General features: G+C 39.2%; 3 protein-coding genes across 18 annotated transcripts; 1 reads left to right on the top strand and 2 right to left on the bottom strand.

Moving 5' to 3' along the window:
- Nucleotides 1-61,869: 61,869 nt before the first annotated feature.
- Nucleotides 61,870-71,296, bottom strand: UTP18 (UTP18 small subunit processome component). Its single transcript, XM_074888972.1, has 14 exons — nt 70,958-71,296; nt 70,625-70,752; nt 70,429-70,524; nt 69,734-69,813; nt 69,410-69,495; nt 68,653-68,778; nt 67,601-67,775; nt 67,157-67,257; nt 66,242-66,332; nt 65,814-65,937; nt 64,761-64,935; nt 63,973-64,115; nt 62,743-62,801; nt 61,870-62,071 (listed from the first exon to the last, which is right to left on the bottom strand). Exons 1-13 carry the CDS (start codon nt 71,258-71,260, stop codon nt 62,777-62,779), a joined length of 1,653 nt encoding a protein of 550 aa, XP_074745073.1. The 5' UTR covers nt 71,261-71,296; the 3' UTR covers nt 61,870-62,071; nt 62,743-62,776.
- Nucleotides 71,297-71,658: 362 nt separating this feature from the next.
- On the top strand, nt 71,659-112,520 carry MBTD1 (mbt domain containing 1). 16 transcript variants are annotated; one of them, XR_012631575.1, is made up of 19 exons: nt 71,659-71,991; nt 73,685-73,732; nt 79,755-79,956; nt 81,104-81,243; nt 82,076-82,190; nt 82,284-82,369; nt 87,996-88,113; nt 88,804-88,938; nt 89,411-89,499; nt 90,814-91,048; nt 92,281-92,336; nt 93,600-93,704; nt 94,540-94,687; nt 97,216-97,298; nt 97,623-97,857; nt 98,536-98,613; nt 108,559-108,691; nt 109,651-109,727; nt 110,835-112,520. XR_012631575.1 is itself a non-coding variant. In XM_074889357.1 (18 exons), exons 1-17 carry the CDS (start codon nt 71,971-71,973, stop codon nt 108,675-108,677), a joined length of 2,013 nt encoding a protein of 670 aa, XP_074745458.1. In that variant the 5' UTR covers nt 71,659-71,970; the 3' UTR covers nt 108,678-108,691; nt 110,835-112,520. The 16 variants fall into 16 exon arrangements, 11 of the variants coding, with proteins under 11 accessions (XP_074745458.1, XP_074745457.1, XP_074745460.1 ...); XR_012631573.1 differs by having other exon boundaries at nt 108,559-108,775; XR_012631574.1 differs by lacking the exon at nt 109,651-109,727 and having other exon boundaries at nt 108,559-108,775.
- Nucleotides 112,521-113,091: 571 nt separating this feature from the next.
- LOC141952193 (nucleoside diphosphate kinase) lies at nt 113,092-115,766 on the bottom strand. The gene is made up of 5 exons (XM_074889371.1): nt 115,609-115,766; nt 115,202-115,334; nt 114,519-114,620; nt 113,743-113,855; nt 113,092-113,337 (listed from the first exon to the last, which is right to left on the bottom strand). The coding sequence occupies exons 2-5, from the start codon at nt 115,328-115,330 to the stop codon at nt 113,220-113,222; spliced, it is 462 nt and encodes a 153-aa protein (XP_074745472.1). The 5' UTR covers nt 115,331-115,334; nt 115,609-115,766; the 3' UTR covers nt 113,092-113,219.
- Nucleotides 115,767-116,061: the final 295 nt, after the last annotated feature.

The raw sequence follows: 116,061 nt of genomic DNA, 5'->3' as shown, positions 1-116,061 counted from the left end.
TTGAAAACAGGCACACGTTAAAAATATTTGTCGAATCACCCTTTGGCTGCTTGCAGGCTCTGCTAACTATTCTGAACATGGTAATTCACCCAGACTTCTGCTTAGCTTATGTGCATACACAAACAGATAGTTATCTTTACACCTGCTGTACACACAATATTAATGTACAGTACAGGTAGACTTTAAGGTAAGATAGACTGCAGACTAATAAAGACTGCATTAACAACAAAAAAAAACTCAAAAAGCACATTTTCACTATATAAATTTCAGAAAAAGAAAAATCTTGACGAAGATACAATACTCCTTTTAGCATTATTTTAAAGCCTTCCTCATAGTCTTGTCTACACATGGTGACCACCACATGGTTTCAAATGTTTTAGGTATCAAAAGCATTGCAGTCGTTTACTAATTTATAAATATATTATTATTCTATTTTTTTATTTGAATATTGCAGTGGCTGCAGAGAAAGTGAACTATACTCCCATTCCAGCTCCAGTTGATTTACAGACAGAACCAACTCTTTCCATACAGCAGTAGTAGCAATTACAGAAAAAAGAAAAAAAAAAAGCTGCTCTAACATGCTTTTGGTTATGCTCATAATCTATTTTACCTTAAAATCCAAATTTCAGGATGCAGAGACAAAGGCAGGTGTGGACTGAAAAAAAATGGTGACAAAGCCAATAATGTTACCAAGCACAATTACTTGTTCTTATCAATTACTTAAGGCCCCAGAACACATATTTAAGGCTTGTTCCTAGTTTTAAGTGCCCTTTGAATCACTCAAGACACTCTTTAGGACTAAGATCTCATAGGCAGTTCATCCTTCATCAATCAGATCCTATCATATTTGACAGCTATCGAACAGCACATTGTGACAGACGCAGTCAACCCCCCTAACCAAACTCACAGTACTTTGGTACAGGCTCCAAAGGAGGTGAAGGCCTGAGTTGTAGCTGGAAAGCTAGGAAAGCCGCAAAGGAGCAGAGTGACTCGGTGAGCACAGATGCATATGAGCTCAGATCACCAATCACACAATTAACACATGAACAGCAGGTGGTTTTTCCAAGACTCATTTATCAAGGAACAAAGAAAGTTTTTGCAGGGAGTCTGGTGCATACCGCTCCCCTTGCATGCAATTTGACTACAAGCGAACCATTTCATCCCATAAATACGGCAGCCTAAGGGAGCCTTCTTTGAGCTCTCCCTGCTAGGCAGCATGGCAGCAATGTCCCCTTGAGCTGGGACGCCTCTTAAGGTTGCTCCTCGAGGCAGGGAGACCTTTTACCAACCACAGATCATTGGATGAGCCCAATGTGAGTTCTCCCTGAATTGCAACAGGACTGCACGCCTCGTGACTCTCCCCTTCAGCAGGGATGCCTCTCAAGGTTTGAGATTCCTTAGCTGAGACCAAGACCCCCTTCCTTACCCAAAGCAGAAAAACCCCTTATTTGCAACACATCCTCAGTAAGTGACAGCATGCTGAATTAATGCTAATGAAATCTGTGTAACTAATTCCATCAGACAAAAACCATTGACCAAGTCTGAGATTAAGACCAGATACACCCACACCTAGACTCCTCTCTGAGAAGGAGTTTAAAAAGTAAGAGGGTCCATTCTGAACCTTGTGACTCAATGGGAGGTTTTCCTTACTTTTGTATCTCTTCCATTAAGCATAAATTGTTGACCAAGTCCAAGGCTAAGATTGGACCTAGCCGCACTAAACTCCATTAGTAGTTTAGAAAGCCAGGGGGTCCGCTCTGAACCTCATGACTCAACAAGAGGGTCTCCCTTACCTTTTTGCATCTCTGTATAAATCGTTCTAAATTGATTCTGACTTGATTATCCTCTGTATGTTTCTTCCGTGTAGTGAGTGAACCTTGTCATCAAACTTTAAGTAGCACTTTTACAACATTATGTTAAAACCGCTTTTGCTAATGCTTTTGACTAAGTGACCTAAAACACTCATCCGTGACAAACCAGTATAGCCAGCAGGATCCTAGATCAGAATCCATGACATGCATACAGTTCACCAAGTTTGAAGAAAATAAATAAAGTGTGCTGAGGTCAACACCATGATAACAAGAAAGACTATAGCACAAAGAAACAAGCAAACCCTTCAGCACAAAGTGATCTATTATTTTGTGGTAAGTTCAATAATAAAATTTTAAAAAAAAAAAGTAACCTTGGGAAATTCTGGAAAGCCTAAAATTTTACCCCTTTGATATTCTTCATTAAATGCTGTCACTGCCACATTGACAGATGATGTATTGGATGGTAAATCACATTGGAAATGGACTATAAAAACAACTTGTTCGTGCAGTTATGGAAACCATGTATTTTGGAAGTGTGTCGTTTCACTTCAAGGCATACAGCCAAAATACAATTAGTAAATTTAAAGTTATATTGTAACTGTTTACAAAGAAAAACAGCTCAACATTCAGAGTATGAACAGTTTTCAGCAGTATATGGTGAGCACATTTCTTCTTCCTTGCCTCCACAGAAAGAATTCTGACATGGGAATAAAAAAAAAAGTAAATTTGTGGGGGAAGATATAAGGACACAACTGCTTTTTTAGAGGAGGGCGTTAGGTGGTAGTGCTTTGTGGGGGTTTTTTTGTGGGGTGGGTATTTGTTTTGTTTGTCTTTGACAGTTACAATCAAGATTGAGAAATCAACTTTCAGGAAGTTGGGTCTTGCTCTAAATTCAGCACAGAAGCTGGAAATCACTGCACGCATATATATGTGTATATACACGCATATATGAGAAGGTATGTGTACATATACATATGGATGGAGTTTTACTACAGAACCATTTAACATGCTATTTGCAAGTACCAGGAAGACAGAAAAAAGCCACTTCTCTTCCTATATGCATTTATGGCATTGGTCCACCTTCCCAAAAGTATTCATTGCCCCTTTTTGGGTTGTTTTTTGGGGTTTTTTAAATCTTTTTCCTCCACAGGCAGCTATTTACATACAGCTTTCAATTTGCTGGAAAATCTTAAAACAAACATATGCACAGCCTGCAAATTGAGAACATCTGCAGTGAAATGGAACAAGAATATGTCTGGATATAGAGCCTGTTTTTGAAGTAAACTACAAGGTCAGAATCATTTACCAAAATGATCTGTTTAATCATCCTCTCAAAACACTTAACATTTTGTTTAACTTACAGGAAAAAAACCAACAAATCCAGACAGAGAAAAAAAAAATATGTTGTGTATTAGCTTAGAAAAAACTGTGAACAGTGCTCGATACTCTCCAAAGCAGAAATCTGACTTCAATTCATTCAGCTGGACCCAGAAACCAAAGAATTAAAAATTGTATCCATAAGCATGGATGACAGAAAACATGAAAGACATATTTAAGTCTTTGTTTTGGTAACATTTGAGATTAACTGTGACCCCTTAGCCCATTTGGTGCATCAGTAAGATATACATTTCTGGTGAGTCAGCCACTGTGAGTTAGGTGATGCCACTTCCTAAGAATCCCCTGAGCCTCATAAAACATCATTTTGTTATTTTAGGTATAAATAATCCAGAATTACATAGTAACAACCTGATTTAAAGGATTATTAATCAGTTGCACAGTGGCATAAAGCTTAGCAGAATGATCGATCACAGACAATGAATTCTTCCAACACTTTCAGGTTCTCAAAGTTTAGTTTCCAGGTGGTTCATCAAGAACACAGCCATCACAGATCTACTCAGGCTTGTAGACAAACTGAAAGAACAGCAAGCAAAGAAGAGCAGTGCAAGCAGAATTTGATAAAGCAAACCTAGATCTTTCAACAGTCACTGATGTTACTGCTCTAGCGTTTCAGAATTTCAAGCAAAAAACAGAAATTCCAATCACATCTTATAAAACAAAGTTAACTACATCAGTTTTGCACACTGCTGTCACTTGTGTCAATAGTTACTCAAAGACAATGATTTCTTAGGATGGCACTTACTGTTTATTTCCATCAACTATACATTTGTCTACATAAGAACAGAACAACCTGTGAGGACATGGATGGCTACACTGTGAAAATACAACTTTGCTGTAACTGGTAGGTGGCTTTGATTCACTTTGTGTTATTTCTCCCCACTGCCAGAAAATATAAACTGTCACGTACTTAAGGGAAAGGCATTGTGTCTAAAGTTAGAGTTGAGTCTAATTTTTTTTTTTTTAGAAAAAAAATCACATAAACCACCCATCAAACACACACAGGGGCCAATCCTTTAAAGTTAATTCAAACTCACTGGCACACAGTCAAAGGCTCTAACCATTTGCATGACTGGGCTGAGAACAGACAGACTGAAGACATCAATGGCCAGGTGTCTGCCTATGGCACTTTCCTTCTACAGAAGAGTTACAAGCCTGTGAGAAATGGGCTCTGTAATGAAAATGCCAGCACAGTCTACAGTATAGCAGCCCTCAGATGTGCTACTTCAATGCAGGAAATTACAATGTGCAAGAAAATGATACACTGGGGAACCAGTAAAGATGATTAGTGAAGCTTGGCATGAAGAGTAAGGCAGACACCCCTTTGGAGGAACCCACTCATTGGCAGATTTATTGTGACATTGTATCAGTATTCAGGTGGCATTAATTACAGCCTTACTGGCCGCAGTATATTGTAATCATACCGCGTTTCACCATGGTGACATCCTGACCATGATGCATCAATGCTGCTGTGATGTCTGTCACGTACTGCCGGTAATACCAGTACAATTCAGACCTATTCACAGAATACATTAGTTGTCTAATTTTCTCATTAGTAAGTCAAAGTCTTCACCCAGTATTTTCCTGATTTGTACAAGATAAACTTGTATTATAAGAGTGTTTTTGACTACAAAGTCACCAGCAAAAGGTTTAATTTAATTGCCACTGACTGGATGTGAAAAGCTGTCAGTCTTCAATTTTATTTTACAGGTGAATGACAAAGCAGTGAATCTGGCTGCTGGTTACATTGAGAAGGACAAATAAGATGCAGATTACGCTTTAAAAAGCACAAGACATTGTCTAATAGTGAATTACTATTTTGCCAAACTGTTGATTATTTTAGTTACACAACATGACACGGAATAGACTTTAGTGATCTGCATTCCAATAGATATTTATCGTGCACACAAACTCATGGGGCCAGGCCACCTTTTCTTTGTCTTCTTTGGAAACTAACCAGCAATACTGAACAAAAGCCTTCTCAGAACAAAATATCTAACTTTAGAGACTGTAGAAAGACAAAGAGAAAAAAAATATTTTTAAAGAGATATCCCACCTTGTATCTCACTTTCCCTCAAGCTAACTTAAATATGGTCTCCTTTTAATATATGATAATAGGACAGAGTTGATGACCTAATCCTGCACAAGGAGCTTGGCTTGTTGTTGGGGTATATTTTTCACTGCAGAGCTAATTCAGATAATTGTCATGGGGATTTACCTACTCCAAGATCGAGCAGTACTATACTAAAGAATGAATAAATGTGTGTTCATTGCTAGCAGTATGGGACCCTCAGTGCCATTGTTCTGATCCACTCAGGATGGGTGTCTGGGGAATGCAGTGGGACTAGGATATCCACAGCAGAGCTTTAACTATTAAAAAATGCCTCTCTTTCTAGATGTAGCTCTGGCATACACCTAGGTACCTCTGCAATGCCACTCAGTACTGCATCTTCTCTGGCAGGAAGAGCCAGGGAACACACACTACCTGCCCCAAATCCTACTTACTCAATGTAGCTCTGCCAAGGAAACCACAGATTTCTATATCACGTATTTTGAAATACATCAAGCTTAAAACCGAAGAGATAGAGGGAAAACTCAAAACAATGGAATCAGAAATTAAAAGGCTGCCATATTGTAAGAAGCAAATGGAAAGCATCCATGCTATGCAGAGCAAGATGTTGAATGCCTGAACACTGAGAAAGCAGGGATATTGTCATAGATTTTCCTGCTAATAAGAAGAGACTGTCTTCCAGAACATTGGCCAGAAGATTATTCCTTCATAAAAGGGGAAAGCCAGCAAAACAACATATCAGCTATTCAGGCTACCTATTTTTATGAAAATGCATTTAATTTCTTCAGATAAAGCATTTTATAATTTGTGTTCTTGATGGAAAAAAAAATCCTTAATCAAGTTGCACATCTAATCAAATCATTTTGATACTGTTACATCAAAATTAGTCCTTGTTACATACATTTAAATTTGGAAGATCATAAACTACAGAAGTTTAAAAATTAAAAAAAACACACAAAAAGCACCAACAACCAACCAAACGCACACACACCCCCCACTTCTTTATTTCATGCACCTCAGACCAAAACAAACATTGCATGAAGACAAAGGAGGAAATTGCTCTAAGGAACTCCACACAACTAAGTTCACGAGAGACCTAAGCAGTGGACAGGATTTGTTTGTTAAGCCTTTATACAATTTGTTTGTTAAGCCTTTATTCTAGTCATTTATAACAGGACTGATTAACATTGCCTTTTTGGATACAAATACAGATAAAGCTCTGAACAGAAGGATACAATGCCAATTCAAGAAATCCTTGCCAGTTGGATTTTGCCAGAATAAGTACTGAAGGACTCATTTTCCTGGGAAACTGATTTATGAAAAGCACAAAACCTTTCATATTCTAAACAAATATTAAAATAAAACAGTAACTTAATGACTTGTTAATTATTGCCCTGAAAGTTTATTTCTGTTCCGAAGCTTAGAAATCATAAAGAACTGAAAATAATTAATCTTAGAGCTATTTGTGCAAACACATCATAGATCTATTAAACAATAGAGAAACCATAAACAACACAGCTTAGCGTCTGCTAGTCTATATATATACACGTACTTTTGAAAGATAGATATGACATATTGAATTGTTTCAGCAGCAATAGAATAGTCTCCTTTAGGGTTTGATCTTGCATTCATTGAAGTAAATAGCTAAGTCCCCACTGACTTCACTTGTGCAGCATCAGGGATTTAGAAAGTAAACTACTGTAACTCATTCGTTTTGGATTTCTAGATGCACCATTCACCACAGACATTACAGACAGTTTTCAAGTGAGAAAAAACAAAAGAAAGGAAACCATCGAACTAGTAATCTGTTCAGGGGGAACACACTTCAATGAAGAACTTAGAGCCCTATCTGTTTTCACAGCTGTAAGCTGCTGGGGAAGCCCCAGTATGTTTTGTCCTTAGCGTCTCAACTCAGCTGCAAAAGGATTTATTTTTGAACACGCTGCTGCAGAAGGAGATAATTAAAACAGAGTTCTGGTAAAGCATTTTGCATATGGATTAGAAAAATGCAATCAGACCATGATACAGAATAGATTTCTCCATAAAACCCACTGATGTACTCATGACGCACAGATACATACATGTCTGTAATTCTCTAATGTCCATGACCTCCAACCTTTTACCAAAAGCAACTTTCTTGTCTACATTAAACCTTTTCTACCTTCCCACCCCTTCCCCTTTTTTAACTTTCTTTGTGTAACTGCTACCCTTCATGCATATTTTTTCCCTTTTACATCTTCATTTTTGGGTCAGTTACATAAGATTGTGTACTGTCCCGTTTGCAATATTTCATTAAAACCCATGTGCAATAACAACAATAAAGCCAGGCAAAGTGTTAACCTACTGCATCTGGGCATTTAAACCAATGTGTAGGGTTTAAAGTCAGTGCTTTCACTAACATCCTATTGAATAGCAAGTGGTTGTCAAATATTTCTGAAAAACAAATCACAGCTTCCATCACATGTTAAGCTTAAAAAGGATGCAGCAGGGAAGTAAAGAAAGTTTGTGTTCTGACTTTTGATTTATGTGATAGTTGCAGTGATTGACAAGAGTCTGAGAAACAAGAAGGAAGCTGTGGAAGTTTATAATGCACTGACATTTACAGGCAAGGATGACTGTCACAATTGTCAGAACTTTAATAAATATGTTAACTTTCCAACACTTGCAATAATGAAATCTCTTCTACTTTCTGATATTTTGTTATCAAAACTCCATTATCTGTCCTTCCCAGCTCAACATACAATAAAGCATTCACAATGAGTCACCTTTTTAAATGCGATCAAAAAAATCTGACATTTAAGGCCTGACTCTAAGGTGGGCTGAGCACCAGAAATGCTTATTGAACTAAAGGGAAACCTCAAAAGCTTCAGAGCTTCAATTCTGCCCCACTCTCTACATGGGCATACATCCTGTGCCAGGTCAGCAGGAATCATGCATGTAACAAAGCAGAATTTTCTTCTGCAAATCTAGGTTTGAATTTCCCCACAGTTTGATCTATTTTTTATTTTGGTCATTCCTCGCTTACAATGAAAATCCAGGAAATAAATCAGAAGCTTACAAAATCCCTAAAGTAGTTACACTTTTTCAAGAACAAAGCAGGCAGAGCAGCACTCCAGAGAGCACTTTTCAGTTATAAACTGCTTTACGTACAGCAAAGATTAGCTTAACTCTTCTCCCTACCTTCACACACAACTGAGCCCTCCAAAGTTTGCTAAATCTAACTGAACAGTTGTCAAAGACTGCAAGGTTACAAATACAGAAAAAATAAACAAGTTTCTGCTTGTGGCCATGCACAGGAGAGACTGTAAAGCAGATGCAGTGACAGAACAGACAAAGAGTCACAAGGAAACTTTCAATTTAACAGTGAAGATATCTGATGGAAAAAGACTTGAAGTTGGTAAATGTGCCTTTTTAAAGCAAGATATGACTACATCAGGGTCTCAGTTCTTCAAGTCTGAAGGAAGAGGGAAACAGTCTAGAGGGCACAATCACACATCATAGCTATGCACCTTGGCCAATTTAGTGCAGAATTGTAAAGTGATACTAACCAAAGCAAGCTCCCCCAAAATACTGGGCACAGAGAAAAGATTTAATTTGCCATTAGTTATATAACCTCTAAAACATTAAGAATGTTTTAGCTTTAGAGATCATGCTACAAAAGAAGAAATGTTCGACATTAACCAAGATTAAGGAGACCACAATTCGCAAATCAAATGTGAAAAAATGCTTTCCGGAAAAATGTGACTGCTAATCACACAGCGTAACTGAAGGAGCCAGCTGGAGTAGTAAGAAAAGAGCCAATGAAGTACTGCCATGCATCCTGTTACACAAGGGGTCAACAAAAGACCTTTCCCACCAGCTATTTCTTCCCATGTGTCAAAAACTACTGGGGTCTGGGACCTCAGCAGAATGAACATTATGGCACCTTAGCACAACATAGCACTTAAAAGGCCTTGAGCCATACCACTGAGCTCACTACCTGAGCTTTCCCTCTGGTATGGGAAGATGATCATTCGGAAGCCGTCCTTACTGAAATATCCAGGAAAACAACTTTAAAGAAAGATTCCCCACCTCAAAGAAGGAAAAACATGTTTTAAAATGTACATAAGCAAACAGAAGGGGGAAGATGGAAAATCTGAGAGGCCATATAGCCTTTCCCAGCTAAAAAACCATCATCGTTCCTCTACTTAATATAATAAAGACATAACATTTAAAACCAGAACTTGACCAAAGCACACAGCTAAGATGTCCAGTTTGAAAATTCAGGAGGGGCTCATGTGGATGCTGCTTTGAGACTTACTGTATTCATACCATTGGGGGTTTTTGTTGGCTTTTTTTTGGGGTTTTTTTTTTGTTTTTTGTTTTTTTTTTTTAAATGAAAAATTCAGCATCAAGTCAGTTGGAAATCATTTGTGATTCCCATTTGGTTTAAAACAACAAAATGAAAAACAGAAGCAGCACAGAGCTTGTGTTAAGGAAAAAAAGTTTTGACAAACAGTGCCCAGTATTTCAGGTGGGAAATGGGATTTGCATAAAATCTATTATTATTTTAATATGTGGGGGGTTTATTTTGCTTAACAACCTTCGCAGGTATATAAATTAAGTTATAGATTTGCTGCGTGTGTTATTAAACAGAAGTCTGGAGTTGTGCTTGGAACTGAGCTACAGCTTTACCTGACAAGAATAAGGAAAAATACAGCATAATTCCTAAAAAAGTAGGGTATGAGGCAACTACATGACAAGACATTCCTATCTCCTTCCAAGGGGCAATTCCTTCTCACAAGTCCAAAAAAATGTTCGTTTTTCCAAAGTCCCAGTAAGTGGAATGTTGTGCCAAAATGTTACAAAAGGCACAGGGTATACTCATGAGCTCACTATGTGGATTTTTTTCTTCAGCACGGACAGGAAGGAAAACCAAGAGTTTTCATAAGGCAATCAGAACTGGTTCTGTGGTTCATGTGAGCAGACAGGTATTCATGGTTTAAAGCAAAACATTCACCCAACCTTTTACTTCTTGTCCGCTGTTTATCATTCCTAAAGTATCACAGTTTACAACTTCTCTCCCCCAATAATAATTGAAATATAAATAAAAATTGTAATTTAAATGATGTGGAGGTCTTATCTATTTAAGAGCAAATCTCATTAAGCCAATAAGAATATTAACTAGATGTGAGCATATAGCATCACAACTTCATTATTCAAGCATGTCACACCAACATAACCTATCAATATAACCATACAGATTATCCAGGTTCCTTGTCTTTGAGATTCTCATTTCACATCAAACCTCTTCTGTAATTAAGAAAACTGATTATTTTGCTCACAAAACCACTGCTGAAACATCACTAACCCTACAACCAGTATAATGATAGTTTATTTATTACTGGCTTGTTGGTTTTGTTTTTTTTTTTTTCCAGTTGTCCTAAGCCACATGCACTCATTTATGAAATGCAGTTCCACAGAAAGATAGAAGTTCTAGCTAAATCAGATTTATTAGATTCTCCTTTCATGAGACATTTGTATAAAACCAGTTCATCTCCTCAGTATTTCTGTGCATTTGTAGAGCACTAAATTGCCCTAACGTGCAGTATTAGTGACAGCTTTTACATCCAATATACGTGTGAATTTATTTTTTTAAAGCCAACATAAACTTTCAGAATGTTCCAGTAGCAAACAGCAGATCTTTCCTTGAAATAGCATCTATGGAGGTATGATTTCTGCAAAGCCTTCTTTTCAACAGTTAAAAGGAGACAAAAATCAGCAGGTTCCTGCAATATTCTCATAAACATCACCCAGTGTCAAAGCTCCTTTATTCTTGGCTGCAAAATGTTTGATGTCAAGACTGTTAATTTCATTATGGCATAATGAAAGGTCTTCCAGAACTAGGGCTAATTTTTGCAAGTTAAGGGACTGTAATCATACTTTCTTAATCTAACCTGGAAGTAGCTCTAGCTACAAGTATCTCTAAAGTGTAGTAAGTCCCACTGGTCTAATGTCAGGTTACCAGCTCATTGGTTCCTGTTAACAAGACAATTTTCCCAAGCATTTTTCAAGAGTACTTATTTAATAGCATTATCATTGTCTTCCAACTGTGTTAACGGACTCTACAAAAATAGACCTTTGTAATGAATATGCCTGCTCTCACCTCAATCAAACTCTTTGAAGATTTAGTTCCTTAAACCTGAAAAAGCAATTCATGTATCAAGTTCTGCTCCCACTGAAATCAAGAGTCCGGTGGGCCACAATATCCATCTAATGTAATCACGAATAAGAACCACATTATAGCCAAAATTTGTGCTGTATACTGCAATACATTTCTCATGTAATGAACATACAGCCTTGCTTCTGCTCAATGCACAATCCTCTGTGTGTTTGCATTCCCCAAGAGACCTCCCCAACTTACTCATTTACAACCAATTCTCCTTAAAAGTCAAGAGGGAAATATACGCTCTCTCTTCTCTGCTTGCTACTTCTAAATCAGTCCCTCAGATAGCTATTTATTTATTTGGGTATACCATTGAAGCACAAAAGGAAATAAGTTACTGGTTACTCATGACTTACGATGCACCTTCAGATAAAGCAATCATACTGAATATTTTATCAAATTATAATTCACATGCTTCAGTGATTTGTATCAAACAGCAGATAAGGATAGACATTGTCTTTTGATGCAATGTCTGAATATTTGCTACAACAGTATACCGCAACATCAAAACACATCATCAAATAGATATTGTAGTGAACAGGTAGACTTGTGGTTTCATGAAATCAGTGCAATAGACCAAGAGAGGATTTAATGTGAAAGACCCAATCATGTTGTTTGTAGTGTGATACTGAAGATATCTCCTTGTTATTAAGGAGCATGAGCTGTGTCCATAGCTTGTTCCATACAGCATTAGGACTGGAATGTGGATCTCCCACATAAGGAAAGCAGTAGGATTGGCACACTTAAAAATATCACGGGTATTGTGGAATGCAAAAACCCTTTCCCTCCAAATTACAGGCAGTATGTCTTGGCAGGTGGTGATACATCATATTGGAAGAAGTTGCGAGTACCCAGATCTTGAACACGGAGTTATTGTTTCATCTCATGTTTACCACATAAAATAACTAGGATTTGAACCTCCCTGAATCCCACCACCCACAGCTGATGGAAAGCTGTCTAACAGCAACAAGAAAAAATTGGGGGAAAGCTTAGATTCCATCTACTTACCTTCCAGCTGGTTCTTGTTTAAGAAAAACAAAGAGGTCACTAGAGTTATCACTATACTACTCAGCCAGCAAAAGGGCATTCTCCACAGTGAGCTCCTATTTCTATCCTCGCCTCCCCTGATGATCTGTCACAGCTGGTCCTGGCTGAACTGGGACATCTCAGTCAAACCTTCCCCCTACCTCACCCCTAACCCCCCACCCCACAAAGATTGTATTTCTGCACTAGTTTCTTATGAAGTATAAAAATCCTAGATTTAAGCACCTGAAAATAAGAGCATGCCAAGGAGGGGTGGTTCCCAGCAAGAACAATATTACTACTAATTACATGCTGTAGGGATGGACACAGGAGTGGAACTCACACTGTGGAACAGAATAAGGAGACCAGTGAAAGTAACTGCCTGGGAGTCAGCAAAGGAAATCTCAAGTGTGGAAAGGTCTAACTGTACAACCCTTAATGAGACAGTGATGATCCTTGTCATGGCAATTTTCTCTATTTTCTTGGATTTTTTTCTTCCACTTCAGTAAATACACCATCCTGCCTAGTCTGAAGAGACTGACACACGGTTGGATAGGACGCATTAGCTGATAGCACCCAGATGCTTGACAGCATTACACAGAGCTCTCAATAACGCATATTATTGAGAGAGGGATGAAATTTAACAGCAATTCAGACCTTAAAAATAAATAAAATCCCTCTATACAGTTAGATGTTTTTCCTCACTGAATTATATACAAAGATATTTTTAGCGAGCCCAGCTGCAGAGGCTGATGCAAAATACCAATCTGTAAAGCCAAACCCCCGCATGTCAATGGGCACCTGACAGAAAGAGCTGCCCTCCATTGAGGCATGTTTTTGCATGAAAGGAAGGGAGCTTACAAAGCAGTATTTTGTTTCCTTTAGAGAAAGGGAATAATGAGCACTTTCTACAGGATAGTGGGGGGCCAGAATATATACAAATGTCTTTAATTTACAGCTTTAAAAGCCCCATCCACAGGGTCTCCAGAGAGATGTTCTCCCAGAGGGCCCAATGGCCACAGCAGACCCAGCACGAGGGGGCTGCCATTGCTAGGCAATACCCCCCCCCACACAGCCCTTCCCAGGCTCCTCACAGCCTCCACCTGAGCTTCATGAGTTGCCAGGCAACAGCCACATAGGTATTTTCTCCATAAAAAAAAAGAAAAACCCATGAAAATTAAGTGTATTTATGTGTATATACAACTAGATACAAACATACATAAGCAAGTCCCAGCCACAGACAAGCAGGGAGCTGGGCCAGAGGAGGCGAAAGGAACCCACAGTCTTCACTTCTCCCCACACCCCTGGGGAAAGCCCTGGAAAACTCTCTCCTCCAAAACACTTCTGTGGTGAAAAAGGGCCACACTATCCTTCCAAACAATATTTTGAGAGGAGGCTGAGGGTGGGTTTTGCTCTGCCACGAGGGGAAAAACCCTTCCCCAGGCAGCATTGGAGCTGACAGGACATGGCACGGATGCTGCCACAGGTGCTTTATGGCAGCAAAGAGGTTCAGTCCAAGGCCCCTATAAGCGATTTATCCAAGTGGAAGTGAACTATGGCAGAAGCATCAGAAAGCATAAAAAAAAAAAATCCAAAACCTTCCAAATACTTCCTACCCTAAACAACTTGAGGTTTAAGCTGCTACATTTCAAAGCTAAACAGAGGCAGGCCACTCCTGTCTCCTTTCCCTTCTCCAGCCAGTCCAAGCTGGTGTGGGACAATTTGATCCAGATGCCACCGGGGAGTGGATTTTATAAATACTTCATGAAAACTGGACTGTAGAGCAATATTGATCTGGAGTTATCACAATGTAGTTGTTGGGTAAACACAAGTGAGTAAACATGGGCCTTTCAGTGACGGGGAGAAGTTACACCCCTTCAGCGAAGTCACATAATTTCTCTCACAAAAGTTTCCTCATAAAAAGGAAGATGATGGCACTGCAATGAACCTCTGAAAATAAGTTTATGTAAAACCTGCAAATTTCTGCTATGGACAGGTCCAGCAGAATGTAAGTCCCCAAACTATTTCAATAGTTTATGTTTGAAAAAACATGCTGTATGACCTGCAGAGAAGGAATAAAAAAAGGCATAAAAATCTCCCACCTTTCTTATTGGCATTTCCTGCTACAACAGGCCGCAACACAGACAGGCTTGAACGTGAGGAGCCCATTTTAGAAACAACGTCAGGGAGGGAAGCACAAGCGTGCACCAGCTGCCAGGGCCGCGCTCGAGGCTCGCTGCCGGCTGCAGCTGCTGCCAGCACCACGGCTGGGTGGGCTACAGCTTCCTCGTGGCACCGAGACAACTCTCCAGGCAAACACTGCAGCCTGGAGCAGAGAGGGGTTTTGCTCAGGAAATGATATGGGGTTTTGTAATCGAGTATCCCACACATCCATGTAAATCAGCCTAAAAGTCACTGCTATTGTATTCGCAGCATGGGACAGAAAATGAACTTGTACTTGGCTGACAGCTCTCTCATAAATACAATTTTATTTTGGTCTTAAAAATCACATCTTCAGGAAGCCTCAAAATATTTTATACCTGCTACACCTCCGTTATTTTTAAATTATTATTCTATCTACAAGACACTTTCAAATGTGACATTTAATGACATGTTTTTCTTGCCTCATTTTGCTGTGGCATCAGATATTTTTCTCATTTACTTAAGAGAAATAAGAGTCTGCAGGGAACCAGAGGCAGAAAATATCTACAAAGTTACCACAGACATTGGTATTGATAAAAAACTGATACGAGATTTTAAAATACTTTGAACTTTAGGAAGAAAAAAACCTCTCATACTGTTATTCAGGGACAATGAGAGAACATCAAGAGTCTAATGAGAGTCAAGATATACCTGTACCAAAATTCAACAATCCCCATGTGATGCTTTTTTATAACTGGTCATCTTCTTGTTGAAAGGTAAGAATTTTTTTTTTTTTCTCTTTTAATCAAAGGCCTTAGGTTATTGTACCAATTTAATCAGTTATTTTCCTGCAATAGGAGACCATAAACAACAAAAAACAGCCTGGACACAAAACATAAATCTGTAAATGGATACCACTGCTGTTAAAGAAATTCACATCTCCTACACTGTTTAAACATATCTACACCACTTTAGCCTGAAGCAAAGCAGAAGCAGGAATACTAAAATATTTTTATAGTGTTTCCAACTCACTCAATAGGAAGGATTACTAGAAATTTCAGAACGGTGGGCTGCAAATCTTTCAGCTTATTTATCATAGCTGGTTCAGAAGCAAAATTCTCACTGAAAGCCCTTCCCTGTCACTCCACCCCCTCATAAGATTTAGAAAAGGACAGATTTTGATAAAACAGCCACAGAAATGGAAACTTTAAGAAGAGGGTTTCTAAACTTGCCCGACTCTAAAACAAAGCATTATTCCAACTTCAGCTGTCATTTCCAGCATTGACATAACAATACTAATTAGAATACCATCAACTACCTTTCCAGTGCAACAAATAGTTTAGTCTCTATAGAAGCATGCTGCTAATTTCAGTTACTTTATTCATGCTCACCCTAGAATTTTAAGCAAATAACTTAAAGTGGAGCTTTATGGCCTTGACAAGCCATTCCAAAAGCAAGCAAAGATGCAAAGCAATCACAAGATATTTTCTACCTTCAATCACATATAAAATTTGAATAAGAAATGCTCTAAAATCACACAACATCTGTATTTCCATAACTTGATTTTTTTTATATGTTTTGACAAGCACAGTCCTCGACTATTAGCATTTTTAATGGTAACAGAGGTGAGGGAGGAGAAGCAGACTACAGATGCTGATCTGCAAGAACAACTAATTGCATGCAGATGCTAAATATTTTTCCCTTCTGGAAGTTTATCATATTACTATGTGAAACCTTCCCACAAAGGAGCAGGTACGGTGCAGGTCTGAACATCCGTGGGAAGTTCCAATGTACCTGCGTCTGGATTGCTTTTAATGAGAAAGACAGCAGAACAGCTCAGGCTCAGAATATTACATCCTCTGTTGCTCATAAATTCTGTATATTTATTGGAGCTAGGAAGTACAAAGGTAATAGGGTTAAAAACATGTGCATTTTACCATTCCGTGCTGAGGAAAGGACAGTCACTGATGCATGCCATTTGTTTCTAATGGGCCTTGTTGTGGAAGATTAAAACTACGGCTCTGCAAGTCTTACCAGTCAGAGGTTTCTCTCCATTCTATATTTGGTCTAATTTACTAACAAAATGAGGCTTAGGTAATTACTGTACCTGTGTGCCTATCACTCCTTGTAATAACGACTTAACCTGTTGGCTAGCCTTAATAAAGTCAGCAAAGGGGTAGCAGTCTCAAAGATATTAAGTTCCCATAGGTTTAATGAAATAATGGATAACTCCATTTCAGCTAACAATCCTGTTCTTCCCTTGCAAATCCTTCAAGGTATTTCAAGAGAAGATAGGACATAATTTTACTTAGTTACCAGCATTCATTCTCCTGTCTGAATATAGTTACTGTTAGTGAAGTTGGCTGCGGAGGTGCTTGTCCCCACAGCTGACTATAAAGGCATATAAATTCCAGACTTAACAGGGGCTTTCTGGGGCAAATATCTACAGATTGTTAGCCTTAATAACCATTGGGAGGTTTACTGTGTGTATGGGTTTAATTTTAATTTTTCACATTTTCTAAACCAGTCTTTAATTTTCAGCAACTGTTTGAACTGATATTTAAATTTTTAACAAATGTTTTTTTAAAAAAAAGGTTATGCTCTTGAATAGCATTATGGCAAGACTTTGCACCAATGTGATAATTTTGAAATAGTAAATAGTCAAGGAACACATAGCCCCTATGTCAGGTTATTTTTGAGCTAAAGGCTGGTCATGCATACAGGATAATCAGATCTTTAGAAAACATAACATTCCTACAAATATTTTACCTAGGACTAGATTAAGAGAGGGGAAGATCAGGAATATCCCTCTCCCTCCACTTCTGCCCTCTGATGTTTATTACATTGCCTATTATTATTTCAAATATTTATCATAGTTCCATGCTTCAGAAATCCAACTTTACATAGCTCATGCAACTCAACAACACTACATGGTCTACTCATTACAAGTTCATACAAGGCTAGTCCACCTAGCTAATCTACATGCTAGAATTCTTTAAAAGAAAAAGTCAAGGACTGTGACATATACTGGCATGTATTATTATTCAAAAAAGTAACTGGGAGGCGGGAAGAAATAGCTAAATGCTGCTAAGCAAGGAAACAAGAAGTTGCTCAGCCTGATATACCATGGACCATCAAAAAAATGCATGCGTTTCACGCTATCTTTTTGCATATTAGGTCACCAGAGTCATCTGTAAATGACATCTAAAATTACTGTGACCATACAAGGCTGCTGGACCCAGACTGGAGACAACCTGGCCCTGGCATTTTCTCTTAAATCTGCCTTCCTCTGACTTACTGTGCACAGTCGAGCTGGCAGTTAATCAGAATTTGGGCAGGGAGCATTTGGCAGATTGCTTCTGCAGTGGGAGGCAAAACAAATGAACTCCATTTTCACAAGATCAAAGGTTTCTATGTTGAAGGAAGATGTGGGCACCTTGCTAGCATGAAACAGCAATAAAACATGAATTATTATTGCAACACATTTTGCTCTAGAACATTATATGATAGCTTGGGACTTCACAAGTTGCAACTCATGAATAGTAAACTGTGATTGATTTGTTTTCCCCACATGGCTTCAAATAATCATCATGATATGAGCTTAGTAAAGACTGATTTTAATGGGGTGAAGAACTACACAGTGATTTCTCATCAAACTAATGTGGAATAGGAAAGCTGGTACACTGCAGATATGCTACTAAATATGCAATTAACAAAAAATCCTTTTTAAATTATTGTGATTTTAATAGGAAACGTGTCTACTAGTTCTGATGTTAAACTTCACTTTCACGCCAATCCTTAAAAAGGGCATTGTCCCCACTTTCGTTTTTGTACACCCTCTACATCTGCACTTACAGATTTTATTTGCTATTATGAAAAACAAAGCTGTAGAGGATTGCATCTCATCCTAAAGCAGTTACCCCTTCCATGCATTGCACAAGAGAGTCAGGAAGGCAGATCCCAGGCAGAGGAAAAAGGATGCCTAAACATTGGATGTTACTGTCGAACATCCACTTTCTCTGTGACCTGATTCTGGTCATTTGCTTAAGGAAATCAAGAGACCTGCAGCCCAGCAAAAGTCAAATCTGGATAGTTCAAATCCCATGTTAGCATGTCTCAGACAGTGGGCTCTCTGTCCTTGCTTTTAATACTATGACAGTTATGAAGGGAAAGGAATATACGTATATATAGTTACAGTTATGAAAGGGAGGAATAAAGTCACAAAAAAAATGGAAATGGCAATTTTTTATAAATCTCTTTATAAAGAAAACTTCATTCTTGAACAGGCCTGAATTGTGAGAAAACACACTAGCCTATGTGAGGTGACAGCTATCATCCAAGCTGCAGATTAAATAGTGATTATGAATTATTTTTTCTCATTGACATGTAGTGAATACTTTGATATTTCCAAGTTACATCTCTCCTGAAGAAGCCCTATATAGAGTTCTGAACTCTTAAGGAAGCTGAATCATCTTTAAACAATATCTTCTCTTTTTCATGCACAGCCCCCCCCCCCCCCCCCCCATCTTCTTCCAATCCCAAACAGTTTTGGATTTCTAATAGTTCACTCTTAATCATCGTATTCCAAGTCAAGAGGTGTTTTGGTAACATGCAGTAGTTCATATAAACACTATAGTATCAACAGAATGAGTGGGAGACAGTGAAGTTAGACACTAGCATTCTTTCACAAGGTTGTTTGTTTTTTTTTTTAAGATTGCTTTGTGATACTTATGCCAAGTCCTGCCAGCTCAAGGACATGGACCAGCCCAAAGTGCCACAAAACCCAGCATACAGATGTACACCATATTGTGTCACACAGCATTTCTCAGAACACCCAACATGGGTGCTGCTGTTTTCAGTATGATCATGCAGACAAAACAGTTCCATACTGACTTCTCTAACTTCATTTTGACCATACACTTAAAAGACCAGAACTTTACAAAATAGCTTCTGGGAGAATGATTTTAACAAAACATTTATCACCATTATATCTGAGCACTTTTCAGTAGAAATGTTAACATCTGCTATAGGATGTATTTTCTATCATTGCCATATACGCACGTTATAGGATTATCATCCTGGATAGCTATTTGCAGCAGGATTTGGCAAAGTTATCCGCGGTACTAATGCTGCCGCCGTGTAAGCTTTGAGATACTAGTTTTTGTCAATGTTTGCTTGCACCATAGTTCATGTCCTGCATGCCTTATGCTGAGGCTACAGTTTAACAGTAACCATTAGTCAGGTCTTCAACTATTCATCCTCTTGCTCTTCAACAGGAGCTGAGCAAGGTGGAAAGGAATCCGTGAGTCTTCACATTGGAATCGGGAGCGCTGCTCTGTCCTTTTGCCTTTGAGGAGGTGACCTGTCATCCTAATATGATCCTGATGGGGACTAGGGTACGATAACGTGCTTGATTTCTGCACAGGCCAAAAAGTTTACTTTCCATGAGTGTGGGGGTGGAAAAAACCTGCTGAGTACTTTGGCAAAATAAAGTTCTATACGCAAAGGGATTCAATCCAGAGAACGTTTGCGCTTGGTGGCTCTATTTGAGCCTCTCCTGGGGGAAGTTTTATTAACATTTTGTCTGTGGAAAAGTTTGACCACCAAAACTGCACAAGTTATAAAAATACAGCTTAAGAAACACAAACTAAAGTATTCAGTTTTTCCAGCCATGAGATTAGTCATTTTCAAATGCAAAGCAAACACATAAGGGCAGTTCAACATAGTCCCCAGTGAAAAAATATAATGGTTTCAGGGCTAGCAGTGTGAGCACAGGAATCTGAAATCCTCATTTCTCATCCTCTTTTACAAAATCTTTCTGTGGCCTTGGTAAACAAGGATAAGTCAGACAAAGATTTGCTCAGCATCTGCTGATAGCTTTAAGTACTCGGCACTTAAAAAAAAAAATCAGATTCTGTGTACAAAGAAATATCTGTTTAAGTGTCATTGATCTGGTGGCTGTTCTAACCTCCTCTGCCAGGACTTGATAACAATAAACAAAGAAATGTCATAAAAAAGGAAAATATATGTTTATATAAACTCACTCTCTCATTCACAATGCAAAATGATATTGGAAAATACTCAGTTATCACCCACTACCCCCAGGATATAAACGGACAATTTTGATGGATTCATGCAAGAAATTCATGGAATTCTATCCACCATAAACAGCTCTTCTTCCTAGTCTGTTCAAAGGCTATTTCAACATCAAGCAGCACAACCATCTCCCCTGGTGAATCCAATTTTGTATCTGCAATCACTGCTCCCAGATGGTGGATATTATCAGTCAAGAATCTGTTTTTAATAACAACTTGTTTGATCTGTACAGTCTATTGCAAAGAGCGGATCCCTCTGGCACAAAGTACTTTTCACTAATATTTTGCAATTATCATAAAAGGGGGCTGTATAATCCCATCTTGAAAAGATTCTTCACAAATTTAATTTAAAAAGAGCGGAAAACAAAACCAGATGTTAGATTAGGACCAGAAGAATTGAATGCCTTCCAAATCTTTTTAGCAACGGTCATGTTTAAGGGGGGTAAAGAATATATCCCTAAATACACGCACACAACCCAGGCGACAAATTTTTGCCCTTCAGTTTTCTGACTGCAGATATTCTTTTATCTACAGTTGGAAAACTGTAGTCTATTTTACAGTTTCTTTTTCAGAGTCAGGACTTGAAAGTCAGATGAATTTTTAACACCAGGTTAAAAAAAAAATTACAGCATGAAATGCCATTAGCCTGAGCATAAAGAAATTCTCAATCCCCTCTAGTTGAGTTTTACACACCTCTGACCCACGAGACATGCATGGTATGAGCTTTTCCCATGTACTGAAAAGTTTAAATACCACAGATTCTCCTGTTCCGGCCAACCCACTCAGGAAGATACATGTAATAAGTAAAAGTGAACAGAACTTTGCTAGTTAAGCCCGCATGAGTTTATGGAATTTTGTCTTACTTTTTAATCAGCAGCACCTCTTCAAATGCATGATTCCATTACAGCTTCTTTTTCCTGCAATATCACCATCTTTGAACACAGTAAGTTACAAATGGAGAGCAAAAATAGTGAAACTAAAATGCATTAAGACCCAAACATAAATGAATGAAATTAACTGTCAACTCTCTTCAACCACGTTTTCACTGAGATGGGAACCACAATTTTTAGGATGTGTTTAGTATGTGATCAGGATTTATTAAACAAGCATGGTAACTTTTGCAGCAGCAACAAATAGAATGTCACCAATGTTATTTCATATTCTCTGATTTGGTCAATACATGGAGTCTTTTAAACACCTTTTTTTTCCCCCCAATATACCATTTAATAGTAGAAACAGATTCAGATTACATCTCTTCCTGTGACATGTCTGAACACATTTGGAAGAATTTAGTATAGAAAAGTAATAGAAGACTATGTTCAATGCTTGAAACTAGTCTGGCTCTTGGATTTACAGATGGGTGGTAACATTACTTTATCAGCAGCACTGAAAAATGTCAAATTCTAGAAGTCTGGATTTCTAGCCAACATGTCTTCTGAGCCTATTTTTACCTGAAATGAGATAATTTTTTGGGCTTCATTAATTCACAGCACATTTGTGGCTATCAGGAGAGGCTCCACTCTCCTCCTTCCAGGAGGGCTCCACTAATCATAATCAATTACACCTACTGAAAAACAGTCTGCATATTTTTCATAAACTTTAAAACTATAAAGACACTCAAAATTAAAAAACTGGTCGGTCCTTGTTTGTTCTCTAGATTTATGATTCTGTATCAATGCAAGTCTCACTCTACTGGGTGCAGTGTAAATGAATGCATCTTCATAGACCAATCTGCATTTTAATGCTTAGGTTTTGTATTTGTATATACATATACATATATATGCATATATTTTATATATAAATAAAAATCAAAGTCAGTTCCCAATTTCTTGTTTGAAATCAAACAGTCTGGGATCAGCATGCTTTGAGTTTTAATAAATCCCTTCAGGGCAATTGCAGGCTATGAATACAGAAGACAAGTGCCACATTTCCAGAGCTATATTCTCATTTAATCATCCTTTACTTCCTGCCCTTCGATTTGAGTATAAAAACCCTTCCTGGTTTCATTTTAGATCAAACTCTTGACCAAAAACCAATGACCAGTAAAACAAAACAAAAACATTTAGCCTCCTATGAATCAACTCTCTATATTAAGGCATATCACACGTCAATACACAGTAATGTCTAGTGCAAAACAGACAGTATAATGAGAATTGAAAAAGTTTAAAAAAAAAAATCATATAAGAAGCAGTGTTCACAGATCACATGTGTCTGGGCTTTTGGTACCAACATAGAGGGAGGGGTGCGTGTGAAGGCTGACAAGAAAGAAATTCAAAGTACCTTCTTAATACCAAGAATTGTCATCTAAAAGCTTGTAAGGAGGATTTAAAAAAAAAAAAAGTCAAGAGGTTGTGATTTCTACTGAGCAATCATAAAAGACTGCCCCTAGTGTGTACACAACTCCACAGAGCAGTACAGGGTAGGTGAAGGGGTTGATCATACAGAAAAGAGTCTACTTAAAATGTTACATACGTTCTCCATGGAGACACACATCAGTGTTTTTTGCTTGTGAGCCCTGGGTGTACACTTCACAACTCTTTCATGATGGGTTAGGACAGCAAGGTGTGTGTGTTACAACATCCATATTTCTGCTTCGATAATACAAGGGATTGCATGGAGCTCTGCTGCACCCAAGCAGTTTCCTCCTGTTCTTGTGTACCCACGTTACAGTAAAAATTCAGAACTTAATCTAGATGGATGGATTTTGGATCAGTGCCTGTACATTTGGAACAGAAAAAAAAAACCTTCGTTTTGGGATACAGATAACTTCACTACCAGTTACCTCCCCTAGTTCAAAGGGACACCATATCCTCCACTTTGCTAAGACATGCAGTTTATGGAACAAGCAGGAACTTGTGCAGCTTTCTGTCATACAGCCCTGCTGCTGATCCGTTCCCTCAGGCACCCCTACCCCTGGGAAAGATCACTTAAGAAAGCAAGAAACCCACTTAATTAAGGACTTCCCAAAGGCCACAGCATTAGGTAATCTCAGTGTTCAAATGGTAACATCACTCATCTTTCCAGAAGCTTACCAGTGTATATGAATCCTTGAAATAATTTTGTGTTTATATTCCAGACTTCTAATGAAAGACCTTTAGGTGAAATGCAGCCAACTCATTTCCCAGTATTATAAAAGCTTATGAAATGCTCAATTTTAATTATGTGATGATACCATTTATAAAAGCTTAGCAAAACAACAGTAACCACTAAAACAGCCCCTTAAGAGAGGCTCAAATCTATGCTTAGTAAAAGGGTTTATAATTATTGCTGTATTCATCAAAACCAAACAATTAAGTAAATGAATTACAAACACAGAAGGTTCAGCTCTTACGGAGTTTTTCTTTACTGTTAGCCCAGAATTGGACACATTAAAATTCTTCCAAACTGTGAAGGATAAATCCCCCTTGTGAGTGAAGTCATGCAGACAATTCTCAGCTGGATAGTTTTGATTTTTCATATTGATATTTGTTGTGCTCAGGGGACATTAGCAGCACTGCATGTAACGATGGAAAAAAGCTGAGACCACCACTACGAATAGTCCCTAACTGCTTTAAAAAATTGGTTACAGCTCACCTGTATATCAACACACACACATACGTATAAATAATATAAATAAAATATACAAAAATAACATTGCTTTGGATCATCCTTACTGGTGTTGGGAGGGGACAAATGCAAGGAGACTCAGGGATGCCTCAGCAAAGAAGGAAGATGGGGAACTATGCTCGCACATCTCATCAGAAGCCTTTGCCACAGAACTTGCTCACACAGAAGTTCTGACCAGCAGTTCTGACCACAGTTCATTAAGAAGAACAAACAGACCCACAAGGAGAAAGATTCTAAGATGTAGCAAGGGAACAGAGTTTCACTGCTTCCCCCAGCATATGTATTTATTCAGGGAAAATTACCCTCCACTCCCAATCACAAGCTTACCAGGTTCAGATCTCATGTACCATTCTCCTTTTAAATTTTTTGAACAGATGATCGCAATAGGAAGCCATATTAATTTCATTGATAAAATGCCCCTTTATTGTAGGTAAGAAAAGTATTTTTCCAACCACTTTTCCCCTCAGAACTGAGCAGCAACACTGAAACAAGTATAAAGGAAGCTGCAGATCTCTCCGCTTGCAGGTTTCTGGAATTATTTTTGCAACCCGAAAACTCAAATGTGGTCTCTGGATTAGAGGAGAGAAATGGGATCAAGAACTGGAGAGTCATTTTCATGGCTCAGTGGATTTGCTGTGCCCCACTAGTCAAATCTCTTAACCACTTTGGGCCTCACTTACTTGTATAATGGGGTTGATAACACTCCATAACCCTTACCATGATGTGGGTAGAGCATAATAAAGGCACTTTAAGATCCCCATAGCAAGGCACTCATAGGAAATGCAAACTATATGATTACTTGTCTAATGGCAGCATAGTTTTCAGCAATTACTGTCATTACCGATGTCTGTTAGGAATGTGACCCCTCAGGTTTAGGCTTTTAGAGCTCTAAATCCACCTAGACACTGTGACAGTTTTCATAGTGTGACTTGCCTGATCTCAGCAATGAAGCAGTAAATTTTCTGGTGCAAGGCAACAGAAATTAGTCACAGGTCACATCACAGGATTTGTGTCTAATTCCCCAACTAAAAACATACCCCAGGTATGGGCAGGGTTCTGGTGCGTTACTGGGCACAACATAGCTTCAGGCAACCTTGTTCAACCTTCCACACTTAATCAATAAAATTCCAGTTCTTTGTTTTAAATCTTATTGTTCAAAGTCTTATGAGCCTCTTCAGAAAAGTCACAGATTATGAACACAAAAGACTAACTTCTGGATGTGTGATTCCACTGTGATAGGTACCTAGTAAAAGCATAAAAGGCCTCCTGTGCTAGTTCAGCTTAAAGATTACTGATAAATTGGCAAAAGAAAGCCAAATATGAAAGTAAGAGCTTCTCCCAATATATAATTACACAGTTCCAATCTTGATCAAGAAGCAAGCAGTTAGAGTAGAAATACTGCGACCCTTTTGGAGCAATTTCACCTGGTGGATCGGTAAACTGTACTTTGGGTTTTTTATTCACTAAGTTTGATGTGCCTCCTATAAAAATAATTCTCAAAAGTAGTGTCAGTCAGAGAATGCCAGACTGATAAACTCACCCACCATTAAATCTAAAGAGGTAGCTGACCACTTTGTTTCTTACAATGTCACTTTCTATTTGGTAAGAATGAACAAGTAATTCCTATATAAAGACACAAACAACTAAAACGTTATCTTTGGAGGGGGTAGGGGAAAGCTTTGTACTCTAATGCTGTTGCACGTTTAGTTTTGTTTTGCTTATTTCAAACACACAACATTTGTTAGTTCTGAGTTTTCTCCAAAATTCAAGAGTACTCAGACCCCACATCCCTTCCCCGTCCTTGACCAACCAGCCTGTCCTAGAATTGGTACCAACCAAGTGTCTGAAGAAAAACAGACCAAGAGCACTCCTGGCGTAGGTTCATTCTCCGTCATAGGCATCTGAGCTCCTGAGCTATTTTCCCTTCTTTTCCATGTTGCTGAGGGGTAGGAGTGGGAGAGCTGGAGCTGACTGTATGCGCAAAAGTCCTGATATCTAGTCCAGGATATCTAAGCCAACAAGGAAAGATTAACTACTCTAACTTATGGGATATGCAAAGACAAACAGTCTATGAGTTTCTTGGAAAGCTCCCAGCACATATCTGCTACTGGGAGAAAAATCAGTTTGACTGATCAAACTGGTGGTATTTAAAACCCTTGTTCTACCATCACCACACCCCTGCAAGAAGCCAGCCAATACCATCAAGACAGAAAGGGGCTGTTCTCCATGAAAATATCAAAACTATCAAAAAAACAGTTCTTCTCAGCTGGCAGCACAAGAGAGACTGCCTACGTTTTTCTGACAGTTTTTAAGAAGGAATTCACAGTTTAGGGTCCCAAAATAACTTTAATCCCATGCACATTTAAAAAAAATCCCAATGCTATGACAACACAGGAGAGTTAGCAAGAGATAAGCAAATTTTGTTTAATACATTTTCACGAGAGCAGAACACATTGCTACACCAAATTCAATATAGCCAACTCCACACATTTATAAACCATGAGCAAAGCAATGAAGATTAGATTACATTTTTTTTTTCCCCTTTTATTTAAAACTGAGATTCCCATGGTTCCAGGAACTTGGATTTTAGTAAAAATAGCAAGCACTGCTAGACTCCCACCACTGCAGTCAGTTTAACTGCCAAGGTACATAAAGCAATGCAGTCCCAGACTCCTTCCCCTCTGTTCAGTTAAGTTCATTTCTGCGACTACCTGCTGCCTTTTTCTGAAGTTGAGTTATTGTGCCCAGTCCTGAGCTGGCTACCTGCTATCAGTGTAAAAATAGCAATGGTGTTTCCTAGGTACTGACAGATACAACCTAACACTCACTTCAAGGAAAAAAGTGTTATCCCCATCTCGGAGAAGACCAAGAAATGCACCACTAGTTTAAATGGCATGTTCAAGGTCACAGAAAAAAAAATTAGGAAGTCAGAGTGTGAGTTTACTTCTTCTGTAACCCAGCCCAGTGCTTCTACTAGATGATCATCTCTGATCTGCTAATGCTGACGTCTTAATTAGAACTTGTTTCACTTCAGTCGTATGCTTTCTGTAACTACTATTTTCACTATTATTTTGACATACAGATAAACAGTTATAAAAGATCCAAACCAAGAAAAGATGCAGCATTAAAATTTAGTGCTTTTGACCAGAAGCATCAATATCCATTTTAGTGCAGTGGGGATCCCACATAACGTCCATTGTCACTGGTTGCCGTTTTAAATCCCTTTTGCTAGCAGAGCGTATCAGTTCAGCAGCTGATGTATAGCTGTTGGAGATTACTTGACATTTGCTGCTTCAACCTTGACTCTTTAAAATAAAACAATAATTCTTTTAATACCACTGAGATGGTTCCCCCAGGTAGTACAGGAATAGGTAAATCTATCTAAATACATTCTTCAGTCTTGGCATGATCAGATTTAACCACATTTGTTAAAAGGAAGAAAAAAAAATATAAGAAATAAATTACAACAAGGCTGATTCCTTAGCCTGGGGGCAAAAAAAATATTAAAAAAAAAGGAGACACATGGCTAAAGTCATATTAATTTTGTTCAAATTGTGGTATATGCTGGTACTAGAAGGAATTACTGCAAAAGGTTCAAATACTAAATCAAGCACTGCTTCAAATAAGGTCATTGGTGACAGGAGGAAATATTATGAAGATGTGTAACCCTGACTGATATGAACGCATAATAGAAAAGGGTTGGACCTGCACCAGCATGGCAGAGGTGACGAGTACTAAATTGCCTACAACAATGTAATTGTCAACTAACATTACTCAGATTTTAAAACAGAATCTCCTGAAACTTCACAATTTTTCACATTTCATGAAGCCTTCAGTGCAGCTCTCGTTCGCTGTAAATGAATTCTGTTCATTATATCAAGTCTGACCTTCCATTCCTCTCCCATATCCTTCTGTGCATATTACACCATTAATGTCTAAAACATCACCTGCATTCTACATGTAGTATTTAACATTGCTACGGTAATGCAGAGCACTGAGTTCCATCATCCCAGCATAACTGAAACTTTGAATTGCTGCAGGAAGAAGTTGTGATTTAGTAAGTTTTCAGCCACAGTTGTTGAGATATTACATTGAAGAGTTAGATTTTCCTCCCAGAAACCAACAAGAAAACTCTGAATTTACAGTATTACAGCAAAGCCTGAATGAGAAAAAAAAACCAAACACAGAACAAACAACAACCATTTACTTCCATTCATGGTCACAGGGCAAGTTTGACAGTTTCTTGTCTCCAGCATTCAAGACTGAGAGAATCACAGCGTCAACATTCACCATATGCTAGATAACACTCAAGGAGACTGTGCTTCTCAAAGTGAACTCAGTCTTTACTAGAAGGACTCACAGATATGTCACGATCACAACAGCTCACTTCCAAGCCATACCTACACAGACTGACATCCTAGGGACGATATATCCTGATGCATTGACTCAGTTCGGATTGTTGAGTCCACTGGAATAAGATTTTACTCTGAAAGCAAAACCACTGTAACAGTCTAATCAGACTGTCCAATGAGCCCTTAAACTTAGTTTTATTTTAAAGTACAAGACATTTGGATTTTTACAGGAAGTGAAAACAAATAGAAAATACTCCTCTGAACTCAAATTCTGGCTAGAGTTTATGCTGTGGCATTAAAATATCTCTGGTCTCAAGACATAGCCCAAATACCTAGAGAGCTAGACCACAAGCTAAAGACTTTTATATATTGATACAAAACATATAAAGGTACTTTCTGGAGTCTAAAGATTTGGTTGAGCTGTCCAGACAGATATAACTAATATTTCATAGAACACAATTGTCTTCAATTTTAGAGTTATAAAGAACCAATTCTAAAAAATTTTACTCATACCAGTAGACAGTATCACATTTCAGCTGTGTGTACCTGAGGATCCTCCCTGCAATTTACTGAATCTAATATCAAAGTCATTGTCCTCTAGCACAGAAAGGAAGTGAATTAGATAATATATAAGAATTTCCTAGTGTTGTACTAAAGACTTCTATGTTTCAATAAAGACAGTTTTAAGTCTCAGAAAGTCAGAAACATAAGCAATATTACCAAAAAGCAAAGTCGTATTATCAGTATTATACAAGCTAATAATATCCCATTATTCTTTCTCACTTAATTCACAAATTTCTACAGTGTAGTGCAATATTATTTGAACTGAGATCGTTCATGATAGCCTGTTTCCTAATTTTAAGATTTCAGAGTTGAAGATGTTCTTAAGACATTTTTTGTTGGGTAGGATGAAGAAGAAATGTGGTTCAGGGGTTAATGAGGACACTAGACCCTGGTTGCCTGGACACTTTTGATGACCATCTTCCTTACTAGTGAACAGGGGCAACAAATTTATGTAATTGCATTTATGCAGACAAAAGCTTTCTGAGCTACAAACAAAATACTTGACCTAAATGTAACTGGTATGGCATGCTAGAGTTTTCACCAGCTGACTGCAGTAATGGACCCAGCCCATGTTTGCATACACAAACAATCTCGCAGGTCAGTCAGCCGTCAGCCTTGCCTCTGACCCGTCTCATTTGCAAGCCATTGAAAGAGTCAATCTAGTATCAATCATGCCGAGTTGCTGGGTCCTCTCTCTCTCCTTTGCCTCATGCACGCAGGCATTTAATGACATGCTGTTAGTTTGCTTTGAGGATGAACTATGTCCTATCCTACGTCATCTTAATCTGAGCTGAAACTGCCTTCCAGCTGACATTCCCTACAGCCAACTTGCTTTGACTTCACCTAAACATAGGCAAGAAACATACCCTTGCAAGGCATGCCCTTTTTTTTCTTCACATTAAAATGTGCTAGGAAAGATCCATGTGGCAGGCAACAAAGCTGAAGAAAAGCTTGTTGTACGTGTCCAAACATCAAATAGCATTTGTACAAAAATGAAAGGTACCGAGCAAGATGGCAGCTGATGCACACAGACAGTATTCCTATGGTGAAGGGCTACGGTTCTGCCAACAAGCAAGCGTCTCTAGCCCTGAACAGGCTGCCAACACAGCTTAACCCATCCCTGCTTTGCATTTGTCCCCCAGCAAAGCTGGCATATCACCTTCTGAACAGGCTCCATACCTTTGTAACATTAGCTTCAGTATTTATAGCCAAGTGATTATGCATTCCTCCTGGACACTTGGGGAAGGAGTCCAAGCACTGGAAGCCAATACAATAGCTTTCTCTTTTGGACTTTTGACACCTATGTGTATAGCCGGCATATATCCCTTAAGCCATTCTGACAAAAGTTTATTTTGGAAAAATGCAGAAATCACTTCCACAGCTGCTGAAAGTGGAGTTTTTTTGACCAATGAAGCAATTGCAAGTCCATGAGGGAAAAGTTTACCAGGTTGCCAAACTTCAGCAAAGTGCTAGAAAAAGCTCAATTTTGTGGTCTTCTGAGGATCAGTTTCTCACATAGAAGGGCTAATGTTTTCTGAAGAGAGCTCCATTTTTCAAGTTACCTCTACATACAAGCAAAAGCACTTGGCAAGAGTGTGGTCCAGACCACGGGACACAAGGGGGAGTCCATCCACTGCTGGGGGTCCTCATCTGGAGTTAAACATTTTGGAAGCAAACCAGATCTTCTCCAGAGTTATCCGCTATGGAAATTTCATCCAATTGTTTTTCAGTAGAGATTTGTGTCTTATTTACCTTCAGACTAAAACTCTACTCTTGACACCAAACGCTTCAAAATGGACTTGTATTTCCAAAACTGATGCACAGCTGCATTCTGTTGGCTCTGATAAGTACAATGCACATGGAATTTGGGAAGCTGTGCTCAGTTTAGCCTCACATGAACCTAGATTGTATGATGGACAATGAGAGAAGACAGCTAAACTAACACAGAAAAACAGGTGCAATATCTAAAGCAACCTCAAATTATTTGAGCCAATTTTCCAATTTAAAAAAAGTTTTTTTAAGATCCTCAAGAGAACTCCAATTGCTATTGCAAATATAAGTCCTTATGGTGAAGCAACGAGTTCCAACAGGGCTCTCGGACAAAATTTAACATTTAGATTTTAAATGGACAAGCTGCAGAATAGGTAAAGTCCTTAACTGCACCTAAACAGCAGTACTGGCAGAAGACTGAGGAAACACTTAAAATGTTTTCAGGGCAGGGGAAAAAAAAGTGACTGCTGATTTAAAATCCCTTTTATAGCTACGTTTATTGCCATTCTTATTGTAATGTCTGAGCTTGCTCTATTGCATGAGCCTCAGGCCTCTCTTCCCATCAACTTCAAACAGGGAATTTATTACAGAAATAAGTATGGCTTTGGCCCCAAAAAAGTACACACAGAATACTGCTAACTGTGAGCAGCCCTAAATACAAGTGCTCGCAGTATAGCCCTTTGAAAAGCCAACCCGAGCTAATAAGCATCCATCTTAGTTATTGAAAACACTTAACATACATTTCTTCTTTAAAAAGCTACAGATTATTTTCGAATCACCAGTGTCTTAATGTGGGGGAAAAAAAATAAATCTGATAGTCCAACAGAGGTCAGATGTTTTGCTGGTGTGAACAGGTCCCTACCCTTTCTGCGCATCTGGTAGAACCCTTATTAATGGGAGATCAAGTGGATTTCAGGTCCACAGGATCAGAAAGACAAAACAGGCATAGATAATGTAGCATGTCTAGGGACCAGGCTTCCTTTCAAGCCAGTGACAGATGAAGCAGGCTGGCTTTTGTATCTTAAAGGGTCAGGGATAAAATGAGCCCTTAGCAGCTGGAGAGGAGTCCCAGTGCAGATGATGGTTTTAACCTCCACTGTAAGCTTCCAATAGAATAAAGCAGGAGATGATAAAATTGAGTATGTAACGAGCCACTGTGCCTTGATGGCTCAAGATAGACTTGACACTGCCAGGACAGCCATATCAGCCTGAAATTGTGCCAGCTCTATTAAGGAGCACAAGCCATATTACATTCAATGTCAAAAAGGAAACAAAATAAAGATGTGCTCTGGGTAGCAGCTATGGTGAAAGATATAGATAAAGAGTGTTTGGCGTTCAGCTTCAAATCTGAGCTTTTCACTTTGCCTAGCTTGGTTACAATTTGGATCCCACAAAATTGAGACAATTTAATGCAATATCTTATTCCTGTAATTCCTTTTAATCAAATCAATGAAACAAAAGACTAGTTCTTTAAAAACTAATCTTTTCATACCTGCCATATTCCAACCAAGTTATTTCTTTCAAGAGCTTTGTCTTCTATGCCTTGACTTCTATTCTACAGGGCTAAACTTGAGACATCTATAATATAAGATGGAGATGCTAGCACTATTACTGTTCATACCTAGGCTTTGCAGAGCTCAAAATCTGTTTACCAGGGAAAAAGGAGGAAAAAAAATTATCAATATTTAGAACTGACATGGGGACTGCTGCTGTTTATTGTACATTACTACTTTATTGTTAGATTCAACTCTTGCCCAGTGTGCATAGGTACTTCTGTGCCATCCCACCCCCCTATCCTACCTCTTGAGTTCTGGTTTCTCCCTCTAACTCTCTTCTTTAAAACTCCTGCCTTGACACAAGGCCAACTCTGCCTCCCTACTCTACTACACGGTCTTTCCAGCCGCTCTCTATACGTGCCTGGACCAGAGCGTCCAACTGATGGGTCTAGGGAAGGAAGGCTGAAGGCAGCCCTGCAAGCTTCTGCTGCAGAGAGGTGAGGCTGAAGTCAGCTAAAAGGAGGAAACCCACATGGGGGGAAAAAAAGCCAGCAAGCACATAAATTTTTTCCAGTTATTGATTAAAATAGACATATATTTAGCCTACCAATATCACACAGGCTCCACATATAACCAGAAAATGTCATTCTTCCTGATTTCAGTCTGGCACAAGTTTAAACTTGCACAAATTAATCACCCCAGAAATAACAACAACATGACAGCAGTTAAAGAGAGGAGTTAGAAAGCCTCTGTGTGGTGTTCCACCACAGCGCAAGCTCAAAGCCAGTGGAAATACCAGAGAAACAATTTGGACCTCCTCCCACTGCTATTTGTATAATTAATTGTTTTCCCAGACTCACAAGATGATGAGGATATTTACAAACATGGTGCCTGAGACCAGAGACCCCTTGACTCCCCGCTTTGATTCCAGAATAAAGTACAGCTGCCTGAAGTATGCCTGGTCCAGCATCAGCTAATTTGTACACTCCTGCTCATGTGCTCACTATTTCACTATTCTCCCATATCAGCTTACGTCAGACAAAAACAGACTAGACGCATTCTTAGGCGCCTAGTATTTTAATAATGTCATAGCTGACTCAGGCTATTCTCCAAGTTTAAGAAGTCACCCAATAAAAACCCCTTATCAGTATATTAGAGGGTAGAAACAAACTGTGCTGCTAAATGTGGTTATACCAGCACCCCCAGGAATCCCTATACCCTGGAAGGTGATCGGGTACCCAATCTATTGAAGTTACTTTCTCATACCATTTTGTTTCCTGAAGACATGATGGGGAGAAGTACCACCTGTTGCCCCTGTGCTCCTTGTGCTTCCCCAAACTTCTTTTGCGACCCTTTCTTCTAGCAGGTGACACAGGGCAACCACCAAGTATCAGATACTCCGTTCATCCCTATTTCCAGGGACACAAATATCTTCTGCTGCAGTGGAACAGAGTTACATGACAAGGTGCTTATGAAAGACCAAATCCCACCTCTAGAGGGGCAACAAGGCTGTGGGCAGGCACAGCACCACCCAAACAGATCGGCACAAGCACAGGCAGCCAAGAGCCTCTGTATACGTGTGAAGTCTGATGGCTGCAAGCAGGATTTCCAACCAAGCTCACCAGAAAGGCTGCCTGCTCAGAAGCAGCATGCCTCTGCTTCAGAGGATATTGTCCTCTGTAACACAGCCTTAACTTCAGTTCATTTCTGCACCCACATGAAGCGATGCCTGACCTTTGCAGATTAAGAGAAGCAGGCTCAGATGGAGAGAGAGGTGTTTTAATGCAGTGATCACACTGTGTGGGCTCTCTACTCAAATCCCTACAGAAGAGGCTAACACTAACTGTTGTTTCTGTAATAGTTTCATCAAAGTCAGCACACAGCACCACAGCCAACTTTGATAACACTTCCATATCCATTCACACAGCAAGAAAAATGGGGAGAAAGGAGAGGAGCTATTTAGCAGGATGTGAAAATGGAGCCTATAGCAGTGACGTACTGCAGAACTCGTTATTTTCTCTGTAGAAATATTTCACGTCATGCCTCTGACCCATGAAAATAGTTTAACAGGGAACATTCCAAACTGATTTTTACAGCGATTTTTTTCCCTCAGGACTGAAGTATCAAAGTAACCAGGCAATTTGTGCAGCTTCTGGTAAAAGAGCTGAAATAAAAAGGCCACTATTAAACAACTTTATAGTAACTACAGTACGCTGGAATCATCATCCGTATATTAGTAGAATAGTGCTGCCTTCCACCTGCCTCAGTCCTAAAGTGATGAAGATAAACTGGAACAAGTTACCCCAGCAATCGCCTGAATCAGTGAACAGTATATTTACATACTGCACCATGCATTTGTGGGTTTTAGTGAAAAATTACCATTTAAACAAGCACGTGTACATTTTACATTTGCCTCGCACAGTACCTTTCTCTACCTGCTATACCATTTTTATTTTATAGGTATCTTTGCAGTTCAAGGAGCACAGTCTTAATTTATGTGACACATCCTGCAGAGAAGACTGTCAGCTGGAAATTTGCTCTGTGATTGCCATCTTGTGGCCACAGAAACCTGTCCTCCTCGGTATTTACTGCTCCAAAACAAATCCATCTTGGAAAAGGTAGCCTTTTCGCTATTCCTTGAGCTAGAACGGATAATTTAGGGCTCCAGCTGACAAAAACACAAGTTGTGGAGTCCTAGTGAACAGCTCAACCAAAACCCCCAGCCCCGTCCACCTAAATATTGGCAAGAAAGGGTTAAGGTGAGCTGCTCCCAAGCCTCTGACCCATGGCTTCAGTACATGTGCAGCAGGCAGGAGCTGACTCTGCTTTCCCAGGGACATGGGAACTCTCTGGTTGTTACCATTAACAATAGCATGAAAGTCATCATTTGATGACATATGAAACACAACTGAGGTCACATAGCAAGTCACTACAAGAAAATAGTTTAACAATTTTGACAATAAAACCCTTTAACCTTATTTCATCCCACCTGGTAAAACACACTTATATTGTTTTAAGTGGCATTTAACATCTATTGATTGAAAAAATACTAAATGTTCACTACGTTTGATGAACATATAGATTGTGTTTAAAAAATACGTCTCTTCTAATGTATACACTTCAGAATATATTGGCTAGTGTTTACACACTGCTACACAGCATAACCACAAAACATATATAATTTTATTAAAATTACCCACAGAATGTCTTGCCATGAGCGTAGGGTGTTTCATATAGTGAGACACCACAAATCTGAAACCAAGTGAGAGTCTTCTGCTGTGTTTATAAAATTTATCATGCAAAACATCATTTTATCCATGCCACCAACTGAATATTTTGATCCCCACTCTCAGACTCATTGTGTAGTTTAGCACATCTCCAGCATGAAATATGAATACATTGTAATTCTGACAACCACAAAACCCAGAGGCAGAAGCTTGGAAGGATTCCCAGTAAGAACTGGGAGGGAGAGAAATCGCCCAAACTCTTTAATGCTCATTAAAGGGACAAAAGTAATTCAGTCTTAAATTTCACTAACAGGTTTCAACAGAAAGGAAGCCTTAAGGCTTCCTATAGAAGAGTTGAAAGGTTAAACAAAGAAACAAACAGAAACACCACACAAACCCAACAGCAACTCCTCCCTTAGAAATTGCCCTCTAGCTCAGACACCGTTCTAGATACCAAAACTTGCTGATCTCTTTTACGGTATTCTGGTCTTTTCTGAAAGCATCTACTTTATCCACCTGCAAGAGATTTTTTATTTTAAGAATTCCTATTTTAATAAGTGCTGGCAGGTGCTATATAGAAAGAATAGTTGAAGAAACATCAAAACAACATACTTCTGTCCTAATGACTCATTATATGAAAAAGGCCACATGCGGATAACAGACATCTGTTATTTTTCTCCCTTAGCTTCCTTAAGATGTGTTCTGTCACAGTTCTTACGTCCTCTAGAGCTTCTCTACCTTTGTCCAGCTATGCCAGTTCTTGCAATGATTTACAGCACCTACAAGTCTTACCCCATACATGTCCATATACCACTGTGGCTATTGCAAAATACCACAAGACACCTTTTCTCTCTATCTCATACTCATCCTGGGATCTTCCAGTCAGCATCTTTTAGCCTCTCCTTTTCCAAAGAAGCAACTAGAAAAACAGAAATATCTTTCAATGGTACCAAACCCTTTCAGCCAGGGAATGGAATTAGCAATCTCACAGCACAGATCAATACGTGAGTGCTTTCAGAAAGAAAAAAAAAAACTAATTATTCCATCTGAGACTCACACACAAAGAACAGACTCATTGGTTTAATTATTTTAGGAGAGATGAGTTATTTGTTTAAAAAAAAAAAAAACTAAACACATTAGAGCTTGTTTTCTTGAGATCAGCACTAATCCACCAAGCACAAACCAGGAGAGCATTAGTTCTTCAGGCTCACTCTCCTTTACCTGCTTCATAACCAGGAGGGAGAAAAATCTAGTTTAGCCTATTGCAAGTGAGGACAACACACCCACAAAAAGCCTCACAGACTTTCCTCCTCACTTCAGGAACCGCCTCGCTGCCTCTCAGCCTCCCCTTCCCAAACCATCCCGTTCTCGCTACAGAGACGGGCGGAGGACATGGAGACCTCAGGTTCCCTCCTCCTTTTCTCAGCACACATCTGGAGAACAACAGTTGATGCGAAGTTCACAAAGGAGAAACACAAAGCTTCAGTCTGACAATTTTTCCCATCTTTTTCTAAAGCTCCTGTGTAAGTGGTGAGAACATCTAGCTTGGTTTGCAGTGCAAGCTGCTCTGTATTCATCTTCCTTATGATGTTTGTAGCTTCGACGCCCAGCCAAACCCACCCAATTAGTGTGTCTCATTCTCACAGCACAAATACTCCATAACTTTCAGATCAGACTGAATTTGTTTGCAGACAAAAGGCAGCAGAACATTAGGTGTGAGTTTGGCTCATTGTGAAAAAGGAACTTCGACTGTAAAAAAAAAATAAAGCTTTGCAGTACATTAGAGAAAAGTGAGGAAAAGCTGTATTAAGAAAGGCAACAAGTAACAGATGTAATCAAAAAAGCCACTCACAATTCTAGACCAGATCTGTCTACAGCTGTGCCTCAGAACTACAGAGGCAACGCAGCAAAGGGCGGGGGGAGCCCGGGGCTGTCCCCGAGCTCCAGCCCCCTGCACCCACCCAGCCCCCAACAGTCACTGTCTCTGCTGCAGTAATTCCTTGAAAAACAACGTGGGGTGCTGTTTCAATCTTTAAAGCTTCCTTTAAGTGACCTAAAACAAACAACTGCTCACAGGAGGCAGAACTCAGATTCACTGGCCGAGAGAGCGAAATTAAAAGTGGGCTATAAGCACACCCACGCTTTCATCCTTGCAGAGCAGGCTCTTTCCTCCAGCCTTGGTCGTTGCCGCAGCCTCCCCCTCAGGTGCTCTAGTTCTTCAGAAAAAAACCTCTTTTGGTCCCCTTAGAGGACGAGCAGCACCCCGCATCAGCTGTCCCCGCAGAGCCCCTCTCCCCCCCGGGGAGGAGGCAGCTCCCAGGGCTCAGGCTGCTCCCTCTCCCCTCCGGCACAAACTAAGACAATCTTCCCCTCTGCTGCCCAGTCACTCTCTTCCTAAAGGAAAACAAACACACAAACTGCAAAGCAAATAAAGCAGATATCTTCCATCAATGCCCTATTCAGAAAGGTCCCCTCAGCTCAAGAAAACCAAGAGCTCTGAGTAGAAAGTCATAATTAAAATCAGTCTTTGGAGGCTGCGGACAGCTGAATGGGAGCAAACACCCAGCCTCACATTTGCTTTATCCCCAAGGAACACAAATCTTGCAATTATATCTCAGGTTTTTAGCAACAGAGCATCAAGGCGCCAGAAACAGTGATGCAGCAGAGACACACTTTGGTGAATCCCCAGCCCCAATTACATAGTGACAATACAGCGCCTGGAGGATTTACCCCGTAGAACTGATGAGCACATTAACAATTCAAGCAACGAGCATTGTTTAAACAAGATAACTCTAAGGTTTCCCCCTGGGGGACTACACAAATCATAAGCTGCCTTTCTCAAGGACATTCAAAATGCAGTAATAAAACTTCTATCAAAGAAGGATAAACACTAAATAGGATTAGTGATGTCCAGTACTTCGACACACGATGTGTTCCAGAATTAATGCGAGTAGCAGCAACAGTAAAAGAAGTCCTGAACACACAGATATAAACACGATTTTTCTTCTAATTTCAAGAGGTCCAGAAACACAAGAAATTAGTCTTTTCATCTAGATCTCCCCTTCCAAGAGTGACTTCAGCGACAGATTAGAAAGAGGTTAATAGGGTACATTTTGCATATGGTTTCCTTGGATGTTTTGTTCCCCTCTTGTAGGGGCTAAACCAGCAGCTCATGATTTGCAGAAAACAGACTCTACAACTCAAATAGAGTTATACAGCAGGTATGTTTACTCCGGCACCGGGGTGCAAGGGGATTTCTCTACAAAGCTTGCACACCCACCGCACATTTTACCAAAAACTTATAGAATGTGGATATACATATTCACTGGATTACATTACACAAACATACATATGCATGAGTAAGGCTGGGTTAGTTCGAAAGGCTGATGTCAACAGTTTATGTTCTCTTTGCACCTGCGCATTCCCTCCTGGTGGGTGTCTTCAGGGACCTTTGGGAGGAAGGCTCATAGTCTTTCTCACCTTTTTTTTTTTCCCCCCCAGAGCATGCAGATTCTCTTAGCCAATTTCTTGAACAACAAAAATGTTTTTCAGCCCGTTTACTCATCCTATCTTATTTAAGGGAACCAATGAAACTTCTACAATCCGTATATGGCTATCTTTACTCATTACCGAGGCCCAACTAGTTAGAGCACACCTGTTCCTCAAGGACAAAAACATGATATTTTGCTGAACACTGCAGTTCTTGGTAGATTTTCACAGTAAACTGCTTTGTTTTGATGGACACAGTAGTCCTTGGTAAAATTCCACAGAACAGTCTGGGCAAGCAGGATTCTTAGCAATATTTAAAAAATACTGTAAGTAATACTATAACTTGCTAGAAGTAAATAAGTCTTAAAACAAGTAATCATTTCTCTGTATCACTCAGCACATCTTTTCAGCTGTTACTGGAATCTGGAGCAAAGACTGTTCACAAATATCTTGCGCAGCCAACCATCCAAACTGTTGTTTGGCAACTGCTGTTGCAGGGAGCACACTCCCATCCCCAACTGTGGGGAATCAAGTGAGGCTGCACGTGGTGAAATCTCAGTGACCTGGTCGTGTACATTTAATCCAATTCCAGGAAACACAAATTCACAAGAGATCTCACAGAAGAGGCAGTTAAATTGTCCTGTAGGTGCCTTCAATGACATATCCCTGAAGCCAGATTTATCAGCTGGACAAACTGACTAGTCCTAGTGCAGTTACACAGATAGAGGAGGACAGCTCAACTGGGGTTGATTCAGATAAAGACACTTGGGCTACACAATCCAGCAGCTAAGGTAGATAAAATTACCTGCCCTCTACAGCTGTCAGTATCTCTATTGACTGCAGAAGGAGTCTAGGCAGCTGTCTTGGACTAGACACCTAAAGTTAGGTTAGATAAATCTCAGCGTCATTGCTTCAATATAATTTAAAATCTTTGGGGGGGGGGCACCAAATTAGTTTCTATTTTCCCTTTCAAACCAAACTAAACCAACAGCTTGCCTAATGAACTGCAAGTATTCTGTCAGTGATGTCTATTGTTACTACTAGTAATGCATCCTGTCAAAAAATATATTTATTTTAATTGGCTTTGTGACCAATTTGTTTCTGCAGGTCTTTGACACATCAACATAAAGAGAAAAACTGCAATGCTTGAAAGCCAGGTGCTTGTTATTGTAAATCACCTTAAGTGACAAAAAGTCTTCTTGAAATTACTTAAATGATTTTTTTTTTCCTGATCACAGCATCCATAATACCACCTGATGACGTTCTCTTTGATCAGCCTTTTGACTGCCACAACTTCCTATTAGTTCAAATTCAGCACTGGTGTAGGATCAAGGTCTATGCTGTATTTGGCTGGTTAGTTTAAATTAGAACTACCTTGTCATGACTGCATTAAAATTCAAAGGACTGGGCTGCTACCTTTTTCACTGACATAGCCCAGCAGTAATTAGAATATTTTTCCTCTCAGGTATAAGCTGCTTTATAAAGAATAAATGCTATTCTTAAAATACAAATTAGCACAGCTAAAGCTTATGTATTCTTAGAAATATGACTAATCCATTGACGTCTAACATGCTGGAAGTAAAACACTGCATGTACTTTCCAGAAGGGTTAAAAATTTAGAATACAAACCCTTGAAAGCAGATAGTACGATACAGCAGACAAAATGAGAAAGAGCAAACGGTGCAATCATAAATGCCAGCAGAAATGAGAAATAAAAGTGAAAATGAAGGAAAATAATTAACTACCTCCATTATCGGGCTCAATTTACAGTCAGACCCTCTTGTTTACACTGCCTGAACAAGTCGTGTTTAGAGGCACCGCGTTGCTTACGTCATATCTGACAATGTCTCAGACATCATCTGCTATTAAGTTGTTATCCACATGCAAAGGAGTCTGGACAGATTTCTCATTACAAAATCACTTCTGGTAGCACAATATTACCTCAAATACTCCAAGCAGCCATAAAAGGATCATTATTTGTTCCAAAAAAAGGACTTTCCCAAATTTTCTCTAAAAGGGTATAACAGCTTCCTTTTGTCAGGGGACGATACAACAAAACAACCCCACAAAACACAAGAAAGGGGAAGTAGTTGGGTTGGGGTTCCCCGCCCCCCGTTTTTAGATCACACAACATCCTGATTCCAAACAAAATATTTTCAGTGGAAAGTAAATGTTTTTCTAAAGTTCATTAAGATGAACAGGAAAAGACGAGTGCCATCATGTGGCACCAAGGTGTGTAAAACTCATATTTTTTAGTTTTATTTAAATGCATAGCATTTTTAAAGATAACCACATAGATATAGTAGAAATATTTAACCAGTAAAAAAACCTGTAAATAATTCAAAGGATTTCTGGGATATAAGAATGTCATAATCAAATTTCAGAAGTATCAGCCTACAATTGAGCATGACCCTCTTTAAATAATGCTACATTAAAGATAGACATGATAGAAAATTTCTGATACATCCATTACTTAATGGAAAATGTTCATAGTTTAAGAAAATTACATAAATTAGGAATGAAAAATGAAAATAAATAATTGGAAGGAATAATGCCCCCAACTATCTGGGGACAATTCATAAGGAGTGGTAGCCCATGCTCAAACAGAAACAGTAATTCACTGAACAGCTATGCATTACTGAAGGAAAAAAAGAAATAATAATTCAAGTGCACCACAGAACCTAAGGGGAAGCTGCAATAGCAAAGACTCCCCGTTTCTGATGGGAGATGTCAATCAAGGGTGACACCTCAAAATCACCGTACTAGAAATGAATGGAGAAAATACCATATGGAAAAAAAAAAAAATCAAAATGTACCAGTTTGTCAGTTATTATATCCCAAGATAGCTCAAACCTACAGGAGGTGGTGCTGCCTCCTGTTTAATGACTATCAACAACGAGAGTTACAAGGTCAAAATTAAGATGTGCCTCACTAAAAAAAAAAAAAAGTACCTTCTATCAGTGCTATCCACACACTAATGACTAGTTTATAAGTACTTATTAACCTCATAAAAACTACCAAAATTAGAATTTTTTGGTTTAATGACCAGCCATTTCTTAATAGCTGACAGCACCCACAGTTCCTTGTACCATATTTCTTAGAAGAAAAAAAAAAAAAAGGTCAAGGGAAGAACATCAGTCGCTTCAAAATTAAACATCTTGGCCCTGTTTATGTTCATCTTCAATAAACTCTTTCAGTCCCACCCAGGCACACACATAGCCCTAGGAGACGGTGACACCATGGCAATGGGAAATTTAATTCATTTTCTCCCACGTGTGTCCATCTCCTCTGCATCACAGCGAAGCAACATCACCAGTGCAGGAGCTACAGACACATCCACAGCCACGCAAAGGCCTTAATTTGAGAAACGCATTAAACGGAAAAGAAACATGTACTTTCTCCTGTGGCATTAGAGACGGATGCACTATAAATACAGACTCGGAGTATTCACTTCAACGTTAGCAAGAACTCCGGGGCGCTGCCCGCAGGCTAAACTGGGAATGAACCTCCAGCTGCTTTTGTAGGCTGTGTGGGGCATTTTCAAGGAATACTACTCCCCATAAACAGAAGAAATAGGGATTTACAGCTCCTAGTTCTACTTCCGCCTGTGATAGAATTACTTGAAACAAGCGTCTCTAACTTCCCTCTGCTTCAATTTGGCAAGCTCAAAAATGCTGAATGCAGTGTTACAGAAATGTAATGTAGTCCCACTCTATCCCTGGTTTCAGAATATTTCATCATAAAATGCAATTTTTTTTCCTGAAGATTTTTGTCTAGAGACACAATAATCCAGAAACTGTGCTGAATAGGTGCCTCTAGACACTAGAAAGCCTTAGTCAATTATGTGCATAACTATGAGCAAGTCAAACTTTGAAGAGACTTTAAATGAGAAAATATAGTACTGACTAAAAACCAAGAAAAAAATGACATTTTAAATTTATTTTCTTTTAGCTTTTTTCCCCTCCACTGCTCCAGATCAGGCTTTGTATTCCTACTGTAACCCCTCCTGTGAAACAAAACCATAGTCTAATTATCCCTTTTATAAAAGCACCAAGCTTTATCTTAAAACCCATTAAGATTTCTTCCTTCCACAACTCCAACAGGAAGGTTGTTACAAAACTTCATTGCATCAACTATCACAAAATGTCTTTTTTCATCATAAATTTGTCCACAAACAGTGACATGGATGAATACTTCTTTCTTTGCACCATCATTGTCCTTCTGTTTTGGATACCATGTTTTCTTTTCTTTACTCTTCTGAACGGAGTTTACAACAGGGTGCCCAGGACAGCACCACTGCATCTAGATCTCACAATGCCAGAGGTCCCCTGCAATCCTTTATGGTGATAGGTGCTTTATATATATAAATATATTGGCCACTCGTTTGATTTCCCTGTCCAGATTCCTGACATCAATATGTTGACACTGCTTGGTAATCACTTTTCCTTGACCTTAGCCAGAACCTAGCCAGATTATGCACTGTAACCTTACTGACTGTATAGCCTAATAATTTATTCTTTTTAATAGTTCAAACACCTGCTCTTCACTCCCCACTCTATTACCACTCACTATAACAGGACTGAAGACAGTACTATCAGTGCAGCCAAATACCTTACACCTATGGTATCCCTTTGTGGAAGTACCTATCAATGTTAGTTTGGAATGGCACTGTTCTACTCTCTCGCTCCCTGAAAAGGAGAGCAACTGCTCAACAGCAGTCAAAGATTAGAAAGCCTCTTTCATTAGTGAATTACCATCCCATAAAGATGCAATACTGAAAGACTCTTCCAAGTCAGTAAGGTGTTGTACATAAGCGAGTATAAAACAGGCATTGGTATATAAAGCAGAAGTCTGCAACAGTAACAGGTATATAATGATTAATCAATCAATTTTTTAGACATGATATTTGGAGCAATTAATTTTAATTGCAAGAAACAAGAAAAAGTGTTAATTGAAAGCATTGAAGTACTGTTCATCTGTTTATTCTTACAATCCATTTTTCCACTATCCAAAAGGAAACTTATAGACTTCATTTACAGCTTCCAAATTTATACACGTTAACATCATTACTATATACAGATTACTGAAAATCTTCAAGTTTTACTTGTTCAGCCATATTGATTTCCAGCCTGCCAAGTGAGCTCTGAATCCTATCTCACAAGGTAAGACTGACCTCAGCACCTGCCTCTAGCAGCTCTTTGACATTCAGCAAGGTGAGTCTGCATAATGCAAAATTAAAAGCTTTGAAAAAGTATGTTCTTTAGAGAATATAGTGCTCATAGAGCACATACAGTCCACAGTGTCCAATAGTCTCAAATTGTTTGCAACTTGCCAGGACAACCTGTCTGCTCTAGAGCACCATCTCTGCTGGACCCGCACAGCCCCCAGAAATGGGCTGCAGTATTTGCTCTGGCAGCAGCAGCCACCCGTGTCTGGTCGATACAAGAAGGCTGGGAATTTCCTGTGCAGATGTGTTCAGTGTTGTGGATTCAGAAGCCTGATAAAGCACTGGAAGCATCATGAACGTGCACACACCACCTCTGGGATTCTCTTCTCAGTAGAGAGTTCTTTTGCCAAATTAATAAAATCCTCCTCCCTTTTTTTAAGTACTATTGATTTTTTTTTAGTTGTTTACAATATCAGTGTACTGTATGTGCAAACAGTGTATAAAGAGAATAATTAGCCCTATTTCTACATACGTGAAAACTTTTAAGTCAGATTTCATTTGATATGGTGTCTCAGGCATTAACTAGCTTTTATTTACAAGACTTATTTAAAAGCACAAACCCTTAATTATATTTTACTAAATGTATTTTTACCTATCTTTAAAAGTTTTATATATAACCTTATAAAAAACAGACTTGATTTTATTTATGTCATTCAAAACTAAGAGGCTGGTGTGAAGATTTTCAGTGGGAGTTTTGCTTTGGTAAAGACTGAAAGAACAAACCACAAACAAACAGCTTCTACTAATGAATGCTGCTATTTCAAAACAGAAGCCTCATGGAGAAAAAGTAGACTGAAGACATAGCAGCACTCTGCCCAGTGTCTGAAGACACTTGTAGTAATAAAATTAAATGACATGATTTAGTTGTTTTACTAACCTGTATTTACACTGGTCCTGAAAAATGCCAGTGTTTTCCCAGGTGCACTGCCCTTTTCAAAGGCTCTATCATTATTAGCTTGTTACACCCCAGTGATTTCCAAGCCCTAACTTTCTGTTCCTGTCATATTTACTATTTTATAATCTTTAAAAGAAAAAGGAAAGAAAGTCTATAGAAGCCTATAAAATATTATTTACTCAAGAGGTGGATGGTTTCTTTCAAGCAGCCACTACCTATCTTCCCTACAAATAGAAATGACAAAGTATAAGAAACCTTCGCACAATTCTTCTGGAAAAAGCAGCATTTCTGTGAACAGTAACTACTTCCAATGTCACTTTTTTTATTCCCATAAAAACTTTTATTACCTTTTTTCTTTCCCTAAATAGATAGGAGAGTGCATATGCCAGTGGCTACACCATGCATCAGTACAAGAATATGATATGGCACTGAAGCCCGTACACTTAATTTCAGACTTAACCAACTATGACATAAAACAAATAAAACCAACAAATGTCACGGAGGAAAAAAAACAAACACCAAAAAAGAAGTTGAAAGATTGAGATCCCTATCTTACAGGTAGCATGCTAGCACATCAGAAAGCGGAAAGATCACAGGGGATCTTTTTCTCATCCATACAAATATCAACTTAGCAGTAACAGCAAAAAGCCAGTAAACAAGATGCTATCTAGACAGCATGTTCCTGGGCTGTTTAGTCTGGGGCACAGGGGATACAGATAGCATCTGTGGGCATACTGTCAATAAAACAGACAGGCAAGTTACTCCTGCAATACACACCATCGCTACTGCACTCCGAGCTGCTGGGAGGTGCAGAGCCCCAGGCACCAGCCTGTGGTTACTATTTCCTCTCCTTACACAAGGCTGCATCCCAGGCAAGCTGTGGAGCTGGAACACTGACCATATTTCCATGGCCAGATGCCCCATCACTCTCCTGACCTCAGTCAAGACCAAGAAGACCTTGGATATTGGATTTATTAAGCCGAACCCTGAGTGTACAAACGTCCACACCATTTTTCATCAATATTCACTGAACATTCATCATTTATTCATCATAAAGCTCTTCACACAGATGTGGACACAAACATTTCCTATTTACATATGGTCCCTATGTACTGCCCACCACTGCGAAACATCAAAGTTCAACCCAAAACTCCCTCACAACAGATTTTATTTTTTTAATGCAAGTTAATGCCATCAAGTTAACTGGGGCAAGGTAAAACACCCAGTTTCTCTAAATTTCAGCTTCATTACGTGTGCAAAAGGAACAACCAGGTACGTAATGAGGTGCAAATACATATGGGGGAGATGGAATGCAATACAATTGTTAAAAAAAAAAACCAAAAAAATCTTCCGATACAGTTATGCAGGTTGCCAAAGTAAGACCACTTTCATATTTTGTTCCTTTGGAGTCCTTCAGCCTTTTCCCCAACAGGTGCCACAATGAGCTTTGCTGAATTTAACTACCATACTCCAGCAGAAGAATTCTCTTAATACACTGACACATTATTATTTTTGCCACATCAAGTGTGTACCTGACCCACTAAGGATACCAGTCTAACAAAATTCTTAGTTCAACCAGTGGCTTTTCTGTGTTAAGTTTGAGAGCTACAAGCTCTAGGAGGACTCTATCTCAACAATAAATATCAATCAAGACACAAACAAAAAACTTGCAGGCTGCATTTAAGAAAGGAAAGCTGGAACCCAAAGGCACAAAGAGCTACTTAAGGAGGTAAGAGCTTGCCATGCTGCCACATCCCAGCCATGTGCAGGTCCCTTCAAAAGGGCTCGATACCTTCATTCATAACTGCAACACAGATACCCACAGACAGAAGGTTCTATCACAATAGTGTTGCTCTATTAGTAATAAATGAGAAGTTAAACACTTGCCAGGTCTGGGGATTTAGATGAGGGACATGAAGTTATTTTATCAAACTAATTTCTTTATTCAATGAATGAAGATTCATAAGTCGTGTGCATTTGGAATCATGCTCTTACAGTTTTATCTTTAAGAAGTAAAAAAGATGATTACAACAGGCTAAAGTAGGTTTACTTTCCTGGCGTTCTTCGGAATGGATATCTTGCATGATTGAGCAGAGCTTTGTTCAATTCTCAAAGCAATTTACTAGAATTGAGAACAGAACGTTTGGTAGAGCAAGTTGTTCAGTCCTGGATGATTACTTCTTATTCCAAAACAATTACAATAAAGGGAAAATGGGTTATGTTCCTGTAAAAATATGACTCTTTCCAAATAGCAGCAGAGAAACACATGGATACACAATCACAGCCACAGAACCCACTAAAGAAAACAGAGTAAGTCCATATTATGCCAAGAAATACCTAATTAAAACTCAAGTTCTTCATTTTTAATATTTTTAAAAGACCTATATAAAGTATGATATATGCCCTATGATAATAGGAAATGTGCTTTTTCCCATTCTGTATTATTAGCTCCAGCTCCATGCAGGTTAGAAGTAGCTGGTGCAATGCTGAACCATGATACAAGCAGTGCAAGGGTACCGCTGGAGACTGTACCTCTGGTAGATTTTTCGATCTAAGAAAATGAAAAGTCATTGCTTTTCGCTGCACTTGTTCCATTGACAGACAAAGGACTTCTCAGCTCTGGAAATAAGGACTTTTAATTGAAAAGCTCTGGGTTGTGTTCCTCATACCACTGAATACTATTTACTCTCTGGAACTGCAAATGGGGGAAGGAAAGCAACCTCAATTTTCAGAGGTTTCTGAAACTGTAAGTGAAGCCTATTTGGAAAATTGAGACCTCATCAGCTTCTGTCTGAGGAAAGAAAGTGAGGGATAAATTCATTTCAGTCTGTGATAAGGTTACCGCATAAAATGAAATACAATAAAAATCATTTAGCAGTCAGAGAAAATGTAAAGAGAGACAGAGAGGTTTGAACTCTTAAGATTTTCATTCAGCCTGTCAGCTGAGTTTTAATCTTTTCAAAAAAAACACTTGCTTTCAAAAATTTATTAAGCCAACAGAACATCATACATACATGATGAAGTCACATTACCAACTCCTAAATACTGTTCTGCATCACAGGGGCTTGTTTGCAGCCCACAAAGCCAACCTTACCCTGGGCTGCATCAAGAGAAGTGTGGCCAGCAGGTCAAGGGAGGTGATGGTCCCCCTCTACTCTGCTCTCAGGAGACCCCACCTGCAGTGCTGCCTTCAGCTCTGGGGCCCCTAAAACAAGAAGGACGTGGACCTGTTGGAGTGGGTCCAGATGAGGCCACAAAGATGATGAGGGGGCTGGAGCACCTCTCCTGTGAGGACAGGCTGAGAGAGTTGGGGTTGCTCAGCCTGGAGAAGAGAAGGCTCCAGGGAGACCTTAGAGCTTGGCTTACAAGGCTACAAGAAAGGTGGAGAGGGACTCTTGATCAGGGGGTGTAGGGACAGGATGAGGGGTAATGGTTTTAAACTGATAGAAGGAACAAATTCTTCCCTGTGAGGGTGGTGAGACACTGGCACAGGCTGCCCAGAGAAGCTGTGGCTGCCTTCTCCCTGGAAGGGTTTAAGGCCAGGTTGGACACGGCTTTGAGCAACCTGGGCTAGTGGAAGGTGTCCCTGCCCATGGCACGGGGTTGGACTAGATGGTCTTTAAAGTCCCTTCCAATGCAAACCATTCTAGGATTCTATGACTCCTGAAGCCCACAGAGCCCTGCGTTTCCCTTCTCTGGAGAATCCTTATCTATATGGAGCACTTGGAACAACACAGGGAAAGTGAGACTTGAAACAAGTCTGTGATGCTTAAAGCCTTATAAGGATCAAGGAGAACTAGAGATTTACCTGTGTACGGGTCTGTCACTGAATCCCAAGGATGGATTCCAACGCTCCCAGGTATTTGCTAACACCAGGTTCCGTCAGTGAAAGTCGTTCATACACAGCAGTAGGATTACAAACAAGCTTGCGGAGGGATACTTCGAATTTGCCCCTTTTGACAAAGTTCTTCTGCATAAGAGTGTCTTCAACAGAGCTTGCAGAAATCACCCACACCTATGGCTTCACCTGGAAAACACCTCACCTGCAAGCAATTGACCTGATAGCATTTTGGCCCACCACTGGGCACTAGCTTTTCTCAAGGCTTCATAAAAATACTCTATGTTTGCAAGAGATCACTTTACTGAAAGACAAAGGGCCACATTCTTTAACCTTCACAGTACACAGGCATAAATGACAACAAAGTACAAGAAAGAAAGAGGAGGAGCAAATTCTGAGGATAAATGGATATTTTAACATCTGTGTTCCTCTCACATTTACATCTCTGGGCAAAGACTGCCACCAATGCAGTTAATTAGTGCATTTTTTGGATGATGAGAATACCTGTCTATGAAAGAACAAAATGAGACCAATGGCTTATTTTGCAGACTGGAATAAGCAGCCATCAGGTGGTGATTATTTTCTGCCTACCAACTAGAAACTGTCTCGGAGAACTAAAAATATTTGGAGTCCATACCTTTCCTCTTGAGCCAGCTGTGGAATACCTGCCCTTCCTCAGCATTTCTAGTTCAGCAGTAAACTCACACTTTGCAAGTCAGGAAAAGTTGCCAACAAGTACTTGTAGAAACATTCCAGCTCTACAGTGGTTTTCTCTCTCGAATAGATATAGCTACATATAAATTAATTAGGTGCCATTGAAGTGCTGCTAGTTGAATATTAAAATAAAACATCTGCTTTCACTGCCCATTTGTATTGAGGAGCACGTTGCAGTGTCAGGTTATTGTAATGTCAGGTTATTGTAGTTTATATGCAAGCCATGTACAAAAACAATTACTTTCAAATGAAGCTGACATCATTTGCCCTCCTGTACTGGAGCTGTTCATCAGATGTCTTACCTCTGCCATGTATCACTTGATTCTCTCTGAATTCTTCTGCTGGGTCACAAAACCTGCTCACTTTAAATTTTTAGAAGATTTTACATTTTTTTAACCCTTCTCCATACTCTTCAAATTACTTTAGTCTTATGGCTAAACAGCAGAATAGATTAATTTAACACCTCAGAATGAAAAACAAAGTTGGAAAAACTGGATTTACTTTTGCAAAAATACAACCTTGCAAATCTTTTTGGGGCAGCCAACATCCTTTTGCTTTGTGCTTGCCTACTGCCTACAGCAAAGGGACTCTGGCCTATGGCTGGACTTGCAGATGCCATTTTAATACAGAGTAAAAATGTACAAGGGAAATTAATTCAGGCCTTACTTGGAAGAAGCTGAAAATGGATTTATGTATACGTGCATACAAACATGATAAGCCCCAGGTAAAACAGAAGGCAGAACAAAAGAAAAAAATCCAGCCATGCAACCCATCCCTTGAACACCTTCCTTTTCCCAGCTTCACTGAGCAGTCATGCTGAGGTTTCCCACCTGTTCCCCAAAGGGTTCATCACTGCACATCACTCCTGCTCTCCTCCACCTATGTCACCGCTACAAAATTAAGTTTTGCTTCAACACCGGAAAAATCTGGAGACAGTCCTAGTACATACGTGCATACCTGGGATTACTTTTTGGATTTAAAAAAAATTCCAAGTTTTGTGCCATCATTAAAACTGCAGCAGAAACATTACAGTGGTATATCTCAGGGAAGAGACTGTTCAGTCTTTATCCCCCTTCCAGAAACAGCGCATGAGGTTATTAAAGATTTACTACTTCAACCTCCAGTCCCAGGTTACAATTAACATCCTGAGCCGTAGGAGCTTTTCAAAAGCTATAAGTTTTACCTAGGGTGCAGCAACTTACTCTTTGCCTTTATCCCACTTGGGCTAGTTATATTAAAAAGAAAGAAGTGAGGTTGAACAGCAAAGATGGGGGGGGAGGAAATCAAATTTATCACAATGAAAAGGATTTAACCCTGCAAATGAGTTTTCTCCAGCAGTTAACAGAAGCAGGAATGGCAGAGCCAGCACCCATTGGTAGAGCTGCTAGCCCAGGGGAGCCCGACAGCCCAACCCTACAAGGAGCTGCAGGCCAGAACAGCACATATGATCTTAACTAAACATGATGTGGGGATGGCATATTGAAAGAGAACCCTATACAGCCTCGCCAGCTGCTTCACTCCTGTGTGCTCTCATGCTGATAAAAAAGCAGCATCATGGCAGAAGTTATGGCACATGGCCTAATAACTACCTTTTTACCCCCTCTTTTTTTTAAATCCATGTTTTCATTCAGTTGGAGAAAGATTTACCAGAATGAGAAGCCTTCTGCCTGAGCAGAGAAATAGGGAGGAGAAAAAAAAATACCCCCTATCAGAACTGTGTGTTTTTACGTACTATTAAACAAGAATAACATATGAAAGATTTAAATTTTGATTTGAACTTTAAAGAACATTCTGTTCTCTTGGGTAGCAGAGTTCAGCTGAGAGAATGTTCATCCACACCAACTACTCTGCATATGGTTTTTCTGAGTAAGAGCACCAGAAGGCTCTTTTTATAAAAGCTTTAGGTCTTTTTTTTTCCCAAAAAATTTTCCAAGACATTTTCACATAGAACTACAAATCTTCTTTGCAGAGCTAAGACTTTTTTTTTTTCCCAACAAATAAGAGGCCTTTTTTCATGCTTACAAATCATCCATTGCTCTTTTAGCTTTAGAGGGACCATATCAGCAAAAATACTGATGAACAGGTTACCTAGAAGCACAGGAAGGTATTAGTGACAAATCTGCCCAGCAGGTCATTGTCACCTTTGTAAGGGACATACGCCCAAACAGCCCACTGCATCCTTAAACCGGCAAGGAGAGGTGATAAGCCACATCAGGCAACCTTATCAGCATAATTCATGGAGACGTACCTAACGCAGTTAAGAACTACTACGCAGCAAGACCTTACAGTAATTTTACACACACCGAGAGCAACTGAGTGGCTTTATACACAGAAATCAAAGTCTGATAACCTGTGGGAAGGGAGCACGAGGGATGCGTCTCTGCTCCAGCATGAGCTGCTGCAGCACTGCTGCCTCCCTCCTCATCCTTACTGATTTTAGAAGTCACATTGCTAAGCACACTGCAGACACAACAGGGCTAACACCAGGCTGCAGGTGGAGTCATCAGGTTTAACATGATAAAAATCCCTGGCACAGATGGACTCAAAGCAGGACTCATTAGGATACTAATCACAGGGGCTCTCAACATTAAACATTGAGGACCCATAAAATTCCTAGTCATGGCAATATATTAACAGTCTTCTGTCCTTTTGCACTTTTGTGAGTGCAGATTATCCATGAACAAACAGACATTTTATCAGACCATACTGTGGAAAGCTAGTCTGAGCAAAGGGAAGGTGATAAAGGAGCAGCACAGCTGCTCCCTCCTCTCTAAACTGGCAAGCCACAGTGCCCTGGGGACAGGAGGCAGACCCAAAACCACCAGTGAGAAACTGAGAATTAGCAAAAAGACTAAGAAACAGGTATACAGGGTTCTGTCCTGGCAGTAATTCCTTTTGGCCTGTATCCCCACAGCTTTCCCATTACAAATCTGTGAATGCAAACAGGTGTCTCAGGAAAGGGATCCTGCCTCAATCCATCCCTGAGTAGACAGTTTCTGTGATGATAATACTACCGATATTGCACTACAGATAGCTCACCATGTTATATTAACATTTCTATCTCTGGGGCTTTCAAGAAAGCCCTTGAAATTCCCTCAGGAATGCCCTTCTCCAGAATTCAGTTATTATTAAAATAACAAATTTATAGAGAAACAACTGGTCAGAGCTGTTATCTGGAACTTCACCTCCAAGCTACACCAAAGGAACTTATCAGCATTGCATTAATAGACCAACCACCAGAATTCTGACCAACATTATATTGTAAAGAAATCCTTACCTGCCTTTCTAAATCCAGCCACACCTTGACCCAAAGTGAATTTGTCCATCCATGGAGCTCCTACGTGTGGTCTGAGCAGCTTAAGTAGAGCTTCCTGCTGCACAGCTGCCCCAGCACACACCCACTAACACAGGTTTGTCCATTTAACCTGATAATGTGCCACTGTTAACAAGTTCAACCTGTCCTTGCTCTTGGCATAAATCCATGCGCATAGCTATTTCTAAAATACCTTGCCTGGTCAGGGTTTGTAGTAGGAGTAAGAGATAGTTTTTGCCCAGTACAGTGAAAAGCCTGGTGCTGTAATTAAAAACTAGTCTAAAATAGAGAAACATGTACTTGCTCCTTCTGAATTCTGTGGGAACAAGACCCAGCCTCATGATTTTGAAGGTTTTTGTCCTTTTTTTTGAAAGGGCTTGCTGCATCAATGCTTCATTTGCAAGACTTAGAGATGAGTAATTGATATTCAGTAGATCTTAAGCGTTTAACCCCATGACTCCACTCAGTGAGTGCAGGAAGAGAAGGAATGAATGAACCACAGGCTCTCCATAACAACACATGATGCAAGTTTCTCCTACCGACTCCAGCCAGAGCACATGTGTTCAGCATCTCAAACATCAAGGGTTTCTGCAGTGACAATGACCCCATGAACTTTCATCCAGCCAGAAACACCCAACATACCCAGCTGATATTTTGCTGGGTAAAAACTTCAGAATAAGGCATAAATACAAGTGATTAATGAAATGCAGAACTCCTTGAAATACTTTTAAAACTCCCATGAATTTATGAAATTGTTTGACAGAAGTAAATATATACATCTTGAGTTCTTTAGACTGATCTTGCTTCTGCTACAACACACGTGTGCCAGCGTATGCTCCAGCAATTAATGATGCTTATAAATGCTATGATACCACTCTGTGCAGGGACTAGCATTTGATATTTATGAAGTCTTAAGTAATTGTGCCTAATAAAGTTAATGAAGTATATGTAAGTAGCTGGAGTATATAAATCTCTTCACTTTTATCACCACAATACATATCTGTATATAAAATCATTACCATAGAAATTCACTAAACTCACCTAATTTTTGCAAGATTTCTTCCCTGACCCTTCTTACTACACTGATCTCTGGAAGTGGCATGGCCATGGACAGAGTAAAACGTATCTGTAAGTGATATCACCGTGTGCTTCACAGGAATGTGCACTCTGGCTATGTCCTTGAGAGCAACGGATCATTTGCTATCAAAATGCAGGAAAACTATGAGGGGAGAAAACTAATGAAGCAATGTCATACTCATCAGGGACATAATCTAACTGTGATGTAGCCCCATCAAAAATACTGGTTAACTTTGCACAAACTTAAAAGTGTTATGAGTGTTAACAGCAATTATGTGTCTCAGATTTTTAGATTAAGAGTGCTGGCTGAGCTAGAGACTTTCTGCAATCTTTCTTCTAGGGTCTTTGAGTCTACCTAAAAGCAAGGAAGAGGTTCCCTGAGGAGGATTGGGAGGAAAGGTTGAAAAGCTCAGAAGAAAAAAAAGCAACCTGGGAATTTTGGGACTCCTTAAAGCATCAGACTAGAGCAGCCGTTGGCCTCACTGCTTTTACTGAAATAGTAAGCTGGATCTATACACAGAACCACACCAGACCTGTAACACCAGCTTTCTCTCACTCATTAGCCAGACTGCTAAAATAACAATTACCAGAGACACCTAGTGCTTGGAAATCTTGCGACCTATAACCAGTAGGAGAAAAATGAGGTTTCCCCTTCCCTTGAGCATCTTCCCCACACTGAACTTCTGCCTTGAGGTATGACGCACCAATGGCCAAGCATTAACCTTCTCCTTGTCTTACCAGTCCTTTGCCAGTCCTTCTGGAGCCCCCTTGCATAGAACAGCATCCAACTAACATCCCCTTGCATCTGGCCAGGATAACAGAACCTCTTTCATGGCTAGAGCAAAGGCTGCTTGTGCTTCTCGGGCACAGAGGGCAGGAGGGGGTGGGGCAGGGGTTCCTCTTCTCGCAGAGCCCTTCAGCAGAAACATGTTAATTACTATAGGTAAAAGTTAGTAAAATCTTCCAGGGCTGGGAAAGTGGTATATCAGAGACCTGACCTGTTCATTAGTTTATTGTACATGCTTCACCTTCATTTGTTCTTGGCAATGTTTTGCATAGGCACCCACAGGTTTCTGAGCTGAAAACACACCTGGAAATGTTGGAGTCACTCTATGCAAGTGAAATACCAAATCAGCTAAGCTGGCTTCAGAGATTCGTATCCTTTCAGAGCTCAAACACCCACTCATTCATTATTCTATTTGGAAAATCTTACATGGTACTCAGATTTTCTCCCTCTGGGGGAAATCAGCATATGGCAAAAGCAGGAGTAAAGCATTAAATGCATTCAAGTGAAGTTCTGTTCCACTGTTTTAATTGCTGTGAGGTAAAGACATGATTTGCTGGAGGATATATTAAAACAAATCAGTGAGTATGGCTGTTAAAGGTATGCCCCAAAAATGCAGTTTCCAGAGATGTGTCTCAGCTTCTTTCTGGATAGAGGTAGGAATATACTGAATGTACTACGTTATTCTGCATGTATTGTAATGAGACATTTGTTTACCAAGATGCCCTGAGTTCAGATAAGAAAAAGAGCATTAAGTAATAATTTCAGGAACAGATACAATGCTGGCTCCATGTCACTACAGACTTCTTTAAATTTGCCATTTATAATCCTGTGCAGTACACCTATGCAGCCTGTAGAAATCATCAGATTAAAACTCCCATAGATGGTTCCTTCTAAACTTTTTGCTAACTGCTGGGTAATCTTTCTACTGTTAAGTATGTCACAGCCTCTAAATACCAGACCTACCCCTAACATCACTGGAATTCACTTAAGCCAGACAGCCTCCTTGAGGCTTTGTGTAAAAATTGACTTCAGGGATTTGTGGGTGGGGTTTATTCCATCTCTCTTGAAGGCTTTATTTAATGTCTCTCACACAGACTGAAGACAGATTGTGACACAAAATATTTAGGACCTTAGACAAAATTCACAGTGGAAAAGCAGCTCTGGCATTATTAGCTACGCATACAGCAGGATATTTATGTAAGTTTATACTAAAGGCAGTTATTTTTACATGGCCCTGACCACAGCCAACTTTGTTGCATGTATTTTTTCCACAAGCCTCCCTCCCTTCCCCATTGCTGGGCTGCATCTTCATCTGTATCCAAAAGAGTCACAGGAACCTACAAGTTTTTGTGCAAGATTAAGTTTTCTGCAACAATCTAAACTTTTATAAGATTAGTATCTTTGTGGAAACTTGCCAAAGCTGACAGGTTAGTTAGAAATACTGATATGATTGTCAGTTCCCACAGAACTAGTATTCTTCACAAAAATCTAAATACCGTATTCATCAGCAGCGTCACTTTGAAGTATCTGAAAAAGGAGAACAGATTGGTGAATGAAGCACCTGGAGTATCATCCAAGAACCACAAGCCAGTAAAAAAGGAAATAGTGGGTGGGCATGTAAGAACAGAACAAGGCAGTTTCCAATGAGACAAGCTAATCTAATGGGGTTTTTTTAAAAAAAAAAAAAAAAGGCAACAGTAAATCAAGCAAGCTGAAATTCCCCATTCTGACTCAGCATGTAATTCATTTCACCTCTGTACCTCTTTCCCCCACCCCTGAGATAAACCTAATATTACTTACTACACACAATTCCTTGCCTTAATAAAGCCCTTCTGGATCTTCAAATTGAAGGGGCTGCAGGTACAGATGATGCCAATCAAAGAATACATTAACATTTTTCCCTACTTATTCCTGCTGGGCTTCAGGACACTGCTTTGAGTTAAATAATGACTTCACTTTAAAACTATCAAGTGGATGTTGTACCTGCAGCAAGTACAGATTGCTATTATGTTAAGCATAATCGGATGAGTTTTAAGCAAAATACTGGTGTCTTTTCTGACCATGGCACTCTGCAACTTTGCTAGTCTGTGCCTATCATGCCTTTTATGCAAACACCTTGAGGAATGTTAGAAACATGGATTCAGCTTCACAGCACTCCCAGGGGATAAGTGTGAAGCCACAGCATCTCTTCACAAGCTTGGAGACAGATACGTAATCCCCATCCTACTGTGGGAAACAGTATTGGTTATAGTCCTGAATTTCAAAAAGACTTTCAGATCTTCCAACAGTTTAGACTCACCCGAAGTTAAATAGGTCTGTTTGGGAAGTTTAGCTACGTAAAGTTTAAAACTTTTGATTGACCCCATTATAATCTGTGTATTACTGAATTCCTCAATTCTTTAGAGTAAGCCCTTTGCTATCAGGGCTGCTGTCACACATCACTTAAACCAGGAGTAAGAGTCACAAAAGAGAGTTTTCACTCAACTGGAAACAGCATTCAATTTTGGCTTTTTCGGTAACTGAAACCTGCACACTTGAGGGATTCCAAGTACAGACTATTCTTTTCTACAATTATGCTGGAATAAGTCATTACATCCAGTTTTAACAGGTCAAGACAAATCTAGGGATAGAAAATCAGCATTTTTCAGTCAAACTATGTTTTTTTTTCAAGAAAGAAAACTAATTGGACATTTGCTCAATTTTGGCCAAGTATCTGTCCATAATACTCTATCTTTTACAGTAATTAATCTTAACTGGTATACATCACTTGATAGCTTTATCTCAGTATGTGGTATAATACATAGCTGAAGTACTCCAGCACCAAGTGGTTTGAGAACTGACAGCCCATGAATTCCTCTCTAGTTATTACAAGCAGCTTGGGGGCCTGACTCCGCTAGATAAATTGATGCAGATGAAAGACTAGTTTGTGTTAATATAGACATTAATATTTTTATAAGCAATACTGGCTGTTACATACAAAATTAACTTACACAAATTCATCTCTTATTCATGAATCCTATGTAATCTTCCTATTATATTTACCCAATCACTTCTTGGGTGTCCTCAGTTGAATGTAACCTTGAATTCCCTATTATCAAAGACCTTTCCATTCCTTTCCAAACTACAATCACTTCATCTCACAGTAGAGTGATCTTCCCTCTAGTTTACCCTTATTGAACAGCATACTGCAGCTAGGACAGAGTACTAGTAATTGTCCCACAGTATAACAGATATTTGTATTCTGTTAAGAATGACTCTTAGCAGTACAGATTCAATACCCCGCAGTTACACAAGGAATCAGTGCAAAGTGTTAGTGATCAATGGGGCACAATGTTTCTTCTGTAATCTAGTTCATATCTTCCAACCTATGAAGCAACTTCTTCAGCAAGCTGAGCTGTTATCTCCAGAAACTAATCCCTGTGCGCAGAAAAAGGTAGCTTGCATGGTCTCCCAGATCCAGTGAAGTCTGTAGGAGCACACATGAGCATGGCTGTGATTGCAGCCACGTGTAACGTGTTTGTACAAATGAAGGACAACCTTCTCCAAGGAAGGACCATTCAACTGTGGAGTACAGTGAGGCTCAGAAGAAGCTGTTGCCGCTGCAATGCATTCATTAGAGAAGCTACAGGAAAAAAACCATGTTGCTTAATTATTTAATTTTTAGTGCAATTTTTCCCAGTAGATCAGAGCTAATAGTTTTTCACCAAGTAACTGAAAAGCTCATGAACAGAGGGATGCTGAGGTTTTGAGTGACTATGCAAGTTTTTGAACAATTCTTTTTGAATGTAAGTACTCAAAATACCTTTTCTTTTCCAGTAACTTAGAAACCTGCATCCAAAGCTTAAAACGATTAGAGAGGAATAAAGAACCCTTGTGTTTAAGCACGTTTATTTCCGCATGTGATACGGACCCTTAGCTAAACACTACATTGCAGCAGGATTTGCAGACAGAAGTTACTCAGTCTTCATAAAACAGATGTGTCTTCAAAGACCCTAAGTTGAAGTTCAGCTCCCCACAGTTCCCAGCCATGTAAACGTGTTAATAAGAAATTAAGCCTGGCAAGATGTTTTTAAGTCAGTCTCAATTCAGTAGAAACTGACTGAAAATACAATAGACTACATCCTAAACCCATGGTAAATACAGATCTCTGGTCTTCTGACAAGGCAGAATAGCAACGGGTAGCAATGATGAGTAAGGACTCCTACATCACGCTTCCAAACTCCCTCTGCTTCAACTTTTCCTCCCATCTGTTTAAGCATAATAAAACATTCAATATTGCACACAGAAAAGGGAAGTCTCATATGGCAGGCAATCTTATGTGCAAAATATAACACTATGAGGACTGAGATCTCAGGCACATTCTGCAATATCTATTACAAAAACCAAAGCATAATGCAGCTATTTCAAAGTGTCTGATCAGCTTGTAGGATTTCATTCAGGTTAAGGAGTCTCAAAATAATTTCATAAGATGTATAGCTTGCATAGTTTTAATCACTGGAAGAAAATGTACACGTGCAGACTGCCTTAATGAAAGTGTCCCAAAGTGGGTTAGACTGTACTGCCATCTCACTGAGACACAAACATGGGACAAAAACACCTGGGTACGCAAGAGATGTTTTGTTCTGGAAAATACAATCATTGTTCCATAGTTTCAACAGAAGAAATCCAAACTGACAGTAATGTGTCATTAAGTGTCCAGCACATTGCTGCTGCTAGTTATACAAAAGGAAAAGCAGCAGAACTCAGCACGAGAGTAAGCGACAGTGTGGTGTACTGGACACCAGCTAAACTCCTGGAGGAACTGGACAGCAGTAACTGAGGATTTTATCCTGTACAGACTTACTTCAGACACCCTCCAGAAGAGCTCTGTATCCTCCCCCTAGATCTTACAAATCACAGCAAAAAAAAAAAGGGATTTAGAGGATAACAAGAGGCCTTAAAATACTTTGAGAAACATCCCCAGGTGAGAAACCAGCTTCTTTTCAAGGTGTGCTATGACTGCTACATCCACTAGATGGGTTCAGCACGACATACAAAGAGGAGAATCTCATTTGCGGTCTGATCACCAAGCATTTGGAAAAATCATGTAGCAGTTGAAACAGTTCCACCATAGCTTTCCAAATAATCTTGAGAGCAGCAATCCTGGATATTAAATGAGACACAGAAGAAAAAAAAAAAAAATCACTCAGTCATTCGGGAATTTGCTAAACCACCTGCACCCCAAACACACCTCTCAAACAGGAGCAGGATCAAACACCAGATTCAAGATAAGCGTGGTAGCAAACCCAATAATCTTCTAAATAACCAGTGTTATTCCAACATCTAGTCAGGTTTTTTTCTTGGAGGTTTCCTCTCTAAGCACTAACCAGACTAATTCTCTTTAGCTTGCAAAATCGGACAAGATCACAGCCTGAAGGGGAAAGGCTGCAGTGATAAATATTTAATGGACTACATCAATAAAATTTATTTTGCCAAGGAGAATGGAAGGAGAGGAAAAGAGAGAAGTAATTCATTAAAAGAACTTCGGTTTAGTAATGACAGAAAAAAAAGCTGTGCTAGAAAAAATTAAACACAAAGAGGTTTTAAATAGGTCAGAGGCTTAAGTACTCTCAACACATGACAGAGAGCTGAGTTTTCAGAATGAGTACAGTGATATGTATACTTAATAGTAATTCATCCCATTGCAAATAAATATCCCTGGACACACTGGTAACAGTTTCAACTTCTTGCAATACTTCATATCACCCAACCTTTAAGACCTGTTTAGTACATGAAAAGTGTCATTTCTCAAAATCCATTAAGAAATGTAAAAAGCACCTTGAGGTTTCTGTAATTTTAAGGCAAAAGTCTTATCTATTTTATATTGGATGGGACAGTAAGTTACGTTTTCCAGAAAACAAAAATGAAACAGCAAGAATTAAGGTATTAAGTACAAAACTTAAACATTCTTGTACTATGTCCCCATAACTCAGGATAGAGCTTAATATTTGCAACTTACATTACAGAATTTGCAAAAAGAAATGTTTAATCTCTCCTTCCTGCCTGCCACTATTTGAAATCGCCTGCAGTGATAGAAGAGTAGATGGCACCTCAGAATGTCTTACGACACCTTTTCCATTTACTCTCCTGCTCCACCCAATCTGGACCTTTTACAACCACAAGTCAGCAGGATGGGCAAGGAACATCAGAAACTTGTCCTTATGCTAACTGAAGTTCAGAAACCCATTAATTCTCAAGTTCTAATTCTAGATCTGCCAATGACTTGCTATACAGCTTTGAAACACTGGATTTGGGATTTCTTTTAATGGGTGAGGTGGAGCAGCACATACTGCGCAAAGGGTGGCACAGTCTCCTGACAAGCAGATTAAATGGTATTAAAATACTTTACAGCTACTTCAGTGAGACTTTTAGTAAAAGATTTCATCTATTAAAGCCCTACCTTTTCAGAAGCCTTTGCTTTAAAATTATTTACTAGTTTTGTGGCTGAAGTAACACTACTTAAACCTCTCTAATAGTGAAATACAGAAGTGATTAAGAAAAGACAAATTCCGTCGATAACCACAACCAAAACCTCACTCATCAGCAGTGCTGTCACGGGACAAAGTGGTCAGTACCATGAAGCAGTCAGGTCTCCAAATGAGTGATTAAGTGCTGCCCTCTAGTGAAGGCATGAAGCACGTTCAGCATCTAAATTTCTGAAAGTAACAAAATCTCAGTCACAGACAGATTTTAGCTAATTTGTTTGTAACAAAAGAATGCTACAGCAAGCATCTTTAAATAAAGTGTGCTTATGATTTATTTTTTATTATAAAATTATGATTTAATTTTACTCTTCCATACTACTTATCAGGTACATTAATTAAAGAACAACGTTTAAAAACACAGATGTTAACATTAATATTTTTGAACTTCCAAATAAAATAAAAAAACTTGTTTGGTTTTGTCCATCTACTTGTATCTGCAGGTTGCACCACCTGTGGAAAGATCAGTACAGAGAATTCTGTTAGTATCTTCCAAACATTTAGCCATCACAAAATTTTATGTAAGCTTAACACACAGAAGACATACCTGCTTCCAGTCTGAACAAGTTTAGCTTCCAATCATTAAGACATTTTGGGTCAAGCAGAACTACTGTATTACTGTCAAGGCTACAGGTCTTCCCAGTTTCCCAAGAACAGGTTAAAGTGTACAATAAAATCATATCTGCATATGAGCTACGCTTCAAATTTCAGTAATTTATGTAATCTAAATTTGAAATTACACAGACTCGTGTGGGCTCACTTACATGACTTCATAACAGGATCAAGCCAAGTATCTGCCAGCCTACAGCTGTTTTTAACAACACTGCTATGAGTTTGATTTAAATATATTCAGAATTTTAAAACTGCTGTCAACAGGACTGAGCAGAAGTTTAGTTGAACTACAAACTCCCTGTAAGAGTATCATTAGTAAAGCTGGGATTAACAAAAGAAGCCTGACTCTTGCCCATCATGTGGAGCCTACTACATGAGTGATCCAGACAGAACAGTTTCAGATTACACGGTATTAAGAACTTCTTGTTACCATCTATAAAGAGATTGAAGTAACAAAATGAAAATAAGGTTCCTCAAGACAATGTTGTCAACAGTTCTAGTGCTACTTTTACCTCAGTTCTGGTCTATTTTTTCTTCTATCTTGTTTTAAAAATCTGAATAATGTTTCAGCCTGAAGAAAAAAAAAAGTTGAGACAGATTTAAAACTTTTCAGCAACTTGAGTGAACAACACAAAGCAGCAACGACTATTCAGTAGTGTCACTCTGAGTATTCTTCACTAATGTGAAATACAGGTGTAGCAAGAGATAGCAATCATCCATGCTAGACTGACTTCAAGCGCCATCATAATATGCACTTTAAGTTCAAATAAAGGACAAATCACAAGATTTAGTCACATTTTTATAGACTTGCTTAGGAGTCTTTTTGTAAATTCTCCCTGTCAGACTTCATAAATCATTAAAATCGCACGTGAAAAACACAAAAGTATCACAAAGTTGCTTAGCTTAAAAAAATACTCCTGCTCCGAATTATTACTGCTCCTCACTCCAATCACACCAGCAGAAAAAATCCAACCCCTCTCCGTTCTCACAAAAAGGCTAAAGTTAAGCTTACGCTAGTCAGATATCAACCACTGAGTTAAGAGTTCCACATTAAATCTAGGATTTTAGAATCTAATTCTAAGCTGGCAGTGTCCTCACAATAAACCACCATCTTGCCACACGCACTACCCAACAACGTTGCGCAAGCCTTCAAACCTCACTGAGCCTGAGCACTGACCACAGGATCGCTGGATGGCGGAGGTCGGAAGGAACCTCTGGAGATCATCTGTCCAAGCCTCCCTGCTCAAAGCGGGGCCACCCCGAGACAGTTGCTCTGGACCCAGATGGCTTTTGAGTATCTCCTAGGATGGAGTCTCCACAACCTCTCCGAGCAGCCTGTGCCAGTACTCAGTCACCCTCTCTCCAAAGATGCTATTCCCTGTCTTTACAACCAGAACAAAGCCATGCCAGGTACAAGTGTGAACACTGAGGCACAGACCTTCTTTTAATCTTCTGAACTATTTTTTTAATAGAGAGAACATCCAGTATTGGGCTTTTTACATCCTAGTTATTTCAGAAAAGGACAATGACAGTTGACAGGGATGTCTGCAGCAATGTATATTTTATAATCAGACAATAAACAAGGCTCATTCTCCAGAAAGCAAAGCCAGCTCCACACTCAATTAAGTCATCAGGTGGAATTCAGATCACAAAGTCAAACCTTATCATTTATCAGTCATCTGCCCCATTTTACAGAATATAAACATGTTATCTGGGATTAATAAACCTAAATTAGTACATACCTAAATAACAGAGCTTTGCCCTTGTTATTTGCTACAGAGAAAAAACCACTTCTGGGAGAAAAGTCCATAGATTGAGCAAGATAAATTTGTTTTCTTCTGAACACCGGGAAGTTTGAGAATACAGTATATGAAGGAATGTGTACCTATTCAGAAATACATAATTAGTTATAACAATTACGAAAAAAACACTAAAATTAAAATTAAAGTACAATTTAAAATTGAAGGTCAATGTTAAGTTCAAATGTTCAGTTATACTCCTATCGTACACCACTTTTATATAGAGAGTTCTACTGGAGAAAAGGTGCAGGGAACATACTATAAAGCCAGTTATGGCAACTCATTTATTTTTAAGTAATTACATCTAAGCAGTAAAAATAGGCTTTCAAACCCTCAGATTAATTCAATAGTTCCACTGTTGGCCAGAATTCCGACACGGCTGGCAAATTTTTGAATGAGCTAGGAAAAACACCACATAGTAAGACTGTTACAGTTAACAGCTGCTGGAAATGCACATTCGTTGCTGAGTTATATTTACAGCACTAAAATAAGGGCATTTTAAAGAGAAAAACAAAAGGTAAACTGGGCCATAAGATATTATTTTCAGACCAAGTTCCCTGAAGACAAACAATTAATTCCTTATGAATGTACAATATCTTGTAGGTGCCCTGATCTGCTCAGTCTAGCAAATTTGGTATTCTGCATATCTGTTCATTATCCATTTTATTATGTCACCAGGAACATTTTTGATCAAGGTACAAAAACACGTGCACTAAAGAAGCTGAACATACCAGTTTAACAGCCTCATCAGTTTCACAGGAAGCCACTGCCAAAATTTCTGTGGTGGGATTGAAGGTCACACACGTAGCAGATGTAACCAGGTTCATTATTGCTTTAACTGGTTTAGGATGGCTTTCTTTGAGACAGACATCAGTAGTATATAAATTTACAACTCCAGAAGCTGAACTAGAAAGAGAAATTAACAAAGACTATACCAAGAAATAACATTTACAGTACATATTACCTTGTTATCTCTAGCCACCATTTAACTAAAAATGTAATTTCCAATTATTTACTGGAGTTTGTAACGATACCTTGTTTGGAGCTTAATTTTGCTTTGGGATATTTAGCAGAGGGGTTTGTTGTTTGTTTTTTTATTTATATATGAAGAGTCACACTTAACTGAGGAGAACCTTGATAAGCCCATCTCTTACATACAATTAATTCAAAGCAGTGAGAGCTTGGTATCAAGAAATTCTGAAATGGTTTCAAGCCTTCTGGGGTTTTCCTATACCCTGTAAGACCTCTTAAAAATCCTCTTCTACAGTGAGCTAAGAAAATGCATATTGTACTTAAGTATTTGCTAGTCTCATTTAAAAGAATTGATATGCCAGCTGAAGTTGCATCTCAGGAAGTATACTTGGAGAAACACTTTCAAGATTGTGGCTTTGAGTTGAGGCATCTTTTCAAGTGCCAACATGCTATTTTGCAGGAGCCAAATTTGGAGCATACAAAAGAGAAAAGGGGGAAGACCCTGAATCAACATTTGTACTGCAGAATTTGTGATTTCAGTCAGTATGATTTCAAATTTAACTGCTAAACCCATAAATGGCAACAGTAATACTTTAGGAGTTATACTGGTCTTAAGAGTGTTAAGGTATTTTATATATACACAGAACAAATTAAATTACAATAAAGCAGGCAACAGTCATCTTTTCACCTCTACTCTAACCTTATCAAATCCAAACTTGCTCCATGTTCCTATACTCTCACCAGCCACCAGTAAGTTCACTGAAGAGCTTCAAAATGAGACAGGAAGAAGTTGTCAAATCCAAGTCACTTACCCACATGCCACATACTGGTCATTTTTTGAAATTGCGATGCACTTTCCCTCCAAAGAACCTTCATCTTCGAATTTGTGTAGACACTTTCTGCTTCTCACATCCCAAATGAAAACTTCGCCTTCCTCTGGTTGCAGAATAAAGTAGATTATAGAAACCATATATACAGAACACATTTGTTAAAACATTTTGCATTAGATGACAACTATTAGCTCATTTACAACTATCAAATATAGGGTATTTTTTAAAAAACAACTAAAGGCATAATAAAATAGTTAACTCCCTTCTTTAATGATGGACCGCTTGGTTGTATTCTTAGGACCGATACTGGCAAAAAGTCTTTTAATTATCTTTGTAAACATTAAATGACTTATAAAAACTTACGCAATGTAAATGGAATTATGATTAGTGCTGTTAGAGAGAACACTCACTTGAATAGCTATATATTTTGCTGCTGTCTGAAGTGAAAGCACATGCAGTGCATCTCCCATTTATCTTCATAGTGCTAATCAGTTCCTTTGTCTGCAGGATGAAGAACAATGGTGACAATGATTCTAACCAAAACCTGTAGGAGAGTTGTTTCCATACTCCTGTCCCACAAAAACCTCAAGTTATCTACACTGACATTAAAAGAACAGCATCAACATTTTCAGTGCCTACAGACCAAAGCACAGGCCAATGCTTATGAGTGTGTGATCAATTTTATTATTGCACAACTACAGCTAGTACAATAAACACTCATTTGCTCCCTCACTGAAGGGTCTTCATTACACAATGCAACTGAACTTGCTTTTTAAAAAGTATTTTTCCTAGTAAGTTTAAAACAAATCCAGCTGCATCATATGGCATTTTAAAATTTAACTGAAAAAATTGTATATGCATTACGAATCGCAGTAGATGGCATGATTCATGAACACAGTACATCAGCATGCACTAGCACGATTCCCAAAAAAGCAGTCCTATATTTCTTCCACCCTCAGATGCCTGTTGCCATGCTGAGGCTGTTCCTTTTGCCAGCACGGTGTTCGTGCAATCAGCTGAAATACAACATTGACATATGACTTTTTCCAGTGACAGCTTAAAAACCCCATGAAACTCTGCCCTTGGCTCTACCAGTTCCAAAGAGAACTGCATAGTCAGAAAAAATTCTCAGACACCTCAAAATAATTTTCTAAAGCTACAGTTAGTTGATTCAGCAGCTCATTTTTGAAGGCTGTTAGAGTATGTGTCAAACCTTTGTTTCACCTGAAAGCTTGATTGCTTTTCAGATTAAATATAAGCAAGCAGATTCAAAAGGAAAAAGGTTCCCAGAACCTGGGGCTACATGAACCATGAAGAGAAACTACCTTCATTGACAACAAGTGAAGGTAACCTGAAGTTCCAGTTAGAAGCATAAGGGATCCATCTGGAGAGACTTCAAAGTTTCTGATAAATCTTTCCTCCACACCTTTAAAAAGAGATTCAGAACTTCAAATTGGCATAATTTATTCTTTTTCTTCAACATTCAGAGGTATGATGAGTACAAATAAGACTTGACTCCACTTCAACTTTTCATTTCTGTAATACACTGCCACAGTAAAGCTACAGCTCAACTTTGTTTGTGTGAAAATTAACTTTTAATATCCCAGACAAACTAAAGCTAAAGGTATTCAAGTAAAGATCCCCAAAGACAAGTTGAAAATAGAATCTCCAACAATTCACTGCACTTTCTTTTAAAGCAAATTCATATGCCATCTCTATTTGGTACATCTTCAACTATGCCCAGACACTTACAGCACTATAAAACATACCTCTTACTTTCTGTATAGGAATAATATTTCCACTCATCATGTCATATACAAAGAACATTTTATGGTGAGCACCAGTGGCTATAACTTGTTCTCCATCAACACTGAAACAAGCCTTATGAATTGGAAAACCTTCCAAATAGATGCTCTGTATTCTTGGATTCCTTATACCATCAACCTTGAAAAAAAAAAACCCAGATCATCATATTAAGGAACATACCAAATACTTTTACACAGGAAATTCATATCAACTAGCCAGTACAAGAGACTTACACATTAAGAGGTACATCACTTGAAAGCATCAATCCCTTCCTCTCTTCTCAATCTACAAATAACCTGGTTCCTGGCTCCTCACCCTATATATCAGGCACTCTCAGCCTTCCTGGATATACCTCACACTCTTCCCTTCCCTGTCTTGCCCATCCTTTGTTCAAATAACCACTTCTATTGTGCTTTTCTAAACAAAAACATTTGCTTCCCATTGCTCTTTCCTGCAGCCCCATGGGAGTGTCAAATTCAACTTGTGTCTTTGACCATTTCACCAATACTGGGCCATGTTGAAAATTCCTAGTTATGGTCTTTAGTTTTCAAAGGAGCAAGGTAGGAGTGTCCCAGGATGAGTAGCTTCCTGCTGCAGTAGAGTCTCTCCAACCCCAAAATGATTTCACAGCAATATTAATTTTAAATTAGACTGCTCCCCAAACTACAGGCTCTATAAACAAATCAAGAAAAAAAAAAGTATCTCATTAGTCTTTGTCACTGCAAACCTTAAAACCAAACATTTTTAAAAACAAATCTTCAACTAAAAACTCTGATACAACTAAGTTCGCCTATAGTCTGCAAGTGGTTGGTATGAAGTCACAGAGGGAAATTTCTTCCAACAAGATGCCCTCGTCAAATTCAGTTGTAACCACAGACATTGCAACCCCTGTGAGCACACCATCACAGGAAAAGAGAAGAGAAGGTCTATCATGCCAGGCTATCTCAGGTATACTTATTAAAAAAAAGATTCAGTATTTGTGCCCATTTAGATAATATAGATTAAAATTCTTCACCTGAAAGAGTGACACAGATCGATCATGTCCAGCAGTCATAACGACTTGAGCAGATGGATTAAACTGCACAGTTACCAGCCTTCCATCAGCAAAACGTTCCTGATTAGCAGGCAAGCAGGTCCTCAACTAGAACAAAGATCAAGCAGTTTAAAAAAAAATACTACTTAAACATTTTTGCTTAGGCTGATGAACAGTCAGTTTAATTGCTCTTTATTGTACAAGAGCAAGACCTCAAACCCTATGATGAACTTTTAGACAGCATGATGTAAGAAAAACATAGAGACAGTAAGTTCGGTAAGTTGCTTCCATGCAACAGAGTAGATAAACTAACTAGCCTTTCTCCTGACTTTGAAATTAACAGTCTATGTAAAACTAGTTGCATTCTCACTCATGAAATAGCTGCAGAAGAAACAGGGTAAGGAACACTCACTTAAGGCTGTCTTTTCTCAAAGACCATTTCAGTAGTCTCTAAATTGCGGGAGAATTCCATCCTTCCTGTGCAAAAATAAAAATCCTACTACAGGATGCTACTTTAGACTACAGAAACTAATTCTTGTGTCAAGTAACACATCTCAATTTATTGTTTCATGCTTTTATGATGTGACCTATCCAATTTGTCCAAATGTTTACTCTTTAGTTTCCAGTTACAAAAATAAGAAGTTCATATAATCACTAGTTTTACTTCCCAAACAACACCAAACACAGTCAGAGTGTGACTATGGGTCAAACTGAGGTGGAAAGATAGGCTTGCCTTTACCTTCAAAATACCTCTTGGCAGGGACTCTGAGTATGATATGAAATTGCCAGTCCTGCATAGCAGATCATCATCTTCATCACTGTCACCTAATTGAGACAAAGCACATCGAAAAGGCTAATTCCACAAACAATCCCACATCAAAACCTACAAATTCCTTAGAGAAACAAATTAAATCAAAGCACTCTGAAGGAAGGAATAAAGCTGATTTATCCAGCATACTATCACAGTACTGAAACAAGAGAAAACATCAAAAATAATTATTTTCTAAGAAGCTGAATAGGGAAACACAGAAACTCTTATTAAATTAGTAATGGATTTATTTACTGTCACTTGCAGTCCTTTTGGATTTCTTCCTGTTTTCTAAATCAGCCCAGGCAGGAACTCCTCCCATAGCTCGCTGAAACCTACCAAGAGAAGGGTGAGGATGGAAAAGGAAAAAAAAATAAACTTTTTTGATAAAGTAATTTTCTTCTATGCATTAAGTATTACAAGATGTACAGTCACAATTTTGCAAGATGACTTGCACTTAGAACACTATGCAAGTTATTTAAACGTTCAGTTTTCTGTTTTGCTGACTTCATAAATGTGAAACTAAAGCAAAATTGATGCCAAACATTAAAGCACTGTTCTTTAGAACAATACATGCTAATACCAACACAACCCAAACACCTCTCAGCTCAGTCTTATACACTATATTAAGTTAGCATCTTCCACCATCCTATTTATAAACCAATGTATCGCTATGAAAGATTTATGGTATAACTCCCTAGAATACAGATTAATTTGTGCACCTCTACTAAAATAAGTATTAAACTAATTAGTCTAAACAATGCCAATGCACATTTTATTTACTATGCCTAGTATTATTTTAGATTTTAAAATACTACAATTAGTGTAAGAAGCACTAGCTTTAAACAGACCACATGAATACAATGGGTAAAGGGCAAAATGACTTTGAGTATCACATAAATGTATCTCATCTTAATAAAGTTAACCACAAAAACATTAATGAAACTCACTGTTCTTCAAGTCTTCTTTTTAACTTTTTCTTAGTAAGCGTCTTCTCAGCATCACTTTTCATGAAATCTTTCCTATACCTATGGGTCATATCAACACTGGAGGAAAAAAACACAGAGAACGTGAAAATTCAAACGAAGCCACTGGCAGCCACTCTTAAATGTGACACATAACTCCTACTTGCAAACTTGAACTTACTTTTCCTCAGCTTCATCATCTTCGTCCACCCAGGCTGGCTTCTTAGGCAAAAATTTACTTTTTGCTTGATTTTCTACTTCCGAATCACTGGAGTCTTTCTGAAGACTTTTCCTCTCTGTAGCGTTAAGCTGAAAACAACCGAAGAGGCCATTTTAGCCCAGCCACGGCTCGGTACCGGGAGGTGACAGACAGCGGCGGGGAACGGGCAGGGCCAAGGAACCGAAGCAAGCACCAGCCGCTGCTGGGGACCGCGCAGGGCGCCGCCTCCCCGCGCTCCCCGGGCCTCGGGACAGGCCGCGGGGCAGGAGCCGCCTACCGGGCCCCGAGCCCTACCCGCTGCGGGCCGGCCAGGCACTGCAGCAGCTCGTCCTCTCCCGCGTTGAGGCTGTCGCCGAACACCAGCTCCTCCAGCTCCCGCTCGGCACCCGACGTGCGGGAAAGGGCCTTCAGGTGCCGCGCGCGGCGAGACGCCTCCGCCGCTGCCGCCGCCCGCTCAGCCGCCGCCCGCTCAGCTACCGCCGCCGCCTCCGTGCGTGGCTGGAGCCGCTTCGCTGTTTTCTTCGGCTTCGCTGTTTTCTTCGGTTTCGCTGTTTTCTTCGGTTTCTTCATCTTCTCGGCCCCCGGCACAGGCCGCATCACTCCCCACGGCGCCGCCTCCCGCCGGAACCGGAACGCGTGTTCTACGGCCACGTGACGCCCGCTTATATCAGCTCCCTCGCCCCGCCCCCCGCGCCTGATAGGCTCGCACCGCTGCCCCTCCTCAGCCCACGTGATCCGGGTACGGTCCCTGGCCTCAAGCTGCTGTCACGTGACCTCCTTTCTTTGCCTTCTCCCCCCCCCCGCCCCACGCTCCCCGTGACGCGGCTCACGGCCGGGCCGCTCCATTGCGCGCCCGCAGGGGTTCCCCCGCCCCGGGTGGCCACAAGCGCCCTTCCCCGGTGGCTCCGCAGCCGCTCCGTGCTGCCGCCATCCGCCGCAAGGCGACAGGAGCCGCGGTGGGGCTGCTGCTCTCTCCCAGCGTCTGTTCCAGCGCCGGCCCCCCCCGTTCCCGGGTGGTTTCTCCCGGAGGGGGTACGGCGAGCGAGGAAGCCCCAACCAGCTGGGAGTCCAATGAGCGCGCGCGGTGGGCCGGGCGCCGCGCCTGCGCAGGGGCGCTATGCTAATGTTGTTGATATTCCGGCGCAGGGAGTTGGGTTTCTTTCTCTGGCGGAGTGAGAGGCTGAACTTTCCAGGCCGCCTCCTGCCCCGCCGGGCCCGGCCCCTCGCAGGGGGAGGCGGCAGGCGGAGGGGGCCGAGCCGAGGGGAGGGGGCAGAGGCAGCGGGCGTCTCCTGCCCATGAGGGCCTGATGGAAAACACAAAGGACCTGGTGAGTCCCACAGCCGGGGGAGGCGGCAGTCGCGGCGGGGGCTGCCGCGCTGAGGGGGCGAGCGGGACCCCCGGCGCCTGAGGGGAGCGGCGCGGTGCCCGCGGGGGGCAGCCCGGGGCTCTGGGGGCTGAGCGGCCCCCCTCGGTGCTGGCGCCGGGGGAGGGAGGCCGGCCGCCGCACCTGTGTGGGAGGGGAGCAGCCCCCGCACCTTTGGGCTTGTGGGGGGGTGGGGATGGGGGGCGGCTCTGCGGGGGGGCGGGAGGGGGCAGCCCGGGGCTGGAGGAGGGGAGGCTGCGCCGTGCCGGCCCCCCGCGGGGTGCGGAGCGGGGGCTGGTTTCGGGCCGGTTTTCCGCGGAGCGCTGTCGCGAAAAGTTTATTGCGGGCAGCTTCGCGGAGCCGAGCCGTCCCGCGGAGCGGGGGCAGCGCGGGGCGGGGGGGCCCCCCGGGGCTGGGGGGGGGCGGGGGGTGCTGGCAGCGCTGTCACCCGCGGGGAGCTGCGGGCACGTGGAGCGGACAGCGGCGGCTCCCCCTTTGTTGTGATCCCGTCTGCTGGCGGAGCGCTGCCTCTGCCCCGGCCTCGCGGGCTGGGCTGGAGTTGGGGTTTGGATTTTTTTTTTTTTTTTTTTTTTGCTTGTTCCCCTTCTTCTTCCTGCCGGCAGTCGGGATCGGTAGTAAAAAGTTTCAGATTATCTCGTACTGAGCGATACAGGCGTACTCGGGTACGCTTCTCTTAGTGGTCCACTGAAGTGCCGGGTTTTCAGCAACTTCCTCCTGTAGTTAAAGCCTTTAAGGTTTAAGTTTTCCAGTCGTGCTCATTTTAAGTGCTGTAGAGCACTCTTCAGTGTTAGCACTTCAGAAGTTTTCGATTCTTTGTATCCAGTTCGCCCCTCCACGTAATTTTTACGACTGTTTATATTGTGACTTTGTTCTTACTGTGAGAAGCAGTAAACCCGTAAAACCAGTTTCACTTTCAGGTCGTTGCTGGAAATGTTTTAAAGTGTAGCAATTTCTCTCCAGTGTGGCTTTAAAAAAAAAAATCCTACTACAAAGAATATGCTGATTATAGTAGAAACTACTGCGTGTGAAAAAGTATTTAATTTTAAAATAACGATTTAAAATGTGGGTGGCAGCCCTCGTGAATTTTCACATCTAACACCAGTTAAAGCTGAAAGCTGCAGGGCAGTCTTCTGTATTTTAAACCAAAATTATTTTGCCTGTTTGAGAACTTGCATTTACTTATTTGTTTGTTGTATTTGTTTATAACAATCTGATTTCGACTTGTAAGGAATGGAATAGAAGGGCTATGAGAGAGTCTAATCTGGAAGATTAAATGGAAATTTAGCCAATATATTCCTTTAAAAAAGGAATCAAACTTGGTAGGTTAGTCTTTACTCATTGTTTCTGCCTAGGGATCATTTTAAGGAAGTGTGTCATGTAAGCTATAGGGAAGCATGGCAGAGGTATATACTCCCTTATGTGAAAGCTATTTATGCCACAAGAATAGTTTGGTTGTTCTTGAGAGTGTGTAGGGTTGTGCACGTGCAAAAGGACTGTAGACTGAAAGTAAGGGTTATTTTCATCGTTGTTCCCTAAAGAGCTAGGTGACTGTGACAGTAATGACAATGTGTACAGAAGTTCCCTCTCATTGGCTTTTATTTCTCTTACCTTCTAAAATTTGATTTAATTTTGCAAGGCTTTTGATATCTTCTGCAAACTACTACTGCATACCTTCATTTCTCAGGTAAGTCAGTCACTCTGGGCATGTGTGATATTTTGCTGAATCTGGCTCTGAGCACATGGAATGAATTCAGGTGTTGCGGACTTTGGTTTTGGGTTGGTGGTATTTTTTGGGTTTTTTACATTTAAATTGTTTTTTGGGTTTTTGGTTTTTTGGTTTTTAAATGGTAACACACTGTTTAAAGTGAAGTATTTGCCTCTTCCAGATACTCCTGTAAGGGCTGTGTAGAAACATTATGGAGTTTGTAATAGATTTTCAAAAACTCGGATATTTCACGTATTAATCATCACACCCCCCGCTCCAAAATTGCCTGCTAATTTGATATATTTTTTTATGAAAGAGTCTTCCCTCTTGTGTGAAACCCCCTGGGGAAGAGGCTATGGACAAAACCATTGGCAAACAGCAGAAACTGGCTTCAGACAAAATGCTGTCATACATAGCAAATGAAGAGACAGGAAAAAACATTTCTGTAATTTTCCAGCAGAGATTTTACTTATAATAAGAGTGGAAGGCACATTTCCAGATAGAGGTGAGTTGCTTATATAAAAAAGTAAGTTTGGTTCTGATTTCCAGGAATCCCAAGATGTTTAGCTTTGGGGGTTTTTGTTTGTTTGTTTTTAATGAAAGCTGAAAGTATGTTTTCTTTAAATTGGTACCATGTTTGAATTTTCTTTTTTTGTCATGCTATGAGGCACAATTAGACTTCAGTTCCACAGGGGGCAAGTTAGTATTACTACAGTAAATTATTTTGGCTAGCTTACATTCGGAAGAGTTGTAATAAATTAGTTCCATCATCTTGTTTCCTTCATGCTAACATCCAGAGCTGAAACTAAGCTTGTAGCATGAAACATTAATGAACTTTTGAAAACAAAAGCTGTGCATCAAATTTAATACCGAGTTGGAAATACGCTCTGGGAAATGCACGATCTGTTAAGGATATGTGATTAAAGTGAATGTGTCTTATCACAGACCCTTGGCTTGAAGGTTGTGGTGACCTCATTGTTGACCTTGGCCTCAAATACCATCTGTCTGTACTTCTGTCATGTTTCTGGGGGTTAGATCTGAATATAGAAAGTGATGCCTATCTGAATAGGTGCTGGTAGGCCTTTGTTAAGCTACAGCTCTGGTACCCAAAGCTCTAAATTGCTGCCTTTCTGAATTCAAGCACCAAATTGATTCAGTAATAACAACCCTTTTGAGTGGTTTGAGACCTTTCTCTGACTGTTTTGGATCATCCTCCTTTGGACAGGATGCATTTGGGAGCAAGAAGTTTGGTTGCTTAATAATGGGGTATTTTTTGTAGCAAGTTTTCACCTTAAAAACTCTTTCTCATAAATTTTGCCAATACTTGAGTATAGTCTTCATCAAAACACTAAAGCAATTTCCTGAGTAAGTATTTGATGTCTGATTAACATTAAATGGTTTTATTTTGTGTTTTGGCCGTGCATTGTTCACCCTTTGTGACCAAATTTTTATGCTGAAAGGGTAGTTATTGCACTCAAAGAATGTATGCTATAATGTGCTGACCAAATTTAACTCTGTGTGTGTGTGTATATATATATATATATAAAAAGACTATGTTAAGAGAGTGAGCAACTACTTAGTTTTCATACTGGTTTAGAGCTGCCTTCCTGCTTTTAGGGCAACCGGTTTCCTTAAATATATTCTTTTATCATACCATTTTCCTTGTGTAATGGTTAATTAAGAATATTTCTTAAAAATACATTGTTGCCAAGTATTCACAGGGAGGAGAGGAAGGACAGGAAAATGGCAAGTTGGGCAGAATAAGAAAGCAGTTCTTAGGAGTTCCCTTCTCCACCCATCCCTTCAATAAAGAAAAGTATGCAAGAAAACCCCCAAGCAAATAGTCGTACAGGCTTATTTGCCAGCCCTGCTTACCCTAGACTTTGTATTGCTCTCTAAAAATCTTCCCTGCTGAGGAACCGGTAATCTCGTTAGGAAAATAAGCCTCAGCAAGTATGCCTAAAAGTTTGTCTTGTTCTTTTGTTTGTGCATTGCTTCCGCTTAATGTACTAGTAGACCCTCTATTAATGGTGGAGTTACTGAAGCTACTGCTCTTTTGGAATTAACCAGCGACAAGGTTGTACATTTTATAGTAAACCAGAATCCTGCTCAAAGCATGTTTTGCAGATAGACAGGATGCTATTCCCTCATTTGTTAGAAGGTGAAGAACACTAATCTGGTTCAATTTTGAGGAAAATACAACACCCTCAGCATGATTTCTAGTGCTAAATCCAGCTTGTAAGAGTAGGAAACTTCTTTTACTTTTTTTCTTGTATGCCTATATTGTTAAACATGGATTGATGCTACTATGGTTGTAATTGTTGGGTTAAGTTGCTGTTAGTCTCTGGTAGCTTTTTTGGGTGAAGGACTACTTTCTCCTGGACAGTGTCTCAAAATTCAGTGGGAACACCTTGCAGGGTAATGAGCTGTTCTTTCCGAGGCTTCCATTCATAGAGGTGCTGTAGCTGTCGTGGTTGGTGAGGTGCTTCTTTGTCAGACAGATGAGATACTGTTGCTCAGCTGGTAAGGCACACTGCTGCTCATCACTTGCAAGAACTCAGCAGGATTGCAGGCTGCTGCTGTTACCGAAGCAGCTGCTTTATCTCGGTTATGGTTCTGTTTGAGGCATATATTGTCCTTTTTGTAAGGATGCTGGTTTTGACCTTTGAGTTCAGGGTTGTACTGCAGCTTTTTTCTGTTTCACATGTTAGAGGTCCTGTTCTTTTGCAAACTCCATCAAAGTTCTGCAGGAAGGGTTATCAGAGATTCCATGTGCTGTTCACTTGTTTCTACAAATGCTGTGTTCCAGCATGGGTTAAAAAGAGCCGTACTGGTGTTGATTATCAAAATAGAAGTGTTTTTATCTGCTCTAGCAAAATTCCAGCATAGGTATTTGCGTATCATTTTTCCTAACTTCCACCTATTTCTGCTCACAAAGTACCTTGTGGACTTTTTGTTCCAAAACTGTACCTTTTCCAAGTCTCACAAAATGTATTTTGAGTAGTTTCCCCAGAGTTACAATCTAGATAATAACTACAAATTAACATTAAGAGTGTCGTACATAAATTATCTGGCAAACATGGTCATCTTCTGGCAAAAGCTCACATAAAAATGTTTCTTAAAAAATACGGTATTTTAAAACAATAAGCAAAGCTGCTGTTTTGAATTGCACATAACTTGAACTGGGTCAATTCGGCCAAATATAAAGTAAATGGAAAGATGGTATATAAGACTTGTTTTGACAGTGTAGTTAAACTTTACAAACTTGATGACTGCTACTTAGGAACTTGTATAATGCTGAAGAATGGTTTTCGTAGTAGAGGGCCCAACTTCCCATGCAGAAAGTGAAAATGTTTTCTTTCTCAAATGTGCATATTTTGGCAAAGAGTGTTTGGCAGTAATACTGAGGTTCTAAATATATGTGATGCAAAGGAAGAACAAAAAAAAAGAGCCAACTGTGCTATTGTGGTATCTGCAATTGTAATCTTGCACCATGCTTCAACTTGCCTAGAGCAGCCTGTCTTCCCTTCTGTGCCACTGGTCCTTCATCTTGCCTTCAACTTCCTATTTTGTCTTTCCCCTTCCCTTGCAGTGGGAGCGGTGCTGGCTGTAGAGTTTCTCTACTGTAGCATTGGGTGTTGGAGGGGCTGGGAATGGGCTGCACTTCTCTTCCTTCTGAGCTGCTACAGCATTTCAGACCTGTGCCAGCAATGTACTGGGCAAAGGAGAGCTGCCGTGTGGGGCGAGTTCTCTGGTCTGGAGTGCAAAGGGATGTCCTGAGACTGCCTTGTACTGCAGCCTCCACTGAAGGGTTGAAGTCCTCCTTTATGTGGGATGAGGCCCTGATCTTAGTGAAATCACATCAGCTGACTTACGGAGGACGAGTGAGGAGGAGATCCTGCCTGTGGGCTCTGAAACACCACTAATATCTATCCATAACACTAGAAGGCATCATGGTGTTCTGGTACTACTGTTGTGAATGGTTAATATGGTGTTGCATTTTATTTCTTAGCGGAGACTGTGGTCAAGGAAAGTTTAATATTGAGACATTGAGTTCATGAAATTTTGAGGAAGATGACTAGTTCTGATCTGTAAATTACTGGCACTGTTCACAGAACACTGTATCCATGGCAACGTTGTGCTCAACTTCTGCCTTAATCTACACACATGTGCAGACACAAACAAATTACTGATCTTGCACCTGGTTGGCTAATAGCATCAGTAATAGTGTACAGGTAAGACTTGTTACCAGTGCAGGTCAGGAGTAAGTTTTGTTCTACCATCACTCAGTGTTTCCTCTAATGATTGTGACTTACCCTAGCTACTTCAGGCAGATGTCAGTTCCTTCAAGGAGTTGTCAAGTTATGCCCTACCCTAATGTTTGATTGGCTTTAATATAATTTTGATTTGTTGGCCGAGGAAAGTGTGCATAATTAACGTTACGCTGACACTTTGTTGTTGTTTTGTTTCAGAGCTGCTCTAAATGTGTTAGATTTGCTTACCTTATTGCATAACCTTTTGTGCTTACTGGTTTTTGTTTTGTTGGGGTTTTTTTTTTAATTGGATGCTAGGACTGGGTCAGTGTGGAAATCAGTTTTGCCTTTTAACTATGAGGAAATCCTTCTATAATAGGATTTAGTCAGACTGCAAAGCAGAATAGAGACTATTATAATAAAGGGATAGCATGGCACAAAAAGACTCGGATGAGATCCAACAATAAAGATGTTCAGGCATATACTCTCTAGGAAAGGGATTTGGGGAATTACTGTGATGAAATCTTAAAGCTGTGAATCCAAATGTAATTTAAGAAGGAGAAGTCCCATCACATATAATTATTTTTCTGTCTACAATGACTTTTAAATAAAATTAGCTCTTGGAAGAGGAAGTAGAGGCAAAGGCTTTCTTAGTATTTTTTCTGTTTTCTTGGCTGCACTTCATCCTCCTAACTTGTGCTTCCATTGTAGAATTTTTCTTTGTCCTCCCTTTATCTGTTATTTCCGTTCAAGCTTAGTAGATAGAGTTAAGGACAGTGAAAATACTTTGAAATTTTTTTCAAGTTTCTTTTAGCTTAATGAGGGCAGCTCACGTAGCAGTAGTCTTGTTTCAGTAGGCTGTGTCAGATATTAATAAAGTGAAAATTGTCAGTGTATTAAAATGTGTATATTGCATGTGCATCAGAAAAAATACATCTGTTATCTATTATACTTCTTTAATGTCTTTGCTGGAAATTGCTTAACTGCTATGCGTTCTTCAAAATTGTATGTTTTCATTTGACCTCACATTTTATGGTTATAGGAAAACTCTATTATGTAACAAGTTTTTGTATATGACAGTGGCAAATTAGTCACCTTTCTATCTTTTAGCATTTATGCAGACCCTATTGCCATAGTAACTGAGCTCTTCATAATTGTTAATGTATTAATCCTCAGAACAACCCTGTGTGATAGAGAGGTATTCCTGCTTCGCACGTGAGCAACTGAGTCACAGGGAAGCTGAGTGATTTATCGATACCCCCCCAAGCCAGTGAGAGCAGAGATACACTCTCATTTATGTTCCTGTGCAATAGTGCCCTCTTGGTTGAACTGTCTTTTCTCTGCCCAGCTTTCTCAAATGAATGAATTTTAGTGGAATTGGCTGCAGCCATCTGGAATGTGCTCATTTGCATATGAGATCTGTGTGGCTGTCATTATTCAGCACATCAGGTTTAATGAACTCTGAAGATACCAAGGAAAAGAAATGTATGGACTGCTACTGTGTATTCTCAGTGGATCGTGAGATAGACCTTTCTTCCTGTATATCACAAAACCAAAAATTGGCTAGTTTTCATTGGCAATGTATGGCTCATAGCTCAGTGCTGATAGAGCAGTTTGTTAGTACATCTGCTTCTGAAGGCTGACTTTGACCTTTGAAACTTTTTAAGCTTGACTTTGAAATATTTGCATTCAGAATGCTCTGCTATTCTCTGGGGTTTTTGTTGTTTGTTTGCTTTTTTATTTTTTAGACAGAACATACTTCACGAGCAGAAAGGAAAAGACGTGATTCATTCGGGATGTTTGACGGTTATGATAGTTGTAGTGAGGACACCAGCAGCAGCTCCAGTTCAGATGAGAGTGAAGAGGAGGTTGCTCCTTTGCCATCCAGTCTCCCAATTATAAAGAACAATGGACAGGTCTATACTTATCCAGATGGCAAATCTGGCATGGGTAAGTATGTGGTGCATGACTACAAAGAATTTGATATTTATGGTTTTTAGCCTGTGCTGTGAGTTGTGAGGGTCCAATCTCAAACATTGGTCCCAATTGAAAAGGAACCAAAAGAGCTGAAGAGCTGGGCTTGGTTTGTTTTGGGAGGGGGCAATTGTTTGGTTTTTGCTGAACTGAAATAAAATAGATTTTTGAATCTTGCTGTCAGGAAATAAATAGTATGGGAACATCCACCCTCCCATCACGTGTGCGTTGGGTATATATGCACATGCATGTGTATGTTCTCCTGTACGTTGTTTTTATTCTTTGAGCTTTGAGGAGAATGTCAGCGTGTTCTTTCTACGCTTGGGCATATGTTTTCTCTCCCTTTATGTTATATATACAATATATTAAAATATATTTCTTCCTATACTAGGAAAACTTCATTACTGCTACTGTATAGTCTGTTAGGGTATACCTGTTCACTACCCACTAGCTGTAAGCTAGAATATACTGAAAGAAAACTTCAAAAAAAGTAAGATTACTTTTATTGGAGAAAAAATACTTCAGCCAGAATCATTAGTGGTTAGTAGAGCTCTCTCTGGGTAGAATGTTGGTATTGTCTCATTGGCATAAATTGGTCACAGACTCATCATGGAACAACTCAGTGGGTGATGCTGTCAATCTCCGAAGCATATGATTCCAGCTACAAGAGAAAATTGGTCTGAGTTACTTTGGGTATACTAATTTATGATTCAACAAAGAGATCCTGTTTTATTTGAGGTCGGAAGTATTAAATATTTAGAGGAAATCAAGATTGGCAGGCCTAGATTCAAAGCAGACGTTTCCTTGAGAACCATGAAAACACAGAAATTGGCTTTAGCTGGTTTAGCTGGGTCATTCTCTTCTACCAGTGGTAAAATTAATAGAGAGCAGAAAGGAGGCACCCTTTGACTAATGAACATGAGGTTCTGTAGTGTTTCACTGACATTTGTGGTGGTGTTCTTATTTTAAGTTATTTTTCTGTGCAATTCTCTTCAGGGTCAAACTGTAAGAAACTGTTTGTTGGTGCCACCTACAGGGCCTTCCTTATGTTGTCTTTGTTCTGAATTTTTACTGAGGTCTTTATTACACTCTTAACATTTGGCTTTTTCTCTCCTGTGATTAGCTACATGCGAGATGTGTGGAATGGTCGGTGTCCGTGACGCTTTTTACTCTAAAACAAAACGCTTCTGCAGTGTGTCATGCTCTAGAAGCTATTCATCGAACTCCAAGAAGGCCAGCATTCTGGCCAGACTTCAGGTAGCGGTACAGACACCCATTTTCTTTATATACTTATTATAGTTTGTGTTTGTAAAACTTGCATGATGTTTTAAGATAACTCAAGTATCTTAACATATTAAAATTTTCACGTAAGTGATTTCGTAAGCCACAACTCAAAACTGTACCAGTAATGAACAAATTACTTTGCTCAGCAGAGCAAACTACAGAGAATACTGACTTCTTATTTGAATTCTACTGCAGTGGCCCTTCTGCAAGAAAAAGATCAGGAAAAATGTTCAGTCTACATAATGTAGCAACTTGAAATTCCATGCATCATACTCAAGATACTTTCTGGCTTTAGAGAGCATAAAGGTTTACTTAGAATTGTTGTGTTTTGTTTTTGAGGGTTTACTTAACTGTATAAATTTGCAAAATGGGTTTTGGTCTATTCAGTTGAAATATTAATCAAAAAATCATGAAGGTATGTTTGTAACATTCAAGAAAAGGGATAGAAATGTCAAGAAATACCATTATATCCTATCTCAAATTCATTGCAACAAATGTCAAAAAATTGCATTGGGATAAATTAGATTAAAAGTTCTTCCTTTTGACCTCCTTTTAAAAGATATATTCTTTTCAGGTAAACAACAATGAATCTATAATGCTGTTCAAGTTGGAATAGTAGTACAAAAGTCATCTTTTGGATACTGGTTTTTAAACTTATCTAATATTACATGTAGTTTTGTGATACTTAGTCAACTTCTGTTCCATGTTCTCCTAATTTTAGTTAAATGTACCAGAAATATGGTACAGACCTATGGAAATTTCCCGGTGGGAGTTTGGAAAGACTTTATTTACTTAGGTTTTTTTGTTTTAGGGTAAACCTCCAACAAAGAAGGCTAAAGTTCTACAAAAACAACCCCTAGTGGCTAAACTAGCAGCATATGCTCAGTACCAAGCAACTTTACAGAACCAGGCAAAGACTAAAGCAGGTAATGGCATATGAACAGAGCTGAAACAAGTTTTTGGTAATACACGATTTGTGGCTCATTGGCAGCTTCCTAAATAAAATAACTTTCTCTTAGCAGCTGTCCCTGTGGAAGGTTTCAGCTGGGGTAACTACATCAATAGCAATAGCTTTACAGCAGCTCCTGTTACCTGTTTTAAACACGTAAGTATTTTTCAATATGTGCTATCCTTTTGTGTGCGTGCATGAGAGAGAGTGAGTCCATGGTAATTCTTGAATTAATTTTTGCAAAACATTCATATTCAAATATGTTTTATGGCCTTGGACTATGAAACTTATACTGTAAACTGTGTTGGTGTGACTACTTTTTAGATGGGTATGTTTGTTTTTAACTGTTCTTTAAAACCATTCTGAACACTATCAATTACTCTCATCATACATGCTCTCATAAACAAAGAAAAAAGTAAAAGGAGGACTCTTAAACACCTGTGAAGTTATTTTTCTCACATTCAAGGTGCAAAATCAATAAATGCACTACCAAACCAACCAGGTCATGCAGTATTAGAAAAGGTTACAGAAGGCTTTTTAGATTGAGTCAGGTTTGCTCTGTTATGTTGAACTGATCTTCTGGTTACATATTTGGATTTGGGATTTTTTTTCTTGGTTTTTAGTCAGATTCTCCCTGTCAGTTGTGCTGGCAGGTAATGTAGAAATAGAGGAAAATCAAGGCTTTTTATAAATCTCAAGTTAAAGAGGTTGGTTTTCTCTGTATTAGAGATGCAAAAATTCTGAACAAAAAGTCCTCAGTCATTACAGAATGTAATTGGGGGATGAGAAAAATATTTAGCAGCATCTGTCTTTAATGTGTTAAATTCCAGTTATTAGATCTTGTTTAAAATATTGTCAGTACTTTCTGTCTCAAGGAAAAGCTTTGACAAAGTGTTTGCTCTGCATACTTTTTTTTATTTGGGAAGTTGAAGTGTTCCATATTCTTACAAAAGTTTTATTTTGCTCAAAATCATCTGATGAAAATGGCAATCAAAATAAACATTTTGTTTCATGGAAGTTGTCTGCAAGGGATGAGACACGTATTTTCTGTCCAGTTCTGGAATTCGTGCTGAGCCCTTTGACTCATAAATCAGTAGGAGTTGAGGGCTCTTGGCAGTTGGCACTTTCTGAATAGCACCCTTTATGCTTAGAGGCCTTAACCATTGCCCGGAACAGAACCTTGCATTAGTACAGCTTCGTGAATTTGTATCACATTCCACGTGCTTAAGTAAGCATGTTTGCACTTTGCTTTCACAGTTATGTACATGCTATAATAAATAATTTTATAAGTACATAGCAAAAGGTATTGTTTGATAATGTGGGCTGTGCTGTTACACAAAAAACGCTTCATGATGTATGGCATCCTTAATTAGAAAACAGCTACAATAGGTAGGTCACTTGTAAGTTATGCTAGAACATTCCATAGTAAAGGAGTTATATCTTCCTTTCTTATTGCCTCATTCATTAAGTTGAATGGTGCATATAATAATGTGAATATTGTAAACATACAATACTAATGTTCATATTTACCTTGAATATTTTCACAAGCTACATGCCAACAGTTCTACTAGGCCTCAATGTTGTTTTCTTTCTGTCCCTATTATCCTTTTATATACAAGTAAAATTCAACTCTTGCAATCTCCTTTGGAGAATTCTACTTCTTTGGACATTAGTTAGTGTTACAAGGGAGTGATTTCATTTAGTTTTACTGTAATTATTTCTTTGAAAAATATATTATTTAAACCAGTCAGAATCTGTAAATGCGTTAGTACTCTCTTACTAGATCCTTCTCTCTCTCCCATTCTGGTAGCTAAAGGAAACAATACTCTTTGTCTGGAAAGATTATTGCTGTGTTTTCGGTGTACTAGATTGCTTTGATTCATAAAAGTTCGTATTTGTTTACCATCCATATTATGGATTCCATGCACATGTATGTCTGAGATTGAATCTATAAAGCTTATTGTGTTCAAAACAAAGGTTTTGAATTGACAGTAAAATCATGACACATGTACCCTTAAATTTGTTATTAGATAAAATGTGTATCTGGTTATACCGGGTGTATCTGTGTGGGTATTTGATAGAGTACATTGGGATCAACATTAAAGAAAATTTAATGAATTATAAGATGTGGGATTTAGCTTACTGATTATTTTTTTAATAACGTGGCATACTTCAGTGTTTCAGGTCTGTAATTTTCCCAGATCTTTTGGGTTTTTGGCTTGGGGAGTTATTTCATCTTCAGTTTAAAACATTTTAGAACTAAATCTTTAAGTTCTCTTTATGTGTTTCTCTGTATGAGAAGAATTAATTTCAGAGTCTTTTGATGCCCTTGATGTGGCTTTTGTACTTCCCTGTTACCTTCATTCTAGACTTTCAGTGTTGAGTAACACTAATGAAATTCACTAGTAATAGTACAACTGTGACCACTTTGGAGTTCAGTAAACTGAAGTAGAGAAGCTGCTTTGGTTTGTCATATAGAACCTGTGATAAAGCCAGAATTACAGTTTGTGCACCTTGCAGCTTTTTTTTTTTTTGTAAAATTGCATTAATCAGACACACAGCAGTAGCTGATGCAAGGAAGGAAACCCGTTAATTTAGTGGTTTTAATATTGTTATAGCTTAGTAACATATGATGTGCTCATTGCTATTGCATTCCAATTTCATTTTATTCTAAACAGTTTTTACTTTTTTCTGTATTTTCTTTTATTAGCCCAAACCGTTCCTAGAAATGAAAGCAACTACAGTGCTGAGTCATTTGTCAGTACTATGTAATGTGCAACTTAATGCACATTTAATAGTAATTGTTCTTTTCTGCTCCGTTGCTAGTTAGATGCACACTTCCTGAAGTTAAGAATTTTTCAATCTTTCTTCCAGTTGAATTTTATTCTGAGCTGAAATATTTTCATCCTCTTGGTTCCTTTTGTTATTAAAATAGTTTGCTTTAAGGGAGCATTCCCAGGATTTTACACTAGGTGGCAGTGCTTTGCTTTGAACTTCGTATTTTAGACCGTTTTCACATTGTCTTCTCTGGCATGACTTTTTGTGGTGGTATTGTTCACACCCAAGGTTTCAGCACACCGTCCTTATGCTTCAGGAATCGGTGGCATCACTTTGCCATTAAAATTCTGATTCAAGTTTCAAGTCTGAAATCATGACGTCGGTGTCATCCAAAACCTTTAGAAGCCATGAGAGCTCCATGAGAGCCAAGAGCTCTAGAAGCCATGAGGGCCATGAGCTCGTTTAACCTGTGAGATCTTTGGTCAGTAGGCATGTGGGGATACTTAGGCTTTAGGCGCTCCGCTCAAACAGGACCTTCCTGATTGCGACTTACCTTACAGAGAAGGCAGCTGCTGCTCACAGATAAACCCTCCCAAGTCATCTCCTGGAGCAGAAAGCGATGAACCAGATCTTCCTTGTTTGGGAGTGATGTGAAGTGGATCTCTTCGTCATGAGTCTGAAAGGTAAATTTGTTCTTACCTGTAAATTATGGTTCTGCTAGTTCGCACTATGCCAATCCAGACTTCAGAGTTACCCTTCCAGCCAGCAGATGAATAGGGCTTAACACTTAGTTAGTGCTTTGAGTTTTTCAAAGCACTGTGCAAACTCTGATTGATTAATCAGATGAAGATGGAGAAGACATGAAGGAGGATGGCTGTTATAGCCCTGGTTTATCCAATCTTCCTCCCTTAAGAATATTCATAATGAGTAAAAAAGGAAAAGATGGCGCAGTATACCAGGTATACTGTGGACCATCGCTTCAGGACAGTAATGTTATCTGGCATTTCAGTAGTGAGGCTACACAGGATGGCTTCCTTCTAAAGCCATATGGATTGGTGTAGGAGAACTAGCAGAACCAATATTTTCACAGACAAGGACAAATTTAACTTTCTGCTATTTCCCTCTATACCAATCCACGTGCTAGAAATAAAAATGTGACATTTCCATTATTGGAGAACTGTTTCAATATACCCTGCTCTCTGAAACAACTGAGTAGATGAGCAGGCAGTAAAATATATTTCAATTAAGTACAGCTGGATTATGAAATTTTTCAGCAGTGCTATTTTTGATTGTTTGGCCTCATCTGTATTTCTATACAAGGCAACAAGATTTACTAAAATATGCAGTTTGAAAAGTTTATTTCCCCAATTCAACTCAAAAAGCTACACATGCCAATTTAGAGATGATAGCGAATATGTAATAGGACTCGATTAAGACACTGTATCTGCATATTTTGTCTGTGAAAATAAACCATCATCTTTCAAGTTGTTTTTTTCTCTTTGTCTGCCAGATGGCAGAAAAGAGCTTTGCAGTCTAGACTGGTGTAGATGGGACATAGCAGAACATGAAGAGACCAGGCTTCAAGAATAAGAAACTGACACACTTACAATAACTTTTTTTAATCGTTAAAACTAGTTTTAAGTTTTGCATGCCTATCCTCAAATATTTCTGTTAGTGAAGGGTATCCTTTTTTAAGAGAAGTTTGGCTTTTAGCACTGCTAGTTGGCTATTGCTGATTGCCAGTAAAATTCCGGTATCGTGATTTCCAATCATTCAGGATTAATCCAAATTTCTTCACTTGTGGCTCTTGGCCAAAATTCTGTCAAATTGGAGGCCACTCCCACTGAGTGGTTAAGTTCTCTGTGTTTGCAAAGAGCGAATGAGACACAGCCTTAGAATACTGTCTGCCCAGTACAGAACCAGAGGATCTCTTCAGTTGTCCCTGGGATACCTAGATACTCTCTGAACTGATAAGAATTTATTTTTCTCAGACACCTTAGAATTGATATTACTGTTGTTCTGAAGTACCCCAAATCAGAATCTTTCCCTTCTTGGTGGTCTCAAGTTTAATGTAGACTGAGACGTTTTCCATGTTGTTACCAATATAACTTCAGCTGAGTAACTTTTAAGGTTTTAGATTCTTCAGCACTTGTGCATTTCTGGTATCTCTACATTACCATCTCTGAGTGTCTTTTTATGATGCTCTGTTCAACAAAACATTCTTCTTGAGATAGCAAACTAAATGAAATCTTTGTATCTCCAGTTTCCACAAATCTGTAGTAGTTCAACAAGCTTGTATTTCTTTTTGTTACTAACACATTAGTCTCAGTCTTCAGGACACTGTGTGAGGAATCTAGCTGTGCGTTTCCTTTTGTCATTCATTAAAAAGGTGCCACTCAGCCTTCTTTTCTTACTGTTTGCTTGACAGAATGATCACTTGCAGGTGATATGAAAGCCTGTTCCTCTGAGAGGATGTGAACCAGTGGATGATAAATCCCACCATAAAAAAAAAAAAATCATCAGAATAGATTCAAGAAATAACTTTTAGGCATTTTTTCAGGAACGTTTCTGATTAACAGAATTTAAAGATGTCTGTGGTACAAGTATGAATTTGAAGTACCATAATTTTCTTGCAAGTAGAATTGCAGAGGTATTACACCGGTCTCACTAAAATCAGTACCTTGCACCTAGTTGAAACATAGAATAAAGCTGACCTGCAAGTATGTGCAACTTGTGCTTCTGCTTTACAGATTTTTGAACTTGGAATCCTATAGTTTTTGCAGGAAATACACAGTAGTAATTGTATACAATTACAATGTTACATATAAGCTTCAAATCAAAACCAAGCTAGGTTTTCATACTGTGTTTTCTAAACGTATGCTTATGTCTTATGTGTACTGATCGTTTTGTCTTTTTAAGTCACTTGTAAAACACTGATATAACAAAAAATAATTATTTTCATGTGGTGAACTGGTGACTTTTTCCCCCCTACCTTAAATGATAGGCACCTATGGGGACATGCTGGGGTGACATCTCGGAAGGAGTGCGAGTGGAGGTTCCAAACACAGACTGCAGCCTACCTACCAAAGTCTTCTGGATAGCTGGAATTGTAAAATTAGCAGGTAAATATATTTAGTCAAAATTGTTAAAATCAAAGTAACTTGTGACGGGAGCTAATAATTTAGTCAGTGGTCACCTGTTCAGCATAATGTTGACATTGGTTAGATTGTCAGAGCATTGTCCATAGGTTGTATGTTTTAGCACTATCACTGTGTTATACTGTTTTACAGTGGCTTCAGTGATGCTTGAGAATGCCTAGGTTTTCTGGGGTTTGGGGTCTTTTTCATTTGTGGGGTTTTTGTTTTTTTCATATTGCCTCAGAGCACATTAAGTGCAGTGCAGAATGAGGAGATAGGAAATTATACAATAGCTAGCAAGTAAGTCTGGTTATATGAATCACTTTTCGTGGTTAAAAGTTAAAAATTCAAGGTCATATAGCTAAGATAGGAAAAAGCAGATACTGTGGGTAATTAATTAATTTTGTCCTCCTACATAAAACTTCTAAAGGTTTATAGTTCAAAAATTTTAATTTTAATTAAAATTTGACTTACATGACAGCACCTGCACATTTATCAAAGAAATTGATATTCTATGCATTAATAACATGCAGAAATTTGCCATAACGTTCTATAAAAAGTTATAGTCTAGAAAATCCAATGTAATATACATTATGATTGGTAAAGAAATATTAATACATATTTTATAATCTTGTTTAATTTTTGTCTATTTTAAATGAAATTGCTTTCTTGCAGGCTACAATGCTCTGCTAAGATATGAAGGCTTTGAAAATGATTCAAGTCTTGACTTCTGGTGCAACGTTTGTGGGTCTGACATCCACCCAGTTGGTTGGTGTGCAACCAGTGGGAAGCCCCTAGTCCCTCCACGAAGTATGTAAATAGTAGCCTTACTGATTGATATAGAAGTCTTTATTAAACTATATTTGCTCATGGTCCAGATACTGAAGTATTTTTTTACCATAGCAACTCTTTCAACAGTTTTGAATAAATCATTTTAACCTTTGGAAAAATAAGGACTTGACTGATGCTGAAAGTGTTTCTTGGAGTAGCCCATCTGATGTGACTTAAAGTTTTTTAAAATCAAGGTGGAAGGGGTTAGCTAATCAGTGATGTGAACATGCACTGATTTTATTTATATTCTGTTATTAAATTCTTTGCCCTGACATACCCATAAACTTAATCTTGGGTAGCATTCATTCTCTAAAGAGGTTTTTGTCATTGTCATCCAGGCTTTTTAACAGTCATCTGGGATTTCTTCTTTACATATTCCAGACTCTAATATTGTCTCTAACGGACACAATTAAAAATCAGTGGCTTATTTTTTCCCCTTCATTTGCAACAGCCATCCAACACAAATACACAAACTGGAAAGCTTTTCTAGTGAAACGACTTACTGGTGCCAAAACACTTCCTCCTGACTTTTCTCAGAAGGTAAGGCTGATGCAATATCAATGATGTACTGTAAACAAAATTGCAGCACAATGTGAAGAACTAAAGTATTTTACAATGGCACATTAGCTCCTTTCATAGTGAAGATGATACAGTAGTTTCTTCCCTTAAATACAGTTTTCCTTAGATTCTCTATTCTCCATTTATGTCCACACTTGTCAGTATGTATTTGGAAAACTGTCTCCTCTAGCAGAAAGTAGTTTTCTTTAAAAAACTAGTTAGTCAATTTTAAAATACCCCAATTTAAAAAAAAAAAAAAAAATGCTAATAAGCTACCCTGTGATACGTAAAATGAAAACTGATTTTTCTAATTCAGGAATGATTTTTATCATGCACTATTTCAAGAAACTGACAAAATATATTAATATAGCACATATCTAGACGCAATGAAGTACATACTTTTAAATGTTAATGTTTTTCATCTGCTCTGGACTAGATTTTTTTGCTGTCTTTAAGTCATGTCTGTAGGTGTGGCAGCTGCCTGTATAGCATGCTGTAGGTTACTTACTAATATTGTGACATGGTACATAGCTTTTAGTAGGAATATGAGACTTTTTTGTTGTCTTAGACTGCATCTAAATCTAAAAACAAAATCAAAAAACAAAACCAAAAAGCCTTTCTGCAGTTTTTCAGTTCTATTTAAAAACTAGCTCAGTTGGAAGGCGAATTAAATTGGCAAGATCTCAACAGTTTGGGGAGTTTATAATGGAAATGGCAAGTGACAGATACTGATTTTTAAACAGAATGTATTGTCACAAGGCAGATTAACATGATTTCCATTCTCTTCCTTTCTTTTTGGTTTATTATGAAGAAATATATTTGTGAGTGGCCAGCTTAAATTATTCTGAAGGTTTGTTTTCCATGTCTTTTATAATAAAGTATTTTAATCCTGTTTTCAAGTGCTATATTTTGAGTGGATGACAAAGCAAAAAAAAAAGAAAATCTTGGGGATTTTTTTGTTAAAATTATTTCTCAATGTAATTTTATCCATTGTTAACAACTGAACAAACTTTCATTAAGCCAATGGAAAATTCCTGTAACCTGCGTGAGAATTGTGTTAGAGGCTGTACTTGATGCAATTAAAGCATTGTAGGATCTATTCTACTTAGTTTTCTGAAACATTTCATTTTTCCCCATGTACAATGAGAGAAATTGTGTCACTTTTACAGGTTGATTAACAACTGTTTGAATTAAATTAAAAGTGCATTGATACTGTGTTTTAATGGCAGAAGACAGATGACTAAGAAAAACCAGAGTATATTTTTACAGAATGTCTTTTTCTCCTGTTACTTTAAGGTGTCTGAGAGTATGCAGTATCCATTCAAAACTTCCATGAGAGTAGAAGTTGTTGACAAAACGCACCTTTGTCGAACAAGGGTAGCAGTTGTAGAAAGTGTCATTGGGGGACGGTTAAGATTGGTGTATGAAGAAAGTGAAGACAAAACTGATGACTTCTGGTGCCATATGTACAGTCCACTCATTCATCATATTGGTTGGTCTCGAAGTATAGGACACAGATTCAAAAGATCTGGTAAGCTTGTTGTGTTTTAGAGGTGGCTTTGTGGGCAGTACTAGCTTGGAGAAGTCTGACTTAAGCAATACTGTCACTTCACACAACTAACAAAACTAGCTTGAATAGTGATCTTTAAAAATTTATATAATGTGGCCCAGGGCTTTTCCCAATTACATTACATTCAGGAGATTCAGTTAAAAGTGTAAGTAGTGTATTTTGCAGCACTGGAAAGGCCAAAATAAATTTTAGGTTTATTTGTAGTGTGTGGACATCTAGAAAGATTCAGTGATAAACAGTGTTTAACAAACTGTCGAGGCAGGAAAACCTTGAACTGCAGTATTCAAGCCTGGTAAACCTCATTTTTCATGCTGATACCTGGAATTACACAGTCCTGCTCCACAAACTCCTAGTTTCTTCACACTTGTCTCTTGTATAATACAACATGGACAAGTATCCTGTTCGATATCAATTTTTTTTTTTACTTGTAAGTTTAAGGACTATCTAATATTTTTATATTGCAAGATTTACATGTTTTAGAGGGCACTAGGAGGTGGGCAGGGAAGATGAAGTGACTGTCTAATAGATGGTACACAGTTTAAGGCCATTGTTATCTAAAATACAGAAGTAAAGTTTAAAGTTTCTAAACAAAAGCAGTCTGGTTTTAATATTTCTCTGCTCTATTGAGCTTGTGTCATTTCACAAGGCATCATTTTAGGAAAACCTTCAGTTTTCCTAGCATTTAAACTTTCATGAAACCATTTATAAATAAGAGTAGTTAGAGAAACCAAGAACAGTGCTGCTTCCCAGAAATAACGTGTCTAACGGTTCCAGGGATTCCTCTTGGAAAGTAGTGTTGAACAGTTGGCTAAAACCACCTATATAGATGTGTTTAAAGTGATTATGTATAATTATATGACAAATATACAATCTTCTGTCATAACACAGTGCAAAGTAGTTGCGATTTCTTTGCAACAGTTTCTGTGTATATTTGTATCAATTTTGTGATGTAATCAAGTGGTCTTGTAAATTGGAAATTTTTTTCATAAAAGAGACTGTCTTAGAGATATTTCAGGTAGAATTCAATAAGGAAGATAGATGGATTGTGTCCTCCAGATGTTTGCGAAAGTCTTATTATGAACTGTAGGCCTCCCCCACCAATGATTGCATTGTATTAGTTAACATATTCGAAGAAACATACTGTCTGCTCTATTAACAAAACTTCTGAATAATATATATATTATTCCTTGTAGATATTACAAAGAAACAGGATGGACATTTTGATGCACCCCCACATTTATTTATGAAGGTGAGTTTGCTAGCAAGAGCACTGTTTTCTCAGAGTTGATTGAGGACCTTTAGCTCCTGGTGTGTGTAAAATAGACCTGAAACTCTACTTAAGTCCTCAAAACATGCCCAGCACAAGCATTACTTTTTTTTATTCAAGTCCTTACCTGATTTGTCCTCCTTGACATCAGCAGAGATGATACAACAGGTATTTCAATTGGTAGTTTTGATAGTGTGGGGTTATATTTTGTTCCAGACTGTTGTGTTTGAGGTGACGGTTTGAGCCCAGAGGGCAACTGAGCACCACCACCACTCAGCTGTTTACTCACCCCTTCCCCCCCTAGCGCTGGGAAGAAGAAAAACGAATCAAAAGGCTCAGAAATAGAGATAAGGATGGGGAGGGGTTGCTCACCCATTAACTGTCACAGGTAAAAGACAGGCTCCTTAAGGGGTAGAAAAGTGTCACTTCAATTCACATCACTAAAGATAATGACACTTAACAAACAGAATGGGGCAGTGAGAAGCATTACCACATGTTAAAACACCTCCCACCACCCCTCCCTTCTTCCTGGGCTCAGTTTTGTTCCCAATACATCTACCTCCTCACCCCCAGTGGCACAGGGGCTAGGGGATGGGGGATGCAGTCACTCTGCCGCTTCTTCCTCTAAGCGGGGGGAAGCACTGTTCTGCATTCTCCCCCCTGCTCCACATCACGTCCTTCTCATGGGAGACAGTCCTCCACAAACTCTCTCCACTGTAAGCTCTCCCCACAGGATGATTCTTCCTGAGATGCTCTGGTGTGGGTCACCCCCACGTGTTGCGCTTCCCAGTGCTGAACTACAACAGTGGGGGCTGCTTCTTCCCACAGACTCCCAGGGGTCCTCCACAGGCTGCAGGTGGATCTCTGCTCCTCCAGTGACACCCATGGGTGGCAGGAGGGGTGGCCCTCCTGTCTCACCATGGGATACAGGAGGGTTCCCTACTCTGGCACACCTCTCCCCCTTTCCTCCCTCCTTCCTTCCACTGACCTCCGTGTCTGCAGAGGTGTCCTCCTTGTAACTCGTCCTCAAAGTCCTTCCCCCCTCCTCAGGTTCCCTTCCTTAAATAGGTTATTGCAGATGTGTGGCCACTGTTGCTAATTGGCCTGGCCTTGGCCAGAGGTGGGTCTAACTTTGGAGCCAGGAGAGCTTTCCAGAAGCTTCTCCCCCACTACCAAAAACTCTGCCACACAAACCTGGCCCACAAGCTTATTAGATTCTTAGTTTCTGGTGCTGTGATTCTTTAGGTAAAAGAGGTTGACGCAGCTGGAGAATGGTTTAAAGAAGGAATGAAATTGGAAGCTATAGACCCCTTAAATCTTTCGGCAATATGTGTGGCAACTATTAGAAAGGTAAGAAAACAAATATGTATTTTGGGAAGGTAGATGGGAATCCTGTTGTCACTCACCTTTATTCGGGTTTGAAACAAAAAGCTCAAACAAACTAAGAGCAGTTCATTCACACAGTGAATGTTTATGGAATATATCCATTAATTGTTTATATACAACTGCTATGAAAAAGAATGTACTCATGTAATTTTATTTTTGTAATTTGAATCTGGAAATTCAGCCTTACCTTTAATTAGAATATAAGATGTTTGTGAGATTAATTTGCAGGACAATCTGCTAATTATACCAAGTGTTTTGCAGCTGTTCAGAAAGAAACCTCATCTTGCTTACTTGCAGAAGTCTATGAAGATATTTTAAGGATGTACTTCTTTCCTAGCTTGATTGAAAGGGAGCCCATCTATGTGAAATCTGTTTTAAAAGAGGAAGAAAATATAAAAGTAGCTTAGTAGAATTGCATAACCTTACCAATGAGGAGTGTGGTTATGATTTTGTCTTTCCTTATTAATGGTGTGCAGAATATCCTTGCAAACTAAAGAGTAGACTGAATTTTAAAGCTTTACAAGTAGAAGTGATGTTCATAAGAAAAATGAGCTAGAGATCAGAAAAAGGAAATGTTCATCTCATAACTTTGCAGTTAACAAAGGTACATTTGACAATAGTACACACAATCTTGGAGACAGGTATGATTTGGGGTGTTTTTGTTTTGTTATAATTGAATGTCCTAAGTATGCTTCCATTATTATTACTTTTCACTCTTTTGAAACATGGCATGCTTTCTTTCTAGCCTTATCACACAGTTAAAGGTATTTAATGCAAAATTTTGTTTTTCTTTACAAAGGTTTTAGCAGATGGCTATCTTATGATTGGGATTGATGGCTCAGAAGCAGCAGATGGGTCTGATTGGTTTTGTTACCATGCCACTTCCCCTTCTATTTTCCCTGTTGGTTTCTGTGAAATTAACATGATTGAACTAACTCCACCCAGAGGTACATATAGCATTCTGACCACATTTTATTTTGAATATTTTTCAGTGATATTGTATGTGCCATATGCTTTGTTCCTTAACTCAGTCTACAAAATTCATGTCACTTTTTAGGACTTTCTCAAGTCTGAAACAAACCAGCGTAATTTCAGAGTAATTTAAAACAGGGATAACAAACTTCTAATTTAGAAGTCAAATTGAACACCTGATTGATTCTCTGGCTAAAATAATTTGCTTTTGCTGTTAGAAATTGAGGATAGCCACTAGCTGAATAGTATATCCATTAAGTGAATGGGAAGTATGCTAGTCACTAAAAGGGTTGTTCAAAATATGTCATTGCTTGGGAAGTCCTGGCCACCAAAAGAATTAACGAGCATTGTAAAGAATCTCAGTCTTGGGCTACTTCGCAACAATGCAAGTTAATTTTTGGAAGAAAATGCACAAACTTGAGCTTCGAGGAAGTAGCCATTAGAGCTGTACGCTGCGTAATCCCTTCTGCAAGAAAAAGCTGTCTGTCTGCTAGCACATATGCCTCCAGAAGACTGTGTTGCCTTCATTTTCCCATTTTATTGTCTTGGTCTAGCAATTTATAAAGAGGATTGTAACTAGCTGTGTAACAGCAGATAATAATGGTTTTCTACGGATTGTTTTCTCCATTCTCATTCTTGCAGGCTTCTACTTGCATTTATTGAATTATTTTTCTAGGTAATAACTACAAAGACAGTGTAATGCAACACGAAGAACATAATTTCATATCATTTTCATTTTTGCACACTAATGAATCTGTAATTTTTGAGTATGTGGAAAGAGCAGTCGGACAGATTTACTACTATTTTTCAGTCACCTCATTTAGTGAATTTATTGCCTAGAAATTCATGGGCATAATCACCCCTCAGAAATGTGGTGCAAGAGTGTCTTGCAATAGGAAAAGTTTTTGTGGGAGGAAAAAAACATGCATGTCAATACATATCAATCAATTTAGAAACAAATACATTGATGATACAGAATAGGGAAAAAACTCCCTTCTGTTTTTCCTCTTTACTCTTCACATACTACTTAACACAAAGTATGTGAATTTGTTGTTAACACATCTATTACACTTCTCTGTGTGTTGTATCGTGGCAACCTTATTCTTAATCTACGTGTATAGTTTCCCTTTTATGGCAGTTTTCCATAACAGTCCTGTATCATGCACTGAGAGGCAATTACAGATCACACATGCAGTAATCTAGAAGTCATTTGAAAGGGGAATTAACAGGAGTAAAATACAGAACATAATGTGCATTAACATATTTAATAGGATCAAAGTGATCAAAGCTTCTTAGCTCTTATGAGAGGTGTATTTTGCTTTCCAAATTGTGGGCTTGAAAATAGACAATTTCTTAATTCTGACTACTCTAACAAGAACTGTGTGCACATGTCTGTAGGGTGTGCATAGTGAGAAGTTAATGGAAGGACTTGCCTACACATATATTGGTCTAGCCAGAGGACCCATGCATTAAGAAGAAAAGCATAATATGCAAAACTGATATGTTATTACCCTTATGAATTGTGAGCTGTCCAGCTACATCTGTTCCCGCAGATATTGCGTACCTAATGTGCACACGCTTTTCCAAAGAACATTTAGCAATGTGGATAACGAAGTGGCTGAGAAATCATTGGACTTTACATTTACAAGCGTGTTCCTTCCAAACATCTTCATGTCTTGCTGAAATCAGTAGAAGATGAGGATGCTTAGACGCTTTCAAGAAGGGGTTGCATTTTGGGCTGTGAATGTTACCTGCCTGAGGAGTCTGGCCCTGCAGTGCTGAGCTGTGGCTCAGTGGGAGCTCTCTACCCTCACCTACATAAGACACAGCTGTATCCCGTAGCTCCCCATGCCATGCCCACTACGCTGCAATCTTTATAGTATGTCCAACACTGCATACTGCTACAGAGAAACCTTCCAGTCCTGCATGTTTTATGTGTATTCAGTAGATGACCAAACGCTAAATACATTTGAGAGATTTTCTTCCCTCTATAATAGTTTTTAAAATTGGGGAAAAGAAGTCCTGTAATTTTCCATATTATTGCTATTTCTAGCCTTGTTTAAGTTTTAAAATATCCACTCTTGTTCTTACCACTCTCTTCCTAACAATTCAGGTGTTTCAATAGTGGAGCTCTTTCCCCACAGGAAAGACACTGGATGTGCTTAATTACATGATCTGTTCTGGGTCATTTGTGTGGGGCTTTGTAGAGATCAAGGATCTACGTGGACAGAAAGCTTCATGTATGAATGATTAATCTTAACATTAAATGACACTTTCTATATTATCCAGAGGTTCATTCATCTTGTTTGTTGCAAATGGGCAATGTCCAGGTGACTGTCTTGTCCCTTAGACCAAAGCTCAGAGAGTGGAAGTTTCTGATGTTAATATTTTGCTTCTTTGTTGTCTTTTTAGCCGTAACACAGTGCCAATATACTATTTTTGCTGTTGTTCTTATGCATGAAGTTGGCAGTTGATGTATGAAAATGTTGTTTAAAATTCACAGGTTATGCAAAACTTCCTTTTAAATGGTTTGACTACCTCAGGGAAACTGACTCAATAGCAGCACCTGTAAAGCTCTTCAATAAGGTAATAAACATTATACATGTATATTTAAACTGTAATTAGTATTTTCTTTAAATTTCTGTCTGGATAGTCCATGGGATGGATTTCATTAAATACAATTTCAAAAAAACTAAGATGACAGAGATTTAGAAATAAGAACCCTTTGCGTATATTAAGCTTGAATATTTCTGAAATGTTAAATACAGCTGTACGTGAAACTGCATAAATGATACTTGATATTTTCCTACATTAAGTTGACTGAAATACTCGTTTCAACACTGTGCTTAAACCATCTTAATTAACATGATTGTATAATAATGCTTGCCTTGTTTGTATTTGCTTTTCCAGGAAGTTCCAAACCATGGGTTTCATGTTGGAATGAAACTGGAGGCTGTTGATCTGATGGAACCTCGACTGGTATGTGTGGCCACAGTAACTCGCATTATCCACCGTCTTTTGAGGATACACTTTGATGGGTGGGAAGATGAATATGATCAGTGGGTGGATTGCGAGTCCCCAGACCTCTATCCCGTGGGATGGTGTCAGCTAACTGGATATCAACTACAGCCTCCAGCGCCACAATGTAAGTTCTGTCTTGTCAATAATGTAACAGTTGCTTATGGGTCCTTGTTCATGGCTGATGATTTTCCTGACTTCATCCTCTTCAAGTTAGGTCACCAGGCATAACAAAAATAGAACAAATTCTTGCTAATGCATAGAAGTACACAGTTCTAATCTCTTCCACCTTGACTTTTAAAGTACTTCTGGGTATTTTGGTGGCTACTTACTACTTTTTAATGGCCAGAAGATGCTTATTTGATCCAGGGAAAAAGCCTGTTACTTGTCAGTTCTAGATAATATCACTGAGAGTTTGTATTACTTTAGGGTTGCAAATATGTATGATTTACACGTCAAATTTGAGGGAACTCGACGTGTGCATAGCTATTCGTGTGCAGAAGTACTTACGTGAGAAGGCTGTATTTTATTTAGTGCATCAAGATTTGTCCTGTCAGGTCAGTTTATATAATACAATATAATATATATAACTAATAACTGCATTTTGAGAACTGTTAGTTGTTTAATAGCAAGGTAATAGTAGTTACTGTTAGTAGTTTAATAGGAGGTTTTTCCCACAATAAAGGTATTTTGCCTTTGTTTAGTCATTAAGGAGAAATTCTGTAACTGTGTAGCAGCTTTGACACATTCCGAAGTGTTTTTTCAAAATAGTAACCTTCAATTTTGAATTCTTAATTTTTTGCAGCATCAAGAGATAGCCAGTCAAGTTCATCAAAACAGAAGAAAAAAGCTAAATCGCAACAGTACAAAGGACATAAGAAAAGTGGGTGACAAAGTAGTGTTTGCACTTTTCCTGTTGCTTAAAAAGCTTGTGTTCTCTCCCTAAGTCCCTATTCTATTTGGAAATGTTTGTGTGTAAACAGATGTTATGTTTAAAGGTGCAGTATGCCATAAAAGGAACTTTTTCCATTGAGAATAACTATTTTTTTATAACTCGGAACAGGGTTGATGTTGCTAATAATAATCTATCTGAATTGTAGGTGGACAACTGTTAGAATATTTTTGGTATTCAGACATCATTTTAGTTAAATAATACATTGACTATGTAGGTATACTGCCTTAAAAAGTACTCAGGTATCAATTAACACAGTTTTAATTCTGCTCTTTGTAGCATGGGTGTAGGAATAAGGAACAAGTTACTTGGATCAGAAAGAATGAGATGTAGAAAACTTAAATTACCATCTAGCTGGTTGTTCTTTAAAACAAATAAGTGACTTATTTGCCAGTTTTTAAGATGAGACATCTCTGAGAAGCTTTGTGTAAAACTTTTATATGATTATTTTCTGGAACTATAAGTAGCACTGCTGTATGTGACTTCCTGTCACAGTAAAACACAGTAGAGACATTTTTAAGAATCTGAAGTATTCGGGTTCTTTCCACAGTAATTGTTTCCCTCTGGATCAAGTTATCTTCAAAATTCACTACCAGTTTGAATTTGCACAGTTGCAAAGTTTGCATTTCTCCATATATTTATTTCCAGGACTCCGGTTTAAACTGAAAATCTGTTTTGTATGAATAAAATGAAGGGAGTAAAGGCAGCTAGTTGAAAGAGGACCCTGTGCCTTTTCCCATCACTCTTATCTGGAAATCAGATCCATCTGTATTCTCTAAGCAATACTGTGGTTTTATATGGCAGTTTTATTCCAAAGGTTCTCAAGCCATTTTTCTAATACTTTGACAGTTTTGAAAGGCTGCTACCTCTTGAGTCAAGAGCAGCAGCAACATGACAGCCATTGTACAAGAGATGTATGTGCGAGCAATGACGTGGTAAATACGAACATAGAGTAAGCCTATAGTCTTGTTAAGTGCTACACAATTTGTAATGATGTTTAACTCAAGATCTGACAGTATTTTTTTTAAAAATAATCAATTGCAGCTGGGGAGGGAGGTTTTTTCTGCCACATAAGGGTGAATAGTTTGTGTTGACAGAAGTAGATGATTTAGTTCCAGACAGCCTAACTATGTCTTTTATATTTGGAGCATCAAATGACTGTGCTGACTCATTCTCTTGGTGTTTTCTTGGAAACAGGAGAGTTGGAAAGGTGCAGTATTTTATACTGCAGACATATGGGCAGATCAGCTCCAGAAGAGGGTCTGTTATCTGTCATCTTAAATTGGCCCTGCTTCTTTGTCAAGATATTTTCTCTTAGGACAGCCTAGCAGACAGTCAAATCAACAGTTTTGTTGATGTTCAAAGTTATACTACCTGCAGATCAGCAAACTTGACTAACAATAATCTTTAACAGTCCTTAATGTGACATGAGAGATTTTATTATGTGAAATACTCTTCTAAGAGAGATCATTAGGCCTTTCTTACCATTAGAATGTGTATCATCTTGACTTATTTAGACTTGTTTCCAGAATAAAACTAAAATTTTAAGGCACATTCCCTGAAAGATAAGACAACGGTTTTCCCCCATCTCTTAAAAACTCACTTTGAAATATAGAGGCTGTTGAAATCCAAACTATGCTGTTCTGTAGATGTGAGGAGTAGCTGCTTTGCAGCTGGTCTCAGTGAAGTGTATTTCCTGATGGTAAAGCTTTGTGGTCTTTAGTATCTGGACAGCCTTATCTTACAAAGCATCAATCATTTTGATTACTTCAATATTGCTGCCAGTACTACGATCAGAGACTTCCAAAAAGCAATGTGGATTTCTAAGGACTATCCTGTGCCTTTGGCCACTGATCCTGGATAAAGGAATAGGTCTGGGAGAAAAGCATTGACAAGGTGAAAGATTGCATAAAAATAAAGTTTTAAACATGGTGAAAAAAAAATGGAAAAGAACTCTGGATGAGCCTGACACTCGTGTAAAGTCTGATTAAATGGACTGATTGCTAGTTTGAATTGTACATGAACTAACTGCCCCTAAGGAAACTCTTGCATAAAACCTAGAGCAGGGGTCTACAGATGGATACTGATATATTTTGAAGTAATTCAATTTCAACCAGAAGAGTTACCAAATTTTTTTCATGGAATTAATCAGCTAATCTTGAGGTGATTGGGGGGGGAAATTCAGGCAGGTTTGTGTGAGCTAAAAAAAAACCAAAACAAACCTGTCATCGGTTTCCCTTATTTCAGGTCTTTCTATCTTTGAACAGTAGTTTCTCGTATTGATTTAAGATGCATCCACTGATTTCTGTTCTATCACAGATCTAGCTATCAGGGAAGGGCCCATTGACCTGGGACAGAAAAAAAGCTATCTTCATTCTGAGTAGGACCTGAAGCTGAATTCTGAGTTAGGTCTACCCTAGCTTCCTGCAGTGATTTTCAGCGTTGTGACAAATGAGATTAAAACTTTGTTTTTATCTGGGGCTTTCCCTGCAGTAGAAAAATGGACCTAAATGTGAAGAGCTGTGCTACAGTTATGTGGAACTAACATGAGGAATTAAAACCCTTGTCTTCCCAGTAAGTTTGTGCATGGATCTGTTAAGACAAACTGGAACCTTCTTCATGAGTCATTGCAGAAAGCAACTTTTGCCATTTGGATCTTAGGACATAAAAAGAAGTTGCCCAGTGAGTGCCACAGATAAAGCAGGTGTCTGGGAAGTTCTTACAACTTCTTAAGTGCCTCAAACATTGTGCTGTTTCTCCTTTCTGCTCTTTGAGGAAATAAACAGTAAAATCCAGATCCTGCTCAGAATCTTGCAGCAGTATTTTTTTTTAAATTGAATTCAGGTGCAGAAAAAACTGCTGATTTGAGACTATCTAGAGAAGGTTGTGAGTGCTGTTGCCTTAAGCTAGGCAAAGATGGCTATATCATTAATTATCTTTGTGTAGGACCTGGTTTTGGACAATTCTGGACTGTCTGAGCAGATTTTGTGTAGCAAGCTATGCTGGACCATCCTGCTCCTTACCTCATCCCTCTCCTTCCACTTAATACCTCTGTAAAAGTTTCTTGATACCTCTTCTACAGTAAGTGTGACACAAACACTGGGAGAAAATTCCCCTTACCTAGCCCCATAGGGAGGAGATTTATTCTAGTGGAATTTGTTCTTCATTTCTCACTAACCTGAAGTAAATGTGGGCTGTGGAAACAAGAAGGAACTTCTGATGGGTTTCTTTTCTGGACTGTTCACTCAATACTAAGAAATGTACTTAATCATGGAAAAGAGATGAGAGAGCAAGCTTATCAAAATTTATAGTTGACTGCTTCCTACATGTTTATTCTTGGTAGGTTATGGCAACAGAAGTGCTGAGTCACAGGAAATAATACTAAGAAAATGTTTTTTGAAGCCTTTTGTTGTTCAGCACTTCAAAATAAAAATAAATATCTTATTTGGAAATGTATTTCAGTCATAAAACTGTGTAATACAGTAGTAACGCTTTCATGGTAAACTAACCATAGCTGATTAACAGGAAACACTGTGTATGTCCTAACTAGATTATTTTTAGCACAGAGAGGTGTTACTTCTGCGTGTCTTTCTCATAAGTACTCACAACACACTCCAGGAAAGCTTTGTCATTCTGCTATGTATAATGATGCAGTTTTCTAATGCAGTATTTTACCTCTTTACATTCTAATGCAGTATTTTACCTCTTCACTGAGTCCATTGAGGAGCGAGTAGCGTGTACTCAATGAGAAGTAGAACTGATTAAATAGCAAACTCTGCCGTAATGGGATCACGGCAAAAGAGAAGGAAGTCAGCCTCCTGTTGTTCTGTTATGCCACTACAGAAACTAGTATAACCAGTGGAATTAACTCTCCACACTGAATGGGAACAACTCAACAAGCACTGCATCCAGCCATAATGTTTTACTTCTCAACAACAAAGGAATACAAGAGAAGATTTTAAGCGATCTTAGGAGAATTTCTTAACGCATTGAAAAAAGTCATTTTGGAGCTGAGAATACAGCTGTGCTTTTTCTATTCCTTTCTTTGAAATCTATGTTGGGCAACATGATGTCAATTTTCCCCTATGTCATTGTGACTTAGAAGTAGTTAACATGCACACATTTAGTAATAAGGACAGAAAATTAAATGTTAGGCTCTTACCCCTATTAGGGAGAGGCTGATCATAGTACAGATGCTCCTATGACTTTTTAAGCATAATTTGGTTTTGTCAGCTGTTTGGAACGCCCAAACACTTTGTTTTGATGTGATTACTGAAATGAAATAATTTTATTTAAAATGTACCAATGTCTTTAGTGTATTTTAATTGCTACTCCCTTTTGGACAGTCATCTTATTTAACTAGCATCCTACCTGGCCTAGCCTTCAATAAAGCTGGAATTTTTTTTTAGATTTATTGTGTTGCTATGCAAGAGTTTGTCAGGTTGACAGTGAACCCATTCAGTAGCATTTGGATTGTAAAGATGTGCTTATTTTACCCTTTTTAGCTTTTTCCTTTTTAATTAGAATGTTTTATAACTGTAACATGTTCTTTGTGGATGCAAAATACCAGGTGGTCTGTTTGAATTATGCCTTAGGCCTCCTGCGTTGTCAGCCAGCAGCGTGTCTGTCATTGCTGCTTGTTTTTTATCCAAAGAAAGGAAGATCAGGTTCCATGTAGTTTTTGTTTGCTGGATAGTTACTGTGTTACTTGTTGATTTCTAATTGCAAGTGTAAGTTTTGTGCATGCTTTTATGAGTCCTTGGGAATCACTTCCAGTTTTGTTTCCAAATAGTGTTTATTTGAAGTGGGTAGGATTTTGTACTATAGGTGCCTACTGGTCAGAAGGCTGTGCAGGTGAATGCTTGAAGGGTAACTTGGTAGTTTGCCTAGCCAATTAATTAATAATGTAGTATGTAGTATCTGCTCATATTATCTGCTTTCTAGTAGGTATATATATTGGAATAAGGTTATTGAAACAATAATTTGACCTCAACATTTTAAAAGGTGGATTCTGTAGATAACATTATGCCTCATTTTAGTGTTCTCTCTCTAAAAGGCTCATCCTGAAGCTGCCTTGCAAGAAAAATGTTTAAAAACAATGATAGCTTTAGCATACACATAATCTAGTTACCTTTTCTCTTCAGGGCTAGGCTTTTGTTTGTCATGTTGTCTTTATCTGACAGTGCTGAGGATACTTAAGGATTAGCAACCATAGTTTTGATACAGTTGAAAGCAGTGGAGATGATGTATTACGGTGCTTGTATCCCTGATACTGTAGAGGAGTTTCCTTGGGCACAGAATCGGAGCATCGTAGTGATAAAGGAGGAACATGTTAATAATTTGCATGGGAAATGTTTTCATAACATTTTTTCATGAATGCAATGTTTAATAATTTGAAGGCATTTTAGCAGGTAGTTTCTCTAAACACCGAAATGTTCATTGATGTTTGTAAGATGCTGTAAAAATGGGAAAACCATTCTAAAGTACTTAAGAGTTTGTATTTTTAAACTAAGTTTTTGGAGGTGTTAAACTTTGTCTGGACTGGATTGTGTCCCCAGAACCATCCTTTCTATCTCTTAGGCACACACAACTGCCATTTCAAACTGAGCCCGTGTGTCTTGGGTGTCCAGCCAGAGGATTCTGTATTGACCGTGCAGTGTAGCTGCAACAGAAGCAATTTACAGTATTTCTATTTCCTTGATAGAGTATGGAATAAGTGGATCATGTTTTTAAGCAATGCACTTGAAGTCCTACCAGCCAGTCTCTAGAATTCAGTATGTAAAATGTGGATGTGGAGAGCAATATTCCCAATAATAACTGAATGGTGCCATTGTACAGGCCTTTGTTTTTCAGAATCAGTGAATATGAAGCAGAGCCATTTCTCAGTGAACAGTCTGAGTTAACTAATGCACTTTAACCCAAGCGTTTATTTTAGTTTGACTTGATGTTTAGAGAGGAAGATACCAGTTGGGAAGAAACCTGTCAGTTTGTCCAGCCCACCCATGACAGGTGAGGTGCGGAGGAGCTTCTCTGGTGATGACGAGTTGACTCCTCCACCATATCGAACCCTTCCAGCACAGACAGCCCCGGAGGCCTTCCAGCCTCCCAGGACTAGCCAAGAGTTCAGTCCCAGCCTCAAAACAGGTAACTAGCCACATCAGTCTCTGTTACGGCAGAGGGAAATGATGGACAGGGTGGGGAACTAAGCATGTAATGTGCTGACGCATCAAATCTCTTCTTTCCTTTTTTTTTTTCCTTCTTTAAATTTTGGTTGGCTTTATTTTCTTCTGTTAGAGAGCTTATCATTCTCACTGACACACCACCTCACTGAATTAATCATAGAAAAGGATTGCAGCTGTTTTAAAACTTCACAGGAGGCCATGTTGTAGGTTACCAAGGCACAAAGGCACAGAGGAGCTCTGCAGAGTTTTAAAATACAAAAATGCACTCTAAAACTGAATGGTAATGTGGATTTGGGAATATCTGATGTAAGCAAGAAGTTAGTGTGGATTATCTTTTGCAGAGAAGGTAACAGTACACAGTAAATAATGAGTGATCTTTGCCTTTGTGTCAGAAGACGACAGTTACCTGGGAAAAGATCTTCAGAATGTAAGCATCATTTGATATTTTGTGGGTTACTAATATAGAAAATATATTTGAAAAGAGTTCGTCCTTTTAGAGTTTGATCTTTTCCCTATTTCTGCTGTAAAACCTGGGTTTGGTTTAAGTATTGACAGTATAATTGTGCATCTGTATGACTGAGCAGAGAAAAACTCTTAAATATTAATTTATCAGTAATATTGAGCGAGAAGATGAAAATTTTGAGCTTATTTAAGGGTAGCTTATGTAATGTAATCAATCTTCAATTATAAAGTCAAGTGCAAGGATCTAATAGTTATTTTTTTCTCTTCCCTTTTTCTAATACATATGGCAATATAATGTGGCAGGTAAACAAATTATTTCTAACAAATCTGTTGCCTGATCTGTCAGGCAAACTGGATTAAGCTCTCCCTGCAGGACAGTTGCCAGGTTGATAGGTTTAGCTTTGGATTTGCTTGATTTACACTCCCATACTGGCACTTCTCAGTGACTGTGAATACATCCAGAACAGCTTCTCTTGTCCCTGTGTTATCCATTAACAGAATGGGACATGGTAACTTCCTTGCTGCCTTCAGACCCCGAGGACAGATCTTGACTCTTCTGCACACCTCTCAACGCTTCTCAAGAACTCCTTTATTTTTACTTCAGCTTGCTACTTGTGTGTACATGCCTGTCTTGTAACAGAGTCTTTGATGCAGAAGAGAAGCCTTGCTTAGGAGAGAGTGTTCTGGAGTGTTTGTTTCTGCACAGCTTTTCTTCTTCTCTTACTGCAGATCTACACCCAAATTACATTTATGTAGTGCACAGACATGCACAGTCTGAGTTTTCTTGTCATTAGTTCTCTTGAGTTTCTACAAACACCTGTCTTCTTTGGTTTCTGACAGCAAATGCTTTTTGTAATCATTTCTGGGGAATTTTTCAAAGTTCTGAATTTTGGAGAGGCAGGGCAAAATTAGTTTTATTTGTGATGTAGCCTTGTCATTGTCCAAAGGTGTTTAAATTTAAATTGAAACCAGCAAGACCACACCCTTTGAGTCTGGGGAAGGGGAGGGCGTTGCCCTGATAACATACAGTAAGTTAAGAACACGTTTGAGATCAGCTGGAACGTATTAATTGCATATGTATGCCTCAGCTTCATGTGCTGCCTCACATTTTAGTAGCCGTAGCTGGGGTGTAAGTATGTCCCAGGAGATGCCTATATGGCATTGAACAGCAGTAGTGTAAGGTTAGTAACGAGACAGGTGTTTGCTCTAAAGCTTCTTGTCTGAGATCTCAGTAAGGCTCATTAAACAACTCCCATCTTTGTACTGTCAAAAGCACAGGAGAAGGTTTCAGTACTACTTCATCTTGTACAGTATAAAGTGGTTTTGCTCTCTAGCAAAGTCATAGTGCTTCTTTAGTGTGTATGAGTATTTTGCACTTTTTATGTTTTAAGCACTGAAATGCAGCTGTTGGACAGCTTCCCTTTTAAAAAGAGCCTACAGCCAGCCTGTCGGAGGAGAAGACCGCTCTGAGAGACTCACCCTACTTCAGCACATATTCTGGACCACGTTGCTTCATTCTGTTGTTGATGTTTTGGGGGTTTGAATGACATTGCCTCAGACACAGTCTTTCTTTGTCTCCGCGAAAATCACTGAGACTATTTAAAAAGGGAGTACCTTGCACTTCTGCATCCCTTTTACTTCCAAGATGATTGGTCAGATGAGTTCCACTAGCTTTTTTATTCTTTATTTCAAGTAACTTTTGTTGTATAGCTGTAGCTAAGCTTTTCTTATGGAGGGCTGTAGTTAAAAGCTGTATAATAGGGACAAATGAAGCAAAGTATCATTAAATACCTAAATATAAGGATTTTGGTTCAAATTAGCCAGAGGCAAGCCAAATTATGGAGACTGCTATTACTCTTGTTACCTGCAGAAGCATTCCACAAATACTGGGGGGAGAGAAGAAAAAGAACATTCCTGATGGGTTTCAGATTTGTGTCCCTGTCCTTTGTGTAGCCTTTGCTTAAGGTATTAGCAGCGTGTCCAAGTAACCAATTATGTGTCTTATCATTTAGACAGCACTTCTGTTGTCCTCCACAGATCAAGATTCATGTTCAGAGTTGGGCATAATGCAGAGAAAAGTATTTAGAGGGCAAAAAAAAAACCCAGCAAGGTATTGTGGGCTATGTAGGTGGGAGGAGGCATCTATTAAAGAAATGAGGAGAGCTTGCATTATGCTGCAACTTTTTGACAGTTTTTAATACCTTAATTTTCAAATTTTATTTTTATTTAGCACAAGAGTTTGTTTCAACATGGAAGATGACAGAAAAATAATAAAAGACTAATCAAATGGCTTGTAAGTTATTGCAGGGCTACCAACAGCAACAGGTTATGGGTTTGTTTTTTTTGTCACTGCATATTTCTGCATTTCAAGATACATTGATAATGCATATAAACTTTGTATTCAGTAGCTATGAGCTTTAATACTCTTCTCATTCATTTGGTCATAGAGAACCATTTATTTTTGTATAATCAACCCTTTAATGTGGGTACTGCACCTTTAATGAAAGACTTGACATGTTTTGTTTTCAGTGTTCTTGTCATTGTGCTCATGTTTGATAACTATCACTATTCATTAATGAAACTGGAAAAGTAATTGTGACATTGTTATTCATAACATCTTTTTTATGTCTTGTATCTCATTTCTATTTTCTTTTTACCAAAGAAGAGAGAAGATTAGAACTACAAAAAAGTTTTGCTTGAATTAAACTTCTGGGATCATAGTTTTAATGATTGAGAAATCTTTGGCGATGTTTTGTCTTGTCTCACATAGACCATTTACAATAATTGGGCTAAGTCATGTGAATTGTAGATTTTTAAATGGCCAACAGTCTTATTTTTACTTGCGTAAAGACTAAATAGGAAGTCAGCAGTAAACAAGAGTAAACAGTAAAATAAGTGTCATTCTGAGCAATAGTCATTATTCCTGCTATGTTCAGTTATCGTCTTAAACCAGTGTTTTAAAATACTAAGTTCTTGAGAAAACCCTGTAGAGAATATATTATTGTAAGTAATTTGTTCAAATATGTTAATATTAGAGCATAACTTAAGGTTCAATTTATGGTTGGAAAGTATCTGCTTTCTGTGGGATACTGAGTGTTAAAAGAAGAATCACTAAAATGCGGACTGTAAGAAAGTGGGCAATCTGGGGTCTGTTCCCAATTTAGTAAGATTAAGAGAATTTAAGGAAAAGTTGCACTTACTTTGAATTTTAATGTTCTTCTTTTATTTTTAGTGACTTCATTGCAGCTGAAGGAGGAGTTGCTAGATGGAGAGGAGTACAGCTTCCTTCAAGGAGCATCCGATCAGGAAAGCAACGGATCTGCCAGTTACTACATCAAACAAGAACCATAAGGCAGCTCAGAAAAGTGAGGGACAGAGTATTGGTGATAGGAAAAGAGCCTTTCTCCAAGACTGACTGATTTTGTTCCCACTTCGATGGTACAGTTCAGGTGACTGTACCTGGGGCACTTTGCTAACTGTAGATGAGTTAGACTCAGTTCAGAATTTTTTGGAAGGGCGGGGAAACTATTTTAGTGAAACAGATTTTTCAATTTATTAAAAACAAAAATGGACACTTTTGTGTTGTATTTGAAGCTTTTGAAAGAATTTTGTAATATTTTCAAGTTCAGATTTATTGTGCATTGTTAACAAGAACTGAAATTCTAATTTTTTGGTAAGATTAAAGTTTAATTAGCATGATTGTGGGAAGCGGTTGGAGGAAGATATAGTTGCAAATACAAATGAACTGTCATAAATGAACCTTTTTGGTACAAGTTGGGAGGTTTTTAGACTCTTGTGAACTGCACTGGTCACGCCTCTGTGTTTTTTTATTGTGAAAATAAGGCATTTAAACCCTAATTTAGAGGCATAAAGTGTATGTGGAAGATAGTCCTGTAAAGCTCTACTCAGTGAGTAGCCCCAATTGCAATGGAGCCATCGCCTGAGGAAGATTTTAACTTTTCAAGATGTTTTTATTTAGTTTAAAATACTTTTTTTTATATAAGATTTTTTTTAAAAAAGAAAAGTTCCGTAGGGTCTGATTCAGTGCCCATTAATATCAGTAGCCTTGTCTCCATTGACTGCAGTGGGCATTGGATTGGGACTATAAAGCTCTTGTCTGTACATGAATGTCTGTAGTCTTGGGATGCTTCAGCAAATGTTTACAGAGCCCTATGCCAAACTGGAACTTCAGAAAATTCCCTCATTTGGAAGATGAGTTTTAGCTATGAATTTAGACTAAAGAAGAAACTTAGTAACTCAGGCTTCCCTTGGTAGTGGGAAGGAACTTCTGAGTAGTATTTTGATATTTTTTTTTTCCATTCAGGCACACCTAGATGTTTCCCTTACCATCTTAAATATTTATTTGTGAACGTTCAAAACCGATGTTCCACATGGCTTCAGGTGAGCTAGAAAGAGCCATACATTGTGGATTTTAAAAATGAGTTCAGTTCTGCAGAGCCTGCAATATTCTTTTCTTGCTGCAATAGTGTAATATGGAAGTTGAGACTTGAGAACAGTATATAAATCATACACTGTCTAGTATATAATTCATAAACTGGGTTTGCTTACTGCCTGGAATCTTGTGTCTCACTTCAAGTATCCCATTAGCCCCACCTGCTTAAATGTCCAGATTTTTTTAAAGGCAGAAGTCATGTAAAAGGGTGAAAATGACTACCAGTAAAATACGAAGTATTCTAGCACAAGCTCTTAATAATTTGGATTTTATCTTTTCATATTTTAAAACTTTGTACCTTTGTAAATGATCTCATTCGTGGAGTTGATTAGTAAAATGGTTAATCAGCCCTGCAGAGCTGTGACTGGAAAAATGTGCATCAAGAGCTTTTTAGCTTTTACCAGTAAGGTTCATTAACTAAACTCTCAGGAATTAACTGCATATGTTCTATAAGTGCTTCTGGGTCTTAGCAGGTCCCCTTCAGAGCAGTACAATGATCATCTTGACTCATGACCATAAATTAGGGCTTAAAGAAAATTAATCAAAATCATTAATGCCTGTGTTCCTACAGCCTAAGAAATGCTTTAAGGATATCAACCCACAGAGCCCCAGGAGACCATTTTTGTATATTGTTGTTTGAGCTTAAAAAAAAAAAGTGCATAGAAAGTTGAAAACCAGCAATTTGATTATTTTCTAAAATATTGCTCTAACTTTGGGTACATAGTATTGGTAATATGCACAGGTTTACCTCATTCTATGCAAGAGGGGTTAATTATGTAAAGTTTTGTATTTACTACTGGAAGTAAAAAATGTCCTGTATAGTGTAGGAATGTCTGGAATTCTTTTCTCCCTTACTGGTAAAATTTCTTAACTAATGACCCCTTTTTAACAACAGCTTATATTGACAGAATCTGGTTATCAGATTATCTGTAACTTCAGGTGGTAAAGACATTTTAGCTCTCTAAAATAGCCATAATAAGGACTTTGTCAGGCTTGGTAGACTTCAAATACATTCTCTTAGATTCTGACCCACCCATGATGTTTCTTTTGAACAGCCTGAATTGGAGAAGTAGGACTAGAGACCATTGTAATGACACTTTGAGCCTTGATTATTTTTTTTTCCCGTGTTCCCAATTTAACCTGCTGTAAAATCCAGCTCTGCAAGCATCGATTTGGTTTGGTAAGTACATGGCTATTGATTGTTTTTTTTAATGCAACAACTTGCAGGTTGTCCCAGTCAGCTGGAACAAGGTTGGCAGAATCTTGCTTTCTTCTCTCATCAGAAGCTTCTGTCTTCAGTAGAAAAACTGTTGAGTTTGTGTTTCATAATGTGAAAGCTTGGGCTAGTAATGAGCAAGGTGTGTTGCCAAGTCACTAAAACTTGAGCTTCTGTGTACCTGATTTCTCATACCTGATTTCTGAGTTAAATGTCAAGAGGGGAAAATTAGCACTTAGGCTGAATACACTTCCTGTGTTGGAGAAATGTAAGAATCGGATTTGAAGTCTGTCAGTCTTTATCATGTTCTTTAAAAACAGGTGTTTTATTCATTAAACACTGAAGTATGTGAGTTGACATGCTTTCTCAGATATACATGTGACTTCAGTAGGAGTTGGGTGAAATTTCTCTTGTGTTTCTGAATTTAAAATATACCTAAACTGTGTAGTTGTCAAGTACAGTGAAAGCTGTCCTAAGCAAACCACAGAAGAAACTGATTGATGTCACTTGCTTAGGAGAGGTTTAAGGAAAACCTGAGTGAAATTCTAAGTTATTTGGAGTGGTCTCTTCAAAGTGTGGGCTACCTGTTGGCTGTGGTATCCATAGTATAGGCTTCACTGTATTTGTAAATTGGGGAAAAAAAAAAAAAAGTTAGTAACATGGCTCCAGATATTTTTATCTTCACTTTACTCTAAGCCATGTTACTTGGCTAAAAGAGCAGCGAAGTGTTGGACATCTGGAATCTTCAATGGGGTCAAACTAATTTCAGTATTTGGCATGGCAGGTTTTTATAACCGTAAGGTAGCGCAAGTTATATACCTTACTTTGCAGCTACCCTTCTTCTAGTGCTCAAAATCTTTCTGCTGATCTTTTGATTTTTGTTGTTTTAGATACAACTCTTTAACCTTTTCCTTGGTGCATCTGAGGAAAGCTAAAGCAGTTATCAATTCCTTGTTCTACGGATACTAACACGGGTTTCAGTGTTTGTTTGTTTTTTTAATTGTTGTTTTATGTGATGTGAATACCCTCTCCTGTCAATATTTGTACGATGGTGCTAATATATTTGGTAACAATCCTTTATTGGGAAGGGATTTTAAAAAAACTGTGATTTAAACTGAGTTTTTCTTCCTTTTAATTTTCATATTTAAAACAAAAGCCACAGCCATTTATACAAAAAAGGCATCAGCTTTGGCCCCTGGGAAAATGTTGGGGCGGGAATCAAGATTAAAGGGTTTTTACATCATTTCTGTATGTATTTGATATATAGATCAATATCTGTACAAATTTAATCTTTTATTTTCTTGGTAATTTGTGTGGTCCATGAGGGAGTATTTAAAGCTTTCTCATGCAATGTACATAAGTGAAAAAGAATGCTTTTGGAGAAATTAATGTTACTTTCATTTTTACGAGACTGCAGATTTTCAGCATGGATGTGAAAAGCATTAAAATTATAACTTTGTGTACAAGATGAAAATAATTCACTAAATTTGCCTTTTTTACACAAAATAAAAATAATAAAAAGTCATCTTCTGATAGTGATTGTGTTTAAAGGGCACTCCTTGGCGCGTGCACAAACATTCCAGCTTCTCTCCTGAGAATAAAAAAATACCCACAATTTGTAAACTCATGCATGTTTCAAGTAACTGGGTAGGTTCATCTGAGCACAAATGAAGCATGAGAGCCTCTGAGCACAAGGTAAGGTTTTTAATGCAAGAAGGTGGCATTAGATGAGCATTTAATAGAGAGCAAACTTTGCACTTGGTCTTCGATTTCACAGTTGGTATTAATAGCTGTGTAGGAAGGGAAATTTTGTCATGAGGTAGTATCACATTTTTCTGCTAGTTCAGTTCTGCTGTTGCATGGAGCTCAAGCATCCCTTCCCCTCTGCCTCTGCAAGTTGGCTTTGCAACTGTGATGTATTTCAGTAGCCTTCAAGGCAGCTTTGCAATGAGCAAGTCACTGAATTTTTATTCTGATTATACTTCTACATGGAAGGTTGTGTTAACTTTTCCTTCTGCAAGAGGAAAATTCTGAATGACCAAATAAAATGACTTTTGTGACTATCTGACCACAGTAGTGAATGCACCACAACCAAGTAGTTCATATCCATTTATTTGACAGTGCTGACAATGACTTAAGATAACCGTGGTGATAATTGCTCCCAGGTCAATAGCTGGAATGAGATGACACATTAAGAAGGCACAATCCCTTGTGGAAACTCCTTTCACTCATAGATCCAATCATGTGCACAAGATTTGAAGTCGATGAGCTCTGCAGGTTTGAACCACAGGTTGATCTCCTTCTGCGCGCTTTCTACGGAGTCGCTGCCGTGAATGATGTTTCTGTGGAAGGAGACAAACGAGTTGTTCTGAATAAAAATACACTTTCAGCAACCTCCTAGTTTTCCATATGGAAAAACATGGATGAAGCATCTAGAGCTGCAAGACTATCTGAGGAACAGTGTTCAAACACCCCCACTGCAGGAGCTGATGGAGCTTAGCAGGGTGACTACAGCTACTTGGCTGAACTGCCACTGACTGATCTTACATGGAGCTCTCCCGAGGAGCTGCATTTCCAAAAAAGTCAGTTTTGTACCAAGCCGTTTCCTTAAGTAGCAGTTACAGATTGTGACCTGCAAATAAAATACCATCAGACCAGGATATCTACCAACAATTTTGACTTCCCAGAATTAAAAGACTACCACCATAGAGGTTTTAAAATCAATCAGAAACAAACTGAGCACAAACCTTCCTACTTGAATGCAGAAGTCACCACGGATGGTACCAGGCTTCGAGTCTGCAGGGTTTGTTTCGCCTAGCATTACTCTCCCAGTTTTAACCACGTTGAGTCCTTCCCATACCTTAAGGAAAAAAGACAAGCAAATCCTATTAATCCATGTTTATACAAAATACTAAAGATTAATCTTTGCTAATACTGTACTTTGCAAAGAAACAAGAGCTCCACCACTAAAATATTAATCTAGCCTAGATCCTTTCTTAGGCCTGTAAAGATGACCAGGGAAAAAACATATGAACTGAGAGTGATTATAAAAAGGACTATAAACATTGTCACTCCAGTAGAGGAGATCCTTTACCAGGCAACTTCAAAACCTTTCTCTTGTGTGGAGTTGCAGGTGCTCAGAGTCATGTATGTAGTCAAAACAGGAGGAGATGCTACTGGGACAGTGACACAGTTTGGGGGCGAGTGCAAAAAAGAATGACAAACGATGGATTTCTGTGGGGCAGCCCTGACCCTTTATTGCCCAAAACAAAAGATTATTTGGTGCAAAAGACTGGCTGTCAGGAGTTTTGCTTAATCCATGGTAAGCATTTTAATATGCATTTTATACATGCACATTTTTCTTGTTAATAAATAGTAGCTTCTTACTTGATTGTCTTAATTTTGGTTTGGTTAATTTTGGTCAGAACTGGGTAGTTTGAAAAAGTGTATCTGAGTATTTAGAAATAATTTACAGAAAAATACATTCAAGAAATAAGTCTTTAAGTAAAATTAAGCCACTTACCATGGCCACGATAGGTCCAGAGTTCATGTATTTAACCAAACCAGGGTAGAATGGTCGGTCTTTGAGATCAATGTAATGTTGTTTGAGAAGGTCTTCAGAGGCCTTTAAAAGGACGGATGTAACATTAAACATCACTTTTAAAATACTGCAGTACGAATGGTGTCACTACTGTCAGACTACAGCATTAGTGACCGGAGTCACCAGTCATTAACATTGTCAACCATTGCTGCAACGCTAGGGTAGGTTTCAACGAAAGTTCCTGATGTAAAATTGCAGGAGTACGGGACACACCGTCTTTCCTTAGGGGGTGTCAGTGTTGAGAATTGTCAATGTTATTTTTTCCCGTTGCAGCAATACTCAGCTATCAGCTGAGTACAAGATGTCGGGCTGCTGTTACCCGACACAACGTTTCACTCAAGGTCATTTCAGCACTCTTAATTAGGTGGCATTAAACCATCCAAGCAAATTCTTAGGAAAGGGGAGAAATGAAACGTTTGTGCTTGACAGAAATCTGGGCCTGAGGTGTGATCCTGTACGTGCTGCGGTCGGGCCGATTCAGCATCCCCTGCCGGTTCTGGGGCCGGGATCGCCGCCGCGGGGGGGGATGTACCGAGCTCCACCCTGCGGCGGGGGGGGGCATCTAGGCCGGAGCCGGCGGCGATTCCGCGGGCGCGGAGACTTACGTGCACGAACTTCATGGCCACCAGGCGGAAGCCCTTCTGCTCGAACCGCTTGATGATCTCCCCCACCAGCCCCCGCTGGACGCCGTCGGGCTTGATAGCGATGAAGGTGCGTTCGCAATTGGCGGCCATGGCGCTGCGGGGCAGAGGGACGCGCACGGTGAGGCTCGGCCCCGCCGCCCACCCCCCGCCGCCGCCGCCTCAAGGTCGGACAGAGCCGCTGCCCGCCCCGACATGGCGGCGCCCGCCCCGCCCGGGCCCACGTGGCGCCGGGCTGGTCCCGGGACTCGGCCGGGCCCCGCTCCCGCCCGCCGCTCCCCGCCGCCCGGCGCTGAGGGGGGCCCGTTCGCCATGAGGCGCCCGCCGGTAGCGCGGCCCGGCCTCCCCCCGCGGCGCGGCCCCCGCCTCACCTCGCCGGAGCTCCCGCTGCCGCCCGCACCGCAGCCGCCGAAGAAAGAGGCGGAGGAGGAGGCGGGCGGTGGCCGGGTCCCCCGCCCTGCGGAGAGGAGGAGCCGCCCGGCCTGCGGCGCTTGGGGGCGGGCCTGCCCGGGCTGCGGGCTCGCCTGGCCGCCAGCCCGCGCTGCCGCCGTGCGGGCCGGGCCCGGCCGCTGCCGCTGGGCCTGGGGCGGCCGCTGCGCTCCCTCAGCGCCCGGCGGGGCGCGGCCCGGCCCCGCCCAGCCCCCGCCGCGCCTGGCAGCCGGCCCGGCCGCTCTCCGGTTGCAGCAGCGGCGGTGTAAAGCCTTTTCCACAGCGAAAAGATTCAGGGTGTTCAACTGTACTGAGTAATTTTTGACCAAGAGGTGCGCGTATTTTTAGAGATATTCTGCGGTCTGCTAACTCATGGTTGTCCCTGCCAACCTCCC

The sequence above is a fragment of the Strix uralensis genome, chromosome 19, assembly GCF_047716275.1.
Source record: "Strix uralensis isolate ZFMK-TIS-50842 chromosome 19, bStrUra1, whole genome shotgun sequence".
Taxonomy (NCBI): domain Eukaryota; kingdom Metazoa; phylum Chordata; class Aves; order Strigiformes; family Strigidae; genus Strix; species Strix uralensis.
This window is presented reverse-complemented; position numbering and strand designations above follow the sequence as displayed.

Coding starts and splice junctions, on each gene's coding strand:
- UTP18 (XM_074888972.1), bottom strand. CDS start 71,260: ATGCGGCCTGTGCCGGGGGCCGAGAAGATGAAGAAACCGAAGAAAACA. Junction 70,753..70,957: donor GCCTGGCCGGCCCGCAGCGG/GTAGGGCTCGGG, acceptor GGTTGTTTTCAG/CTTAACGCTACAGAGAGGAA. Junction 69,814..70,428: donor AAAAGAAGACTTGAAGAACA/GTGAGTTTCATT, acceptor TTCTCTTGGTAG/GTTTCAGCGAGCTATGGGAG.
- MBTD1 (XM_074889357.1), top strand. CDS start 71,971: ATGGAAAACACAAAGGACCTG. Junction 88,114..88,803: donor TGGAATTGTAAAATTAGCAG/GTAAATATATTT, acceptor GCTTTCTTGCAG/GCTACAATGCTCTGCTAAGA. Junction 98,614..108,558: donor GTACAAAGGACATAAGAAAA/GTGGGTGACAAA, acceptor TTTTATTTTTAG/TGACTTCATTGCAGCTGAAG.
- LOC141952193 (XM_074889371.1), bottom strand. CDS start 115,330: ATGGCCGCCAATTGCGAACGCACCTTCATCGCTATCAAGCCCGACGGC. Junction 113,856..114,518: donor CTGGACCTATCGTGGCCATG/GTAAGTGGCTTA, acceptor TTTTTCCTTAAG/GTATGGGAAGGACTCAACGT. Junction 113,338..113,742: donor TTCTGCATTCAAGTAGGAAG/GTTTGTGCTCAG, acceptor CTCCTTCCACAG/AAACATCATTCACGGCAGCG.